This window comes from Alnus glutinosa, chromosome 2 (assembly GCF_958979055.1).
Source record: "Alnus glutinosa chromosome 2, dhAlnGlut1.1, whole genome shotgun sequence".
Classification (NCBI taxonomy): Eukaryota; Viridiplantae; Streptophyta; class Magnoliopsida; order Fagales; family Betulaceae; genus Alnus; species Alnus glutinosa.
This window is the reverse complement of record NC_084887.1, coordinates 8,905,437-9,028,448: the sequence shown is the minus strand read 5'-3', so window position 1 is coordinate 9,028,448 and position 123,012 is coordinate 8,905,437. Positions and strand designations below refer to the sequence as shown.

The following is a 123,012-nucleotide window of genomic DNA, read 5'->3' as shown; positions in this document are numbered from 1 at the left end:
TATTGGTTTGTTTTATTTCTGGGACTATTTATGGGCATCTATATAGTTAATAGATGTTAATGAAGTCGTAATTATTATTAAAATTTTGGGAGAGCCATAACATCCCAATTTTAGAATAATAATTACATCAGGGTTATACACATGAACTTCATATAGAAAAATTAACATTGATTATGCAATTAATTCATAAATTTAATTGCTTATCCCCACAGGAAAGTTTTTATTTTTATGACTTAATTAGAATAATATAACTAATTTAATATTAAAAATAAAATTTCTCTTAGCCCCACAGGTACGGAGAATTTTATTTATTAATGTTTAAATTTATTAGTCTTATTAATAAATGATAAATTTCATACGTGATGTAACCTTTGCCTACAGGTAAGTTGAAATTTACTATTTACTATTAAATTAGCATTGGTTAATTTAAAATAAAGTTAATTTCATAGCAAAATTTTTTTCTTGATTATTGCAGCTATTTCTACTATTGCTATTCTAGAAAGTATTGTTTCAATGCTTAATGGGAATAATTTTTCTGAGTGAAAAAAAATAATTTTACTTTTCTATTTGGGGTATTTAGAGCTTGATTTGGCGCTTTGTATGGACGAACCACCCGCCCTTACGGATACAAGTATGCCATTAGAAGTTACGAAGCATGAGAGGTGGGAGCAATTTAATCGCTTAAGTCTCATGTTTATGAAGTCTCAAGTAACTAAGGGCATTAGGGGTTCCATCCCTGAATGCAATAAGGCAACAGAGTTCATGTAGGCCGTTGAGGAACAATTTGTAAGTTCTGATGGCATTGGCAAGCAACCTAATGAAGAAACGCTCAAGTAAAACCTTTGACAGTTCCAGAAGTGTGTGATAGCATATTATGGAAATGAGGGACATTGCTGCTCCACTGAAGTCCCTAGAGGTTGATATTTTCGAGTCCTTCTTAGTTCATTTCATCTTGAACTCTCTCCCGATTGAGTACTCTCATTTTAAGATATCATACAACACACATAAGGATAAATGGTTAGTGAATGAACTTCTGACCATGTGTGTTCAGGAGGAGGAAAGGTTAAAACAAAACATGAGAAACCACAAAGTGTTCACTTTGTGGATACTCATGATAAGGGAAAGAGTAAAAGAGGCAAAAGTACCCGCATTTCAAGAAAGATAACAAGTTGTCAATCAAGAAATATGACAATAAGGATACTTGTTTCTTCTGCAAGAAAGTGGGGCATATGAAGAAGGATTGCCAAAAGTATAAAAGATGGCTTGAAAAGAAAGGTAATATCATATCTCTAGTATGTCATGAATCTTTTTTTTTTTTTTTTTTTTTTGTTGAGGCTCCTTGTAATACATGGTGGATTGATTATGGTTCTACAATCCATATTGTTAATACAATGCAGAGTTTTCTCAACACAAGGAAACCGGCAAGCAATGAGCAACGGGTTTATTTCGGGAATAAGTTGTTTTCTCATGTGGAAGCAGTTGAGACTTTTAGACTGATTTTGAAAACTGGTTATATTTTAGATTTGGAAAATGTATTTTTTATTCCATGCTTCTCTAGAAACTTAATTTCGGTTTCTAAATTGTATATTATTAGTTTTGGTTTTTGGTTTATAAACTCTACCTTCAGTATTTTTAAAGATGGAAATTTTTATTTTTGATGGAACCAAAATTGATGGTTTATTCAAAATTGGTCTAGATCCCAACTTTGAAAACAATCATTTATCATTGCATTCTAGTGTTGGCACAAAGATGAGCTTTGTGAATGAGAACTCTACTTTGTTATGGCACAGGAGATTGTGACATATCTACATAGAGAGAATTAAAAGATTAGTAAATGATGGAGTCTTAAAAACTCTTGACTTTACTGATTTTGGTACTTGTGTGGATTGCATAAAGGGAAAGCAAACCAACAAGACCACTAAAGATGTCAAAAAGAGTTATGAGATTCTTGAAAGGGATTTGATTTATACACAACATCATCACAACAATCACACAACAACCCCTCACATGAGGGTGGGTTCCAATGTGTGGGGTTCACCCTCATGTGAAGGGTTGTTGTGTAGTTGTTGTGTTGGTGTTGTAAATTTAACATTTTCCTTCTTGAAATCATACATACAGATATCTGTGGACCTTTTCCTACTCCCTACCTAAATGGTCAAAGATATTTTATATCTTTTATTGATGATCATACACGGTATATGTATCTCTACTTTCTAAATGATAAGGCTGAAGCACTCAATGCTTTCAAGACCTATAAGGTAGAAGTAGAGAAACAAAAGGAAAAGAAAATCAAGATCGCAAGATCTGATAGAGGTGGAGAGTACTATAGAAGGTACATAGAAAAGCAACAAATGATAGGTCCATTTGCGCAATTTCTTGAAGAAGAAGGCAATGTTGCTCAATATACAATCCCTGGCACACTACAACAAAATGGTGTAGCAGAAAAAAGAAATCGCACACTTATGAACATGGTAAGGAGCATACTTAATAATTCTGAGTTACATTTATTTATATGGAGTGAAGCCTTAAAAACTGCTGTGTATGTATTAAACCGGGTTCCATCCAAGGCTGTCCTTAAGACACCTTTTGAATTATGGAATGGATGGAAAACAAGTTTAAATCATTTACACACATGGGTTGTCCTGCTTAAGTGAGGATTTACAATCCAATATATAAAGAAGTTAGACCCAAGGACAACCAGCAGTCATTTTATTGGCTATGCAGTCAACTCCAAAGGATTTAGGTTTTATTGTCCTTCTAATAATACTCGAATTGTTTAGTCTATAAATGCAAAATTTTTAAAGGATCTTGAACACAGTGGGAGTGCTTATCCTCAAATGATTGAATTAAAGGAAGCACAAGAGTTGATTGATGCACCTTTATCTAAAGGACGTTTGATTATGCTAAAGGAAATCCAAATAGATTGTCTTGAACCACAATCAATTTCAGAACAGTCAACTCATGAGGAACAGGGTTCATAATGAACCTACTCAACCCCCTCCAAATGAGGAGGAAGTAGGATTAAGAAGATCTTCTAGAATAATTAGACCAGCAATCTCTAGTGATTATATTGTATACCTCAAAGAGTCCGATTTTGATGTTGGGCCTAAGGATGATCCAAATTTATTTTCACAAGCCATGAGTGGAGAACACTCCACATTATGGTTAAATGCCATGAAGGAAGAAATGGAATCCATGGTTAAAAATTAAGTCTAGGATCTTGTTAATTTATCAAAGGGAGCTGTAGCCATAGGCTGCAAATGGGTTTACAAAACCAAAATGGATGCTTCTAGTAATGTTGAAAGATATAAAGCTAGACTTGTGGCAAAGGGTTTCACACAAAAGGAAGGCATTAATTATCATAAAACCTTCTCTCCAATATCCAAGAATGATTCATTTAGGATAATCATGGTATTAGTAACTCATTTTGATCTAGAGCTACATCAAATGGATGTGAAAACAACCTTTCTGAATGAGGATCTTGAAGAAGAAATTTACATGAAACAACTTGAAGGTTTTGATGATAACACTCAGAAAGTTTGCAAACTAAATAAATCTATTTATGGACTAAAACAAGCCTCCTGTCAATGGTATATCAAATTTCACAAAGTTATTTCCTCATTTGGTTTTATTGAGAACTTTGTTGATTAATGTATATACCTTAAGATCAGTGAGAGTAAAGTCATATTTTTAGTCTTATATGTAGATGATATTTTACTTGTAAGATGTGATTTAGGTTTGTTGCATAAAACCAAACAGTTCCTTTCTCAAAATTTTAAAATGAAGGATTTGGGTGAAGCCTCTTATGTCATTGGCATAGAGATTCACAGAGACAAAAAACAAAGAATATTAAAACTATCTTAAAAGGCCTACATTGAAAAGGTTTTGGAAAGATTCAGAATGAAGAACTGTTCGGCTTCTGTAGCACCTATCATTAAAGGAGACAAATTCAGTAATGATCAATGTCCCTGAAATGCATTGGAACAAGAGCAGATGAAGAACATTCCATATGCATCTGCAATTTGCAGTCTATTGTATGCACAAGTTTGCACTAGACCTGACATTACAATGGCAGTTGGAATGCTGGGTTGATATCAAAGCAGCCTAGGAATGGAACATTGGAAAGCTGCAAAGAAAGTCATGCAGTATTTGCAAGGAACCAAGGACTACGGTTTGACATTCAGACACACTGACCATTTGGAGGTGGTTGGGTATTCAGATTCAGGTTTTGCTGAATGTGTAGATAGTAAAAAATCTACTTCAAGGTATATCTTTCTCTTGGCTGGAGGGGCTATATTTTGAAGAAGAAACATGCAAACTATAGTTGCTACATCTATAATGGAAGCATAATTTATTGTGTGCTATGGAGCTACTACACAGGCACTATGGTTGAGAAATTTTGTTGGTGGTCTCAAAATTGTCGATTCTATAGCGAGACCTATCAAGATCTTTTGCGATAATCGTGCTGCCATATTCTTTTCTAAGAATAATAAAAGTGGAAGCAGAAGCAAACATATCGACATCAAGTATCTTCGTGTGAGAGAGAACATCAAGAGGAATGAAGAGCTCATTGAGCATATCAGTACTGAATTGATGATTGCGAATCCTACGACTAAAGGTTTACCGGTAAAGCTGTTTAAAAGTCATGTGGAGCATATGGGACTCATTGATTCATTTGTACCTAGTTCTTTCTAATTATTCTATAGACATCAAGTTATTGTTAATAAAGTTTTGTGAACATTTGTTACATTATCTATGTGGATAAAATTAAAGTTGCACCCGAATAACTTATGAGAAGTTTATTTATAAAGTTTGATTGCTCATATAGTACTCATTTAGGGAATATTTTATATGTAATACATGGAAGTGATGACTTATTATATAAAGTTTTACCGCCATGATTCATTTGTAGTATTCCTTATGTGAGTGGGAGGATTTTATGAATGGTTGGAATAAATAAAGTGATAATCATATTGAAGAACCGGACATCATAAGGAATTATATGTGTTATAAGGGCCAAGTGAGAGAATGTAAGAAATTACATATTTGTCCCTTAGACACATTTAATTTGTTGTAATGGTTGGAATTTAAATAATTACCGTTAATAATTATCATAACGGTAATTATTTAATATAGAGATTTAATATGATTTATCCCACATTAAGTTTTATGATAAAAACGGTTTTTGTATTAATATTCTGATTTATTCTCCTTGATGGGAGGAGAATAATCAGCTAACCAATTGATGACGAGATCCCTGGTCTACCTATATAAAGAACCATGTGTATCCATCTATTAGCACACTCATAAGCATAGGTCAGAAGAACTCTCTGAATTTTATTTTTTTCCAGAATTCTTGGTGTAGCAAAAAATTTTATTCGTTTCGCTTGAACAAAGATATGGCTGGAGGTATTTATAATTCCGCTGTTTATTTAATTTAGATTATGCTTACAGCCTCATAAGCCACTCTGCTGCACTTATCGGCGTTTTAGCTCTTCGACATCACTGGCCGCGCCTCATTCCTCCTTCAACAAGCTAGAGCATGGTTCTCACGCGTAGGCGCCGAGTCTCGTGCTCCACCAGATGCTGAAGTTGCTGTTTTTTTGGGGTTTTTTTTTTTTTTTTTTTTTTTTTTTTTTTTTTATATGGGTTTATCTTGATTTGTGTTAGTGCCTATCTTTTCTACAATCTCAGATTCAGACTCTAACTGTGCTTCCACCGCCTTAGCCTCCTCCCAGTGATTGTCGTTGTTCCCAAGTAGGGGTACAAATAGGCTTGCCTTAATCTGTGGCGACCTTTAGCTTCCGTAACCACCTTTTGCGACCCATTGAGAGGACCAGATCACTTGTTTGACCAATTTCCTATTATTTGTAATTATTTCAGCATTGTGTTAGTTTAGTTTGGGTCTATTATTGGGGAGCCCACCACTTTTTCATTTATAGGATCGTCCACTTCTTTTTCCTTTCAAATCAACAGTACGTGAAAAATTCATTCCCCGTAACTCTTTCCTTATTCAATTAAAAATAAGTAAATAAATAAATCTTTATACTGAACTTCAAACTACATCAAAGTGTCAACAATTTTATATTTCCTCGAAGTAAGTGCATTCCGATCAATTTACAACTCTTGTTAGTTAATTATACAGCCCGTACCCTTTTCACACCAAGCGCAAAAAGATAGCTTGAATAACTCACCACTTGACTCAACTTGATTTTTTATTCTTGAAAAACTAAATTATTTATGTTTAAATATTAATTAAATGGTTAAATTTATCTTTTCTTATTAACTTAAGCTTTTAAGATCGTGGTGACTTAATATTGTAACTCTACTTAAGATTGGCTCTACATATTATGTGTGTCTATATATATACACATTCAATTAGAATTTATGGCTCGTTTGAGAGTGTAATTTTTTGAAAAATTTTGAATACCGAGAGAATTTGTTTTTTAAAATTATGTTTGGATAGTTTAAAAAACTTGAGACAAAATTAGAAAAAGATTAGCAGTATTTGAAAAATAGCAAGTCACCCAACCATGCCATAATGTCCTACATGACATTACACATAGGGGTATACATTCGGGTGGATATTAACCGTTCGCACCCGTTATCTACACATGCGAATATGGTTAGCCAAAATCACTATTTGTATATGCGGATGCAGATAGTGGTTAACTTTTAAAGTATGCGGATGCTGGTATTAAACGCATTCACATAACTTTTATATAGAATATATATTTTATATATTATATTTAATAAATTCACCAAAAACACATTGTTTTGGTGTTTAATACCAATATGATGTCGTTTTGAAATAGGTAAAGGTTATGTCTACATTAGTTTGGTTGATTGTGTTGCTTTCTCGTGCAACACTTGGACAAAAAAAAAAACAAAAGTAATGTGAAATTAATATGTTTTCAATGTTAGAGAATATATTGATACCGTATATTACGGTACTTTCCATATATTGGAGGATTTGATTTAATCCTCATTAATTGTAATTGATTATAATCAAATCATATTTGAAGACATTCAATTCTAATTTGATTATATTCTCTCTACATACCATTTTGTATTATCTCTATATCCCTATAAATAAGGATCATTTGTATTGTAAATTAATCAAGCAATAAGAACAACAATGTAGCCCTTTGGGCTTTAGTCTGTGGACATAGGTCATAGACCGAACCATGTAAAATCTCTTGTTTCTCTTATTTTATTATTCCGCATTTAATTTCTTTTAGGTTTTAGATTTCTTTCATGGTATTAGAGTTAAAGGCTAACGCTAGTGTTCGATCCAACGTGCTGTGAATTTTTTATTTTTTATTTATTAATATTATTCTGTTTTATTACCTTCTCCGTAATAGTTTGCAAATCTCATCATCATAGATTTTGCATATTTCGTTTGAGAAAAACAAAAAAATACTCCATTGTTTTGTTTTTTCTTCATGGCAGAACCTGTTTTTGCTTCTCTTTTTTGTTTTTCTTCATTTCCCTTTGGTTTGTGTTTTGTCAAACAAGTGGTGTGCGTGAGTTGGAGATAAGTTTTACTCCAACCCACGCCACCTGTGTCTCATTTGGAGACAAAACAAACCAAAATCCCCTCGCTTTGTTCTTGATTTTGTTTTGATTTTATATATTAAAAAAAAAATACTCTCATACACAATAATCATTAGATCTTCCTCCGTCACTGTTACTCTCCACAAGGCCCAGCCAAGTTTCACCCTTCACAGCCGGGCTCGGTCTCTCTGCCGTCGTCCACGTCTCATATCCGACGCCTCCTCCTTCGGTTGTGCAGGCCCAGCGTTGGCGCTCACTCCTCCGGCCATCCATGGTCCGTCGCAAGTAGAGCTTTTCCTCACTGTCATAGTCACCACCTTACCGCTCCTTCGCCAGCCGTCCATCAGGCCCACCGTCCTCTTCAAGGTTGCGATCACATCTGCTCTTATTCCTGTCACCTTCTTGTAGCTGTTGTTGGTAAAGACGATTGTTGCCCCTATAGTTGTTGTTTAGAGAAAAGGTGTGAAAAAAAAAAAAAAAAAAAAAAAAGGTTTGTGCGGCGCAGTTAGTCTTTCAAGTTTCAATAGGGGTTAGGGTTGTTCATGTGTAATGATGATCTTTATGATGAAGAAAAAAAAAAGAGAAAAGTACACATAACCCCCTCAAACTACCACATCATTGTCAATGTACCCCCCAAACTATCAATTGTGTCAATCTCTCCCCTTAAACTACAAGAAAATGTCAATGTCCCCCTAATGACAGAAATGCCCTTCATAAAATTATTAAAATAAAATAAAAACTAAAAAAAATCTAAAATAACAAAAATTTTTCCAAAAAAATAAAAATAAAAACTGTTTTTATTTTTTTTTAAATAATAATTTTCAGTTTTTTTTTTTCCTTTTTTTTTTAATTTAATAAAAACAGGTTTTTTTTTTTCATTTGTTTTATTTTTTTAAAAAAATAAATAAATTTCAGTTATTTTTTGTTTTTTCGTTTTTTTTTCTTTTAAAAAAAATGTTCTTTTTTGTTTTTTAATTTAATAAAAACTGGTTTTTTTTTTTCATTTGTTTTTTTTTTTAAAAAAAAAATAAATTTCAGTTAGCTTCTTTTTTTCTTTTTCTTTTTTTTTTTTCGTTTTTTTTTTTAAAAAAAATAAATTTCAGTTATTTTTTGTTTGTTTTTTTTTTTTTTTAAAAAAAAAAACAAATTAAAAATTTTGTTCTTTTATTTTAATTTTTTTTTCCTTTTTTTTTTTAAATATATATATATATATATATATATATATATATATTATGTTTTTTAGTTTTAGTTTTAATTTTTTGAATTAATGAGGACATTTTTTGTCTTATTCAAAAAAAATTAGGGTTATTTTTGTCTTTTTGTTGGTCTTAGGGGGGACATTAACATTTTTTGGTAGTTTAGGGAGGGACATTAACACAATTGGTAGTTTATGGGGTACATTGACAATTGAGTGGTAGTTTGAGGGGGTTATGTGTACTTTTCCCCAAAAAAAATGAGGGAAGATAAGTGGAAACTGAGAAAATAAAAGAAAAGAAAAAAAGAAAAAGAAAAAGAAGAAGGCCAAAGTTGCCCATATTGTTTTGGCCCTTTGTTGGCCTATTACTTGTATTCGGCCTTTGTGGTATTTTTTCAAGTCCAGGCCCATTTGAACCCATTATTAGCTTCTTATTTTGGCTCATAGTTGGCCTATATTATTTTGGCATTTGTGGTATTCTTTAAAACCAATGCTCATTTTAGCCCATAATTGGCTCCTTTTTATTTGGCCCATAGATGGCCTCACCTTTCTTTTCTTTTGGCATTTGAGATATTCTCTAAAACTCATGCCCATTTCAGCCCATAGTTGGCTCATTTTCTTTGGTCCATAAATAGCCCATTATCTGTTTAGCTTTTGAGGTACTATCCGTAACCTCGCTACCCAGGCTCATTTAGCCCACAATTGGCTTGAAGAATAAGAAGATGAAAAAGAAGAAGAAGAAAAAGAAGAAGGAAGTCGAATAAGAAGAAGAAACATTTAGCCCAAAGTTGGCTCGAAGAAGAAGAAGAAAGTTGTTCTCCAAATTGGGTTATATTCGACCCAACATTTAAAAAAAAAAAAAAAAAAAAATTCAAGATTTCAGAATCTTCCACATTGAGTTTGCAGGGGATGTTAGAGAATATATTGATACCGTATATTATGGTACTCTCCATATATTGGAGGATTTGATTTAATCCTCATTAATTGTAATTGATTATAATCAAATCAGATTTGATTTGATTATATTCTCTCTACATACCATTTTGTATTCTCTCTATATCCCTATAAATATGGATTATTTGTATTGTAAATTAATCAAGCAATAAGAGCAACAATATAGTCCTTTGGGTTTTACTCTGTGGACGTAAGTCATAGACCAAACCACATAAAATCTCTTGTCTCTCTTATTTTATTATTCCGCATTTTATTTCTTTTAAGTTTTAGATTTCTTTCATTCAAAATATTAGGTCTTTAAAAAAATTAAAACAAAGCCAAAATACTAAAAATCAACCTAAATTATTTTTAAAATGATTTAAAATATGCTATAATAGAGATCCAAATAAGGGAAAAAATGCTAATTACCTAATACGCAGATAGTAGATAATAACCGCAATAACTGCACGGATATGGGTATAGTAAAAACATGATGGGGATGCGGATATGGTTATCTAAAAGTGATATCCTATTAGACTTATGCTTTAATGAGAAGTAGAATTATAGTTTTTTTTTTTTTTTTTTTATCTCAAAATAGAATCTCATTGAAAGAAAAGAGCTAAACTTGCTCTGCTACAATAACAGACTGGATAGGGGGAGGGCACATCTCCCTCCAGACCAGTGAATCATTACAAGACAAAGCAAATTTTGCTAACAGATGCACGCCTGTGTTTGCCATTCGCTTAACATGTCTAACCTCTGCAGTATTGAACCTGTGGAATAAAGCCTTTGTATCATCAATTAGAGTTCCCTTCTAGCTCCAATCCGGCCCAGTTTTTTACAGTGCTGAAACTACCTCCATAGAATCTCCCTAAAAAAAATCATGTTTTAGAACCCCCACTCACTACTAAGACTAACTCCACACCCAGCACCCAAGGCTTCTCCTATCGACGCCTCCACAAGAATTGGAAAATGCCTTGTAGATGCTACCACCACCTACCCATTTGAATCTCTCACAACTAGTCCCACCCCTGTGATGCCTCGAGCTCGATCAATGGCCACGTCCCAGTTGAGTTTTAAGATTCCCGGAGGGTGGGGGGGGGGGGGGGGGGGGGGGCTTCTGCCATTTAGGAGGTTGGAGAACAGGTTGGGCAACCCCCTCCAGCCCACCCTTTTGTGCTTCGAGGAAGTCTATCAAAACACTCTTGGCTTGCTTGGTCACTGTTGCTGGGGAAGTGAAAATGTTATTAAAAAGCACAGCATTCCATCTAAGCCAAATTGATCGGGCCACCAAGAGGGCTTCAACCAGCTCTTCACCTTCCAACTTTTCAATAAGCTGCTCTAGAAAACCCACCCCATCCCTTTCCTTAAGCACCATTTTTTGGAGCTTCCTGCTAGCCTCCTGCCATACTGCCACAGTAGCTAGACAGCTCCACATGACATGGAAAATTGACTCGGGTGTAGAGTTGCAAAGAGGACAAGAGGGGTTAGTGAGAATACCTTTACTATGGAGAAAGGATTTTGTGGCCAGAATTCCATGGCATAATTTCCACGTGAAGTGCTTTAACACTGGTGAGGCTTGCAACTCCCAGATCAACTTCCACAATCTTTCTAGTTCCTTGGCCCGAGAGCTTTCTCCCCTTTCAGTTCGACTTCTTTGCATTTCCATATGGTAAGCGCTACGAACTGTGAAGAATCCTGATTTTGTGCCCACCCATACCAGCTTGTCCGGAGCTTTGAGAGGACTAAGGGGCAGACTACAAATCATATAAGCCTCTGCTTTGGCAAAGCTAGAATGGATCAAAGTATAGTTCCACCACCCAGTTGTCAGATCAATAAGAGTACTGACTTTGGCCAACAGATCCATACTCCCACAAGGTGACTGGATCTTATAGGTAGTAGGTTTTGGAATCCATTTGTCCTGCCAAATCTGAATGTTGTCGCCATTGCCCACCTGACACATGAGTCCCCTTTCCAACACTTTTCTAGAGTTCAAAATGCTTTGCCAAGCGTAAGAAGGTTTCCTGCCCAATTGGGCCTGGAAAAAGGATCCTTGAGGAAAATATTTCTCTTTTAGGATCCGTCACACCAAAGAATCTTGAGCCTGAATTATGCGGCAGCCCTGCTTTGCCAAGAGAGCCATGTTAAAGACCTCAATATTGCAAAACCCCATCCCTCCTTTTGACTTAGGCAAACCTAATTTGTTCCAGCTCATCCACGAGACCTTGCTTTTGTTTGACTGATTTCCCCACCAAAAGCGCCCCATCATTGAATTTAAGCTTCTACACAGAGTTTTGGGGAGCTGAAAAACACTCATTGTGTATGTCGGTATGGCCTGCACCACAGCCTTGAGAAGAATCCCTCGACCCGCTTGAGATAGGAACTTCTCCTTCCATCCATCTAGCCTTCTTTGAACTCTATTAAGGAGTTCTTTGAAAGTGCTCACCTTTGCCTTACCCACTAGAGCTGGGAGACCAAGGTATTTTTCGTAATTTGTAGAGGCTGTAATGCCAATATTCGAACATATAAGCTCTCGAAACTCCTTACCAGTGTTACGGCTATAGAAAATTGTTGTCTTGTTGTTATTGAGATTTTGTCCCTAGGCCTGTTCATATAGTCTTAGTAGTTGCAAGAGATTCCCCCACTCCACAAAATTAGCTCTACAGAAAGTAAACTATCATCTGCAAAGAACAGGTGACTCAACTTGAAACCCCGGTATGTAATTGGAACCCCTGTAATCTTCTCTTCCTGTTCGGCTGTCCTCAAAAGAGAACTCAACCCTTCTGCACATAGAAGAAAAAGATAGGGGGATAGAGGATCCCCCTGTCTAATACCTCTAGAGGGTATAATCAACTCATCTGGCTGCCCATTAATAAGAATTGTATAGGTCACCGTGGACACACATCTCATAATTAGAGAGATCCATTGTTGCGCAAACCCCAGTTTCTCCATCACAGCTTCAAGAAAATGCCACTCTACCCTATCATACGCCTTACTTATGTCCAATTTGACCGCCATATATCCCTTCTTCCTTTTCATTCTCGTGTGCATAGTATGTAGTGCTTCATAGGCCACCAAGATATTATCTGTGATCATTCTTCCTGGCACAAAAGCACTCTGGAATTGGGATATTACTTCAGGCAAAACTCTCTCAGTCTATTCGCCAAAACTTTTGCAATGATCTTGTACAAGACATTGCATAAGCTGATCGGGCAAAAATCAGTTACAGATGAGGCTGACGAAGTCTTGGGAATCAATGCAATGAATGTAGAAATAATGGAAGGGTCGAAATTACCCTTACTGAGAAAATCTAGAACAGCATACCTTATAGAGTTTCCCACGATGCCCTAGTGATGCTGGAAAAAACAAGCCTCGAAACCGTCAGGTCCTGGGGCATTCAAACGATGCATTCGTTTCAAGGCGTCATTCACTTCTTCAGCTGTGAATACTTTCGCCAAATTAGCATTCATTATAGGGGTCACCCTAGGGGTTAAACCAGAGAGACACTCAGCCACACCAACCGAGCCACCAGAGGAGAATAAATCTTGGAAGTACCCAGTGAAAGCTTTTCCTATTTGTCCCTGTTCCTTCCACAACCGCCCTTCCGAATCTCTAATCTGCCCAATGTGGTTACTCCTGCGTCTCTTTGTGGCCCATGCATGAAAAAAAAACTAGTATTGCGATCACCCTGCACATACCAGTTTCTTTTTGCTCTCTGCTTCCATTTCAGATCCACCATCTCCATAAGTTTATCAATGTCCTTTTGAATTTGATTAATTTCCTCCAAATTTGCTGGGCTCTCCACTCTTTGCAGCCTTTCTAGTTGTAGAGTAAGCGCCTTTATGTTCCTACCGATATCCCCATATTTACTAGAGCTCCATCTAGAGATAGCATCCTTACAACCGGTCAACAAAGCCTGTACTTCTCCCAGTGAACAATTTTGGACATCCCCCCCTGCCATGTATTTTGACTAATCTCTGCACTTTCCTCATCTACATTCCAATTGGCTTCGAATTTGAAATTTCTGGGTTGCTTCCTTATGGTATTGCTATCTTGCATTTGGATCCACAAAGGCAAGTGATCTGAGCTTTGGGTTGGAAGGACTGTAACCGACACCTCAAGGAAATCCCGACACCATCCTGATGTAGCCAGAGCCCTGTCTAATCTTTCTTTGACAAAGGCTGATGAAAGTCTCCGATTACTCCAGGTAGGTATACTTAGCTCCTTTGTATCCGAGGTCCCCCAATCCACATGATATTAGAGAATCACGAAAACCCCGCATTTGAGAAGCTAGTCGACTATCACCCCCATATTTCTTCGAAAGATCCGTGATCTCGTTAAAATCTCCACAACACAGCCAATCAGGGAGATCGAAGGTGCTCAAATGATTAAGCAGCCTCCAAGAATCCGCTCTTTGGGCTCGATCCAGGTGGCCGTAAAAACCCATGAATTTCCAAGCAAAATCTGAGTTTAGTTGAGTAATTTTGGCACAGATGTGACGTGGAGAGTAGTTGATAATCTCCACCTTCGGAGCATGTTTCCAAAAAAATGCCAGCCCCCCACTTCTCCCTATAGGGTCTACTGTGAACATCCCTTCAAATCCCATCTTTATTCTTAAAAGCTGAAGCTTTTCATTTCTCATTTTTGTCTCAATCAGAAACAAAAATGTGGGTTTCTTGTCCTTCACCAGATGGCGAAGATTACAAACTGTGCGAGGAATCCCAAGCCTCCGACAGGTCCAGCTTATGAGATTCATGGCGATTAGTGGGGCTGCGACGCAGCCTCCGCCAATACATGCACAACCGCCAGGGAATCATAGTCATACCTTGACTCCTTGAAAGGTTGAGTGATTTCTCCTTCCTCCAATAGTGCTTCATCAAAACGCCTTTTCTCTGGTAACAGTTTGGGGAGCTCCCCTCCCCGTAACTCCGGTACATCACCCCTAGCCACCCTCTTCCAATTTTTGACACTACTTCCCAATACAGCCATCCTTGAACCGTTACCCGAGGAAAGAATAGCATGGACCACCACCATTAAACTGGATGCTTGCTCGAGTGGAACAGACGATGGTGTAATTGGATGGGTGGGTGTTCCTTTTCTGAGTAAGAAAACCATCCGCTCTAGCTCTACCCTATAAATTTATACAATATACATTAGTTTGATGTAACTCAAGTGTTTCAAGTGAGAGAATCCATTTTCTGGTGTACACAATTAGATCAAGATTCAAGAAAGATTTTGTTGCTATAAATTATGGTATGTTCTTTATAATTTATTATGAAAATCATGATAGTTAAGATATTTGAATTTTTAAAATGTTATGTAGGTTTATTTTATATATATATATATATGTATGTGTGTGTGTGTGTAGATACCAAACAAACAACAATATTCGTCTATAATCTTATCGAACACAATAAGAACAACATATAAATTAAGAAAGGAAAAAAAAAAAAAAAAAACCTCTCAAAGTTATCTGAGGTAACTGGTAACCTATAAGTTTTTTTTTTTTTTTTTTTATACAATTCGATCAAATTAAATGATAACAAAATTCAGTTATCAAGAAAAAGTCAAAATAATTGATTATTGGATATAGAACGCGTTTTTAAATTTGGATAAATTCTGATGAGCAAGAAATTTTGCTTATAACAGATTTGAAGTTAATTAATTAGCATTATTAGCCTTTATTGACCCGCCAATAAGTTATTTGCTCTGTGTATTCAATTTAAACGATAACTACAGCCATAAAGTGAAAATTATCTTATCTTTAATATAAGATATATAAGAACAATCTTATCGATTTTATGAAAGGTATTTAAAATTTAAATAACGTTGTAGATTGATCGATACACCACTCTTTTACAATTTGTTGGCATATCTGTAAATTTAATGGCACGAAAATAAATGACAAAAATTACGTTTTGTTTTGTAACATAAAACAGCATTAAGAAAGAGAAGAAAGCCCATTTAAAACGACATTTCCAAAGCTTTGATGACCTTTGAGTCTCTCGCATGGCGCGACGTGTAGCAACCCTCATTCGCTGAGACATAAATTAAAGCCTCTCGAAACGCATACAAAATTTATGCCATTTTGCATGCATGCTCTCTACAACGGTCACCTCCTCACAAACCCAGCCCTCGAGAGATCTATATATCCCTCACCGACCTCACCTTCGTTTCTCATCCCAGCTCTCTCTCTCTCTCTCTCTCTCTCTCTCTCTGTTGTAGTCGCAGAAACAGTTGGATATACAAGTACTTGGAGTAGTGAATATTAATGGGGTCTAAAAGATTTCTTGGTGTTCTGTTTGTGATATTAATGGGGTTTCTCAGCACATCTCAAGCTTACAATTTCTTTGTCGGTGGCAAAGATGGCTGGGTATTACACCCTTCTGAGAAGTACAATCACTGGGCTGAAAGAAATAGGTTTCGAGTCAATGATACTCTCTGTAAGCCCCCCTCTCTCTCTCTCTCTCTCTCTCTCTATATATATATATAAAATCATTTATGTTTTTCCTTTTTTTTTGGTTGGAAAAATATACATTATAACCTGTTTGAGATTACCGGATTAAGATCCTTTACAATTTCTTTAAAATTGTAAATTTTCAAATTATGTGAATTTAGGTCGTTTAATGCATCGAACGACATGAAAAATATTACATATTAAAAATGTGGCATGTTAACCATAAGAATTGAGTATATTTTTATTAGGTTCTTAAATTTTATGTCGTATAAAAGCTCTGAGTCTATTCAAAAGTGAATAAAAACTCTTTTGGAATGATTTTTTTTTGGTGCCTCGATAATATATCATATCTTTAATATGTATTATTTTTTACGCCGTTTGATGTAAAAAATAGTCGTAATTCACATAATTTGGATCCTAATCCGAGATTGTGTAAAAGAATTTAAAAAGTACTTTTATTACCTAAAAAACAGTGTAAAACAAAAATGGATCTGTTTGGATTTTTTTTTTTTTTTTGCTCTTAAAAATGCCAAAAACTTGTTTTTGAGAAAAGTTTAAAAATAAAGTTTTTTTTTTTCCTCAAAAGCTCTTTTTGAATATAAAAACTTTATTTCCCAACACAATTTCATACTCACTTTTAGTCCCCAAATTACCATCACATATTGTCCTTCAAACTTTAAAAAGAAACATGAGCAAGTGTGTTAAATTAAACACTTTTACATTGTTTTTTCCTTCAAATTAATAAAAAGGGTCACCTTTGGTATTAAAAAAATAAAAAATAAAAAAATCATTTTTTCAATGATATAAAAGTTGATTTTATATTTTTTGAGTTATGGGTATTGATTCTTTCTTCATATTGGTGTAGCTTTCAAATACAAGAAAGGATCTGACTCGGTCTTGGTCGTGACAAAGGAACATTACTATGCATGCAACACCACCAGTCCGATGCAGACCTTAGCAGACGGCCACTCAATCTTTACGTTTGGTCGTTCGGGTCCATTTTTCTTCATCAGTGGCAGTGGCAAAAACTGCCAAAAGGGCCAGAAGCTCATCGTCGTTGTATTGGCCGTGCGAAACAAAACTCGCCACTCTTCTCTGCCTTCTACTTCTCCCGTGCCCGAGCCATCTGCGTCGCCATCCCCGGCCGCTGACACTCCGGCATCGCCTGAGAGCCCGAAAGGAGAGTCACCAGGTAGTGGGTCACCTAAGCCCAGTGAGAGTCCGTCGGATTTTGAGTCTCCGTTACCATCTCCATCAGCAAAATCTGGTGCACCTGGTCGTGCAGCTGGTTCGGTTGGGTTGGCTTTGGGTATTAGCATTGGAGTGAGTGTGGTGTTAAGCAGTTTTGTGGGAATGGTTTAGAGACTTTGGAATAATGGAGCCCCAAATAGTGTTTGATTTTGAAGATTTTTCTATTTTTGCTTGGATGTTTAATTCATATTATTTCGTTTCTTTAATTTGGTTCATAAGTTACTAGATAAATGCTCTTGTTTTTTTTTTTTTTTTCAAAAACTAATGTTTAAATGGATTTTTTTGTTCTTAGAGCATATGCATGCTTTTATTTTTCAAGACCAACATGTATTTTTTGGCTTTCAAGAGTAATGATATCCTTATAATTCCTCTACTATTTGTTGACGCGTGTTAACATATGATTAAAATCACATTAGGAACTAAAAATAATTTTAATACCCTCCAATTATATACTGACATGTATTAATAAATTATAAAAGAATAATGGGTTTAACATTTTTATTGTCTTTTTTCATTAATGAGTTGCCTTTTACAATTTATTAATACGCCTATATATATATATCATCAAGACTTGAGAGGAAGAAGTTATTCTCCCTATTCACAAGTGGGGTATAGGCGTGTATGTGCTCTTGAAATCAAAGTGATTCTTATTTAAGCCATGTTAAAGAGGATAGAGTTTGAATTTAGAAAGAATTACAATTTTGAGCACAATGTGACAAAAACGGAATTAGTAATTGCAATTTACATTAATATAGGACAAAGGCCATATATATAAGGGCAACTTGCATAGATCTTTGAATATAATTTTATCCAGCATCACTGGGAATGTGCTTTAAAGCATGCGTAAATAACACAAAAGCTGAAATTGAGGAAAGTTTAGGAGGATAATTTTTTGCATGATCTATAAATTTAATATGATACGAAATTAGTGGGTTTGGGTCAGTTTGAGTTGACTCAAATTAACTCATTTAATAAACAGATCAAGGTTAACTCACTTAACTCATGAGTGACTCGCGCATTAACCGGTTATTAACTGCTCTTTAACACAACAGTTGGCCCAAATATAAATAAATGGAATTAGACATATTTTAGTAATGTTAGCTTTAGTTTAACCGCGAGAAGTCTAAAGAAAGCTTCTTCATTTCCCCTTCCCCGCCAGCTACCGATAATATTCAACTAATTAAGACCTGCACCTGCTGGGTCTGCTTTTTTCTAATTACCTGCTGGGTTTTCTTGTTTGAATATACAAACTATTTCGGCTTTCTCACCTTATCTTTGATTACTTCAGCCAATTAAACCTTTTTTTTATTTTTTTTAATCTCTATTTGGTAATTATCATACCCAACTTCACTGGTATATCCGTATATATATATATATATACAAGTGAAGGGCGACTCAAAAGGTAGGCAACCAAGTTCCCCTGTTTTAAAAAGGCCTCAAAAAAATATCAAGGCCCTTTATACGTAATTTACCCAAAAGAAAAGAAAAAGGAAAAAAAAAAAAAAAAAAAGTTGAAAGGCTTAGGAAAAATAAAAGAACAAAAATTAGTTACAAACCGGTTTAATAAGTTGACAAGTGTCCGAAAACATGTGAGATGCACGCATGACTTGTAATAGACTTTAACAGTCTTAACTTCCTTTTTCTTTTCTTTTTTTTTCCTTCTTCTAACCCATTATTCTACTCACGAGCATAAAAGAACCATCAATTACATGATGTAAATTTTACTGCAGTTTCAATTGTAAAACAAAACGAAAACTTTTACATTATACAAAATAATTTCTAAGAAACAAACACAAGTTGAAACCAAACATATGGCTGGACTGCATCTTCTGCATATGACGCTGACGCAGTGGATAAAAATGTTTCAAAAATGGGTACAACACATTATTTCGAAGGGCCTTGATTCCTACACAACAACACCACAACAACTGTACAACACCCCCTCACATGGGAGTGGGCCTTGTAAATTTATCATTTTCCTATTTCAAAACTGCTTTGTGAAAAAGGTGAAAAAAAAAAAAAAAAAATTAGCACAAAAATTGTTCCAGACAAAAAATGTCCCTCACTATCCTCATTAGGAGAATATACCTTCTCTCATAGTGCCACCTTCTATTATCCTAAACCTTATATTTCAATTTATTTTGATGACATAAGGCACTATAATTTCTACTACGTACATTTTTTTGTTTTACAAATTAACATGACAATTCATAATTGATCAAATGGTTTGTGGTTGAAAAGTTAGCCACTAATTATAAGGAAATTAACAAGTTAAACATTTTGCTTAATCAATTTATCAATTATAAATTGTCAAATTACTTGGTAAAAAATTTGTAGGAAAATAAAAATACCCTTACCGCAATCTAAAAAATTAGTCTTGTCTAACGAATAATTGTAATGGTCAAATAGCAAATGTTGCAAGTTCAAATCCTATTTAAAGCATTGTATTTGCGATCCAATGACATAAACATTTAAGAAAATGAACCTAGCTAGACGAGGTGAGTTTGTGGGTCGGGGTTATGAATTGAGGGGGTTGACTTTGTGGGTTCCGCACTAACCATGGTAAAGGTGCCGAAGTTGACCAGGTTGGGTTATTGTTGAAACGTGAGGAGGCCAGGGGGGGCAAAGTCATACTCTAAATAATGATAATAAATTAATATTTCGGTAAGGTGGGGAAGTTGACCAGGTTGGATTTCTGATCTGTACAAACAAGGATTTTGCCAAGAAGTTTCATGGCCTTGTACGTTTTTAATTAGATTGAACGCGGCATCGGAGCTGTGGTATCTGCAACTCTCTCAATTTTTTCTACTAGATTTGCATACATAGAGCATAACTTCTTCCATGAAAGCTTTTCAAGGAGCCTCTTCCTCTAGTATTCAACGGTGGACTTACGATGTATTTTTGAGTTTTAGAGGCAAAGATACTCGCAAAACTTTTATTGCCCATCTATACACAGCTTTGCGTCGAAACGGTATCAACACCTTCATGGACGACAAGCTTAGAAGCGGAGATGAAATTTCACCAGCACTTCTCAAAGCCATTGAAGAGTCAACAATTTCAATCATTGTACTCTCTAAAAACTATGCATCATCCCATTGGTGCTTGGACGAGTTGATAAAGATCCTCGAGTGTAAAAAAATATGGAAGCAACATGTTCTGCCGGTCTTCTATCATGTAGATCCATCGGAAGTACGGAATCAAACCAATAATGTTGGAGAAGCATTCGTTAAACTTGAAGAAAGGTTTAAGCATCATCATAGGAAGGTGCAGAGTCGGAAGACAGCTCTATCACAAGTGGCCAATTTTTCCGGGAAGCTTTTGGGGAACAGGCATTTCTAATCACCTTTTCTATCTCATAAAAAAGAATTCTAAATTTGTTAAAACTTTCTTTTACATGATTAAGATCATATTTTGAAATTTAATCATTTTTAACATACAATGTATTTTTACAAATTTTGTATTGGTAGGAATGAACATGAATCTATTGAAGAAATCATTGAATGGGTGAATTCGAAAATAGTAAAAAATAGTAAAATACATACTTCCAAGATGTCCAGTATCCAAAGTCCCGACTAGAATATGTGAAGCTGCTTTTAGATTTGGAAAAGAATAACAATACGTGCATGGTAGGTATCTTCGAAACCGGTGGAATTGACAAGACAACTATCGCTAAAGCCATCTACAACTCGATTAGCTCTCTAACTGAAGGTACTTATTTTCTTCAAAACATTAGAGAAACTTCCAACAAAAAGGGTCTTATCCATATGCAAAACTCTCGATTATTCTAATTCCGATCTGTGGCTTTTCATAATGCACATTGTGCACCATATGAGGTTTTGTCCCTTTGAATTCAAATAAAACTATTTATCCTTTCATGTGATTATCATGTAACTATTATTTATGGTTGTTTTCTTAACTCAGAAAGCAGAAGCAGTGACAGCAGAAATCGATCTCTTAGTGCATTAAATAGCAAAAAACATGTCAAAGACTTGATAGACTCGAGTGAGTTCTTGACAAAATTAGAGAAAATTTCAGCCAAAAGGGTCTGATCCATTTGCAAAACTCTTGATGTTCTAATTTTGTGCCTTTTAATAATTCATATTGTGCACAATATATCTCAGGTTTTGTCAAACTATGTATCCTTTCATGTCATTATCATGTAACTATTCTTTATGGTCGTCTTCTTAACCTAGAAAGCAAAAGAAGTGTCCGCGGAAATCAAGCACTTCATGCATTGGACAGTGAAAAACAAGTCAAAGACTTGAAAGACTCAAGTGAGTTCTTGAAAATATTAGAGAAAATTTCAGTCAAATGGGTTTGATCCATTTGCAAAACTCTCGATTCTTCTAATTTTGTGTCTTTTAATAATACATATTGTGCACAATATATCTCAGGTTTTGTCAAACTATTTATCCTTTCATGTCATTATCATGTAACTATTCTTTATGGTCATCTTCTTAACCCAGAAAGCAAAAGAAGTGTCCGCGAAAATCAAGCACTTCTTGCATTGGACAGTGAAAAACATGTCAAAGACTTGAAAGACTCAAGTGAGTTCTTGAAAATATTAGAGAAAATTTCAGCCAAAAGGGGTTTGATCCATTTGCAAAACTCTCGATTTTTCTAATTTGTGTCTTTTAATAATACATACTGTGCACAATATATCTCAGGTTTTGTCAAACTATTTATCCTTTCATGTAACTATTATTTATGGTCGTCTTCTTAACCCAAAAAGAAGAAGTGTCAACGGAAATCAAGCACTTTGTGCATTAGATAGTGAAAAACATGCCAAAGACTTGATAGACTCGAGTGAGGTCTTGAAAACATTAGAGAAAATTTCAGCCAAAAGGGTTTGATCCATTTGCAAAACACTCGATTGTTCTAATTTTGTGTCTTTTAATACTACATACTGTGCACAAAATATCTTAGGTTTTGTCAAACTATTTATCCTTTCATTTCATTATCATGTAACTATTATTTATGGTTATCTTCTTAACCCAGAAAGCAGAAGAAGTGTCAACAGAAATCGAGCACTTCATGCATTAGACAGTGAAAAACATGTCAAAGACTTGAACGACTCGAGTGAGTTCTTGAAAACATTAGAGAAAATTTCAGCCAAAAGGGTTTGATCCATTTGCAAAACTCTCGATTGTTCTAATTTTGTGTCTTTTAATAATGTATACAATGCACAATATATCTCAGGTTTTGTCAGACTATTTATCCTTTCATGTCATTATAATGTAACTATTTTTTATGGTCGTCTTCTTAACCTAGAAAGAAGAAGAAGTGTCAGCAAAAATCGAGCACTTCATGCATTAGACAGTGAAAAACATGCCAAAGACTTGATCGACTCGAGTGAGTTCTTGAAAACATTAGAGAAAATTTTAGCCAAAAGGGTTTGATCCATTTGCAAAACTCTCGATTGTTCTAATTTTGTGTCTTTTAATAATGCATACTGTGCACAATATATCACAGGTTCTGTCAAACTATTTATCCTTTTAATAATGCATACTATGCACAATATAACTACTATGTATGGTTGTCTTGTGAACTTAGAAAATAGAAGAAGTCACAGAGGAAATCAAGCTCTTCGTGCATTAGACTGGAAAAAACTTGGCAAAGCAATTAATAGTTTTTTTTATTCAAACAAAAAGAAAAGATTATGTCAAAGACTTGATAGACTCGGGTGAGTTCAGAGAAGAATATGAGAAAGGCATAGTTGTGCCATATTTTGGCATTTTAGCAGCTACAAATAGCTTTTCCAATTCATGCAAGCTTGGAGCAAGGGGCTTTGGGTCTGTTTACGAGGTGATTTCAACAATATTAATTAGTATGTAATCTTCATGTAAACTAGTTTCTGGTTAGTAGTAATATCTTGAGTATGATGACTTTGGTCCCAGGGCACATTTTTGGAAGGCCAAAAAATTGCGGTGAAACGGCTTTCAAAAACCTCACTACAAGGTGTAGAAGAATTTGAAAATGAGGTGATGGTGATTTCAAAACTTCAACACAAGAATATTGTTAAGCTTCGTGGATATTGCATAAAAGGAGAAGAAAGGATTATACTCTATGAGTACATGCAGTGCAAAGGCTTAGACTCATTTATATTTGGTTGGTTTCTAAACCTAATTCTAATATCTTGCAATGCTTGATAAACTGTAACTTGTTGTAGTAAAAAATGATTTATTATTGTTGCTAAAACTGTTCTCTTGAATGGGAATGAAAACCTCGCAAGATAAAAAGCAAAGCATGTGCTTGGATTGGGAAATGCGCGTCAACATCATTTTGGGAATAGCTCGTGGGCTTCTTTATCTTCACCGTGACTCCAATTGGAGGATCATTCACAGAGATCTGAAACCCAGCAACATTCTTTTAGACGAGGAGATGAACCCCAAAATATCTGACTTTGGCTTGGCAAGGATTGTTGGAGGCAAAGAAACCCGAACAAACACAATTTACACAACTAAAGTTGTTAGAACTTTGTACGCACAATTTTCAATCCCTCAATTTTATTTACACAAAATATACAACTGCCTACCTTATCCATTGATGAATGTTGCCATGCAGTAACTATATGTCTTCGGATATCGTGGAAACCACAATCGTTGGAACTCGGTAAGCAAAATTTTCAATCCCCCAACTTTGTTTACACAAATATATAAGTGCCTACCTTATTTACTGATGACTTTTGGCATGCAGTGGCTATCGACCTCCAGAGTCTTTCTCAGATGGACTTTTTACAGTAAAATTCGATGTTTTTAGCTTTGGTATACTTTTACTTGAGATTATAAGCGGAAAAAGGAATGTAGACTTTTATAAGTCAAGACTAGCCATAGCCTTATAGAATATGTAAATGTGTTTAATTTTCCTTAATCACTACATTGTTTTGGTCATTTTATGCTTCATTCAAATTCTGAGTTTAAAATTGTCTTAGGCGTGGAGATTGTGGGAAGAAAACAAAGTATTGGATTTTATGGACCTGGGTCTACATGGAGTTTGCAATGCCGATCAGTTTGTGAACTGTGTAAATATTGGACTCTTGTTCTTACAAAAAGATCCAAATGACTGCCCCACCATGTCAAATGTTATTGCCATGCTTGATAGTGAAGCTCAAAAAGTTCCAACTTTAAAAAAGCCTGCATTTGTTACATGAAAGCAGGATATAACATGTACGGAATGAACTAATAGTAATTTTTAACAAACATGATAATGCTTGATACCAATGCAAAGATTCGAGTGGACCAAACATTTGATATCATTTCTGGTAGAGTAGCCAAGCTACTCGTAGATATGGTGCTTACTTGAAAAATCTACTATCACTACAAAAAAATAAAAAAAAATAAAAAAGAAAGAACAATTTTTTGTGACTGACATTTAGTGACGTGTCATTAGTGACGTGTCTCCAACGTCACTAATGAACACGCCACTAATGGGGATTTAGTGACGTGTCACTGTTTGACACGTCACTAAAGTTAGTGACGTGTCAAAATGACATATAACAAATTAGTGCAATTTTTTTTTTTTTGCTCTCTCGAATGTATTTTTAAAATTTTTGGCGGTTGACATGAATCCTAAACCCTAAACCCATAACCCTAAACCCTAACCCTAAACCCTAAACTATTACATTTCCATCAATCCATCAACAATTTACATTTTCATTGATCATCAACAATCACAACTATTTGAAATCAAAACACAAGTTTCAACAAACATACAATCAATCTATGTCATAGATATGAACAAATTATACAGATTAAAAAAACATAATCTATATACATATTGCAAAACAGGAACAAAAAATACAAGTACGTATTCACCAACTAAAATAAACCCTAAATGTAACCAAATCTTAGTCGTCGTCAAGATTTTCATGACCGAGCGACTGCGCAGCATGCTTCATATCATCTGCGAATGATAAAACAAACACAGTTAGCAAACAATATGATCGAATCATATCAAGTCTTAAGCATTGAGCAACGTGTGGATTTAAACAAACGTCATCATACTAAGGAAAAAAAAAAGTCATTAATTATTACCTGATCCGCTACCAACAGACAATCTCACATTCAAAAGAGGTGTGGAATTTTTGTCTGGTGCTACGGTATTATCAGTGACCACGGGCACGGATACTGACTGGTGCCACATTGACTCCATGTGGCTAAAACGGGCCATAATCTGAGACTGTGCTTCCAACACCTCATCCATCTCTGCCCTGTGTCGTGACAGCTCAGCCTCTAGTGCTCTATTGCGCTCTGCCCGCTCAGCCTACATTGCTCTCTCGCGCTCTGCCCGCTCAGCCTCGAGTGCTCTCTCGATCACACTCGAGAGATATTCTTGCGAGAAGGTGGTGTGCCTTTGATTCTGTGATCGTGCCTGTGAAGGTGTATAGTATGAACGTATGGTCCCTCGCATAGGCAAAATATTCAACCCAACCTGCCGAACTCTACTAGCGTACTCCGGCTTATTGCCTTGCGCTTGGGCGTACGCGTCGTCCGGTGTCTAGTGTGCTGTCCCTTGTATCACACTCGACGATGCAGCAGGGTTAGTTGGTATTAGCTCCGCCTTCCTCTCCTGTATGTTGTTGAAAAATAAAATATTGACTTCGAAAAGAACCAAGTGTGTGTTTGTGTGAAACAAAATATCTTAAATGCGGAATTTAAAGAAGACAAAATATTTGTTGACGAAGTGGAAACTCTGTGAAGAGAAAAACCACTCCAGGGCAACCAAACCTAGGAACTCCACTGTCCAAAAACAAAGCAGGTTACAAAGCACTCGTACTCATAAAACCTATTGCAGTAATCATACCTTTAACTATAACACGAAGCCCATCGTGAACGTTTCCCAACCAAGTCTCCAACTTGAAGGGGTCTTTGATGGATTCCTTAACCTTAGGGCCGACCCCTATGATAGACTTAACACGGACTGTTAAGCACACACCGGCAACGGCTAGAGAGCTAGCGGATTTTTGATTCTCCCTAAACACCCTTTCTAAGCACTGTGGAATTCGTTACAGAATTCATACAAATTACAAGCCTAAAGCCCTCTATTAATAGGCTTACAAAGATCCTAAATCTGGACAAATTCGGACTCTGGTTGTTGAGCATTCGGACGGAAGATTGCCTCGTCTGAACGGTCTTCTGTGACTGCCTTCCAAAATAGCGTAATTCTTTCCATAACAAATATACCTCCGGATGGTCTTCGCTATAACTCCTTTCCGCGTTCGAACGGAAATTTGAAATATTCTGAAATGCTGGACATCGTCCGGACGTGTTGCCACATCATCCGGACGTCTTGCATAAACTTCCCAAACAGTGTCAACTTTTGAAATCCAACTCCGTGTAAAAATTGGAAAAGCTTGACCTATCGTCCGGACGGTATTGCTCTGAAGTCCGGACGTCTTCAACCCAATCTGCTAGACACTGCAGGGCGTCCGGATGCCTTCAAAGGCCCATCTAGACGGCTGCACAGGAATTGGCTGTTCTGACTTGGAAATTGCATGAAATCTTCATGGATATCTTCTTAGAAACTTGTGAACATACACATAGCATGAAATGAGATGTTGTCCATATTACTTGAAGACTTTGAATAAAACTGATAATTTTGCTAAAAAGCAACCGTTACATAAAGTATTTTTGTCAACCAGAATGTATCCAATATAAAATACTAACAGTTGTATTAAATGTTGATGCGTCAGACAAATTTGCATCGTAAAGAAGTTATCACACACATAAGTAAAACAAGATATAAAAGGTGAGTAGCATACACATCTCTTCCTTATTATGTCATTTGGATAGCTTACATCCTTCCTCTTGTGAGTTTTTATGTACGCCTGTGCTCGCGTAGAAGGAGTGCCATCTGTGATAGTCTATCGAAGGAATAAAACATTAACACATGTTTATATATATATATATATACTTTTCCCTCCATAAATTTCTCTGAAAAAAAAAAAAAAAAAATCAGTGACACGTCAATAATGACGTGTCATTACTGACACATCACTAATTGTTTCTAGAAAACCCTGTGCAGCATGCACTTTTCCTCTCCATTTCTGAAAAGGTTCACTCTCTCTCTCTCTCTCCGCCAACCACCACCACTTCCTCCGACAACTGGCCACCAGCATCCTCCGGTATGATTCTCTCTCTCCCTCTCTCTCTCTCTCGACTTGTGCAAGCCGATCGAGAACCACGACCACCGGTGGTCGTGGGTTGAAGCTATAGCTAGCTTCCATTTTTTTTTCTATTGCTTTAGTGAAGAAAAAAAAAACTGTATTTTAAAATCTGTTATTGTAGTTGTTGTAGTTTTTCTTTTCTTTTGCTTTAGGGATTAAAAAAAAAATGTAGTTTAAAATCGGTTATTGTAGTTACTTTATGGTTTTTCTATTGATTTAGTGAAAGAAGAAAAAAAGTGTAGTTAATTTAAAATATGTCTATATTTTTTTTTTCATAGACAATATGTTATTGTAGTTTAGAAACAATTTTTTTTTTCTTCTATTGGTTTAGTGAAAATAGTGAATATTAATAATAAAAAGAAAAAACATTAGATCGAATATTCTTGTGAATTTTAGTTACCATAGAATTTTATATATTTATCAATATTTTTCCTTTTGGTATCCTTTTGAATTGCTTAGTTGTTTTCATAGATCAGTTTCGAATAAAATAATGTAGAGTAATTTGTTCCAAATAACCCTAAATTTAGCAACTAAATTTTTAAAAATGTGCTTTAAATAATAATGTGCCCTTTTAGAACTAAAAATTAAATTGCATAGATTAATCTTAAAATAAGTTTGAATGTACAAAAGAAAGATTTAATAACTATTTTAATTTGAAAAAAATTTACATACTGATATAATTAATAGGTTTGGCCGGTATATAACAAACTAATTAATCAATGAAACTAAAGAGCAACAAATTATGGTAGGAACTATTATTTAATTTATGACAATACTTGTGTTATTTATGACACTACTTGTACATTAAAAACATGAAAGTGAATTGTTAGTTTAAAGTAAAATTTTGTCCCAAGCAAATTTATGTGTTCATATGTTACTGTTTTGTATTGTACGTAGAGAAAAAGATGGACAAGACTTGGATGACAAAGTCTAGGGATACGAGGAAATACTGAGACGAGTGTCGTTCCAATACCAAGTTGTGTAGGTAGTCCACATTCCCTTACCCCCTGTCAAGTGGGCAAGTACGAAAACGGACTAGTAGTGCTGGTTATTTCGACACAACTTACAGGGGCAATGGATTTTACCATAAGGGGTTCTACGTTTGTGGACTTTGCAATTCATAACTGTAGAACCCCTAATGGTAAAATCCATTGCCCCTGTAAGTTGTGTCGATATAACCAGCACTACTAGCCCGGTTTCGTATTTGCCCACTTGACAGGGGGTAAGGGAATGTGGACTACCTACACTACTTGGTATTGGAACGATGAGAAGCATGCACGTGGTCCTGCTGCAGGCTCTTATTTGAATTGATCAGCTGCAGATGCAGCGGGTGGAAGCACAAAACAGGGTGGCGACATACACGCCATGTTGCATGATGCATTTAGCATGCACGAAGTCAACAAGGACAATTGTGAGCCTAAGGTCGTGGCGCAGGGAGGTGAAGAAATTGTTAATGAAGAAGCCGCTGAAGGTGATGTACTGAAGTACTACGACTTGCTTAAAAAGGCAGAGAAGCCACTTCATGGGGGTACTAAACATAGCAAACTGAGTGATACTCTATACACCTGTACAACTTGAAGTGCGTTGGTGGACTTAGTAACACTATATTCTCAGCTTTGCTTGAGTTCATCATTCAGTTGTTGCCTGAGAGTGATGAGACTTTACCAATTAATACATATGTGGCAAAAAAGTTTCTCAGGGACATGGGGCTCAGGTTTGAGAAGATTCTGGCGAGCCGTAATGACTGTATGTTATTCTGAAAGGGCAATGAGGAGTTAGATTCATGTACCGTTTGTGGTGAATCTAAGTGAAATGATGAAATTCATTTAGACAAGGATGGTCAACCCATATCGTCGAGGAAGAGACGCCTGGTGAAAGTGTTGTGGTGGTTTCCACTCATCCCATGACTATAGAGGCTGTTTATGTCGGAGCATACTGCACCCTATATGAGGTGGCATGCAGAAGGCCACACTAAGGGCGGCGTATTGAGGCATCCATCCGATAGTGAGGCATGGAAGTCATTCAACCTCTTACATCCGAAATTTTTAGCAGACAACAGGAACGTAAGGTTTAGACTAACCTCGGATGGATTTAATCCATTTGGGAACATGAGCCTTTTTGTGTGAAACTTTATAAATAGTAAGTTTATTAACCTTAGTTATAAAAAATGTGCTTGAAAGTGTAGTAAGGCATGTTAAGTGAAGAGAATTTAAAGAAACCTTAAAAATAATTTTTGGGTAAAAGCGTGTAATTTGTCTTTGTTTGAAGAATATATATATATATATATATATTGCAAATGTACAATATATAATATGATTAAGCATGTAATTAAATAGTTACTAATATAGTCTCTGTTTATGTTTTTAATAACTTTGTTTTATTATAAATGTGGGATGATTAATGCTTTGGTTCAGCATCATGCCACTTAGACGCAGCCCATTGTGCGATATTAACCAAGAGACACACCACCATGAAAATGGTGATGACGAACTACCACCTCCACGTCCATCGTTCCACGATGGAGTGCACCCCGCTTTGGCCCAATTCATGGCTGACACAACTAGGCACTTCGCCGAAGTGGTAGCACGAATCCCACAACGTAACGAGCAAGCTGAGCATCTAGGTTGCTCAATTCATGACTTCTCTAGTCACCACTTTCGATTGTTTGAAGGTATAGAAGGACCCAATCTAGCATAGGCGTGGCTCACGGATATTGAGGTACTATTCACCACTCTTGGCTGTACTGACGAACAAAAGGTTCATTATATTAGACTGAAGTTGACAGGAGAAGCCAGAAGATGGTGGACCTCAAAGAAGGTGTTGCTTTCAGAATTTGTGAACAAAACTGAAATTACCTGGGAGTTTTTCAAAATGGAGTAGAATAGGCGATTTGTCCTTAGGGCTCAAAGACAACTTCGATCTATTGAGTTCCAGAACCTAGTCCAAGGCAACATAACGGTGGAACAACACTTCGCCCGATTCATGGAACTAGCTAGGTTCATCTCTAACCTAATCTCGGACGAAGAGTCGAAAGCGAAGCACTTCGAGAACGGTCTCAGCCCTCGAATCAAAAAGAGAGTCTTATGCCACGAGATTAAGGACCACGCTAGATTAGTGGAGGTAGCATCTCTTACGGAGAGGGGAATCCACGAATCAACAGCAGCCTATGACCTGAAAAAGCGATCAATGCAGTAAACGTCGCATTCATCAAAAAGGCCAGCAATAGAGAACGATTCCAAGCCAACCGTTGGTAGGAACCTTTCGCCAGCACTAGGAATCAGAGACCTCCCTGTAACAAGTGTGGAAAACTGCTTGGGGGAGATTGTAGAATAGGAGGCCCGAGCTGTTCCAAGTGTGGTAAGTCTGGTCACTTGCAGAAGCATTGCCCTACAAATTCTTTTGAAGGATCAAGGCCACAAGGAAGTAGATCCCAACAACAATATCCTGCCCAAGCACAAGTATATTCATTTACCCCTAGTGGTGCTGAAGAAGAAGAGGAATATACAGATGTGGTGGCAGGTATCATTCTTTAAATAGATAGCGTTAGACATACTATTTATAATTTAGGAATTTCGCATTCATTTATTTGCGCCAATTACATTAAATTTTTAATATAAAGTACTCAACCATTAAGATAGAAGGTAGTAATAACTACTCTTGTATAAGATACGATAGCATAGAGAAATGTCCGATAATACCCAAAATTAAATTAATGGCATGATTAAATTAGATGGATATTAAGAATCAAATTATTTATATCTTGAGGACGATATTGTTTATGACGGAACAAGGAAAAGATCGTGGTACCATATAAGGTTAGTACCCATACATATCTTAGTCGATGAGTCAAACCCATAAAATATATCATGGTACTATATAAAATGTTGTACCTAGATAAAGAAATAGAAATTCAAAGGATTGATAGTTTCATAAGATTTTGGATATTAATAGATAAAAAGAAACATAAGAAAATATTATTGTCTTACACCCTTTTGGATAAAGAACACAAAAATTGTTTAAATAGGACTTAATTATAAGCCTCACATCCAATTAAAGATATCATGGATTTAAAGGATAGTCGAAAACTATAATTTCATAGACCAAAGTGCTTATGATATAATACAGATTTGAGTAATTTTTGGATATATAAGGCCAACCGGAGGATGATTAAGGTAAATAACATTTAGGTCAAAATTTTTGCTTAATATGAACTCTATGTATAGCATGATTTAAAATTTTGAGGTCTAGAATAAAAGGTATTAAAGATTGTTTCTTATTCGATGAATAGGAGGCGTTAGGTCATGAATAAGGTTCTTCTCTAGAATTGGGAGGTAGAATTTCAATAACATAAGATGGAATTTCAATAATAGAAGATAAGATGAAATTCTGGAATATTACTTAAGGTACTTGACAACATGATGATTTGATCATGTGGTATCACGGACGTACAAGAGACAATGAACCCTATTAAAAGTAGACCTTTATGCTGAAGCAGAAAAATGGAAATGATGTAAATGGTGAAAAGTCAGATGATGACCATGTAGGTTAAAGTTATATGGTGAGATGAGAGATAGGAAGCCAATATGCATTATTTTCTTACATCCTTTTTATTCCTTAGAACATTTCTATATGTGAACAGTTAGAATAACCTATGTTCAGTGATTAGACACTACACTTAAAATTTGTGTCACCCAATTAAGATAAGTGAAAACTTAAAAGTTAAGTTTCCTTTAGAGTAAACTTTATGCGTGGCAAAGTTTACGAATTTCGAGGATGAAATTCCGTTAAGGGGCGAGGAATGTAGTGCCCCTAATATTGTTCTTCATCTTTTAATGCAATTGTTCTTCAATTCATAATCAATATTGGTAGAATTATTCTCTTGTCTTAGAAAGCTTTTTACCTTTATTGAACTTAAATCATTCTTATTTTCTGTGATTATGAGAATGATGATTATACAACGGGTTTAATTGACATGTGATTAAGAGCATTAGATAGGCCATGCCTAGGGAAGACGAATCGTACTACACCGCAGTTTAGTGTAACTTAAGTAGACGATTCTTACTAACCGAAGATGGGTTATACTTTTACATTGATTGTATGTATCCTATTAAAGATGTAGCTAATCCATGCCTAGGGAAGACGGGTAGTACCGCATCTTAGTGGTTAAGTGGACGGTCCGTGCCAACCGAAGATGGATTATACTTATTCTTTAATATAATTTCTTGTTTATTTATAGCATGCATAGAATGAATTTCTCTAATTAAATATGATTAACCATTGATGCGCGGATAGCGGTAAAGTCAATACTTTACTCTTTCTCTCTCTTATATTTCAATTCTTTTTTACGTTTATTTTATGCACTTTAGTTAATTACAAATTCAACAATCTTTTTTTTAGTTATTTTTAATCTTCACAAACTTGATAGCAATACATCTGCAGTTCTTGAAGTTCGACAGCCTCTCTATAGCCTTATCCTATAAGGATTCGTCCTATTGCGAGTGGTTATTTATTATTGATATATTTTGGTAAACAAAAGATCACATCACCTACGGTGTTGTCACGTCATACCAATCAGAAGGCGACACGTTTCCCATTTAATAAAAATATATAAAAAAAAAAATTATGAACTCATTTGGAGGAAATCCAATTTGAAAGAAAATTAAGCATAATAAAAAATTAGATAGATATGCTAACTTTTGTAGATTTATACAAAATCACAAAACAAAATCAATATAATTCTAATAAAATATATTCATATAAATAAGTAACGAATTATTTCAAACTATATATAGGAGAGAGGAAAGAGATTGCAAAACAAGCAGAATCTACAAACCTAAAATCTTCAAGTAATTATTAACGAGATGCGAAGACATAGAATTTATATGCACATCTTATCAACCTTGTCTACCCCGTATATCTTAGCCTATAATTATGTTGATTGCAAAATAAAAGGTTTGGGAGGATTGATCGAGGCTTAAGCAACAATTATGAGTGTGCTTTGGAGGCAGTACCAAACGAGTCTCCCTCCTCAGTCAAAATCACATCTCCTTCACCTCCCCCTTTCTCCTTTTATAGTTCTCTCTCTCTCTCTCTCTCTCTCTCTCTCTCTCTCTCACTGCACCCCTTTTTATTTTTGTGTGCAGCTAGCCCCTATTCTTACTCCCTTTGGAGTAAGACCCCACTTTACCATTAGTTGATGGGCCAATCACCTTGAGGCACTTCAGCCAGACATTCTCCTTTTTTCTTTTTCTTTTTTTCTTTTTGTGGGAGGTGGCCAAGATATTGAAACCAATTTGTGCTCAATTCGACCCATCAAAATTTTCCTCTTCTTCATGCCATTTGGCCCACTACAAAAATTTGCTTTAAGGGCTTATATAACTATTCTAAATTTTTAAATCTAATTTGAAAGAGAACTATGTCTAATGAAAAATTAGATATATATGATAAATTTTGTATATATTTACAAAATTAGGAAACAATATCGTTCTTATTCTAAGCAAATATATTCAAATAAATAAGTACAAATTCTAACTATATATAGCAAAGAGGAGAGAGATTGCAAAACAAGCTGAATCTACAAACCTACAATTTTCAAGTAATTATTAATGGGATGGGAAGACATAGAATTTGTAAGCACAACTCATCAACCTCGTCTACCCTCTATATCTTAGTCTATAATTATGTTGATAACAAAATAAAAGGATTAGGAGGATTGTTTGAGGCTTAAGCAACAATCATGAGTGTGCTTTGAAGGCAGTACCAAACGAGTTTACCTTCTCAGCCAAAATTGCCACTCATTCGCCTCCCCTCTCTCTCTCTCTCTCTCTCTATCATTCTTTATTTATCTGCTTTGTCTCTCGCTCTTCCACTCTATCTCTCAGCTCAGCCTCTTGAATTCTCTCTTAACTCTCCCCTTTTGTTCTTTTGTAGTCTATGTTATGGATAGTACCCTAAAACCCAATTTGCTTTGTGTGATATTTTCATTTTATAACAAAATTGTTTATTTTCCGAGATAACATATCCTTATATATATGTGTGTGTGTGTGTGTGACATTTATGTCCTTAAGTTACATTGAATATGGTTTATGTGTATTAAAGAGATTATCACTCAACATCTAAACCATAATACCTTATGACTTATAAACCTTAGTTCATAGTCAATGATATAATTGTGTTTTCTATATGATAAGATTATAATATATCAATCATGATCATCTCTCTTGATCATGACAGTAGAGACTTCAGATTGATATATTGGTGTGGTTAGAATACACTGAACTGGAGCACGTGAGTTGCTATTATATAAACTGTTGTCGATTGAATAACTTGAATTCACAACTACTTATATAACATTGACTCTTAATCTTGAGAGGAATATGAACTTAAATGTGAAGTGTAAGTTACTTTGATATATTTAAGAGTGAGATCTTGTACAATCAAAATAATTTCAGGCCTGATTATTTTAATGAGGAGTTAGTGAAATTAAATATACTTAATAAAATATGAGTTCAAGACTATGATAATAATCAAAAGATTTAATCATGGACTCAAATATTAAGAGATAGTGAAATAAAGCGATAGTAAATTTATTTTTAACTTTAATTTCATTATGGATATTTAATGGAGGGGTCAAATGTAATTATAAGAAGTTAAAGGAGCTATTGATTAATCAAAATAAATACTATAGTATAATTACGAATTTTTAGTTTAATAAGTTATAATTTAATTTTTGGGGGTGGCCAAACCACTCCCAATACCCTGATGGGGTGGTTCGGCCACCCCAGACCCGTCAAGAGGGTGGCTCACCTTGGCCAAAATGAAGGTGGTCGGCCACCCCCATGGTGGCCAAGGGGTGGCTCAGACACCCCTTTTTTCTTTTTTTTTTTTTTTAAATTTTTAAAGATTTTTTTGTTCTTTATTCTTTATTTATTATTATTATTATTATTTTTTTTTATACTAAAACACCTGTCAATCCTAAGGGCTGATCCCTGGTGAGCCGTTAGTTTTTGGACAGAAAACTTGACTGAGGTGCTAATTTGGTCTTTTCTAAAAACGGAGGTACTATTTGTGATGCGAATTGAAATTCGGCCATCCCAGATCGGTCAAGAGGCCACTTTGCCAAAATGAGGGTGGCCAGCCACTCTCATGGTGGCCAAGGGGTGGCTCAGACACTCTTTTTATTTTTTTTATTTTTTTTATTTTTATACTAAAACACATGTCAACCCTAAGGACTGATCCCTGGCATGCCGTTAGTTTTTGGACGGAAAACTTGACTGTGGTATTAATTTGGTCTTTTTCCAAAACAGAGGTACTATTTGTGATGTGAATTGAAATTCAGCCACCCCAGACTGGTCAAGAGGCCACTTCGTCAAAATGAGGGTGGCCAGCCACCCTCATGGTGTCTAAGTGGTGGCTGAGCCACCTTTTTTTTTTCTTTTTTTTTTTTCAAATTTTTAATTAATTTTTAAAGATTTATTTATTTTATACTAAAACACGTGTCAACCTTAAGATTTGACACCTGGTGGACAGTTAGTTTTTAGACAAAAAACTTGACTGAGATATTAATTTAATCTTTTCCCAAAATAAAGGTACATGTAGTGCGAATTTAAATTTCGGTAATAAAAAATAAAATTTTTAAAATTCAGCAACACAAACGTATATAACCCAAGAAATTGTACAGAAAAGATGAAAACACGTATTTGCAGCAAAGTGCCCCCCGCGAATGAGTTGAATGACGGAAAGGCCCTTGGTAAAGCAAGACTCATTTCCCTCCTTGAGATCTCAGAAACCCTCCTTGGCAAATGCAATACCTGATTTCCCTTGGAAAATCCCCCTATTCCAAATTTCCCTCCATTTTTCCGCTGCCACTCCTAACCCAACCCACCTACGATCACCGGAGGTAGCACCGAGCGAGTTCCTCTTTCGTCCCTACGTTGTCACCCACTCTGATAGGGCTTCTTCTCCATCATCAACCACTGCATTCCTCGCAGTCGGTATGCTCTATTCTGTTTCCCACTTCCTGTATACGTACCTGCTTTTCTTGACCGAAGCTTGAAACTTTGCTCTAAAGAATGGAATAATTACGCATTTAATTACAACTGAACCAGTACTGTAATATTCCTGTTCTGTATGTGATTGAAAATGGGAGTAGTTGCCTAGTTGGTATGATATGATTGGAATTTTGTTGGGTGCTTTGTCCAAATTTAGGAAAGTTATAAGATAGTGTATGAATTTGAGAATGTTAGTTTTGATGGCATCGTGAACACGTACTAAGAATTTCAAAGAAGTATGAGTGTTGTACATGTAGTGTGCACTTTAAACACTATCTAAGCATATGGGGTTCTACTATAAGTTTTGAAGAGCTCCAGTTGCCTTTAAATAGTGAAGTATAGAAGTATGAGTGTTATAGGGGATTTGGAGCTGATGGTGTATGCTTATGGTTTTCCATTGTCTTAATGTTGAGTTTCTGTATGTCTTTTATAATGTCTAAGTTTCGGAATCACGTTTCCCATAAAATGTTTGTCATGATGATAATTTTGCTTAAAGTTTTTAAAACATGATGTATTTCATGATTTATTGTGAACCTGATGTTGTAAGGCGAACACATTGCTTAATCGGCTTCTGGCATATTTAAAGTATAATTTTGTGGAATCTAGTATTGGTAAAGCATTCCCTTGGTTACCACCTGGGATTGTTAATGGTTTGGTCTGCTAGCATTTGCACTGGGACATAAGGATGTGATTTGGTTCCAGTCTCTAAGACTTTACAGTTAAGTTTTCATTACCAAAATAGAGTTCGGTGTATTATGCTGTAAAATAATCTTTCAAAAGCCACAAGGAAGGCAGTCAATCTTGTCAGATGCCCTTCACTTATCTCGGCTTGCTTTCAACAGCTTTATGAATGTAGACAGAGACTTGCTGCTCTCTGTGAAAATTGCTGTGCAATATATAGTGCTTCTTTTCTATCACTAGGTGTATAGTGGGTCAAAACTTTGGCATATCGGCTAGGGTTGCATTATCTTTTTCAGTTTTTGTTCCTGTCATTGCATTAGCATAGGCTGTTCTTTTCTATGTAGGGGTGGAAAATTAGGTTCTAAGATATGGTTTTAGCTCAAACCCAAAATTATTGTGCTCTGTGTAGGTGTAAGAGGTGAGTTTAGGTGCTTTAGAAGTGGTGTTTTGGCATCAAAATAGTCTTTGCAATTTTTGATTTTAGATCTTTAAAAATGATCAAATATATGCTCTCCATAAATCAGCTTATTTCTTCATAAGAAAATGGTGTGATGAAATCCTATCTTCTTCACAAAGTAGGTCTGGGTGACATTACTTTGCAGACGACGAGTATGGCTTTTTGGAATATGTATGATCGAAGACATTTTGATTGTGCTGAGTACCAATTGGGCATTTGCTTCTTTTTTTTAGTTCATGGCGATGTTTGACTTTGACTTCTTAACATCATGATTTTCAAGACCTACTATTGACTTCCTGTAAAAGCCACTAGGTGGTATGAAATGGAGTAACTTGTCTTGATGTCACAATTTGGCCAGTTTCAAAATGTGCATGAGTTTTTCTGTTCGATAGTAAAATCAAATACCATATGGTTCAGCAATCTGTGGGCAAATGCTGATCCATTTATTTAGAAATCAATCTGTTCACCTGAAAGTTACTAAACAGGTAAAGCTAATATATGTTCTTTCAATGGCATTTACATTACTTTAAAACTTCAGCGAAAATTGATATAATTGGATTGCCTATACTTGATTAAGGTAATCTGAACTATCTGAATGTGGTGAATGCCATGCATCAAGTTGAAGACCCTTAAGGTTATATTTGGATGAAGAATTTGAAAAACTCTTGAATTTTCAAAATGACGAGATTTAAATTGATGAAATTTAATTTGAAAAATATTGAATTTCTATTGTTGGGAGCTTGGGATGGATACAATTTTGAAAAAAGAAAAGAAATTAGAGTATTATAGTAGCTCAATCATGATGGTAAAGGTAGTGTTAATGACTTGGTGATGGTGGTTGAATGGTATGATGGTATTGATAGTAATAATGACAACTATAATGGCGATGGTGGAGGTGGTGGCTACAATAATGGGTGGTAGTGACAACAATGCTAGTGGTATCAACGGCGATGAGGATAGTGGTATTGGTGGCAATGGTATCAATGGAAACGGGTGGTAGTGTTGGTATTGACAGTAGTAATGGTAATGATGGTGACAACAACGATGGTAGTGACGATGTCAAGACTAATAATGGTGGTCTGTGAACGATAATATTAATAGTTTTTGTAGAATGACATATTCCCTTATGGAATTTGAATTTGGGGTTTTGAATTTTAAAAGTCATTCAATTTTTCATTCAATTTTTGAAACGACTCTATTGTTTACTCAAACATGGGAAACAAAAATTGGAAATTCCTAAATTACAATTTTAAGTGAAATCCTACCTCAAAAGCCTTCATCCAAGCGCATGATAATATGCTTCATAAATGAAGTAGAAGCTAACATTTGTTTTAGTGTTGATTTGAACAAGATGCTTTTTAATGAAGACTTGTAATAGTTCCACATAGAAATTTTCTAGAAGTCTCCCTCTCTGAATGGAATTCTCTCTGTGTATTCCTTAATCATAGTTATGAAGAAGAATTTGTAGAAATTGTCATTTTTGAATGGACTGTCTCTCGCTCCCCCCCCCCCCAAAAAAAAAAAAAAAAAAACCTATGGTCCATGGGTCTTCTGTTCACCTCCACCATGCACGCACCCTTCCACTGTCATCCTTGTGCCTAGATCTACATCAATCCATCTTATGCTGCCCATTCCACCGGCGTTTAGGGCCCATGCGCTTCCCGTTGAGAGCCCATCCCCACCTCACTCTTCAATAAAGCGGGAATAATTCTCTCTTTTGTTCGAAGCTGTCATAGAGCATGCTCTTTTGTCCAAGGATGCGGCACAGGTGATCTCCATCGACTGCCTCATTGCAGTCATCATCAGTGCACCCTCTCTTTAGCGATCTGTTTGTCGGATTGCATCACATACTGCCGTCATGGCGGCCCTTTCCTTGGTATTTTGGTCAAGGAACTACGGGACCCATTTTTTTTTTTTAATTATTATTATTTTTTTATAAGTAAGAAACCAATCTCATTAAAAAAGCGTAATGCTCTTCTTAGTACATTGGGAGTATACAAAGGGAATACCTAAATAGAAAGAGAAAAGCGAGTGAGAAAAACAACAAAATTAAAGGACAAAGGGTGGATATAAGCCGTAGTCCAAAAGTACCAAGTAAGGTAGAACGGGGGTAGAATCTCTTCCAAGGTACCTTCCAAATTCTCAAAGCTCCTATTGTTTCTTTCCCTCCATAAGCATTAAAAGAGGCAAATAGGTGCCATATTCCAAACCGCAGTGCTCCTTGGCCTTCTAGAGGACCACCAACAAGCAAACAAGTCAATGACCCGTATGGGCATAACCCAAGACATCCCAAAATGATTGAAGAGAGAACTCCACAAAGTAAAAGCCACGTCGCAGTGGAGAAGAAGATGATCCACGGACTCCCCAGTCTTCTTACACATATAACATCTGTCTATCACGATAACATACTGCTTCTTAAGGTTGTTCAGGGTAAGGATTTTGCCAAAAAAGGCAGCCCTTGAAGGAGCCTGAGTGCGCCAAACACTTTTCCAAGGAAAGTGACTACCCCTAGAGCAAGCCAAGGAGAAGAATGACTTGACCTTGAACAAACATTTTTTGGAGGAGACCCACTTTGATAGAGTGCAAAGCATGGAAGAAAGAAGCAAAATGATCCAGCTCCCAATCGTGAGCCTCCTTAGTAAAGCTCACCTTCTATTGGTTGGAACCGCCCAAAAACTCCAAATTATCCACAAAAGAGGCGTCCTTCACGTGGACAATACCAAATAAAGTTGTAAAGGCTACCTTAAGAGCCGTGTTCCCATACCACAAATCATGCCAAAAGCTAATCTTGGAACCATCCCCCACAACAAATATAGTGAAGATTGAAAAAGAATCCCAACCTTTTCTGATGTTGTTCCACACCCTCACTCCAAAGGCAACTGCTGGCTTGAGAGAGCACCATCCGCCCCATAGGCTGCCGTATTTAGAATCCACCACACATTTCTCTCAGACCCTAAACGCCATAGACATTTACCTAGCAGGGTGCAATTGAACGTCCTCAAATGTCTAATCCCCAACCCTTCCTCAGAGATTGGAGAGCAAACATTGTCCTAGCTAACTGGGTGATATTTAAATTTATCGTCTATCCCTCTCCATAAAAAAGTTTCTTTGGAGCTTTTCAATACGATTGGCCACACTAGCAGGAATGGGGAAGAGAGACAAGAAGTACGTAGGTAGATTGGAGAGAGTGCTCTTGATAAGGGTAAACCTACCACCCTTGAACAAATACATCCTTTTCCAACTGGCTAAGCGACGCTCCATCTTTACCACGATACCATCCCAAATAGACTTAGCCTTGTAACATGCCCCTAGCGGCATACCAAGATACTTCAGGGGCAGAGAGAAGTCCCACATCCCAATATGTCAGCCAACTCAACAACATTATCCACATTGCCAATAGGAACCAAGAGGGATTTGGCAAGATTGACCTTTAAGCCAAAAATAGCTTTGAAATATAATAAGAGAACACGCAGATAGCGGAGGTGGCTAGGGATAGCCTCACAGAAGACCAATGTATCATCCGCGAACAACAAGTATGAGATATTAACCACGGGGAGCCTATAACGCACAGGAAATCCTAAGAGACGACCCCTGTCAACAGTAACAGAAAACATTTTGCTCAAAGCCTCCATGACCACTACTAATAGAAGGGGGTATAGAAGATCGCCCTATCTCAGCCCTCTAGAATTATTGAAGAAGCTGGACGGAGAACCATTAACCAAAACAGAGAAGCGCACCGAAAAAATGCAATGTGATATCCAAGAGACCCATTTCTCCCCAAAACCGCACCTTTTCAGCATGCTTAATAAGAACTTCCAGTTGATGTGATCAAAAGCCTTCGTAATATCCAGCTTGCAAAGCACCTCAGGAATACCAGACTTGATACGGCTATCCAAACATCCACTAGCTATGAGTACCAAGTCCAAAATTTGTCTACCTTTTACGAAAGCGTTTTAGGGCTTTGAGATGATCTTCTCCATATCATGACTCGTTTTATTAGCAAGGACTTTAGCAATGATCTTACAAACACCATTCACGAGGCTAATAGGCCAAAAGTCTGTGAGTCAATCGCCCCAGGAGTCTTAGGGATTAAGGCAATGAAGGAGGCGTTGAGGCTTTTCACAAATTTGCTATGAGCATGAAAATCAGAAAAGAGCACCATGATATCAGACTTGATCACATCCCAGTAGTCTTGGACAAAAGCCATGGGGAAACCGTCGGGACCTGGAGCTTTATTTCTGTTCATACCTTTCACCACCTCTAGGACCTCCCTCTCCTAAAAAGGAAGCTGCAACCGAGAGACCTCCTCCTTAGCTAAAGAGTTGAAAGCAAGGCCATCCAACATAGGTCGCCAGTTGTATTGCTCTGAAAATAAGGACTCTGTTTTATTTGTATTTTTATTTTCTTGCACTGTAATGATTGTTTTTGAGGTGTTTGTTGGGGTCCCCCACCCTCGCCTTATGTATTTCTTTTTATGTTTTAATAGAATGGCTCAGGAAAAAAAAAAAAAAAAAGAGAAAAAAAAAGATACCATTGTGATCAATCATACCTTCCTACCACCAAACCTCTACCATCTAGCCAGCTTTTTGACATATTTGTTGCTATGGCTTTCTTTAGCTCATCATGGTTTTTTGGGTGGTTGAAGTTTCATAAAAAATGCTATATCTTTTAGGAGGTAAAAAGTTTTAGAAAAATATCAAGAGGGAATAGTGAATTCATGAAATGAAATATGGGGATATTCCATGTAGTGATTGATTCTCTTACAATTTTTGTCTTTGGTGGGGGCTGGGGAAGAGATCGTTATGTTTGTGCATAAAAAAATGCATGGATTTCTCTTATCAAGATAAATTGGAAAAATTCTAATTGATTATAAGGCCAACCAAGCTCCTTATTCATGGGAAGTTTTCAAGCAAGTGAATGAATTAATTGGAAGCTTGAGGCAGAAAAGATAAGAAAAAGTATTTTAAGATGATTCAGCTATATGGAGTAGAATGGAAAGGGGATTAGATTTGAGTGGAAGGCATTCCAAGGACAAGATGAACTGAAAAACATGGGTCAAAGGTGTGTGAGAAGACATGATAATGTATGATCAAGTGGAGGATAATTCACCAAAGAAGAACTGATGTAGCTGAGCCCAAGTACTTGGGGTTTGGGTTTTTTAGAGTGGAGCTTTGATCTTTCTAAAGCTTCATGCACTGCTGTGCATGTTTTCACATGCACAGATAAATGTAGTCTTTTGTCTCATATTGAGCAAAATTAATTAAGGAACATTTATGGGAAAAGAAAACCTCTGTTGATTATTGAAATATTATGATGTAAGCATGTATTTATTTGACTATGCAAAACCCCTCCCTCTTTCTCGCCTGGTGTTCTAAAAGTTATTTTATATGTATTTTTGCATCTAGGTTTTTGCTTTGAACTTATGATGGAAGTTCAAGATCACAATGAGCATACTCAAGAAAAGAAGATGCTTCCACCACCAGTTGGAATCTTTCAGACGCGGGAAGAACTTCTCAAACATGTTCGCGACTTTGCCCTAACACAGGGTTATATGGTATCCATTAAGGATTCCTCAAAGGATAGGTATGTAACCATTGCTTGTGATAGAGGTGGCATTTATCGTGAAAGGCTTAAGACCGGTGAAAATATGCGTCAAAGGAAGACAGCTTCTCGCCTTACTAATTGTCCCTTTGAAGTTGTGGGCAAAAAGGATGATGACTTGTGGACACTAACCATTAAAATTGGAGAACACAATCATGAGCCTTCAACAGATGTTTCTGACCATCCTTCCTGCCGTCGTTTTACTGAAGAGGAGTTGTTAATGATAAGAGAAATGACTGCAGCTGGTAAACGGCCACGTCAAATTCTCAAGGCTTTAAGGCAACAAAATCCGAATCTTGTATCAGATTCAAGGAATGTTTACAATGTCAAAGCCAAGATCCGTCGAGACAGTTTGTCAGGTGAGGAATATGGAAGGTTTGTTTCATGGTTCTTTTGCTCTTCTCATGTCTTTTTCTGCTCCCAATCCAACTTCATCATCCTGCTGGTGTGACACTTCCACTTCTGCATGCATGGATTAATCTCCTGCAAGGCCAAACTAATTGTGTCATCCTCAAGTGCTCATGAGAACAACAGTCTGATTCCAAATTTTAAACATTCACATATGTTTTAGGAGTTTCCTTAACAAGAAAGAAAGGGTAGGTTGAAGGGTACTGAATATACTATTAGGAGCTAGTCTATGATATAGTTGATAAATTGATCTAAAATTGAGCCAATGCTGTTATATCACAATTGTAAATATATCCTAGTGGCCAGGGGTTTTGACTCTTTTGACTTATAAACCAAAAAAGAAAAAGAGACAATAAAAGAACCCCAAAGTATCACATGTTGCACCTGGTAAGTTTATTATTTAGGCATTTCTGACAGGCAGTGAAAAGAGTGTAGCAGATTAAAACCTGATACGGCCAAGGGCTTCTTCTTACATGAAGTAGGATTTTGAAGGTAAAACATATCTTACAAATTAAATACTATTAATTTGCCGTCTTGCATAATATCATACATTTATTAGCAAACATTTGATGAGCATAACAGCAATTTTAAACTATAATTTTTTTTTTTTTTAATCTCCCATTCTATCATAGCTTTTTGTCATGCTTTAAGATTTTGATTACAACTTTTTTGTGGTTGGTTTTAAGAAATTAATCAAAGTCAGAATACTACTGCCATCATCAATGGATGGGTTGTGCTTCTCCAAAAATGAGCCAATACTAATCAGTTACCCTTTGTGGTCTCAGCCCACAAGTACTCATCGTTTGATAACAAATGGACATTAAAATGTGATAGTAATATCTTATTTGATATCGTCTCCATTTTAAAAGAAATTGATAAGAGTCATTTATGGTCCATAGTAGATTTTATAGATGTAATGTTGTATATGTTGCCACTTGTTGAATTTTTTTGAATAACGGGTATGTACACTGTTAAGTTTATGGGCCATGAGCTGAGGGACATAACAAAGTGGCATGGTTTTGGCGGGCTGCCTGAGTTCATTGCCCTAAATTGATTCGACAATGACAAAATCACAAATGATTTGGGGCCCAAGAAAAAGATCACAAATAACTTGGGCAATTCTGACCCAAGAAAGACCGGCACGTAACAGTAACAACTCATTGGTACACCTCCAAATTTTGGAATAAATTGCATTACACAAGCATTTTCCAACGTGCATTGAACTGGACTGAAAACGTCTCTCTGACTCTCTCTCTCTCTCTCTATAAAGGCAAGAAAGTGGAGTCATCGTCATCATCATCAGCGGTAGTGAACGGATGTCCAAGCGAGGTGTCGCCGCCGCAACAGATGGTACAACAAGGTGTGGCAATGACGGGGTCTCCTCATGTGCACATGGAGAGCAAAGCAGTGAGTGATACGAAGGTTTTAGCTGCCGAGTTGTGCCACTACTTGTACACGCTGGGGTGGGTTTCGGGCGCTGGAGGCAGCATCACCCTCAGAGTCCACGACGATTCCGTCCCTAGGCCCGCTCAGCTCATTGTCATGGCCCCTTCTGGTGTGCACTCTCTCTCTCTCTCTCTCTAATGCATGCATAAACATGTGCACAAGTGCCCCATGCGCTTGCATTTTGGCTTGTTGCCGTTTTCGTTCTGGTTTTTATGTGGGAATGCATGTGTTTATGGTAGTACTAGTAAATGGCACTTGGTGTAGTTGTTATCGCTGCTGCAATGGTAAAAAACACTTGGTAAGACCCTTTAGTTTTGGCTGGTCAAACTGTTTGGGTTATGTGGTTCATCTTTGTCACGCCTGCCGACTTTCACGTTGGTTGGAGATATACGAGTTTTATGTATGATGCACGTATATGCCTTGCATTCGAGTTTAATATCTATGTTTGTTTTCTTAGTGGGGTGTGTGACTGGTTTTTTTAGACCAGGCCTAATTTGTTGCCAATTTGTTTATGCACATAAGCACATTAGCACATCTAACAGTCTTTTGTGGGTACTTTTCAGAGTAAATAGTGTATCTTATGTAGGTGTTCAGAACGAGAGAATGGTTCCCGAGGACATTTATTTACTATCATCAGATGGGTTTGTTTTGTCCAGACCCCTTCTTAAGCCATATGCCCATAAGGCTCCCAAGTGTACTGATTGTGCTCCTCTATTTATGAAGGTATTGAACTGGTATTTTTTTTCCTGGCTGCTTCCTTTAACTGTAATCTGTTGTAGGGGCTTTCATCTCACTTGGAACTTTGGATTGTAGCAGAATTAACTTGAATTAGGATTTTTGTCTATACTTGTTCAAGCGCATGCAGTGTCATTCAGGACAAGTGGTGATATTTTAGAATATGGATTTCATTTTCATTTTGACAACCATTTTAAACAAACTTTAGGAAAATTATTCAAATGTAAATTTCTAGACGCTTACAAGATTACCTTGCCAAATTTAGCATGCCTTTTTGTACATAGACATTAAATTATGGAGATATCTATGCTTTGTGAAGTGAAAGAAAAAAATCTGTATATGCCTCATTAATGGATTAATATCCGTAATAGACATTGTGTTCCATGATCTTCAGATATTTTTCATTCTTAACTAGTAGAATTATGAAAGCATTTTCTTTTTTTGAATAAGGAGTTTCAGTCACGCTCAATGATTCTTGACTTGTTTAGGATGTTTGTTGAGATCCGTTAATAATGTAAGAACATTTTAGTTCTTGTTAGAAAGTGTTGACTGTATACACCAAACATGTTAATTTGAAAGCATAGCTTGTCACCTATTACTCACTCCTATCAACAATGTTCAGGAAGGATCTCACCCCCTATATCCTTATCGACAACTCTCATGCTTCCCCATTGGAATCTCAGAAGCTAACTACTCAGCTATTGACCGTTTATATTATAGTACAAAACTTGAAACAAAGTCTGCCAAATTGTTAGTTTCCCTGTAAAATCCTTTCTTTTCTTTTGAAAGTTGCTCCCTGGATTTCTATTATTTGCTTGATTTATTTGTAAGCTCATTCTTTCTATGCAGAAAAGATGATTTGTGTATGAGTATTAGTCATTGAACAAAAAGGGAAACTACACATATCCCCCTCAAACTACCACTAAATTGTCAATTTCCTCCCAAACTACCAACTGTATTAACGTCCCTTCTAAAATACAAAAAAAATGTCAATGTCCCCCCAAGACCAACAAAAAGACAAAAATTGACCCTAAATTTTGTTCAATAAGACAAAAATGTCCTTATAATTTCGAAAAAAAAACTAAAACTAAAAAAATCTCTTTTTTTTTTTTGAATTAAAAAAACGAAAAAAATGAAATTTTTAGAAAAATAATAAAAAAATAAAAAACATAACAAAAAAAGAATCAAAAAAACAAAAATTAACAAAACGAAATTAAAAAAAATATCTAAAAAAAATGAAAAACCAGTTTGTTTAATATATATATATAATTTAGATTTTTTTAATAATTTTTTAGTTTTAGTTCTTAGTTTTATTTATTTTTTATTTCTTAAAATTATATATATATATATATATATATATATATATATATATATATATATATATATATATATATATATGAAGGGTATTTTAGTCATTGGGGGGGTACATGAACATTTTTTGATAGTTTAGGAGGGACATTGACACAATTAATAGTTTTTTTTTTTTGGGGGGGGGTTGATAGTTTGATGGGGGTATGTATACTTTTCCCAACAAAAAATTATAGGTTGATAAATATCACGCTCTATCACTCAAACATTGTTCTCATTTCTGATACGTTTAGAATTTTAGGGCTTACGTGGCAGTACCGAATCCCCAAGACAATAGTGAATAATGAGTAGAATCTCCATATATTATTTCCGTAAGTGTTTTAGCTAATAAGAAATGTATTTTCCATTAGTTTATTTTCCTGCATTATGTTATGATGGCTAGACCTAATAGTTATGTCTTATGATCTAGCCATCTAAATATCATGCTGAATTATTATCAAACCTAGACCTTTTTGGTTGTTTTGGAGATCACGACTATCTCGAAGTAGCCATTAGAGATCACGGCTCTCTCGAAGTAGCCCATATCCTTTTTCTTTTGTTCATTTTTTTTATTTGATTGCATCAAGTGGTATCAGAGCGAAGGTTGATTGTTTTCTATAACAATCTCCGATCCACACCATCACCATGTTTTTCTGGAATGAAGAGGAACGAGTGAGGCTAGACAAGATACGGTTAGAATTCCTCGCGTACAAAGAAGTAGCGAGCAAACGGATGGAGGAGATCAGGAAAAGAATTTAAAGCTTTTCTCCACCACGCACCTCTCCGGCAAGTCAAGCCCCACCCATTCAACCTACCCCACCGGCAACAAAAAGTGACCGGATGATGCCAAAGCCCCAAGCGGTGTTAGAGACGCAAACCACAACACCTACTCACTTGTTGCCACCGTCACAAAAAAGAGGAAGAAAAAAGCGGTTGAAGCAACCAAAATCCATCCACACCTGCGCCTCACCAAACCACTGTTGACCGGCTTCAGATCAGCCCACCCCAGCCGCACATCCAGAAATCACTGGACCCAAACTTCCAAACGTGCCGTCATCAACTCACGCTGCGCCTCCATGCCTCATGGAGTCACTTGTGTTCATTATGGTGCGAGAGAGATAAAGAAGAGAGCTTTTGTTTGGTTCAGAAACAAAAAATATATTGATGGGAAAAGAAGATCGCGTGATCCCAACCACTACAAGAAAGAGACACGAACCAGGAATAAGAAAGCCGAGCTTTGGGATGCATCTCGCTGTAAGAAGTGCCTAGAAAAATCAATGACAATGGTAGCAAAAGGTGTTCTCAAAGAGCATCTCATTCTCTTGGCAAATAGTATGACGTGTGCTGAAAATTTGGTTGGATTCTATTATGGTGGTTATAAAACATTGACGCGCTCATATAATGTCAAAGCACCATTTACAGAAGCAACACGTTCTACACCAAGAAAATGTTTTGAGAGAGCTGTTGAAAAGCGTCATATAGATTCATTGTCGAGCATAGTTGCATCTCGTTCCTGGGGTAGACATGTGGCAGTGGGTACACCAGAATTCTTCCTTGGGGACAAGGAAGATGTTAGGGGAGAGGGATGATACGTTCAGAATTTCAGGGCTTCCGTGGAAGCACACGTGGCAGTACCGAATCCCCAAAACAGTAGTGAATAAGTCGTATAATCTCCATATATTATTTCCCCAAGTGTTTTAGCTAATAAGGAATGTATTTTCCATTAGTTTATTTCCTTCTTAGTTTATTTTCTTGCGTTATGTTATGATGGCTAGACCTAATGGTTATGTTTTATAACCTAGCCGTCTTCTATATAAGTTTAACCCTAATCAACAAAATATCATGCTGAAGTATTATCAAACCTAGACCTTTTTGGTTATTTTGGAGATCACGGCTCTCTAAGTAGCCATTGGAGATCACAGCTCTCTCGAAGTAGCCCATATCCTTTTTTTTTTTTTTTATTATTTTTTTTTATTTGATTGCATCAATTTCCCTTTTGGCCCTTCAAAATTTTTCTTCAATTTGAAAGTTCAAGGTACCATCATTTCGGTTTCTTCCATTGTCCTGATGGTGCGACCATTACATGGTTAGAGAAGAAACATGGGGGTGTTTGGCAAGCATCTCATCTCCTCTCAATTTTTTTTTTCCACTTTTCCCAAAAAAGTCAAGTCCAAAACATTCTAACATTTTTTTCACTTTTTATATCACATCAATAATTTTTTATTACTATTCAAATAACAAAACCCATTACAATACAAATTTTTTTGACTTTTCTATAAAACAATTTCAAACTTTTTTATACTTTATATCACATCAATCACTTCTTACAACTACTCAAACAAAAATCCCACAACACAAATGCTTGCCAAACACCCCCATCCTCTCTGGAAACCTAAGATTAAGGAAAAACCAAGCAAGAAGGCTTTTTGCTCCGAAAACAAGTGTCCATGGTAGTTAATTTGGCCAATTGATACTTTATTTCCTAACGTTAAGGGTATATTCACAGTTCTGTTATCTCTGGTAGTAGGCCATAGTTGTGGACTTGTTTTTTTTTTTTTTTTAATTGATAGCTGAGTCCTATTTAGTTTATGAGCTTTCATATGTGAGCTTTGGTCCAGTCCAATTAGGAATTTGTTTACTAATCAAAGCAGGAGTTCTAGTCCAAGTAGGAGAAGTTAGGATCTCGAGCATTTAAAAAGTGTGGACCTAGTTTGGTTGGTAAACCACCTCTTTAATTGGTGAGAGGTTAGACGTTCACTCCTCATAACGACTAAATTTATGTTTACTTACCCTCCCCCAACAAAAAAAGATCTTGAGCATTTGTACCCAAATAATTGAGAGTTCAATAATAAAAATTGAGTATTTTATTTTATGGAGGGCTTGTATGCGAAGTGCTTTCGTTTCTTCAGTTAATGTCATTGTTCACACAGCATAGAACAACCACCAGTTTCTTCTATGTTTTCTTTTCTTTCAACCCCAAACTAGATTCCTTTCTCGTACCCTTTAAACCCTTAAAACTTAGACTTTTCTCCAATCTTTAGACAGCTACTATTCCTTCCATACCTACCTTAAAACCTTAATTTGTTTCTGCTAGGAAATTCCCATATTTCTCTAAAACCACAAACCCACTTCCTATTATTACATATGGCAGCCGTAAACTGAATAATACGAATACTGTCCCATGTCCTCTCATGCCCAAGTCCTCTCTTTCTTTATTTTCACCTCATTTAAAAGAAACAAATGGGGAAAATGTTTTTAAAATTGTAGGTAAATGAGGAAGGAAGGATGAGTTTGTCAAGTACAATCTCTGCAAAATGTTGACTTTTTCAAAGAGGACAACATTTTGTGAAGGGAATATTGCTGCTGTTACTTTTTGTGAATGGTTTTTTTTTTTCCTCTTTGAGCATTGATTATCCATCTTCTCAATGTTATTCAGGTTTATGAAATGTGTAATGCTGGGGCTGTTATTCACAGTCATGCCATGGAGTCTTGTCTCGTAACGATGATCAATTCTTTCTCAAAGGAATTTCGGGTAATCTTTTGAACCCTGGGAAATAATTAGTGAGAGTGAAAATTTCAATTCTTGCTTTTCCTTGTTTATCTATGGCTACCTTGTTTTTCTTTTTCCTTCCATCCATGTTCATTAATCATCTAGTTAAATGTGTGATACTCAAAATAAATTGCACATTATATTTCTTTTTCTTTATTATGGGACTTGGCCTTATAATGTGCAAGATTTTGACGACACTGTTTCTACAGACATGAGTAACATATATGGGTCAAATCAATCTTAAGAGTGTTGTAAGCAATCTCATGTTGTATTGAAAAGAATGCTAATATGCATAAATTTGAAAGGTTTATAGCTATATAATTTTTTTTAAAAAATTTATTTATAAAAAAAAATGTAGATGTCAAGCGTTGGATTGATATAGGTTTTGGACATCTATATTTTAGATAGAAATTCGGGCATACACCTTGTTAGATTTAAACCGATCTTCTATAAAGTCTTACCTAGCCAAGAGGGTTCTTCATTTTTTTGGAAGAGTATTTGGTGTGTTAAGGCTCCATCGAGGGTGTCGTTTTTTGTGTGGTCAGTAGCCTTAGGAAATTTTTTGCAACATGACAATCTGTGTAGGCTAAATATACCGGTGGTTGAGTGGTGCTGTATTTGCAAGAAGAGTGGGGAATCCATTGGCCACCTCTTACTTCATTGCAATGTTGTACGAGATCTATGGGACTACTTTCTTATTTTGTTTGGGGTGGAGTGGGTTATGCCGTAATGGACGTTGGATTTGTTGACTAGCTAGGGCAATTCGCTGGGATGTGGTTAAGCTAAGATGATTTGGAGGTAGGTTCCTTTATGTTTAATGTGGGGTCCTTGGCGTGAGAGGAATGCTCAGCAATTTGAAGATATAGAAACATGTGTGTTGGAGTTACGTCGAAATGTGCTTAACACTTTATTTTTATGGACATTGGCTCATCATCGCCTGAGTCATGTTATTTTTGTGGAGTTTTTAAATTTATGCTTTTTTGTTTCCTCATTTTAGGGAAACTCTTGTATACTTCTTGTGTAGTAGGGTTGTGCCCCTCTGCGCTTTTTCAATGATATGACATTATTTATCGAAAAAAAAAGAAGTTATCTTGTATATGGTAATTTTAATTTTTATTAATGCTATTCTGATTTCTAAGATTTACTATGTTGTGCTCTTTTGAGTAAGATGATTAGAATGGATTTTAAGGTCATAGTATAAATCCATGGGATCGTTTAATTTGTTTCATATGCAACACTAAAATAGATACCCATTATTATTTTTTTTTTTAGATAAGCACTAATGGCTATCAGTTACACAAATCTGATGGAGAAATTGCTTGTGACATTCTTTTTTAAATATCACATGGGAAGTTGAAACTTGTATGCTTTCTTTGCCCTCTTTCTTTCTAGTATGTTGCTTGAATACTTCGAAGCTATATCATTGTTTAGCACTTGTGAGCTTTCCCATAATTTGGCAGATCACCCACATGGAAATGATAAAAGGAATTCAAGGACATGGTTATCATGATGAGCTTGTGGTCCCTATAATTGAGAACACTGCCCATGAAAGGGAGCTCTTGGAGTCTCTTACTGAAGCGGTACTTTTCTTTCTATAAATTGAACCTTCCAGTGCCATTTTAATAAGTAGCATTGTGCTAACCATGTTTTGTGTTTTCAACTCTTCGTACTTTCTTGTGTTTTATTGAAGTCTTTGGAGTTTTAAATATAATTTGTTATGAAATTTCCTGTCTAGCTGTTAGAAGTTTAATTAACTTCCTGTAATTTGTCATAAGTGGTGGTCAAGAATGACAGATTTTTATTTTTTATTTTTGTTCTACAGATCAGAGCTTATCCCAAAACTACGGCCGTACTTGTTCGCAACCATGGGGTGTTTATTTGGGGAGACACATGGGTTAGTGCAAAAACTCAGGTCCGTCTTAGTGGAAGAAAAATTAGGCCCTTGCTGTGATGTATTGTTCTTTGGGTTTTGTGGGGTTCCTGTTAGGGTGTTTGGGTTTCCTCCTGTTTCTGGGTTTTGCGGGTTTTTGTTTTTGTTTTTTGTTTTGTTTTTGTTCCTTCTTTTTTTTTTTTTTTTGGTGTCTTTTTTTGTATAATTCCTGTATGCTTTGGGGTTTACGCTTTTTATAAAATTTATCTGCTTACCTATAAAAAAAAAATGATTGTTAGAGGAAAACTAAATACATGGTGCTAGATATGGCCAAGTAACGTAAAAGGATCTATGTAGCTGACCCCAGTTTGTTAGAGATTAAAGCTTAGTTGAGTTGAGTTGTGGCATTGGACCCTGGATCTACCTCAACCTCTCCCACCCCTTGCAACACTACTGAGTACATAATGTAATAATCCAGCCAATAATGACTCTAGGCTTTATATTTTGGCCTTTTAGTATATGCTGCATTTGAAAATTGTTGGTACAGTTTCCGGTATGGTGTGAATCTGCACGTTCCTTTGATGTTCTTCACGCTTCTCAATAATCCTGCAAAACAACAAAATCTAGGGACCCTTCCGGGGATTCCGCTCCGATGCCTAAGTTAGCTTCTGTGAGAGAAATAATGCTCTATGTATAAAAACTGAGTCTTCGTTGATACCTGGGGTATGGGCCTATTTATAGGCAAAGAGGTGGAGTCAAAGCTGGATTAGAATTCCTGCTCCTTGTCGATTTAGAACTGCTGTCAGAGTTCTAATTGAGATCTAGAATTGATGTCAGAGTTCTAATTGGACTTTGATCTTTTATTAGACTTCTAATCTGATATCTTCTTAGACTTCTGATCTGATATCTTCTTAAACTTCTGATATGATCATTATTCTTATCTGATCATTATTCTTATCTGTTTGGACCTTATTTGACTTTCAAATCTCCTCTTTGGATCGGGTTGAGTGTGATTTATCCCCAACAGTTACCCCCAATTCCTTTATCCGAAGCTTGCTTGAATAATGTGAATTCCATGTCTAAGGAAACCCAAGCTTTGTCTCCTTCTGAAAACCTGCTAACCTGCAAAACCTAAGGGTTAAATCTTACCCCCCATTACCTTCTTGTTTTTCCTTAGGGTTTTCTCCATGTCTCATGAAAAACCTGCAAAACCCGAGGGTTAAATTCGACCCCCCTGGCTCTCTTTATTTCTCTCTCTCGGCAATGATTGATCCGAGAATGCTTTCTTGTTGCTCTCGGCAAGGACTGATCCGAGAGGCTCTTTCTCGTCTAGGACTGATCCAAGAGTTTCTTCTTGCACTCGGCTAGGACTGATTCGAGACTCTCGGCTATGACTGATCCTAGAGTTTTCTTCTTGTACTCGGCTAGGACTGATCCGAGACTCTCGGCTAGGACTGATCCGAGAGATTTTACCTACAAAATAAGCGACATCAACGGGTTCTCGGTCCCTAGACCGGGAACACTCCAATGCTTAAGTCAGCTTTATTCATTTATTCTGAAAATACTTATTCCCAAAATCTGGGGATTTTTCTATCTAGTCTGAATTAAAAATAAAAGTCTAGTTCTTTGCAAATATAAATGCTAAAAAAATAAAAGCAAGCCTGAAATTCCCGAGAGTCCTTTTTATGGGATCACGGGCAGATACTGCTGTTGCCTCGGCTCTCTATGCCTAGGGCTTCTGCTTCCTCGGTTTTCTCTTATTTCTATGTCATCTCGGGGATCATTCTCTTGATGCCTCTCGCCTAGTTGAGGACGGTCTCGGGGATAGTAATCCCGTGGCTGCTGATCTCGGGGCTGATAGTCCTGATAATTCCGAGGCCTGTTATTTCCTTGCTGGTTCCGTTTTTCTCCCAAGAACCGAACTAGCTTGCCATTCTTTTCGAATTCTTCTATTAACAACCTTAGGGTTACGCACCCCTCGGTGTAATGACCTGCTTGTTTATGAAAATCACAATATTTGCCTGCATTCCTATAAGGAGGATTACCTGGTATCTTTTGTGGTTCCCGGAACGCTGGATCTCTTTTTATCTCCATAAGGACTTCTGATATCTGGGCATTGAGAGGTGTAAAATTGTAATCTTTGAACTTCTTTACCTGCCTCTGCTCTTCCCCATTAGCTTTCCTGAATTATTTCCTTTTCCTTTCTGGGGCTGTCTCTCGGGGTGGCCTAGAACTGGCCATAGACTTCAGCGTTTCTTCCTGATTGATGAATTCTTCTATCTTATTCATGAGGCCCTGCAAGGTACTCGGTTGCTTCCGGACCAACTTCTTCATCAAAGGCTCATCGAGTGAAATTCCTTGATAAATGGCAGCAAAGACCATATCCTCGGTTGGATCTTCGACCGTTACCTTCTCTTGGTTAAACCGAGCCATGAACTCCTTAAGACTTTCGTTGCTTTGCTGGTGCAATGATAGCAAATATTCCGAAGGCTTCTTCCTTGTTCGGAAAGCTAGAAATTTGGTTAGGAATATTTTGGACAACTCCTTGAACTGATCAACGGAATTCGGGGGCAGCTTCCTGAACTAGTCTCGGGCATTCCCCGAAAGAGTAAGAGGGAAGGCCCGACATGCTACTTCATCGGGTGTCCCGTGAAGGTCTAGATGAGCTCGAAAATTTTCTAGGTGATCCAAGGGATCTCTGTCTCCTGCATAACTTAGAATTTGGGGTACCTTAAACTTTTCGGGTAGCCGATAATCTGCTACTCGTCTGGTGAAGGGTGAGTCTGTACCCCTTAGGAGCTTATCTACAACTACAGATTTGCTTTTGCCATTCCTTTCCATCTCCATGTGTGTGTACCTTCTCTCTAGTTCGGCAATAACTCTGCTCAGATCTCCTTGGTGGTCATCCTCCCTCCGAAGATTAGTGTTGTTGTTGTGATCTTCTTCCTCACGCTCATCCCTGTTCATCTCGGGATTGGGCTGTCTTGGCCTCATGCGTAACAATTCTGCATTTAAGTCTTCAATCTGTGCTTCTAACGCTGCTATCCGATCTTGGTTTCCACCGGGCGGTGGAGGCTGTGGATCATTTTGAATAACTGGTTCCTGTGGGGCCACGGGCTGTCGATTGGTCTGGCTTCCGGAACGTGTGTTCATCACCATGCTGGATCTTCTTTTTTTCTTTTATGAGGAATGAAAAATTGTTTCCCACAGACGGCGCCAATCCCGCTCCGATGCCTAAGTTAGCTTCTGTGAGAGAAATAATGCTCTATGTATAAAAACTGAGTCTTTGTTGATACCTGGGGTATGGGCCTATTTATAGGCAAAGAGGTGGAGTCAAAGGTGGATTAGAATTCCTGCTCATTGTCGATCTAGAACTGCTGTCAGAGTTATAATCGAGATATAGAATTGATGTCAGAGTTCTAATTGGACTCTGATATTTTATTAGACTTCTAATATGATATCTTCTTAGACTTCTGATATGATCATTATTCTTATCTGTTTGGACCTTATTTGACTTTCGAATCTCCTCTTTGGATCGGGTTGAGTGAGATTTATCCCCAACAGAATGAAGATTATATAGGAAAAGATTGGTTAACTGAAGTGATTTTGTGTTCTAATTAAATGTCCAGAGAATCTTAGGATATCAAAGTTAACAAAAATAATATATTTGTTTCTTTGCTTCTGCATGAGTAATTTGTGGTCCTTATTGGATGCACAGAAAAACCATAATGAATTTGTTTATCTTAAATTCAAGAGAAAAACCCATGCTCTGGCAAAGAATTTCCATTTTCCGGCGGAAGCAGCTATGGCTCCGGTGAAGACTTTCGCATCGAGTTGTGGTCCTAATGTCCCTGTAAAGCTAGCTATGAAGGGATGGGAGGCTACTGACACGCACATCCATTTTGGTGAAAGTCTCGAGCTTACAAATCTGAGAAAGACGTTGCTGAAGCTAAAAGAGGAAGTAGACGTTTGTCTAGAGAGGCTGGAGTCGGCTGTGGATGGGCTGCTGGGCAGTGGGCCTAAGCTGAAGTTTGTGGATGTCTAACAAGCTCAGCATTCCGGGTCGGGTCCTAAGCATTTGTTGAAGGATCCTTTGGTCTCTCGGCCTAATCGTGGAGTTAAATTCCACTTACAAGGTTCCGGTTGTTAAAGAGACTTATCGACCCAATAGTGGTTTTGAACCCAAAGACAAGGCTCCGTTTTATAGAGAGACTTTGAGGCCCAATGGTGGTTTTAAGCCCAAGACTAAGGTTGCGTTTTTTTAAAGAGAAGCATACGTTGGGCTCGGGCACAGATCAGCCTGGCCATAAGCCTGACCCAAAAGGTAAGGCCCATGTCTCTAGAGTGTAGCCCAGCTTTTCTTCCTGTCCGAGTCTGAAGGTTGCGACCCATTCGTGGGTGAGGTTGGACGTGGGTCAGCCCAGTGACCTAGGAGCGTTCCGGTGGGACTCTTGGTCTGTCCTCTTTCGATTGGTCTTCCGGCGAGCTTAGGGTGGTTGTTGCTTCGCCTGATAGGGTCCAGTTGAAGCCGAATCAGCCGGTGAGTGCGATTCAAACCATCGATCTTGCAGTATTGTCTCAAATGCAGTCGGTGATCGAGGCTATGCAACCTCCGGTGGTTTAGGCTAGAGATTTGGTGACATGGTCCCTTGGTCCTTGTACCGAGAGTGTTGGTGATGGGACTTCTGGTTGGTGGGGAACTTAGTAGTGGAATCGGTTGTTTCTCAGATGATTGGGTTGGGGTTGCCGGTGGTCTACCCTATGCTAGTTCATACTTTGTAGGCAGGGGATGATGCTGGTGGCGGTGCTTCAACCAGCATGCCTCTCGGGTGTTCAGAATTGGTTGTGTTTCAGGAGGGTATCCAGCTTAATCAAGAAGCAGGCAGTAGGGGAGACTTGTGCGTTGCGGATGAGGTGGTAGGAGAAGCTGGTATTGGTAGGCTGCGTCCTCTAAATACCTATTTCCCAACCTCGGGGGTTCTTTTGGGGGTATTCTGATTGGGTTATTTAGTGTGCGAATGTGATTTATCCCATTGTGGGGATCTTGTATGTGGGTAATAAGTTGCAATTGTTGGCCCTCTTGACTTTTCTTGAAGAGGAACGTCGAAAAGAAGCGATGGGTGCCCTTTCGAGTTGTGGTACGAAGGGTAAAAGGGAGGTCAAGAAGTTGGAGAGTTTAGTCAACTACGATGCTAGAGGTTCTTGCTTGAGCCGTGGTAAAAGGAAGGCGAGGGGTCATCCAATTGTGTTATGAAGCCAAGGATTCTCTCTTGGAATGTGAGGGGGTTGAACAAGAGGAGTAAACGTCTAAGGGTTAGTAACTTGCTCAGAGAGTGGAAGGTGAATATTATTTGCTTTCAAGAAACCAAGTTTCATGGTTTGTCGCTCAACATTGTGCGCGACTTATGGGGATGCAATCATGTGGACTGGTGTTGTTTGGATTCCAGTGGGGCCTCAAGGGGCATCCTGATCATGTAGGACAAAAGGGTGGTGAAGGTAGATGAGTGTGTGGGGGATTACATCCTTCTAGTCTCGTTCAGGAACATTGTGGATCATTTTTTCTGGGCCTTTGCAGGTGTATAAAGTCCAAATTCTGGCAGTGATAGAAGACTTCTTTGGGATGAGTTGGCTGACATTATCATTTGGTGGAACTTGCCGTGGTGCATAGGTGGTGATTTCAATGTAACTCGCTTTCCTAGTGAAAGGTTTGGCGAGGCTTGTCTTGGTTTTGCTATGACGGAGTTCTCTGACTTTATTTTTGATCAAGGTCTCATGGGTCTCTCTTGTTGGTGGGTCTTTCACTTGGTCGATTTCTCATGATCGTCCCTTGTGGTCTAGGATTGATCGTTTTCTTGTCTTCCCAGATTGGGAAGCTCGGTTTCATGTGGTTTCTCAAGAGAGGCTTTATCGCCTTTACTCGGACCACTTTCCAATCCTTCTTCATTGTTGTGGTGCTTTAATGGGGAGCAGGCCTTTCAAATTTGAAAACATGTGGCTTGAGGCGGAAGGTTTTGTGGGACTGGGGAAACAATGGTGGGATTCTTATTCGTTCCAAGGTACGCTTAGTTTGTTTTAGCTCACAAGCTCAAGGCATTGAAACTGGATTTGAAGAAATGGAATGAAGAGGTGTATGGCAATGTAGAGAGGAACAAGAGGAAGCTTATTGAAGATCTTCAGGTTTTTGATGTTATTGAAGAAAGTAGGGCCTTAGGTGAGGAGGAGTTATTGAAGATAGCAGAGGTTGTCGAAGAGTTAGGGATATGTTCTTTTATGGAGGAGGTAAGTCGAAAGCAGAAATCTAGGGTGTTGTGGTTAAAGGAAGGTGATAAGTGCACTAAATTCTTCCACTCCATAGCCAACTCAAATAGAAGGCACAATTCTTTGGACTCCTTATCGATTGGCAATACTCCATCTTCTAATCAAACTGAAATCGGCGAGCACATTGTCAAGTTCTATCAAGAGCTTTTTGTCGAGCAGTGTAGGTGGAGGCCTATGGTGAATGGAATTTCCTTTGATTATATTTTGGAGTTTGAGGCCAGTTGGTTGGAGAGAGCTTTTGAGGAAGAGGACGTTAGGAAGGTAGTGTCAGCTATGAATGGTGATAAAGCATCGAGTCTTGACGGCTTTTCTATGGCTTTCTTGCAAGCATGCTAAGATGTTTTAAGTGTGGACATTAAGGAGGTGTTCAGTGATTTTCATGCTGGAGGTTTGTTTGAAAAGAGCCTCAATGCTTTTGTCATTTCGCTTATTCCAAAGATTCCAGGTGCTATTGCTCTCAGACGTCCGGCCTATTAGTCTTGTGGGAGGCATTTACAAATTTATTGCTACAATTCTAGCAAATAGATTGAAGACGGTTATGGAGGTCATATCTAATTCACAAAGTGCCTTTATCAAGGGTAGGCAAATCTTTGATCCGATTCTTATTGCCAATGAATGGCTTGATAGTAAATTAAGATCTGGGGAGTTGGGTGTCATTTGTAAAATGGATCTGGAAAAAGCATATGATCATGTTAATTAAGATTTCCTTTTGTATATGCTGAGGAGGAGTGGCTTTGGGGGAAAATGGTGCTCGTGGATAGCTCATTGTATTTCCTCTGTGTGGTTTTTGGTGTTAGTTAATGGCTCTCCTAATGGTTCTTTCAGTAGCTCCTGTGGGTTGAGATAAGGAGATCCTCTTTCACCCTTGTTGTTTGTTTTTGTGATGGAGGCCTTGAGTCGAATGATTTCTGCTGCGGTCAGTAGGGGTCTGCTAGAAGGCTTAAAAGTTGGCAATGCTACTTTCTTTCATCTTCTGTTTGCCGATGATATTTTGATTTGTGCGGAGTCTTTTCCATCTGTTTGAAGCTGCTTCGGGCTTGAAGGTTAATTTGGATAAGACAGATTTAATTCCTGTGGGGACTGCAGATCAAGTGGGATGTTTAACCAGAATCTTAGGGTGTGGGGTTGCTACTCTGCTGGTGAAGTATCTAGGTCTTCCGTTGGGGGCTTCCTATAAGTTTATTCATATATGGGACCGTGTTATCAAGAAGATAGAACACCGGTTGGCCAGCTGAAAAAGGTTATACCTTTCCAAGGGTGGTAGAGTCACCCTTATCAAGAGTACCCTTGCCAATATACCACGTATTATTTGTCTCCTTTCCCTCTCTTAGCAAGTGTTGCTGTTGGCATTGAGAAGCTCCAACAGGATTTTTTATGGGTTGGGCTTGGTGGCGAGTTCAAATATCACTTGGTGAGTTGGTCTAAGGTTTGTACCCCAATTTCAGAGGGAGGGCTGGGTATCAAGAATTTGTTGATTTTCAATTGCGCTCTGTTAGGTAAATGGTTGTGGCGTTATGGGATTGAGAGAGAAGCTTGGTGGAGAGTTGCGGTGGATTCTAAGTTTACCAGTTTATGGGGTGGGTGGTGCTTCTTTAAGCCTGTAGGTGCCTTTGGGGTAGGGGTTGTAACGATCCACCCCCAATGACACAATATTGTCCGCTTTTGGCTCCCCATATCAGACTTCCCAGGAGGTCACCCATCCTGGGATTGCTCTCGCAGCGGCTCGCTTAACTGCGGAGTTCTGATAGGTTCATTGCCATCACGGCTTTAAAACGCGTTGTGTCATATAGGGTGCATTTATACATATAAGCACATCCTCATTCCCAGGCGATGTGGGACGTCACAGGGGTTATGGAAGAACATTAGGAAAGGGTGGGAGACATTCTCAGGCTTCTCTAGATTTGAGGTGGGGGATGGGGTTGTGACCAAATTTTGGCATGATTTGTGGTGCGGGGATACGAAGCTTTTCCTATTTTATTTGGTATTGCTCGTGCTAAGGATGCCTTTGTTGTGGAGAATTTGGAGCTTTTGGGCGGTTGCATTCAGTGGAATGTGAGCTTTTCTAGAGAGGCGCATGATTGAGAAGTGGATGTCTTTGTTTCCTTTTTTCAGGTGTTGCACTCAGCCATTGTGAGAGGTAGTGAAGATAGGCTTTGGTGGGTCTCTTCCAAAAGAGGTTTGTTCAAGGTCAAGTCCTTTAACTCCTTGGCTTGCTTTGAAGGTAGTCGATTCCTTTGGAAGAGTGTGTGGCGGATTTAGGCTCCTTTGAGGGCAGCTTTTTTTGCGTGGTTGGTGGCCCTACGCAAGATTCTTACATAAGATAATCTCAGGAAGAGACATGTTATTATGGTGGATAGATGCTGCTTGTGCAAGAGAAATGGGGAATCAGCGGATCGCCTTCTTCTTCACTGTGATGTGGCTTCCACTTTGTAGGGTGCTCCCTTCACTCACTTTGGTATGTCTTGGGTTATGCCTAGGAGAGTTATTGACCTGTTTGCTTGGTGGACGTTTGGAAGGCCGATGAGTGCTGCGATTTGGAAGATGGTACAGATTTGCCTTTTTTGGTGTTTATGGAAGGAAATAAATATTGGTGTTTCGAGGACTTGAAGAGGTCCTTGGAGGATATTTTAGCTTCGTTCTTTCATATTTTGTATCTTTAGACAGTGGCTTTTGTGTCTCATTGTTGCTTAGTTATGTCAATTTTCTTGTTCGTTTTTTTCTTTATATTTAGGTGATTCCTTTTGTATACTTCTGATGTACTTAGAGGTGCCTTACGCTTTTAATAAGATTGATTATTACTTATAAAAAAAAAAAAAAAAAATATTCAGGTGTGTGTTTTACGTCTCGCTATTTGCACTTCTAAATTTTTATACTGTTTTAAATGTGATTTAATTGTTCGCAAAATAGACTGATAAATTAAAAAAGTTTGCCTAAATGTTGTCCTTTTACAATGCGCTTTTGTAGAATATATTTGAATTGAGAATGTCTTTGTAACTGTCTTGCGTACAACTGAGTTCTAAATTATCGCAACTGAGTTCCAAATTATTGGATGGTCTTGTCTGTACAAGATCGATATTCCTTGTGTTCTTTTCCCCATAACTTATAAGTTGCTATACCAGGCTGAATGTTATCATTATCTCTTTGATGCTGCTATCAAGCTTCATCAGCTGGGGTTGGACTGGTCTACTCCGAGTCATGGTCCCATTCACAATGTCAATGGAGTTTGGGGATGTAGTGGGAATTTCAGGAGGGCTCTGAAGACAGGGCCTTTGAGTTTGGATTACACGATTGAACCTTCCCAAGTAAGTTTGGGGTGTTCTCTCTGTCCAAGAAGGAATATTAGGGTTGTTCTCTTTGAGGTGGGGGATTGTTTTCTTTCTATCTTGATATTGCATATATTTTTCAATGTAATCTCGTGCTGTTTATTGTGCAGCACTGTGTGCTTCTTGACATTGAAGGGACAACAACTCCTGTAGCATTTGTTACTGATGTTCTTTTCCCGTATGCCCATGATAATGTGGGAAAGCACTTAGCTGCGACATATGACAGCGAAGAAACTCAAAATGATATCAATTTGCTGCGTCCTCAAGTAAGATTCTTCTGCTCTCTTTCAATACCTTCAACTTTGTAGCACCTTTTCTTTTGTAATTTGGTGGACATCTTATTTTATAGGTTTCCCACCATCTGTGCGAAGTTAGATGCATCTATAGGCAAATGCCTACAATATACATTTTGTGCTACTCCACCTTGTCTTTCCTCTATACAAATGGAAATTTTTGGTGGTGCTCTTGTATGGGTTGGTTGATTCAATGACATAATATTGAATTAAATAATAATAATAATAATAATAAGTAATCTCAATTGATAGAGTTGCATGTCTACCTAATTCCTTATACTTGGCATTTCAGAATTGCACTTAAATCATTCTCTTGTATGTTGTGTCTATCATTGAGAGTTTTTGGGAGTGGGGAGGGAGTGCTCGGGGTCACTGGTGAAACATTGTCACACATTTGTTTTTTAAATGCTGGCCAAAAAATTGTTTAGCCAATATGAGATCAGCTATTGTGAATGGGTTCGGGTTCAACAAATTTCCTTTCTTTTTGGCAGATTCAAAATGATTTGGAACATGGTGTTACTGATGCTGTGCCTATCCCCCCAGATTATGTTGGGAAAGAGTTGGTGATTGCATCTCTAGTTGCTAATGTGGAAGCAATGATTAGGGCTGATAGGAAAGTAACTGCCCTGAAACAACTTCAGGTAAGTTAACCCTAGGTGTAATCATATGGGCCTCTTTTGAAACTAGATCTTGTTCTCAGTATGCTTATACATGTCCAGGGTCATATTTGGAGAACCGGATTTCAAAGCAATGAGTTGGTTGGTGTTGTATTTGATGATGTAGCAGAAGCTCTTGAGAGGTGGCATTCTTCGGGCATAAAAGTATATGTTTCTTCTACTTGCATCTCTTGGGCTCTTGGCAAGTTTCATTCTTAGTGATGGAGTGTTTCTTGAAACTTCTGAGCTTCCGCTCCACCCATAGATGTTACTTTTACAGTGATTACCTTCTCTCTTCTAATACAATGGTTCCTGCAATTTTTCAATAAGTTAATGCATCATACTAAATCCAGCATCGTAAGAATACCATCTTTTTGTGTGTGTGTGTGTGTTGTATGACTGTTTTGACTCGTCTCATGAGTATAAATACATGTCTCCATTAATTTACTCATTCAGATTCAAGGAACGGTACTTGGTTTTGAAGTGATCTATGATGTCAATGTTTGTTTATTAATGAAACAAGCATCCATGTAGCTACACACACACAAATGCATATATGCTTTTGTCACTGCTTCAACTTCATTTTTACCTTACCACTTTACTATTCTTCAGCATCAAGTTGGTACTACAATCAGATACGTGAAGCTGGATCTGGTGCTTGAGAAAATGCTGATTACTAATGATGTCCTTGTTGGGGTTTCCTTGAATACAATTTGAGCAACATTCACTAAGTTACTTCGGTTGATTAGAAAAACTTATAATTCAACTCTAAAAAGTTTATTTTTTTTAGTGTTCAAAGGTTTAGCTTCTAATTATACCATCCATCATTAAAAAATTTGGGGGGCTAATTATTGTTTGTCTCTCTTGTTTAAGGTGTACATATATTCTAGTGGTAGCAGGGAGTCTCAGCAGCTTCTATTTTCCAATTCTAACTATGGTGACTTGAAAAAGTATTTGTGCGGATTCTTTGATACCACAGTGGGGTATGTTTTCTTTATACATCTCCCTGATTTCAGATATTGATGTCTCTAGTACAGTTGATTTGAGTAAAAATTCATTTCATAATCTTAATTTACAGAAGCAAAAAAGAGGCATGCAGTTACCTTGAGATTTTGCAAACAGTGGGAGTAGATAGGCCTGGAGACATGTTATTTGTGACGGATGTCTTCCTAGAAGCTGTAGCTGCGAAGGCTGCAGGTAATGTGTTGCTTGAGGTTTTAAAAATTACTTTCACATTTGTGCTCTAGCCTCTATGTACCACGGCCCACCTATAAATTAGGATTGGATTCTACAACAATTACCTATCCGAATTGCTAGCAATATGGTAAGGTAACGTATTCAGGCAGGTAATGTGAAAGATCCCATATGAGACCTACTTGCTCAGGTAGGTGGTCGGGTAGCCTAAAATTTATTTGGATATGTGGGTCTCATATATGAGGTTTCACATTATTGCCCAAATTGCTAATAATTTGAATAGGTAATTGCTGCAAATTCCTATCCCTATAAATTATGGAATTCTCATTTTAACACAACTTTTCTGAGCTCTTGGAACCTAAAAAGAAAGTCGATCCCTTCAGACTTTTTCTGCTACTTTTGACTCTGAGAAAGCACTCTTCACTAAGAATCACTAAACAATATCTGTGTTGATCAATGTTTCAGGTTTGGAAGTGGTAATATCCGTCCGCCCAGGAAATGGACCTCTGCCAGCCAATCATGGGTTCAGAACAATTCAATCTTTGTTGGAAATCTAATACCCAATATGTTATTCTTTAATTTTATAAAATAGTGCTCAATTTTGATTAATGCACATGTATTGGCTCTCTTTCTCTCTCTCTCTCTCTCTCTCTCTCTCTCTCTCTCTCTCACATCAAAAGTGAAAGGTTGGGAAAAAAGGGACAGAAATTTCCTAAAGATTGGGTTGGAGGATCTTGTTAACCAGTTTGTTGTAAAACTATCCTGTGTCCATTAGCATCTGAATTTGTAAAATTATCATGTGCCCCTTAGCATATGAGAAACACATGCTTTGGGTTGGAAGAAATTTCTTCAACCTAGTTTAGAGGAAATTTCTGTATTGAAATTTACCGTTTTATCGTTTTGGAAACGAGAAATCCTTTTATGACTTAAAAATATTATTGTTTTTTTTCAATTACAAATAGTGAAGACCAGACTATGTGGAAGTATAGAGAGCAAAAATGTAACCGTAATGGCTATTGTTGGTTTGGACACTAACTACTCGCAAAGTGATTCTGGTTTGCAGTCATAACCTGGGAGACGATTTAGATGAAAAAGAAGAAAACTGTCCTTGAGCTACAACAAATTGGTGTTATCTAGTTTGCCAGCCAAGCCAATGGTACCTACACAGGGCACTGCAAGGCCTAGATTGTACCCAACTACCCTACACAAATGGTCCTCCACTCGACCCAACTTCTCCAAATTAATTCGGTAGATTCTGGAGGATTCTCTCCTATCCTTCATTTGAGAGCCTCCATTCCTATCCTTCTTCTCGTTGTCAACTATCCTCCCATTCCTAAGTGTGGTGATGGCCTAGACCTGCTCATGATGAGAACTACTTGAAGCATTCTCATCAATCATGTAGTGTCCTTTAAGACTGGCTTCTGGTTGACTCACAAGCTTCCCTTCCTCTTTCTGATTGAGTGCATTACCTAGCTGCTTGACTTGGAATTCTAGCTTGGCTATAGATTAAGAGTGGGAATTCAGCAAATGAGTGTTTGCCTCAAGTTTGCTGAGAGCAGCCAACACTTTATCCTCAAAAGCCGAGTTCTTAGGAGGATATGGAGCTAAATGCTATTGCGCTGGGGGGTCAGTCGTTGGAGGATGGATTGAAGGCTTGGTTGGTGGACTGGTGACGTGCCTGATTGTGCAATCCTTAAGATGGTGCTGAATTTCCCATAGCGGATGGTTCCTCCCGCCCGAGTTATAATAATTGGAGTACAGATCATTACCTACTCTAGTGAAAGTTGCATTTACCTGCTCATGAAAATTGTCAGATAATTGACCAACTGCAGGACAATCGTTTGCATGGTGCGAAGGATTAGCACAAAATGAACAAGCCTCATGCTGACTGTGAGTGTGAGGTGCTGAGGTAGGAGCAAAGCCAACTGCCATAAGTTGGTCGAGCTTTCTAAATAATGTGTCCACCTTGGCAATCATATCTAAAAGATTACTCACTGCACACATACCTTTGGCCTTGGGAACTTTAGTACCAAGCGTCCTACGACTAGATGAAGCATGTTGTATCGAGTTCTCACCAAGGTTCTCAAAGAGAGTCCATGCTTCATTTTCGCTTTTCAGCATAAATGTGCCTCCACATGAGGCATCTACCATCTGTCTGTAAGGCTCAGTCAACTCATCATAGAAACATTGCACAAGCTGCCACTTGGGGACAACGTGGTGTGAGAACTCTCTGAGAAGATCCTTCATCTGTTCCCATGTCTCATAAAATAATTCCCCCTCATTTTCGGAGAAACTTGTGATAGCTCATCGGATTTGATTGGTCCTTCTAATAGGAAAATACTTCTTGAGTAAAGAATCCTTAAAGCAGCATTTGAAAAACCCTACATCTTAATGGTATAGTAGATTTCAAGTGACTCGTCGAGGTGCTTGTAAGGGTCTTCATTAGTAAGCCCATAGAAAGATGGAAGTATTTGAATAATGCTGGAATTAATCCCATATTGTGCTCCCGCGACTTGCGACAACTGAAGGCATGACAGAGAAGTATAAGTGGATGAAATATAGTGATCCCTCAGCAACATCGGTTGTTCTTCTTCCTCAGCCATGATCTCAGTGCTATGTTCAATTAGCAAATAAGAATCTCTTTTGGCTCGAAGTTGTCTTAGAGTACGTTCAATGTTTGAGTCGCAAGATACAGTACGTAATGAAAGCGATCGGTGACCTAACATTCATTGAAAAACAGAAAAGAAAACAGGAAGTTAAAAAGAAAAAAATTAACATGAAAAAGTTTAGATGTACTACTATTTTGTGCAGTGCAATAGCTTTAGTACTATTGTTTTGGGAAGGTGCACTCGAGCCCAATGAAGATGTACTGGAGCCTTTCTGTGCAGCAGTGATGCACTTGAGCCCAATTGGAATTGTGCTCGAGCCCTCTCAAACAGTGTTGAACCTGAAATAGAAAAATTAGAACAAAAACTTAAAAATCAATATATACATTGTCCTAAACTACAAATCAAATTAGATATAATCCAAAAAACTTAACGACGTAACCATAATAGTCCCTGAAAACGGCACCAAAAATTGATGTGCTCTTGAGTGTATCAATAATAAAATCACCACTCGCAATAGAACTAATCTTTGTAGGGTAGGTCTATAAGAGAGTGTATAACATTAAGGACTGTGGGTTTGGTTGTTAAGTTACTAAGATTAAGTGTAAAGTAATTTAGAAAAGATGTTTGATTTTTGATTTGCAATTGAAACAAAATCAAAACGTAAAAGTAGAAGTAAAATAAGTTGGAGGAAATATAGGGGATTGATTTCATCGCTAACCTCATAAGAATAGTAAAATCCATTTAACATGAGAATTTCACATACATGAATGATATGACTCGTGTGTGTTTGTGAAGCACCCAACGATGTTATCAAGAAAATTATTTTATTATGAAATAAGAATAACCATCTTTGGTTAGTATGGATCGTCCACCTAACCACTAAGAAACCATTTTCGGTTTGCTCTAGGTTTAAAATGCTAGTAAGAGTGAAAGAGTGATTTGTAGAGAGACAAAAAGCTCTTTTGGTCCTTGTTCTTCAAATGAGGTAACTTTCCTAGCCTAGCTTGTTTTTATTAGGTTGTTATCTTGCTTCTAACCTATTGTTTAGTTAGTTTTTCCTGCCTAAGATTATGGTTTTCAATCTTTAGTTGGTTTTTGGTTTTAATGCAAGATTAGTGTTGGATTAATGACTTAAAGATATTGGACATACCATGTGTTGCATGAGAGTGTTATTATTATGGTTTAGGACCATGTTAGAGATTATATAAGGACCTTAGGTCGTGTCGAAATGAGGGTTAAAATGAAATTTTGGTTTAGTATGGGTTTATGTCTAGAACCGAACGTTCAACCCATTTTGGTTTAGTATGGGTTTATGTCTAGAACAGAACGTTCAACCCTCTACTGAATGAACATTCGATGTCGTGGACAAATGTTTGACCCGTTATGTCCAAAACTTATGACTCAAGTGAGTAAAACTCACACGGATACTTGTTATTACTATTCCTTATAGCATGATTCTTTTTTGTATCCAACCTACATATTTACAACTCACGTGAAATACATTTTAGAATAATGTCGACTTTATTTTGTGAAAATGATTAACGAATAATAAGATAATGAAAATGATGAGTTTTTAAAATGCATGCACGTAAAAGCCGATGAACATTAAATTGTATCATATGACATAGTACACCTATACGTGTGGGATAACCACCATGGGCTTACTATTTGTTAGTAATTTATGTTAACAACATTCTGGTTGACAAAAACACTTTATGTAACGGTTGCATTTTAAACAGGTTTATCGGTTTTGTTCAGAGTCTTCAAGTTATATGGACAGTGTTCGTTCCAAGCCATGTGACTGGTCACAAGTTTCTAGAGGATGTCCATGTAGATTCCATGCAATTTCCAGTCAGATCAACCGGTTCCTGTGCAACCATTCGGACGGGCTTTTGAAGGCGTCCAGACGCCCTGCAGTGTCTAGAAGCTTCAGTGTTGAAAACATCCAGATGTTAGAGCAACACCGTCCGGACACTAGGTCAAGCTACTTCAAGTTCTACATGGAGTTGGATTTTAGTTGACACTATTTGGGAAGTTTCTGCAAGATGTCCAGACGATGTGGCAACATGTCCGGACGCTACCCAGCATTCCAGAATATTTCGGGTTTCCTTTACGGACGCGAAAATGAGTGTCGGTGAAGACTGTCCGGACGCTCGGCCAAGCCGTTCGGATGTGGTCCTATTATGGGAAGAATCGTGCTATTCTGGAAAGGCGGTCGCAGAAGATTATTCGGACGAGGCTAACTTCCGTTTGAATGCCAACTCGCCAGAGTCTGATTTTGAGCAGAATCAGGTTTTCTATAAGCCTATAAATATATGGCTCTAGGCTTGTTATTTGTAAGAATTCAGTATAGAATTCCATAGTGCTTAGAAAGGGTGTTTAGGGAGAATTGAAGATCCGCTAGCTCTCTAGCCATTGCTGGTGTGTGCTATTTGTTTGTGTGAAGTCGTTCTTAGGGGTCGGTCCTAAGGTAAAGGATTCCATCAAATACCTCTTCAAGTAGGAGACTTGGTTGGGAAGCGTTCACGATGGGCTTCGTGTTATAGTTAAAGATATGACTACTGCAATAGGTTTTGTGAGTACGAGTGCTTTGTAACTTGTTTTGTCTTTGGATGGTGGATTTCCTGGGTTTGGCTGCCCCGGAGTGGTTTTTCTTTTCACAGAGTTTCCATTTCGTCAACAAATATCTTGTCTCTTTTATTTTCCGCATTTAAGATATTTTGTTGCACATGAACACACACTTGGTATTTAGAAGTCAAATATTTATTTTTCAGTTGGTATTAGAGCCTGGTACACTCTATTTAAGATTTATTTCTTGAGTATGATCTTTTTGACTTCTATTTTTTTTTTTTCATAATGTCTCAATTTCTTCATAACATTCCTGCCTTTGATGGCACGAATATTGTAACGCTCCAAATTTGAGCCAGCAAATTCGTAAGCAGAAACCTCCGGTTCCCACGTGACATTACTACATCAGAGATAACTCTCGCAGTGGAATATATTTTGTTCTTCTAAAGACTTAGGAATTGATAGCATAACACGTTAGAGCTGACTGAAATACCTCGATATATTAATTAAAAGTTGCTTAGGTTATCATTACACGCCATTTGCACACTAGGTGCATTAAAAATAAGTGCCACAAACGGCACATAAACATACAACATAAAAATACACCAAAAAAACATCGTCATAATTATTACAAGCCTTGAAATAAAACACACATAAATATGCCTAGCAATTTCTAAGCTAGCACATATTACTTCAGTAATGGTTTCAAAAACCATTAAAACTGGCATATGAGTCCATGCCTTCCTCTTCTAGATCTGCATCAGTAACTATGCAAATATGGCGTTATCATATTTGCATAGACAAACAAGTGAGTCATCCATTTTCATATCTAAGTTACCATCAAACAAATAACAGTTCATAAAGAATGCAAATGCGAGGGTTGTATGAATATGCATCGTAGTAACCATTTAGTTTGATGTTTTATGATCATCTTTCTTCAGACCTCTCGTCCTAGGTTATCTAAACCCGTTTACGTCCGTTGCCTCCCACTTTGAAGTCTTACCTGTTTTTACTGGAATCCTACTGGTCCCAGCATTAATTATTTATTAGGACTTCGGACTCCTCTGGGTCACTCTGAACCCCTTGGGTCCACTGATTAGCCTTCCTTCCACTTGCTACTACATCAGCTTGTTGATAGCTATCTCTTCAGCCGTTATATTAATTGGACACATCATGCATTGCATGAACAACCACATGCAATAAACACACACCACATAGTCCTAATGAAACATAGAATCATTCCTCAGTAAGTACATCCATACTTACTCTCTTTGGTATAGTTTCTTCGCTCCTTTTTCTGCATATAAATCAATCCATATAATAAATATATATCAATTATCTATCAAACAAAACATTGTTTATAGACACTCATCTTTTTATATTTATTATTATCCATTACTTCATTATTTTTGAGATGATCACTTATAACAATCTTAAAACCTTGGTTCATGATTTGGTGACGAGGCTATATGACCAATACCACCAAATACAAACTTAAAGGATTTAAAATATATCATAAGGACAATAAAAGTAAATATGATCAACGATTCATGTTTAAGCACCGAAACACAGCGTAGCTCTTGGTGACATAACGCTCAAACATGAATCTTAATAATTAATATGGAATGCTATATGATAAATACACAAGTAATAAAAATTATCTATGATGATCCAAGACCATCACAAAGCTAAAATAAAACAAGAATAATATACAGATATATCCATAATTTCATAAAATTCATAATAACATCAAATAAGATCAAAAAGAGGTATATGTGTTCTTTTCTTGAATTCTTTTCTTTTTAACCTTAATTATTTCTTTTGTACATAATGAACATAATCAAGCTTGAACTAATGAAATCAAAACTTAAACCATAAAATCAATGAAACAAATTATTGGAAGCTTACCAAAATACTTCCTAGCACACTTCAAGATTTGAACTACACAAAACTACACAAATTTCACAATTTTCTCACTTGATCATGGATGTGTGTGTGTGTGAAGCTTGATGGGTAATGCATCCTTCCACCTTGGTTCTATTTATAGGAGAATGAATGGTTAGGATCAAGTGGACACATTTTGATCTAATGGATGGGAGTTGATGCATCATAGCCTTATCTCCAATGCAAATGGGTTTCATCATTACTAAGGTAGTGCATTTGCATTATAATTAAAGAAATGAAATTTAAGCCAACTCTCTCTCTCTCTCTCTCTCTCTCTCTCACTCATGATGGCTTGGCCACTAGGGGATTTTAATACAAAAATACAGATCTGGAAGATATTAGGGCCGGCTAGTGTTAAGCTTCTAATTCATTTCAGCTAAAAATTCGACAGTTGGGTCAATTAGGCACCGGTTTTGGTCAAAAAGTCAACTGTTACCAAATTGAATTTTGACTTCACAGGATGCAAGTATAAACTTAATATATACAATATTGAATAATTAAAAACCATAAAAATATATTTATCAAGCTTAAAATTAGATGTCAAAGTTCAACTAAAAGTGTCACTTGGCACCTAAATAGTCAACTATAAACCCAAAAAGTCAACAAGTAGACTTTTCACTAAATTTTACCATAGGATAGATCTTTCTTTTGTGAGAACAAGGGTCTTTGAATCAACTAAATCCGAGTCCGTTTGACCAGTTTTCGGTTCGATCAAAGTTTAAGGTTTGTTTTGAACTTTTATCAAATTGAAACTATGAACATTTTTTTTAATCAATGAATATTTATTTTCATAAATATTCATATTTATTCTTTTTCCTTATTATTAGGTCTTAAATCGAATTTAAGACATTAAATCATATGTCTTAAAATCTGGGGCGATACAAATATGGGTATTGAAAAGCTCGTATGTGCTTCTTTTTAAAATCTATTGATGTTTGGCAAATTGTAGAAACTGGTTGCACTAAACCAGAGGTTACAATTGCCGAACTATTTGTGGCTCAAAATAGTGCACGACTTTCCAATGATAAAGCCATCCATGCTCTATGTCAATCACTTTCCCCATCTGAATTCGCAAGAATTTCAAATTGTGAATTGTGAATCCGCTAAAGAAGCATGGTAAATCTTAGAAACAACATATGAGGGTAGCAAACTTGTTAAATCTGCCAAGCTCTAGATGTTGATTTTTAGATTTGAAGAAATTAAGATGTTAGAGAATGAGACATTCTGTGAGTTTTACATTGGGATCAATGACTTGAGAAACTCGATGATGAGTCTCGGGAAGAGGGTCTCTGATGTCAAACTTATTAAAAAGATTCTAAGGTCTTTGTCAGAGTGTTTCAGGATTAAAGTGACTTTTATTGAAGAAAGCAAGGACTTAGATTCTATGAAGATTGAAGAGTTGGTGGGATCTCTTCAAACTTATGAGTATTCCCTACCCCCAATTAAGAAAGCAAAGGGGGTGGCCTTCAAAGCAACTAAAAGCAAAGTCTCATTAGATGAAGACTCAGACAATGAAGAGGAATTAGCCATGATCGCCAATAGGACAATAAATTGATGAAGACTGATAAATTCATCAAAGGACTGAGGGAAACTCCCAGTGAAGCCGAGCTAGAAGAAGATCCTAGAGGTCATAGATGTTATGAGTGCTCCGGCTTTGGGTACATGAGAACTGAATGTGCAAATCTTAAGAGAGTTAAGGGGAAGGCCTACATTGCAACTCTCAGTGATGAGTTTGAGAAAGAAGAAGAATCTCCTGAGAACTTTCTTGCCTTTGTGGCTCCACATGAAAACCAGGACGATCTTCACTACTCTGAGCATAGTGACGAAAAACTAAAAGAGGAATATTGTGTCTTGTACATGGAACTCATGAAGCTGAGAGAGTCCAATCATAAGAAGGTGATGAAGATGAACACTACGAAGACAGAAAGAGACACATTACTGTTAGTTTTTGTGTTGGCTACATTCTGTTGGACAAAATCACTTCTATGTAATGTTGCTGCTTTCACAGGGATGCTGCTTTATCCAGAGTCTACTCTTCATCTATGTTCTTCAAGAAGATTCTGTGAAGTTTTTAAGGAAGTTCATTTTGGTTTTCCTGTTAGCCGTCCTGACAACGTGGTATTCCGTCTGGACGCTCATCAGTCAGCAACTTCCATCCGAACGATGTGGTATTTCGTCCAGACGTTCATCTATCAAAGCATCATCTGTCCAGATGACTAGAACTTTTCGTCCGGACGTCCATCAGTGTCTAGAAGCTTCGAACAGTTCAAGTTTGCATCCGTCCGGACGTAATGGCAAATCGTCCGGACGCTCTTCAGAGTTCAAGAAGATCCCAGTGTTCCAGTGAATCCGTCCGGACGACGTGGCTATACTGTCCGGATGCCATTCAGTGTTTGACAAGCATTAGGGTTTCTGTCTCAAGACACAGTTATGGGAAGACGGCTGAAACCGTCCGAACGATGTGTGATCCCATCTGGATGATGTCCTCCATAAGGCAAGTTGTGCATACAAAGTTCAACTGCCCGGACGTCAGTCTTCATGGTCCGGACGATCAAGCATCATATATGGAAATTGCGTGCACCAGTTCAACCGACCGGACATCAGCCTTCAGGGTCCGAACGCTAAAAGCCTTATTATGGTAATTACATGTAGCCGAAGTGCAATCGTCCGGACGCTAGGGCAACACTATCCAGACGCGGCCTTGTTATGGAAGCTTTCAGTGCTACTTTGGAAAGGCAGTTGCAGTTGACCATTCCGACTCTCGGTCAAGTCGTCCGGACACCCTCTGGTATTTTGGTCATAACGTTTTACTCAAATATTGGATTAGGACGAAATTGGCGTCGTTAGAAAGCTATCAAAAAATGATGTAAATTGATGGCCTGGACGGCCACTAGAATCGTTCGGATGGCCCCCGTCCGGATGGAAACATCAAGCATCCAGACGGCCTTGCAGAATTTTCCAAAATTGGTTTTCGGACATGGAAACAGTAGCCCGTCCGAACAGCTAAGGCTACCGTCCAGACGCACGTGCCAGAGACTCCGTTTTTGACCTGATTTAGGTCTTCTAAAACCTATAAATAAGAGGCTCTAGGCATGTATTTGACACAGAATTCAGTATTGAATTCCTTACAACTTAGAGAGAGTGTTAAAGGAGATATTGAAGATCTGCTAGCTCTCTAGCTTTTGCTAGTGTGTGATTTGATCAGTTGTGAAGTCTATCTTAGGGGTTGGACCTAAGGTAAAGAATTCCATTGAAGACCCCTTCAGGTAGGAGACTTGGTTGGGAGGCGTTTGTGTTGGGTTACACGTTAGAGTTCAAGGTACGACCACTGCATCAGGGGTATGTGAGTGTTACTACTTTGTAACTAGCTTTGTCTTATGAATAGTGGATATCCTGGGTTTGGCTACCCTGGAGTGGTTTTTCTCTTAATTGAGTTTCCACTTTGTCAACAAAATATTTGTCTCCTTCAATTCCGCAATTAATATTTTGTTGCACATTGTTCACACACACTGTTAATTAGAAATCTTTATTTTTCAATTACTACAAAAGATCACGGACTTGGAAGATAAACTGATGGATGCACAATTACAATTGAAGAAGTTCTCAGACAACAAGCTAGCTCAGATGCTGACAGGTCAAAAGTGTTCATCTGACAAAACTGGTCTCGGGTATGTAGCTATTGATTCCTCCAACATTGCTTCTACTTCCAGAATTGTGTTTATGAAGCCCTCAGGTTCAGAGCCTTAGAATGACAAAGGTTAGGCTATTATGGTTTCTTGTGAGAATGATAAGACTACTCCTGTGAAATCTAAGCATTCTAAAGAGAGAAGCCTATCTACATGTCATCATTGTGGGATGGTGGGACATATTAGACTAAATTGTGGTTAGTTAAAATTCCCAAGAACTTAGAATAAGAAGAATGCTCCTAAGAAGGAAAAAGATGTTGAAGAACATTCCAAGACAAAATATGTTCATCCACATAGGAGAAAACTCACTCAAAAGTTTGTCCCTATTTGCCATCACTGTGGGTTGAGTGGTCACATCCGACCCAAGTGCCCACACATAATTGTTTAGAGGTCTAAAGTTAAGAAGGAGTTGCCAAAGAAAGATTCTACTAGCACCAGACTTAGAGGCAACCAGTTTTGTAGGTGGGTCCTTTTGAGGCTGAGGTCCTTTGGGTCTGACATGACTATTAACTCCACATTGGTGACATATGGGAGTTTTGTGCACTGATGGAGCATACCTTGATAGTTTTGTGCACTGGTGGAGTTTTGTACGAGAAATGGTTGCCTCCAAGTCTCCTAACATTCAGTTCCTCTCCACCAAAGACCAAGTTGCAGACGTCTTCACCAAGCCATTATCTTCTTCACAATTTTCAATCCTAAGAGACAAGCTCATAGTTGTTTCACCCCATCTGAGCTTGAGGGGGCGTATTAGGGATAAGTCTCAGGATTCAAATTCAAATTCATTATGTAACAACAACTAGATCATTCAGTTCAGATATGAAGCATATTCAAATAGATACTTATCTAGGATAAGTTTAAGAGTTCAAATTCAAATGTATTCTGTTATGATGTATATTCTGTTATGCCATTCCATTATAAATACAACTAGCCTTAGCTTGATTAAGTAAGGCAACAAAACAATTCAAATACTTGTATTCTATCACACAGCCGATTACCATTCTGAATTTACTGGAATGTGTTTTACTTGCCTTTGTTTTCTTTTTGTCTTTTCTTCTTTTCTTTTTACGGCAAGTACCGTAGCAGGTAGTAGGGTTGTTTTCATTTCTTTTCCATTTGCTATAGCTGAGAACCATACATAGTTGTCCCTTGTTTATTTTCTATTTTTGTCACCTAGCCGTAGAAGACTTTTAGCCTTGTTTTTCTTTCTGTTACAGCCGATTACCATTCTGAATTTACTGGAATGTGTTTTACTTCTTTTCCTTTGCTTGTTGTAATACAGCCGTCAAAATTGTCTGTGTTATTTTATTTTTGTTTCTCTTGTTTCTTTCTTGGATGCAGCCGTAGCACCATAGTAACTTGCTTTTATTTTCTTCTTCTCTTTTCTTCTTCCTTTTCAACAGCGGGTCTCGTCCCCTTGTTTAATATATATATCTTTTTTCCTTCTTTTCTTGTTTGGCCGTAGGGGCCGTAGCAGGTCATAGGTTGGATAATTTTGTTGATTCTTTTCCTTTTTCTATTCCTCTCATTTCCTTTTCTTTTGTATGTAATTGATAATTCCCTGTTATAGTTTTATGGAGCTACTTTAACCACCAATAATATTTCAGTATCTTATAATATCTTTTTTCTTGATTTTGACTTAAACGACTAATATCCTTCTAAGAACATTTTTCATTGTGAACTAATATCATATTTTATGAATATGATACAAGAGTTTCCATGAAACTCAAACATACACACTCAAATACGGTACAATAATTTCTTAATAACAATAAAACACCTATAATCATGATATAAGTAGATATCGGAAAGCCGGGATACGTTAGGTCTGATTCTATGTGGGATTTGCATTCTAGCCTAGGGCTGACATAGTTAAGTTTTATCGATTCAGGTGTGTGATATTTTAGATCAGTCTTTTAGTAGTAGTATCGAGGTAAAGAGATCCTCTACCCCTTGTAAGATTGTTTCATGTCATGTTATCTCATCCATGATTTTTAGCGTATTTGTGAATAATTGTTCTATTTATGCATTGCAAATTTACCTTGCTTGTATGAAAGATTTCTAAAGAGTTTTTCAACTAAAAAGTGTTTGTAGAAAGTGATATCCTTGAAATCAGAATTTTTATCGTATTTGTGAATAATTATTCTATTTATGTATTGCAAATTTAGCTTGCTTGCATGAAAGATTTCTAAAGAGTTTTGAAATGAAAAGTTGTTTGTAGAAAGGAATATCCTTAATATCATAAATTTGTTGAGAAATGCCTTAGTTATGAAAGGCTTTCTAATTATAGTAAATTAGTCTTTTTCTAAAGTTCCAGAGATGGGGAAGTCATTGCTTTTAGAAAGTGATGAAAAAGAGAAGTGTATAAATGTAAAATTCTCCTACAAGTTGCCTCAAGATGTACCAAGAGAAGTGAAAGAATGAAAAAAGTTTTTATGAGATGAAGGCATGTGTCTGGATGAGATTATTTTGGCCCCAAAGATATTCACAGAGGTTTAAGCTCGGTATCGTTGCTTGAGATGGAAGCGCACCGGCTGAAGCATGTTGAGAAGGTGGTAATTCATCTCTAGGTCATGCTAAGTGCACTTTGATTAATTAGTTGACGAGGCAGGCCTGTGGCCACAGTTCCCTTCCATGGTTGATGTGAGTTTTAAAAGTACTTGCAAGCACACGAATCGTTTGCAATCTGGTGTGTATGCAAGTGCGAGGTCGAATCTACATGGAATTGTGTTGCGAAAATTAATCTCTATTTAAACTCATTCTATTTTAACCTAGTTCAAATTTTTGGGGTTTTTATGAATAAAAGAAAAATAAAATAAAATAAAGTAAAACAAAAGAAAAAGTATTAAAGTTTTAGAATCCACACCCACCAAATCGTAGCAACATATTCTCATGTTTATCAATACATATCCGAAGTTCTCACCACACAAATCTTATATATGTACTACTATGCTTCAAAAATTGATTAAATCATTCAATGAATCCATTCTTTGCACAAATCACAAAAGATATCTAGTTTAAACAAAATCATCAAATGTATCAATTGAACGAAACACAATGAATATCTAAAGTTTTGATAAATAAAAACCTAAGTAATCAATTAAATGAAACTATCCTAAATCATCACATGTATTCGAAAATCACAATAGATATCTAAGAGTCATCTCAATAATTGACTTGAAGTAAAACAATTAGAAATAAAAAACGCATAAAATCGGATAGTATAAACTTACACGAAAATGTTGTTGCTAATCAATGGTGAGGCTTCATCTTCAACCTTAGTTGAGAATTTAGCTACACATGATAAAAATAAAATTCATCTTCGAACAAACTTGTAATGAAAACATAAAAATAAAAGAAACTAAAGAAATAGAGAAGATAGAAAGACAGAAATTAAACTAAATTACAAAAGAAAGAAAAGAGCTAAAATCATGCTCTTGAAAAATAATATGTATATATAATGTTCTATATATCAAAGTGGTGCCTATCATGGGGTTTTTATAGCAAAACATTAGGTTAAACCCAGTATTTTTGAAATGGCACATCTACTTTTCAAAACCCTAATAGGAGAAAAGAATGCTAGGGTTTAGGTGTAAGCAGCTGTCAGGAGAAGAAATTTGTGTTTGTCCACGTCTGTACGATTTTGCTCAAGTGACTTGTAAGTGCGCTCAAGCGACATCGCAGTGACTCATGCCCTGCACGCGTGTCTCTACTGAAAATGACTCTCTCTCATTCTTTTAATCCCAGCCGTTCAAAATGTGTTTGCCATGCACTCAATTTCGATCTTAACATCCGGCCGTGCTAGCATATATAGGCTCTAAAAATTTCTTTTCCTGCTTCTTTGCATTTTCACAGAAATACCGCTATTTTCTCTCAATAACTTGCAAAATACTAAAACACCAAAACTAACCAAAAAGTCAGAAAATAACAAAGTTAAAAGTTTAACAAATGCAAATTAAGGGGTCCAAATATACAATATTTGGCACTCATCAATGGTCACAGCAAGGACCGCGTAACCCTAATACACAGGGCGTAATAGTGTACATGGGCCCTAAAAATGAGGAATTTTATATATAAGCAAGTATTTATATGATTTAAGTAAAATAATGGATTTATGTTTTATATCTTCCAGAGAATTAAAGAGGAAGAGTGTTTCAAATATAGTTTTAAAGAAAATGAATTTAACTCAACCGTTTAATGGTTGATGATTTTCTTACTGAGCATTTCTTGCCCACCCTTACTTTGTTTTTGTATTCAGGATATGAGAAGAGGGACTTAGGCGGCTGGAATGAGATTCTAGGATAGCAATAGGATTATTGCATGGAATTCCCCTTAATAAGTGCATTAGCACATAAATTATGTTTCATACTTTTTATTTATGCTGTCAAACATAAATGTTATTTTAAGAAAAATTGTTTCCGCAATTATTGAGGTTTTGAATTAAAATCATTTCCTTTCATTTAATAATTTAGCATGTTAGTTAAATTCTCAAGCAGACCTTATGATTTTTTGCGTCTCTGAATAAGCAAAAAGAACGAACCTATCCCTAACGGTCTGAAGGCGTTATAGGTAGAAACCTCATTGATTACTTTCCATCACAATACTATTCATAGAGACACATTTAGATGTAGTTGTATCTCTTATCCATAATCTGTAGTAAGAGTTTTTGTTAAAGGATTTGGGCGACCTTGGTTGTTTTCTCCGTGTTCAAGCACTTTGGACACCTCCGAACTTGCATCTCTCAAAAAAAAAAAAATATATACTTTAGACTTAATTCGTCGTGTTCAGGTTCTAAGAATTCTCTTCTCCTTCTGCTTTGGGTTCCAAGTTGTCCAAGTTAGATGGAGACCCTTTGAGTGATGCTTTAGAAAATCGACATGTGGTATGTGCCTTACAATACAATATTTTAAAAAGGCTTTAAAATCTTTCTCAGTCAACCATTTATGTCAACATATGCATTTCCCTACCACAGCTAGTTGGACTTGGACAGCAGCAAAATGGGTCCTAAAATAGTTCAATGGACACTGCATCATGGCCTTTTCTACTCCAAAGGACCACTGCAAGTTCAGGCATATTGTAACTCTGATTGGGTTGGAGGCCTTGATGATAGGAGATCAATAAGTGGATTTGTTCTTTTTTAGATTCTTATTTAATTTCTTGAAGTGCAAAGAAATAATCAGTGGTGGCGCGCTCAAGCACAGAGGCATAATAATGGTCTATGGCTGTTACAGTAGCCGAATAATATTGGTTGCTCATGCTTTTTAAGGAATTAAAAGTTGCTCTATCTTCTCCTATAGTCTTATGATGTGATAACGTGGGTCCTTTCTCGTTTTTCATGCCATGACAAGACATATAGAGTTTAACTATCATTTTCTTAGAGAGAAGGTTTTCAATCGTGATATTTCCATCAATTTTATTTCATCTGCAGATCAAGTGGCATACATCTTTACCAAAAGTCTCATAACTACTCGCTTTATTCAATTAAGAGACAAGCTCTTGGTGTGTTCTCCCCCCATAATGTTGTAGGGGTGTTAGTGTAGATGAATCTGCATCTCCCATAAATACTATAAATTATTCACCATACATAGAGTCAGAGTCCAGCTCATATTTGTTCACATCTACAAGCAAACAACCATTTAGTCATAATCGACAACCAACTACACAAGCCAATTCTCATATGTAAAATATTTGTAATCATTGTAATTCCATGATTCATGGGATCTCTATTCTCTTTGTATGTGCATATATATCTTTACCCGATTGGACTTATCAATACATAGAATGAATTCTTCATTTCATTACAAATTCTTTCAGTAACTTAGTTGAGAAAATGTATGACTACGCCAATATGTTAGAAAAAATGGAAGGGGATGATGTGAACAAGTTGATTTATAAACATTATTTATGGGTCGACTCTCATTCTAGTTCTACGTTAATTTCTTCTCTCATTGATGTTCATGATGTTGCTATGATTTATACTACTGCCAATATTGCTTTTATCAAGCCTTCCCACTCTTCCTTCCTGATCAAGAGTGGGAAAGATCCTCCCTTGTAATCATTTTCTCGAATTGAATTAGAAAAAAAGAAAGAAAGAAAGAAGATTATATCTTAAAGCTCTCTAATTCCATCTCAAATTATGGGTTTTTAGATCATGCTTCACTGGACATGGAGTGCAACAATAGAACCAAGGAGTAGTATAATTGATTGTGTTGATGCCATGGTTAATGAGTTGTCTCATTGATTCAATTTCTGATGTCAATTGTATAGAAGATCACACTTTGAAGAGTTTGTTGATGCCATGGTTAATAAGAGTTTTCTCTTTGACTCGTTTCTTATTTGTATTCACTCTTCGCATCTAGAAGACTATGTATCAAAGTGTGAACATCAATCTCTTTCCTTTATGAAAATAATTCTCATACATCTTTCATACACTTCTCCCACACCTCATCTTATGTGGCATCTTTTTAGAATTTAAATCTATATTACTAAAAGTTGGTTACTAAAAAAACAATGAAAAAAAGCATCTAGTTCTTGTCTTTTAGGAGGAGCGGGAAGCGGAAGCCTTGGTTGAGTTGTCATAGGTCCAAAATCAGAATAGGACTAAGCAAGAAGCAGTGCCCTTTTTTATCATTTTTATCTGACTGCATCCTTCACCATATATTATCACACCAATAACATATGAGGGATGATTTCATTTTGTCATCTTACAAACGAACGACATCAATTTTCCATGAATGTGAGTATAATTTGTACCCATTCCATGATTGACAACTTTAGTCATACACAAAACCATGTGTCGACCCGCACTAAATTTTTGATCAAGTACTTTCTAGAAAAATCTCTATTCCTGAGGTTTTTCTTGATACACCTTATTAGCATATTTTTACACTCTCAAAGCATAGATATTACCTGATCCCAACATAATGCCTTTCAAATGGATTTTTACATTTATGTGAGATGTAATATCCGTACCTCATTAGTGTCATCCGCTCTAAATTTGACCATTATTTTAATATAGAGCAGAAGTGCATAAAATCGTTCTTCTAGGCGTCCCCAGATCCTTCCGATTATGTATTAACCTATGTAGCTATCACTTAGGTATATCTCCATCCCATTGTTGCTACATGCTCTTTGAATTTTTCTAAAGACAATCCTTTGGTCATAGGATCGGCTACCATTTCAATTGATGAAATAAATTCAACCTTTATTTAACATTTCTCTCCTATATTTTGAATATAGTGATAATTTATATCAATGTGTTTACCTTTAGTACTATGTGCACTACTTTTTATTAAAGAAATAACAGACTTATTATCACAAAACACATTGACAGGTCTATTACTTATACCTAAGTTTAGACTTTCAATAAAATGTTCAATTCAGATTGCATTACTTATTGCTGTGCTGAATGATATATACTCAGCCTCCATTGTGGATTTTGCAACGCAATTTTGTTTCTTTCTAGACCAAGAAACAACTATACCAGCAAATAGGAACACATCTAGACTTTCTATCATCTGCATCTCCTGCAAAATCTGCGTGTGTTTATCCTACAATTTTTAGATCACTTATACCAAAACATAGCTTGATGTTTTTGGTACCTCGCAAATATTTAAATATTCGCTTTCTTGCTTGCCAGTGTGCCTTCCCTGGATCAGAGCTTGTACTTGTCATAGCATACATGAGACTACCCACTGCCTGAGCATATGGAACTGATTCCATTTCTTTAATATTTGTCTCATTTAGGGGACACATCGTTTTGCTCAAATGTTAACCATTTGAAATAGGTGTACTTAAAGGTTTACAATTATCCATTTTAAACTTTTTAAGTATCTTTCCAAATATTTTTTCTTGATCCAGGTATAACAATTTTGAATTTCTCTCTCTAGAAATTCTTATTCCCAAAACATAGTTAGCAGTGCCCATGTATTTCATTTCAAATTTGGATGCTAAGAAAACTTTAGTTTTACTAATCATATCTAGGCGATTTCTAGTCAACAATATGTCATCTACATATAATGATAGTATAGTTAATTTATCATTATTTTTACATAAATAAATGCAATGATCTAGTGGACTTACCTCGAAACCATTTTCTAGTATGGCTTGGTGGAATTTCAAATACCATTGTCTTAATGATTGTTTTAGTCCATATAAAGATCTTTTCAATTTGTAGACCTTTTCTTCATGTTCATCTTGTTCAAATCACTCGGATTGAATCATATAGATATCTTCTTTTAATTCACCATTTAAAAATGTTGTCTTCACATCTAGTTGATGTAATTCTAGATCCATTTTAGCAACAATAGATATGATTATTCTGATAGAGGTAAACTTTGCTACAGGGGAATATGTATCTACAAAGTCTATACTGGGTTACTGTGTAAATCCTTTGGCTACCAACCTAGCTTTGTATTTGTTAAGGCTTCCATCTGCTTTGAATTTCTTTCTGAATACCTAATTGCATCCTATTGCTTTCCTTTGACTTGAAAGATCTATGAGTTCCCATACATTGTTGTTCCTAATTGAATCAATTTCATCATTCATAGCTTCAATCCATTTATCAGCATCAATGATATTCATTGCTTTTTTATCTTGTAGATTTAGGCCATCTACACTTAGAACATAATGATATTTGAGTTTAATTGATGGCTGCCTTTGTCTTTTACTCCCACTATCTTTATCTTCTGTATCCATGTGAGATAGATCATCAAATTTCCTTTTAATACTCCCACTAAGCTGAAGATCTCTCTCATGTGAGTTGTTTAGTGGAGGTTCTATGTCTTGGAAAAAATGTGAGTTCATCTGTATGAGTGATTTGATTGGTATTCTCAAGAAATATAGCATCCTTGCTTTCTATCAATCCTTTTTTAGAATGATAAAATCTATAACCACTACAATTATCCACATACCCTATAAGCCTGCATTCCAAGGTTTTGTTTCTTAATTTATCTCTTAAAGGTTTTGGGATAAGAATATGTGCTTTACATCCCCATACTTTGAGATGCTGAATATTTGGCCTAAGGCATGTCCAATATTCATAAGGTGTAAGTGGCTTTGATTTTGTCTTAACTTTATTAAGAATATATGTTGCAGTTGATAATGCCTCTCCCCAAAAATGAACAGATAAATCAACATAGGCCATCATAGGTCTAGTCATTTCTATTAAAGTTCTATTTTACCTCTCTGCAATGCCATTTTGTTGAGGTTTATAGGGCATCATGAATAAATACTGTATTCCATTTTCCTTACAGAAAAATCCCATGGCTTCATACTCACCACCTATATCATTATTTAAGCTTGTGATGGATCTACCTAATTATTTTTTAACTTCTAATTTATATTTTTTAAATTTTTCAATAGCTTCAGACTTATGTCTAAGTAGGTAAATATGTCAATATCTCGAATAATCATCAGTAAAAGTAATAAAATATTCCATTCCTCTATGTGTTTTAGTTCTTAAAGGTCCACATATATTTGAATGAATTATTTCCAATAATTCTGTTGATTTCCAATGTTTTGAAAAAGACTTATTAGTCAATTTCCCTTTAATACATAATTCACATATATTAAAATCTTCAAAAATGATGTTTGGTAATAATACTCATTCGAATTAATTTACCATTATTTATGTAATCGACCTGGTCTTAAATGCCATAAGAAAGAACTATCAATCGACACATTCAAATAATCAGAAATAGATTTTTTATTATCAACTTTGAGAAAATACATATTGTCTATTTTTGTACCCTTTACTGATATATTCCCTCTTCTAATGTACACATTTCCTGATTTAAACTTAATAGCGTATCCTTTATCATCTGATATAGGTATAGATATTACACTTCTATGGATACTTGGTACAAACAAGACATTGTATAAAACAACAACAGAACCATTGACAGAAATCTTACATTTTCCTTCACCTAAGACATCGCTATAAGTATTGTTGCCCATGTAAACTTTGTGTTTACTGATTGCTTTTTCTTTGAAATCTACAAAAAATTCTCGACTTCTTGTGATATGTCTTGTTGTCGCTGAATCTATCCACCAAGAATTTGTAGTCGGTTCTGACATCATTAATTCAGTAATTGTCATAGCAATTTCTTTCTGTTTCTTACTGCCATTGTTATTTGGACAATTTGCTTTAAAATTTCCTATCTTTCCACATCTGTAGCATGCTATTTTGTTTTTGAAATTTCCTTTAGGTTTGCCCTTCCATTTTCTTTTAAATTTCTTTAAGTGTCCTCTGAATGTGGGTGCATGCGATGGTTGTGTAGTTGTTTGTACCATCATTAACTTTGTAGCTTTCCCTTCTATTTTTCTTTGCTTCATCCTTTCTTCTTCCAACATAAGTAGTACTAGGAGTAATGTCATGGAAATATCTTTGCCATTAAGTGTCAAAGACCCACATACTCCCATGATAAAGGAAGACTATTAAGTATGGTTGGTACTTGCATCTTGTCAGACACTAGATGACCTGCATTAGATAATTCTTTTGCAACAAGTTCCATTTGATTAGCATAATTACCTATATAATCATTTTCATCCACATGTGCATTTTTATATTTATTTAATAACAATTGTATGTGTATCAGATTGAGGTCCATACTTTTGATCAAAGGCTTCCATCATACCTTTTGCTGATTGGTGTTCTTCAAAAAGAGGAATGATATTATCTTTCATATTATGAAGAAGAGTAGCTCTTGCCATAAGGTTGTCTTCTACCCATTTTTCTTGTTTCTTAATAACCTCTTCGTCATGTTGACCATCCAATTTTGGTTTTACAGGATTAAGAGTGTACAATAGTGTCTCATGCGTCAGTACATAAGAAATTTTTAGTTTCCACATTCTAAAATTGATGCCATTAAGGTTTTCAACCTTTGAGGCATATATACCGCTTTTTATAGCCCTTTTAAAATGTGGATAGGATAATATTTAAATAATAAAGCTTATTAATTACAAACTAATAAAAATGTGTTCTTTACCATACTTACATAAAACGAAAATAAAAATGTAAGTCTGAATACAAACCAACAATAAAATAATAATAATATGGGAAATCAATTGTCACTGGAATAAGTTATACGATGCTGATATTTGTTCCGGTAAGCTCGATAATATTCTAGATCTGGATTTGGCGGATTGATCCATTCGCCTCTTCTTGGAAGAGTGGAATAGTGCATTCTCTTAGACTATGAATCCCTTGAATGCTGTACATCAGGTCTAACAATTCTTAAAAGATGTGGACCCTTTAATCTTTTATCAGTTGTGATCTCCAATTGTGCCAAATCCGGAATTGTAAATTCAAGCTGTGGTTCAAATCTACGATTCACGTTTGGATGGCCTTAAAGCGAAGATTCTTCCTTTTCCCAATATTTTTGCAGATTTTATTTTGAAAATTGGATTGAGAAAATCCTGTAGTCTTCTTGCCAGTCCAATTACCTTCCAGTCTTTTTGGAATCATTTGAATCGGTTGACACGCCAACCCGTTTATGACCCATCAACTCATTTATGACTTGATTAGCTAAATGGGTTGACCGGCTAACCCGATAGGTGACCCACCCACCCGACGGGTTGACCCATCCAACCCGTTTAGCTAATCGTGTTGGGTTTCGGTTGGCCAAAACGGGTTGGCAGGTCAACCGGATTGACCTGAACCTGACATGGTAACTCGAATTGCCAACCTTAGTGGAATGGCACAGGTCAAGATCTAGGTTTAATTTCGGGCTTGGATCTGGATCCAGGTCGGCTTTCCATACGCTCAATGGAAAGATATGTCTCCAGTGTCTTCGATGGAGATGGAACAGGTGTTTTCTAGTGATTTTCCTCTAGTAAATAGTGGCACTTCAGAAATTCAACATTACCAGTGTATTATAAACCACCCACAGTGATTGTAAGTGATTTTTCTCGTGGATTGTGCAATAATAGATGAATATTATAAAAACCAATTGTAGATGCCAAACCCATGACTTGTTTGTTGATTGTTTGAAGGATTTTCTGCACAATAATTTGAAGATCTTCAAATTGTTGTTTCGCTACTTCAGATTTTTCTTTCACTTTTTCCATAATCCCTATGACTATATATAATACAATTGTAGGAAAATAGTTTCAAGGATCTAACGTAGAAGGATTTTGTCCTGTTAGAATAGAAATCTGATGGAGGAGAAAAGAGAAAGAAAAACAAAAAAAGTTAGAATGAAATCTTATGTTCTATTTTCTAAATTTATATAGAAGTATCATAACTCTTCGTGAAGAGTTATAAGGGTCCGTTTGGCTTTCGATTTCAAAAAGTACGAATTAAAAATAACGATTTTAAAATTTGCGATTTGAAAAAGTGATTTTTAAAAACGTAGTTAAGCGTTTGGTAAAATCGTAGTTTGGTCTTTAAAATTGTAGGTTAGCCTGTAAAATTCTTCGTTTTCAAAAAAATCCCCTTGACTGCGATTTGAAAAAACAGTTTTCTGCATTTTCAAATTTCAAATTTTTAAAAATACAATTATTAAATGATTCATTTTTTATGATTTGGTTTAAAATTACATTTTTTATCTACGAAAACGCAATTTTAAATACACCCTAAATACAATAAATAATTGATTGTTGTTGAGTTAACGGTTATTAATGAGTTTGGTATTAGGTTGCAAGTAATTATGGTTAATGTGTGAAGAAGTCATATCTGCCTCTGCCGCCTCCGCCATGAGAAAGTTTCTGACACGTTAATGTCTGATCAGTACCACGTACACTCTAGCTCCTAGGTATATATATATGTAGAGAGACAAAAGTCATGATGCACATTTTACATTAATGCATGTGTCTGATCAGGACCACGTTCACTTGGTCCTACATATATAGTAGAGCTAGAGATAAAAGTCATGCACGTTTTTACATTAATGTCTCATCACCGTATTATAGTTAGATGAAAATTTAAATATGATATGGACGGTCCAGCGGACGTGAACCATAGAAATCATTTATTTGCAAGGATGTTCGGACGCTTAAGTGAAGATTGTGAACGAAGAAGACTTCACCTGCAATTGTCTAGATGTGCTTCGGCAAAGTCATAGGGTTTGCTGTTACTTGCCCGAAGCTCGAAGTACTGTCTGGACGTCGCCTATAAAAATTTGAATTTGTGTAGAAATAAGATTTTTGAAACTTATTTAAAGGGGTTTCTAGGCATTGTTTCTTTAAGGATTCTGAATAGAATTTCAGTGTACTAAAAGAATAGAGTTTAGGCAGAAATTGTGTTATGTACTATTTCTCTTAGAGTATTTGTATTATAACTATTCAACTGTTTGAAGTCTAACTAGAGAGGAGTTCTAGTTAAAAGTGATCAATTGAAGAACTTTCTAGAAGGGCCTGGTATAGAGGCCCTCAAGTATAGGTACTTGTTAGAGTTCAAGGTACTTGTTAGAGTTCAAGGTACAATTACTGCAAGGGTATTGTGAGTACTACTATCTTGTAATTAGTTATTTCTTCTGTTAGTTAATTTTTTGGATTTGGTTGTCCTGGAGTGGTTTTTCTTTTTGGTGCAAAGAGTTTCCGCTTTGTAACCAAAATATTAGTGTCTATTTCTTTAGGAAAATGTTAGATTTACAACACGAATACAACAACTGTACAACAACCCCTCACATGAGGATGAGCTCCACACACTGGGGCCCATCCTCATGTGAGGGGTTGTTGTGCAGTTGTTGTGATGGTGTAGTGTAAGAATCAAATCCCATTTCTTTACTACTTTTATATTTTGGTTGCGATTAATTTTATGAGTCTTTATTTTTTATCATGGTTTACCTAATTTACAATTAGCTCTCTGTGGTATCAAAATGAACTCAGATGTCTTTATGGTATGCCAAAAATACAAATCACTCCCTTCAGTCAAATTCAGTTAAAAAATTTGACAAATTCCTTTAGGTGTCACGTCAAAGCCAATAAGATGGCGACCCATGTCGATCTTAATAAATAAATACACATATATTAAACTAAAAAATTAATTATTATTTTTTCTTTTGAAAAAAAAGAAAAAAAGAAAAAAGAAAGGGGTGGCTGCTGGTTTGGCATCCACCTCTTTGGGCCACAAGTCACCCCATAGGATCTTCCTCTTTTTTTATTTTTTTTTATTTTTATAATCAATCGTTGGATTTGTTTTCCTACATGGATGCCCTAAATATTCAATGGTTGATCTTGAAAAAAAGGTTATTAAAATTGTACAAGAAACGTTACTATTTTTGCATAACTTGGTAGTTTGATGGGTCGCTTTAATACACTTAAAAATTAAGAAAATTATTCTAAACTCGGCTGTTAGTTAAATGAGTTTTTTTATATTTAACCCAAATATAACATGAGTTAGAAAACGAAAAGAAAAGAAAGACCAAAACATACCAATTAACTAGGTTTTTTTTTTAGTGCATCACGTACCAATTAACTTCCAACCAAAACTAGTTTCAAATGAAGGAATTAATCAGGATTTATTAATCAGCAGTAATATATTACAATTTTATCTTACAACTATCATATAAATTGGTCCAACCAATCCTTTAATTATTATTATTATTTTTTTTTCATTTAAAAAAAAAAAAAACTGATCTAGGAGTTTGTTTCCGCTATTTCGAATTTCTCAACATACGTAATATTCAGTAAAAAGTTATTGGACAAGTTAAAGAAGCAAAAACAAAAGAAAAAAAAATAAAAAACAATATCATAAAGTTGTGGTGAATGTAAAAGCAAAATTAAATGTAACCAAACAAAATCTTATTTATATAAAATTAGTCTTTTCCATTTCACTTTAAACAAAGAAGATGTCTTTTTATAGTTAGTGGTAGGGGTGTACATATGGGCAAATAGTAACTGCACGCATTCATTATTTGCATATATTTGTGCATGCGGATGCGGTTAGCAAAAATATTACTATTCGCATACCCTTTATATAAAATATATATTTTATAAATTCACTAAAAAAGGATGTCGTTTTTGATTAAGTATAAGTTACGGTTATATTAGTTTGGTTAATTGTGTTGGTTTCTTGTGTAACACTTACATAAAAATGCAAAAGTATTGTGCAATTAATATGTTTTTAAAATATTAAGGCTTTAAAAAAGTTCAAAAGACTAAAAATTGACGTAAATTATTTTTAAAATTACTTAAAAGAAGTCTTAATAAAGACCCATAGATAGTTCAATAGGCCCATTACCTAATATATAGATAACGGATAATAACCGCAACAACCATATGGATGTAAATAATAAAAATATGATGCGAATATTTATCCGTATTTTATAAATATTATAAATAACTGTAACTGTGTACCCCTAATTTGTCGGCGGGCAACAACTCATAGAAAATGCAAAAAGTGAAATTCGGCACGTACCGACCAAAGGACACTTCAAGATGGGGATATATAAAGTAAACTAATAAATAAACTTCGAATGCCACTACATTGGGCTTAACTAATTTTCTGAGTCCTCTCCACAGTAGACCATAATGGAGTTCTGGGAGGGATTTGAGCCAGTGAGTCCTACTGGACAATACTTCAACAGCTCTGTGCTTTCCATATCCGTTATTTCTGTCTTGGAATCTGAGGTTCCAATCAACGACATGCAGACCATGTCATTGGTCAAGGATCTGTTCCTTCCCATCAACCCACGCTTTTCCTCCATCATGGTGCTCTTTTTCTCTCTTCCTTAATTCATTACTTTTTCGATATTAGATAATATATGGTAAATTGATTTTTTTTTTCGAAGAGAAAAGTAAGAATAGAGGTTGGAAAAAAATCAAATTTAGTCATTAAGTAGTTTTCTTGGAAAAAATCCTCTTGCATTTGCCCATTCAAAAGTGGAACTAAGTAGAGAGAATTTGAAAACAGGTTACAGATACAAAGGGTGAGAAACAATGGAAAAGGGTTGAAGTGAAGCTTGAAGACCACGTAAACGTCCCCATTTTCCCTAGCGGCTTGTCACCCACATCATACGATGAGTATCTTGACGACTACATATCAAGGATTGCAATGGATCACTTTCGCCAAAGCAAACCACTATGGGAAATTCACATGTTCCAGTATCCAACAAGCAATGCAGCTGGTAATATCATATTCAAGCTTCACCATGCCCTTGGCGATGGCTACTCTCTCATGGGTGCTCTGCTTTCTTGTCTACAAAGAGCTGATAATCCCTCTCTCCCCCTAAAATTTACTTCTCACCAACGCTCAGCACCAGAAAGTCACAATATTAGAAGTATTTGTGGGACAGTGACTCGAATCTCTTCCTTGATCTATAACAAAATCTCTGATTTTGGGTGGAGCATTTTAAAGAGCAGTTTTGTTGAAGATGATCAGACACCTATAAGGTCGGCGGATGAAGCAGTGGAGTTTCGACCAATTACGATATCAACTATGAGATTCTCTCTTGATCATATCAAATCCATAAAGGCTAAGCTCGGAGTGGTAAGACCAACAAAGTTTTACATAAATTATATATTGCAGTTTCATATTTGATATAATAATATGCTAGTAGGCAAGTAGCCATAAACATAACCCTATATGCATTCTAGTTTTGTTTAAAGCACTGGATTAGGTGAGATATAATTAATACTTTGATGAAGATACACATTCCCCCAAGTTGATATCTTTTTTCGATCTTGACTTTAATGTCTAGAAAGTTACGATCGACTCCCCTGGAATTTTACCTGTTGGCAAGTTTGGTCATCTATTAGTCATTTTCGTATTCTTTGGCAGATAATGACCCACGTGGGTTGTACTTGGGGTTTTAGGAGATGAAGTCCCAAAAATGCCCATTTTTTTTAAATATATATAATTCAAAAAAGGTTAAATACAATTTTTTATTTTTTATTTTAAAAAAAAAACAAAAAATAAAAAAGTTGTAGATGGCCGAAACCACCCCCGTGAGCCATTGGGGGCGGTCGATCCACCCCTTTGGCTTGAACGGGGGTGGCCGAGCTACCCCCATTTGGCTAAAGTTTTTTATTTTATTGTTTTAAATGTGGGTCTTTTGGGGACTTCATCCCCTAAAAATTATATATAAAAAAAATAATAAAAAGTAAAAAATAAAAAATAAAAAAAATAGCTAACGGATGGACAATGGGAGTCGATCACCACTTTTTAAACATTAGAGCCAAGATCGAAAGAGGGGTCCAACTAAGGGATAAAGTGCATTTTTTCCTAATACTTTTCATTGATTTTATTCAATATATAATTGTAACATAAACTAATCATTGGCTTATCATTTTGATATGTTAGTCTTGATGGAGTAATTCTATATGGCCATCAAGTGTTCATCAAATAATGAGGCGGCTTTTAAAATCACTATTAGGCATGTGATTGATCAAATTCATAAATAGTGATTTTAAAAGCCACTTCATTATTTGATAGATACTTTATGGACATTTATATGACATGTAGAGTTACTCGTCTTGATGGAAGCTTTAGGTTGATGATTAATGTTATAAATTGGACTCCTGTCTTCCTAAACTGGATGTGATTTTTAAAATTACTATTGGATCAAAATCTAATAGTAACCGAGTAATGTTATAAGGAGGACTAGTCTTCCTTTGTATCCTTCCAAATATCATGTGATTTTCGAAATCATCATTGAATTTGAGATGATTATTATTGAATTTTGATCATATCTAATGGTGATTATAGTTAAAAGCCACGTAACATTGAGGGGGATATAAGGAGGACTATATCCTCCTTAATTATATAATTATTCATAGTGATCTATCAATATTTAATAGTAATTTTAAAAGTTATATCAATTTTAAAAGGACTAAAAATTGATGGTCCTCCTACTCTTAGGTTGATAGCTAACCATTAGTAGTCATAACCTTCAACCACCAAGATCTCACCTAATTGCCATGTATCTCTCATCCTCTTTGACGACGCTGCTCTCTAACTTTTAAATTTAGTCAGCTTCAAAATTCATGGAAATGCTAATATATGTGCTCACAACTTAGCAAAATGGGTCGTTTTCTCTTTGATTTCCAGAAGCATTCCAGTTTCATGTTTCCTCTTGTGAATCTTCTTCTTCAAAGTGGGAAACAATATCCTCCTTAATTGGGGGTTAGTTTCTGCTCATTCTTACCGACAACAAAACATCCTTAATTAATTTGAATGTGACTTAGCAATAGCATTCTTAGTTTGGTCATAATTAAGAATCCATGCAATCAATTGATGAATCACGTTTTGTCTAGTGCAGACGATAAATGATGTAATTACCGGCATGATCTTCCTTGGGGCCCGTTTGTACATGCAAGAGATGAGCTATAATTCAAGCAAAGCAGATTCCACTGGAATTGTGTTGATGAATACGAGGATGGTTGGGGGCTACAAGTCAGTGAAGGAGATGCTGAAACCTGACTCGGATGCCCCATGGGGGAACCGATTTGGCCTCTTGCATCTATCAATACCAAAGTTTACAGATTTCGATTCCTCATCAAACCCTCTTGAGTTTGTGTGGAAAACACATAAACTAATGAAGAAGAAGAGAAACTCTTTGGCTGTTCTCTTCACTAGTAGCCTTCTGAATATTATGCAGAAACTTAGAGGCCCTGAGGTACATACATGATCCTCCTCCCTCTTGAACTCATTTATTAATTATCTCTAGATAGTAATCCTCTAATTAACATTTGCTCATTGATTCCTCGTCATTAATTTAACAAAAATCATCTAACATTTTACATTTTCCAAGTAAAAAGAAAAGCACTCTATATACGAAGTTAAGTTAATACATGTTAGTTAACACGAGTTACTTGATTTGATATTCTCTATTATGTACATTTTTTTTTTTTTTTGAACAATTTGTATTTTATTATTATCAACAGTCAAACGGGGGTCAATTTTTCTCTAGTAACAATACCATAGATACAGTTTTGGAGTTTGTTCAAGCCAAACACTATCTATGACACACTTAATAGCTTCTCTAGCTAAAACATAAGCGGCTGAGTTTGCTTCCCTCTTGACATGAGCAATCCTCCAAGATTTCAGCGGGCTCAATCCTTCTTTGATCCCATCTATAACATGACCAAAATTGCTCCAGTTTTTGTGCTCTACTTTGATTGCATTTTCAATTTGTAAGACATCACCCTCCAAAATTATATCCTAAAAACCAATCACCCTACTAAACTCCACAGCATATAGAGCAGCCAAACCTTTAGCCACAACAGGGTCTATTGAAATACTTCTGGTTGTGCATCGTGCTGCCAAGGCGACTCCCTCGTGATCCCGCACTATATATAATACCAATTCCTATGCTCCTATGGTCCTTATCCACAGCCACATCCCAATTAAATTTAATTTATCTATACCTGTGGGGGGCTTCTGCCAAAGTGTTGGTGATACTTCAGGTATGGTACTCCGCGCATCTGGCTCGTGCTCCTTCTGAATTCATCAAGAGAGTTATTTGCTTTTAGGAAGACTAGGTTAATTAGGATGAATAAAGTCACCTCCATGCACCACATGCAGCATTCCTTCAAAACCAAATTTGCCAAGCCACCACCGACATGAGCTCAAGTTCTAGCTACCAAATCACGTCTCATTAGCTCCTCAACCACATGAAAAAAAGTGAATCCCACGCTGGTACCTTTTTGCAGTTTTTTTGGGTCACAACCCGAGACATCTTGTGCATCATGAACTACACCCATCATTAGTGACCCAAATATATTAAGCTATATTTTGAAGAAACAAGTCAAATTTTTTCTTATACTATATATGGGCATGTCTTGGTTGCAGGCAGCAGCTGGATACATCTATAAGGCAATAAGCAACTCGAGCATGGCAATATCAAATATTAGAGGGCCAGTGGAGCAAATGGCTTTGGCAAATCATCCAATTAAAGGTTTATACTTCATGTCGGTTGGCATACCTCAGGTATACTAAAGTTGTCATAAACTATCTCCATCTGAGTTTGCTCCTTCTGTGATAACGGTAGCCACCACACCATCGCTATTGGAGTTGGGATCGTCGGAAAACCTCCGACACTCCTTCCGATGATCCGAACTTCTCAACCGACTTGCCTCGATCTGAGATGTTGACTCGAAAGTCAACTCGGAAGAGGGTTGGGCTTTATGCATGGCTTTTTCCAGTTTTTTTTTTTTTTTTTTTTTTTGGTTTCGTCAAAGAACACAAATTTGTTCTTCAACAAAGACGAAAAAAGTTCAGCAAATAAAAGAATGTTCTTCTGAGGGAAGAATGAATATATACTCACCAAAACAACAACGTTTTATATATATATATTTTAAAAGTCGGGTCGAATCGAAAAAAGTAAGAATAAATTAAACAAAATAACAACAAGAACACAAGGAAACCAATAAAACAATAAAAACACACTAGTTACAGAAGTAAAGTCTGAACGCCTACTCGCTCTTCTAGATCTCCCATCTACCTCCTGCTCAAAAGTGAAGAGCCCCATCGTCCCTGTGTCTCATCTATTTCTGTCTCTCCATTTTCCTTCTCTATTAACCTAATCTCTTCAGACCTCCCTGTTGGAGTAACCTACCTCTCTCACCTCTCCTATGGAAAACCCCGAGGGCGGAGCTAGAGCCAGCTTTGGGGTTCCCGCGCAATCCCAAACCATTTCAAAATGCTTATTGAAATATTATTTTTGATACTTTGACCCCTCTACTATAAATATTTTTAGATAATTCATCGACTTCATTCCGACAAACTATATTTTCGAAAATATCGGTTAAGTTGGTCGGTTAAGTCGATTAACATTCGGTTAACATGGGTAATAAAACGACGTCGTTTTGATTTTTCCAAAGGAAAAAAAAAACGATCAAACGTTTCGTTTTATGTTGGTTCAGTTAATCGGTCGGTTAAAAAGTGGTTTGGTTTGGTTCGGCAAGTCGGTTAAAATTTTAACCAAACCGACTTTTAGAACAAAATTTTATACTAACTACCGAACCGAAATTAGTTGGTAGGTGGTCGATGGCAATTCGGTAAGCAATAGTCAGATAATTTACCCACCCCTAGCTGTTTTGAGAGTCTTCATATTTAAAATCTATTAAAAGTTTAATACATGAATATGGTTCCCAAGGAACTTGAACTTGTGCCTCAAATAATGAAAAGATGACCATTCACCATCAAGCCAACTACACAACTCATGTTTTAATGCAACACAAGGAAATATTAATAAGGTAGCTTTTGAATACAAGTTTTTCTTTGGCTATCTTTTTGTTTCTAATTCTTCTTGTTCCGACCTAATGTTTTTATAACTATTTTAGTGTTTATTTTTTATTCTTCTTCTTTATCACATTATGTTTTCAAGACTGTAAAATATATAGTTTTTGACTCTCATATGACAGATTTTCTACTCTTACATTATATTAGATCGCTTCGTAACTTATGACATGTAATGTTTTCATACATTTAAGACTCATGACTTAGTATAAATTTAAAATTTAAGACATTTCTGTTTTTGTTTACATATACACGCACATACACACATGGAGAGATTATATGCCTCTATGTATTTATCTATTTATGTAAGTTCGGACTCCCCACACAAAAAGTCATGGTTCCACCCTGACTGTGACCCATATTTTGAATACTTCATATCCCAATTAGAAGCCCTAGGTTGCGATGATACCTCCTCAAAACTCGAAATCATTCCCTCTAAAAACCCTCACCATGAAACCCTAGCTCTTTTTGGAAAAATTATGGCCCTCAAATACCTCAATCCACAAATGGTTTGGGCCACTCTATCCAAAGCGTAGATCTTCGTTATCCATATATTGTGGAAGAACTGGAACCTATCAAGTTCCTCTTCTCTTTCCCTCAGTGAACCCATTTTAACAGAGTTCTCATCCAAGCTCCCTTGAATAATAAAGGCTCCCTCTTGATACTCAAATCTTGGTCCCTTTCTTTGATCCTTGACGAAATAAACCTAAACTTCTGCCCTTAATTTCCCCAGTATCCGGGCATAATTGTCGAAGACATCTTCCAATCCAAGTGGAGTCGGACATTCAATTCATAAGCCCCTCATCCTCGATTTCAACTTCATTAGAGATAGTATACCCCCCACCAGGATCCATTTCAAGTGTTAGGGTGTTGCTTTCTACTGTGTCTCATGCGAACTTGTAGGCCATAAACAAACCATTTGTCCTAATCCTCACTATTGGTACTTGCCTTGTGGACCATGATGTGGTCTTTTGCTTACCAAAATATATCAATAATAAAATTAACCACTCGCAATAGAACGAATCCTTGTAGGATAAGGCTATAGAGAGAGTGTCGAACCTCAAGGATTACGTAGGTATTGTTATCAAGCTTTTCAAGATTAAATATAACTTAATTAAAAGATGTTTGATCTGATTTTTCTAAAAATAAATACATAAGAGTGAAAGACATAAATTTAAAGAGTATATGGATAAGATAAAGAATAGGGGATTGATTTCACTACTCACCGCATAACAATGGTCAATCATAAATTAACAAGGAAAATTCATATTATGCATAATATAGGGCTCGTCTCACTCGAGTAGTCAAGAAATTACCTTTAAATAATAAGTATAATCTATCTTCGGTTGGCAAGAACCGTCGACCTAACCACTAAGATGCGGTTTGACCCGTCTTCCCTAGGTACAAATTAACTACGTCTTTAATAGGATATACACAATCAATAGAATAGTATAACCCATCTTCGGTTGGTACGAACTGTTTACCTAAATTACACTAAACTAGGGTGTAGTACAATCCGTCTTCCCTAGGCATGACCTAGCTAACCATCTTGATCACATGTTAATTAAAACCGTTGTGTAACAATCATTCACATAATCACAGAAAATATGAAGGATTGAGTTCAATCAATATAAAAAACTTTCTAAGACAAGATAAAGAAATTCATAATGATTGAATATAAACATTAAGATCAATTTTCACAGTTATACAACCATCATACATATAGAAAATTCCAAATTAAAATATAATCAAACCATTATTACTTGGAAAGGGCTACATCAACACCCTATTATGAATTTAGCCGCTCATCGCGGTGCTGGGATGGCCTCCTGCCATGTTCTTCTCCTCTTCAACTTGTCAAGCCTTCAAGAAGAATTTTATGTTTAAAGCTAAGCACAAGCACAAGCACAAGCATAAGCACACCTGCTCTTGAAGTTTAGGGGTCTATTTATAGAGACTAGGAGAGGCCTAGAAGCTCTTGAAATTTCAGAAAAATTGTCTATTGAGTCTTCTTGTCCAAGTATGAGATTGAAACTTCAATCCAAGTAGGAAAAAGATTCTAAATTTGTCTAGAATTGCGGTCTTTTATTGCAGAGAAATTTTGGCATAGTAAACGTCCGAATTCAGGAAAATATATTTCTGACATATTTGTTTCATTTTTTATTAGCTTTCTAATGCCACCAATTTCATTACAATCCGATATCTGACACAAAAGTTATGATTAATACACTGAGACATGTGCAGAATCTAAATTTGAACCCAATCCGATTTTGACTCTTAGTGGATAAATTCCGATTTAATCCTTCACTTGATTTGATTAAACTTAACCACATCATATAGGTCTTCTATTATGATTGGTTAAGCTTACCAATATCTTCTAGGTCTTCTCAAAGTGTGCTTTAAGCCCAAAATCAATGGAAATAATTGCATCTTTATTTACAATCTGAAAACAATAAAACAACACAAAATCAAACAAATAGCAATGCTAAGGAATTAACATATATAAGTTATGGGGCTTGAATGTGCAACATTCAACGCTTATCAGACCATTTCAAGCATCTCTTCTCCTCCTCAAATATAGCTCATGATGTGGAATTCATCAACCTCTTCTACTGCTCGATCTATCCAGCCTCAGTTCTATAGAAGCTCTTGGTCTGGATGGTTTTACTACCTTTTCCACAAAAGCTATTGGAAACTCTGTCAAACATGATGTCTTGTGTTGTATCTAGGATTTATTTAGGGCCAATCACCTTCTCAAAGAGCAAAACCACACTTTTATTGCTCTTGTTCCAAAACAACTTGGCCCCTTCTCAATCCACCATTTCAAGCCCATTAGCTTGTGCAACATTATCTACAAAATAATCACCAAGATCTTGCCTAACCTATTCAAACCCTTTCTTACCAAACTAATTTCTCCAAACCAATCTAATTTTGTTTCAAGGAGGAATATACAGGATAAATCTATCCATGCTCATGAGTGTTTCACTCTTTCAAGAACAAAATAGCCAAGGGAGGCATCTTGACTCTAAAATTGGCATGGAAAAACTGTTTGACAGAATGAAATGAAAATTTTTGTTAGCCATCATGGATCAGATGGGATTCCATCTCACTTGGATAATTTGGATTGTTATATGAATATCCTCCCCATTCTTCCCCATTCTCCTCAACTGCAGCCCTTTGGTATTTTCTCCTTTGCCATAGGGCTCAGATAGGTGGATCCCTTTTCCACCTTATTCATCCTTGGTTTTGAAGTTTTATAAATTCTTCTTCTTAAGGAAGAAGCTCTTGGGAACCTAAAAGGTATCAAAATAGCCATGAATTGCCCTTTATGACTCATCTGCTTTTCACAGATGACTTGATTATCTTTGTGAAATCTATATATGCTGAAGCTACCACTATCAAGAAATGCCACGACTCTTATTGCAAGTGGTCTGGTCAAGCTATCAACACTAGGAAGTCTTCAATCCACTTCAGTAAAAAACACAAATAGCTCCACTACTCTAGCTATACAGTACCTTCTTTCATACAAAAGAACCACCCTCAATGCCAAATATTTACGACTTTCCATTTTTTGACAAATCCAAAAAGGCTACTTTCCAAGACATCATAGACAAGGTTAAAAGTAAGGTAGAAGGCTAGAGACTAAATTCTCTTCCAAGCTGGAAGATCTATCAAGATAAAATTTATGGCATTGGCTTTCCCATCCTATGCAATGATTAGTTTCATTCTCCCCTCCAACCTTAGCAACAATCTCGATAAACTCTTCAAAGATTTCTAGTGGGGTTTCCCAACTCAAAAATCTATGAACATCTCTCTTAAGTCATAGAGATATGCCTCCCTCGCTCCCAAGCAGGTCTAGGGTTTAGACAAATGAAATAAATTAACAATGCCTTTGTATCCAAGCTAGGCTGGAAGCTTCATAAAACATGATTGCATTTGGGTCGCTTCGTTGAAAGCTAATACCTAAAATCAGGTATATTTCTTTCTCCCCTTGCTCGAAAAATATTGGCTCTGGAACGGTATTTTGAAGACTAAAGATTTGATTGAAGCTAGGGCTTGCCATACTGTTAATTTGGTCCTCCCCTTGGATCCACACCTTCCAATCTTTCAAACCTCCTCCAAAAAGACTCACTAACCTCACAGAGCCTTTCCTAACTATCTCTTACCTTATAAACCCTTCTAAAAATGCCTGGATAACCCTGTTATTCACCCCCTCATTGACAACCCTTGTGCTCGTGATATTTTAAAAATTCCTATTCCTTTCATCCCCAATAACAAATTCCTTTGGACCCTCTCCACTTTTGGAAGGTTTTCCTCTCATTTAGCCTACATCCTTCAAGCCAACAATAGACCCTACTCTTCCCACCCTCTTTCGTCACTAGCAATTCCTGGCAAGCCCTTTGGAAACTCAATCTCAGTGACAAAAAAAAAAATTAAAAAAAAAAAAATTGTAGATGACTGTTTGCAATATTGTACCCGCCAAGATTCGCATCTTATCCTTCTTCTTTCCCCCTTCCATTAAATTACTCTGCCAAATCTAATTTTGATTCCTTGCCCCATCTTTTTTTTTTTTTTTTTTTTTTTTTCAAATGTACTATTGCATTGGTGGTCTAGAGAGAATTTGTCCAGCCTCTCGACTCCATTCCCATAAACATCAACAACATTTGTGATTGGATCAATCCTATTCTCTTCCCAAGGATATCGCTCAATATCTCTAAGGAAGAGACCCATCTGTTCAAAATCTTTGTCCCAGTGGCTTGTAACCTATTATAGTTCCACTTTCACAAGAACAACTTAAGCTCTCCATGAACGCCTTTCTTGTTTGCTAGAACAAACAAGAAAGTAACTGTTAAAATAGATTCCTGTATGGTGATGTGTTGATCTTTAAGAGCCATCAACCTGCAATAAAGAAAACTGTGTCGGGGGGAAGCTCGACAATCCCACTCTGATGCCGAAATTAGTTTTAGCCTTTTGACCAGAACTTTAGAATAATAGAGAGCAATCAATCATACCTGTGCATTAATGAGGTATTTATAAGCGGAGTAGCAAGAGTAATCTCTTTTTTCATTGGGCCACGTGCCGAGCTTTGAGGACTTGTCGAGGGATGCTTCTTCCCTTATAATTTGGCCTTCATGGCATGCATGCCGCAATAATCCGTGGTTCGATATTTCACCGATTTCGGATCGTGGGGTGCATGCCACAATAATTAGGGAGTCGATATTTCACCGATTCTGGATCGTGGAGTGCATGCCACAATATTTGGTGAATTGGTATTTTACCGATTCTGAATGAGTTGGACTCGATAATTGGCCATTATCAGCTTTTGGGCCTAGATGTTGACTGGCCCAATTGATTTGATCTATACCTTAATTGTTGATGGGCTTGGGGAATATTGGACTCAGCCCATTCTGGCTGGTCGGGATATTTCCCAGCAGTTACCCCCTAATTCATTTTATCCGAGATGGCTTTGGTGAAATGAATTTTATGTGTGATTTTGCCGAGGCCAATTTTCCCGAGGGTGACATCGGTCGTATCGGTCAATATGAGATTTACCTTTGAGTAGGTGTCGTAAGCTGTTCTTTTGGAACTTATCTTGAACTTTGAAATTCAATTTTGAATTTTGAAAATTTCGCCTTAACCATCCTGGCATGACGTTCGAAATATCGTCATTTCGATTATGATGAGATTCAACATGCCCCTTTTCAAGTCGTTTCACTTTCTGAGATGGTGTGTATAGCCGCATGTTAGTCATTTTGTCCTTGTTACCCGATTCACTCGCTATAATACACGTGCGAATCGTCACATCATGCTGATACGTTGATTTGACCGTTAGCGTTGATTCGACTTGATGCATTTATTGAGGACGCTTCGCATGCTTGGGAATTTATGAGGCATCTTTTCGGTATCCGAAAGAGATCCTATATAAACCCCCTTTACCTTTTACTTTTCACTCCCCCGAACTCTTTCAAATTTTTAGAGTTTTCCAGCAAACTTTTTCCATTTTCTGGCAAGGACTTCCCTTCTTCGGTGAAATTTTTCCCTTTTCCAGTGAATTTTCCTTCCTTTTTTTTCCGACTATCTTCAATACTTATTCCTTTTTCCCGACTTTCTTCGACACTTCTTCCTTTTTTCTAGACTCGCTTCAACACTTCTTCCTTTTTTTCCCGAATCGCTTCAACACTTATTCCTTTTTTTTGAATTTCCTCAACACTTTCTGATTCTGATGGCAGCCATGCCGATGCTGCCACGGCTCTCGTTCCTCATGAGAACTGGTTCAAAACCGTAGACCACCTTCGCCGAAGCTATAACATCCCCGATTCAGTCTCTTTACATTTTCAAGAGTCAGGTGAGTTGTCTATAGTTGGTAGTGATGTCAGTATTCATGAAAGGATGTTCATGGCTAGTTTCCGTTTTCCTTTCCTGGCTATTGCTCGAGAACTGGTTGTACACTTGGGGCCCACACAAATTAAGACAAACGGATGGAGGTATTTATTCGCATTATTCATCCTGTGGCGAACCGAGCTAAACCAGAGGATGAGCATAGCCGAGTTCCTTACGATCTACCAACCTTTCCCAAAGCGAGATGGAACCGTGGAATTTACCGTCCACAAGAAGCCTTATTTTATTTTCCCTGCTGGGAACTACTTAAACAACAAATAGTGGAGGCAGCAAATGTTCAGAGTCTCCGGCCAGTGGGAAAGGGCCGAGACTGCATTTTTCCCCGAGGATCAGAGGGTGCCTCAAACATGGGCTCATATGAGGGCTGAGTTAGCTGAAGCCCCGGCCGAGGCTGTCTGACCAGTAGGAGGAACATTTCGACACCATGATCTTCTTTTCCAAGAAGGAGGAACATTGAAGAGACTGCTTTCGATGCCGGGGCAGTCGAGGCTGAGAAAAAGGCCAAATTAGGGGCATCAAACATGGGTCGAACGACCCCCGGATCTACTGAAGCTGAGGCCATGGCCATTTCAATTCCTCTAAAAGATATAGATCAGCCAAAGTCGCCGAATATTCATACTGAGGCCGAGGTTGAGACTCGGGAGAAATCTGCACTGGATGCGAAAACTGAGGTTGATGAGGCTGTGAGGCCAATAGATATTCAAGCCAGATCCGGCGGTGAAAATACCGGCCAAGCAGCATACCTTTTGTTAACTTCGATGTTGACAATGCCGAGCCAAGCAACAGGTCCCTTCCCAACTCCATTGGATTTTTCAGGCCGGCTCAGTGGTTCGAGGAGGCTTCAGCTGAAGAACGTTTGGCCGAGATAGTTATGAAAGCGGTTTGGGCCTTTATTCCTTCTAATTATCCCAAAGAAAGTACAGTCGGGTGTATTCCGCCCGAGAAGTTTATTCGGGCTCTGGTACAGCTACAAACTATTTTTTAAAAAAAAACTTTTCTAAGTCTCTTCTTTGTTCGGTAGCAACTTCGGTCACCCTTTTTGACCAACATAAAGGATATTCCTGGGACCATGCTCCAACTGTGACCAAGCTTATGCTTCAAATGAATTTGGCTTGGATATTTCCGTCTTTTTGTTTGATTTTGTTAAGTCAAACGGTTGATTTAGATGGAAGGGGGTGGATTGAAAATTTCTGAAACTTAATGGGGTGTAATTAACAAAATTGAAACATTGGTGTTAGAAAATTACAAATCTGTGACAACTTCATGGGGGTAAATTGAAGTTTTCCCAAATAACATTTTAAAATCTTTTAAAATTTTATTGAGTGGTAAATTGATAATTATTTAAAATAATTGCCACTTAATTATGTGGGGTGTTACATCAGTTCCCCCTTGGGATCCCAACACGGGCTAGGCTCTTGTAGCTCTCCAGGCCGCAATGTTACTAGCCTCCCTCCAGCTCAAGATGTTTATAATGGAAGGAGACTCCAAGTTCGTCATCCTTGCCTTACAACATCCCACCTACACTTAAGATTGGCAGATCTCTCCTATTATCAACGACACTATTTCCACAATCCCTGCTTCCTCTTCTTGGGAATCTCAAAAAGTTAACAGAAGTGATAACATCTACTCCTACATGTGACTTTTTGGGCTACAGTCAAAAATAGTTCTGGCTGCATTCCCATCTCCCCTCCTCCTATTCCCTTATTCGTATTACGAAGGACCTCCAATCCCCCCCCCCCCCCCTCGTTTTATTGATTTCTATACTCCCAAAAAAAAGAAAAAGAATAAATCATCAACAACAAAAACCATAAAGCCCAATTACTAAAAATATCAGGCGAGTTCCAAAACTTGCTTTTTAATAAGGGAAAGAAACAAACATCATTAGGTCCTTTGAGCCTTGGGCATTACGTATAGGGAAAAATGCCTTAGAGGTCCCTGAAGTATCATTTTTTATCAAATCACTCCCTCATGTTTAAATTTTGTCAATTTACTCCCTAAGGTTCAAATTTTTATCACATAGATCTTTCTATGAGAGTTCCGTTCATTTTTTAATGTCCTTGCCATGTATATTACCCGGCCAATTAAAAGTTGACATGTGTCACAATAGCACAATCAACATGTCTACTCAGCGTCTAAACACTTTGGCTTGCCATATAATGCCACGTCAGCATGGGAAGTTAGTCTCTTAAAGTTAGAGATGTCTTCTTTCTTCTTCCATTTAGCGATTTTCCTCCCTCAGCCCTCTATTGCACCACCTCTGCCTCTCAACATCCTTATAATCCTTTATATACACAACACAACCCAACTATGATTGTTGCCAAAAAAATGAAAACATATCAGTGTATTAACAATTTCCACACACACATAAAAAAAAAGGAAAAAATAATCAAACACAATGATTTCATAGCATTCCTACATTGGTGAAAAAAGTAAAGCTTAGATTGAGCTTCAAAAAAATATTGTGACCATATTGCAAAGCTTAGGTAGACCTTTAAAATGGAGATGAAACACTCTTGTCGATTTCATCGAAGTGCTTGTACCAGCGATCACAATCTTAGTCGTCCTTTTCCTCTTCCTCTGCCTTACTGCATCTGTCCCTAGGCTCTTTCTTGTTTGATTGAGTTGAAGTAGGAATCGAAGCTTTTGAGGGCGTCCTAAGGACGCCGTGGAGTGCAGATTAACTTTGTTTGATTTCAATTGCCATCGTGTGTGACTGAGGCCATTCTTGCAAAGATTAGCTTTGTTTGAGCTCAATTGCCTGAATACCAATTATAAAAATGACAACTGTATATGGATATTACCACCCCCCCCCCCCCAAAAAAAAAAAAAAAAACAATTATAGGTGGATCTTGAGGTAGGAGGAGCTGAATTTACAGACCTAGAAGATGCTTGTGAGCGTAGACTAGTTCTATCATGATTTTAGTCTTGGTCGTATTTAGTCTTTTGTACTATACAAACTAAAAGATTACAATAGAATTCATTTCTTTAGGAGGAAAGAAAGATGAGAGTGTATAACTCAGTCACGCACAGTGGCACCAATCCAGTCACAGCAAGTGGAGGCAACGGTGCGAAAGAGGGCTGAGGGAAGAAGACGACTAAGTGGAAGAAGTGAAGAAGAAATAACATGTATCTAAGGGACTAACTCAAAGCTAGTGAATAACTTAGGGTTCAAACAGAAACACACAATTTTGGGTGCTCTGTTGTCAAATTGTTTTCAACTATGATGATGGCATGTCAATCTGACATGGCACTACGTGGCGGGCCAGGATGTTCGGAAAGTGAGTAAACATGCTGACTATGCTATTGTTACACATGTTGGCTTTTAAATGGGCATTGCATGGCATGGATGTTTAAAAATTAATAGAACTCTAACGAAACAATCTATTGATAAAGTTTAGAACTTTAGAGAGTAAAATTATAAAATATTACACTTAAGGACCTCTAAGGCATTTTTCCCTTCCATAGAATGAAATCTCAAGGAGAGTTTTGATGTTTACATACCTTTTAGCCCTTTCTTTCATAATTAAGCATCATTAACAACCTTATGGTGTAGTGGTATTTCTACTCTCTTTCATATAAAATACTTAAGATTCAATCTAACGTGAGTAAAAGACAAGCAAAAAGCATAGATTTGTCTAGCAGGTATTTAAATTCAAAATAGAGTGTTAATTTTTTGTTCATCGTATCACTTCCATTTGTGAAGGCATCCTTCATTAGTGCTACACCCACTTAACTCATCGAAGGCTTATTTTGTTAGTTACTAAGTAATGAAAATATATATATTAATTTATATTGATATATATTCAAATTTAGTTAATTCATGCATGGTTAATGCTCTCCCCCTCTCTAGTCCACCTTACTTTTAGTTAAGCATTGTAACCTGCGCTTTTTTTCTTATGATATTGCAGAGTCTTAACATTACAGTGATGACCTACATGGGAAACGTAAGGGTCTCGCTCGGGTCAGAGAAAGATTTCATAGATCCCAAGAAGTTCAAGTTGTGCATGGAAAATGCCTTTGAGATGATCCTCAAAGCAGCACATGAACTTCCTACACGGGAATATTGTTGAGGAGTCAAATTACATCATTGGGTTTTGATCTAATAATAATTCATTTCAAATTTAATAGTGATAATAAAAGTTACATCAACTGTAAAAGAATAAAATATGGTCTCTAGCATTACTCGTGGTTTTATATACTACCTAAAAGTTTATTGTTAAAACTATCACCATAAATATGCTACGTTTATTTCTCTTGTAATATTCATTGATCTATCATTGATTTTATGGATTGCAAGCACTGAAGTACATATTTATGGTAATCCTATTATTTGATAAATACCATGTGTATAATCCTCTCATTTACTACCTTTCATTAATCCTGTCATTTGTAGAATACATGCACGTACGTGCCAAAAAAACAGTATATTTTTCGATACAATTAAATTTTACCTGGCAAACATAAGCTTTTTTTAGAAAAATGTACATACATATACAATACACGTGTATATATATATATATATATATATATATATATATATATATATATATGTAGTATAACTAAATTCTCCCAGTTGGGTTAAGAGGCCCAATACACCCCAAGGATTAACAGTAGGCCCAGCCTAATCCTCAAATCGGGTGCACTAGCCTTACAAAGGACTAACCACAGAGAATTGTGACCCTTGTGAACAGCATCTTAACCCTCCTGATACTCTCAACAAGGGGTGAACAACCAACAACTAAAATGAGACCCATAAAGAATCTCATTCCATTATACATGTGATGACTTTTTTCTTTTCTTTTTTTCACTATTTTTTTACAACACGAAATCATTATAGTGTTATCACAATTAGTCATAAGTCAATATCAACATAATACATCTTATAACATACACATAATATATTAGAGATAATACACATTACAACGGAAACTTAACTTCATTAACTAAAGAATAAGGGGAAATTACCTTTTGCCCCCATGAACTACGACCCTCTATCAACATGTCCCCATGAACTACCACATCGACCATAAGAGAGCATTCAACTACTATTTTTGCTCATTTTCCCCCTTCCGTCAGTCAGACCCGTTAACTCGAACGGTCAACGAGTCATGTGCGCATCATGTGTCGTCTAACCCTTTTTTCTCCCACTTTTTCCCTCAGCCCTAGTTGGTGAACGATTCTGAAACAAAAAAAAATAAAAAATAAAAAAATGAAAAATGAAACAAAAAGAAGTCGCTCCTTGTCTTGTTAAAGGAATCGACTCTCTCCCAGTTGAACTTCAAACAACAGGGAGCCCTAGAAGGAGGAGTTGAGTTTCTGAAGAGCAAAAATGCCGTGTTCACTGAAGAGCGAAGCAATATCTGGGGAGCTCATGTGCCGTTGTGGAGTACTTGCATGTTTGAAGACTTCCTTTATTGAGTAAAATTTCGAACTGTTGTTTTGGGGTTGTATTAACTATGAGGTAAAAGTTTTCGGTTGCTTTCGGACTGTTCTCCTTTCTTCTCTTTTATTTTGTAGATAATGGGTAAATTTTTTTTATAAAATGAAAGTTTAGATCTTACATTCAAGACCTTTTTCCTTTTTCTTTTTTTCTTTTTTCTTTTTTTATATGAAGAAGAAACGAAAATAAAAGAACAATGCATGGAAAAAAGAATGTGGTGGTAGTAAATAGAGTTGTTTTGGGGTTTACTGAAGTTGAGCTATTTTTGGATTTTGATTTCTTTTTTTTTTTTTTTTTTTTTTAAATTTTAGATCTTTGATCCAAACCTTTTTTTTTTTTTTTTTTTTTATGTGTAGAAGGAAAAAAAAGAAAAGACCCTTTCTATGATCTCCATATAATATATAAAGCTTCATACTACAATGGTATGTTCATCTCTATTTAATAAGATCATAAACAGATTGCAGAGTATATATGTACACATAGGGACGGGGCTAAAAAATATTTTGGGCAAGGGCCAAACCGCTAAGGCATGAATTACAAATATATTCAAATAGGGGTAAGGGTCAAAGTATGAATAAGAAATATATTAAGATTGAAGATGAAATAAATATATAAAAACGAAATTAATTTTGACAAAGAAAAAAATTAAACAAAATAAAATATACAAAATAATTGTTTTATAATACATCAAATTTAAGCCAAAACACTTATCAAAATGAAACCCTTTTTTTTTTAATCCTGAAAATCATTTATGATTGAATCTATGCTAATTGTTGCAACAACTTCTCTTTCGATGTACACCGTTAGAAAATCCTTCAGAAACTCGTCTTTAATAATTCTCACCCTCACCCTCACCCATTTTTTTTTAATTAACCCATTAACTCTATTTGGACCACTTTCCCAACCTCTAACTTCCAAGCCATCATTCACGAATATCATGATTCTAAGATACAAAACTCACTCACAAATCATAAATTCACAATATGACAATTTGACAATGATTCCACTTTCATACCTTTTTTTTAAAAAAAAGGTTAAAATTTTATCAAATTTCAAATACCACTTTAAATATTATTATCAACAACATAAAATACCATTCACTCACACAAATGACACAATTACTCTCACTGTTCTTTCTCACGATTCACGAGTCAATGGAGATTGAAATGTACTGTGTATTCATTAATCACGAGTGACGACTGACACGCACGAATTGGTGGACTAGAATTTTAAATTTTTTTCCTCTTTTAAAGTTTTCTCCTTTTAGTCCTAGTTATTGACAGACGGAGAGTTTTAGCCTTTAGACTTCCAAGTTTCCAACTTTCCAAAATACAATCTTGAATCTTCCTCTTTTATTTGTAGTTTCAAACTTAGGTTTGGCCACTCGCCAGTTCCATTTTTTATTTTTTCTAAGTAGCTCATCATTCCTCCCTCATATGTATCTGTTGGGTGAAAACAATTCTGCTCCTTATATATATATGAGGACTACTAAAGCATCTCTTAGTGTTCTCCTGGTGTGCATCTGGAATGGCATGTGAAAAATGAAATTGACTTCTAAAATATAGGCAAGTGTGTGCACAAAGTGTTAACAAAAATTAAAAATGCGGAAAAATAAACAACACAAGAATTTTTGTTAACGAAGTAGAAACTCAAGATGAGAAAAACCACTTCGGGGCAACCAAACCCAGGATATCCACTATTCAGAAGACAAGACTAGTTACAAGATAGTAGCACTCACATATCCCTGATGTAGTGGTCATACCTTGCACTCTAACGTGTAGCCTAACACGAACCCCTCTCAACCAGGTCTCCTACCTGAAAGGGGTCTTCAATAGAATCATTTACCTTAGGGCCGACCCCTAAGATAGACTTCAGTTTAAGCGCAGCAACAGCACACACAGCAACGGCTTTAAAGAGAACAATTCAACTCAATAACCTCACAAAATAACTCTCTAAGCAATAGTAGAATTCAATACCGAATTCTTGCAATTCTCAAGCACAGGGGCCTCTATTTATAGGCTGAGGGCTCAAATGAGCATCTGGCTTAATAAAGCTGGGCGCTGTCCGGACGGTGGTCATAGGCCGTCCAACCAGACAACTGTGCGTCCGAAATTCTGAAAATTTTGCGGAAGATCTTTCCTGTTTGAGAGTCGCGTCCGGACGGTGAGGCACTTTCGTCCGGACGGTCGCACGTCCGCTGCAAGTAATTTCCTTATAAAGGCTTCACTCGTCCAGATCAGGAGGATGGCCGTCCGGACGGGTAATCTGCTGCACGTAATTTCCATATTTGTCATACGCGCGTCCGGACCATGGTAGGCTGGCCCCCTGACGGTTGAATTTGAATTGCAAACTTGCCTTAAGGAGTAGCACGTCCGAACGGTAATCCACGTCGTCCGAACGGTTGCAACAATCTTCCCATATTTGATTTGGAAAGAAAATCTTAAGCTTGGTCAAACACTGAGAGTCGTCCGGACGGGATGCTGAAACATCCGGACGGATACAAGCTGGAGCAGTTCGAAGCTTCTCGACACAGAGGAAGGTCCGGACTGGAATCCACATCGTCCTAACGGATGATGCTTTAGTCTGATGTGCGTCTGGACGGTATGTCACATTGTTCGAACAGATGAAGCATTGGACAGCTGGGCGTCCGGACGGCTGACAGGGAATTGAATTTTCTGACTTGTAATCTGCACAGAATCTTCTTAAAGTACTCTGAATAGTGGAATCCCTGTTAAAAAGCATATTTACAACAAAGTGATTTTGTCCAACAGAAAGTGGTCAATTACAAACTAATAGCATGTAATTTTTTAATTACATCTATGTCATTCCAAATGTACATCAGGAGAACACCAGGAGATGCTCTAGCATTCCTCTATATATATAGTAGTTCTAGACGGGAGGCTAGAAAAGTTGACTACTTTCGGGTGTTCAGTAAAGTTTCATCTTTTCTTTGATATCAACCTTCACGTTTTCTTCTTCATTTTATTTTAGAATTTTTTTTCCCAACCTCATAAATTTTTTTCTTCAAGAAATTCCCCCGCGGGGGGGGGGGGGGGGGGGGGGGTGGATTGCTACCTTCCCCCTTCTTCTGTCACTGTGTACACATACACACACACACACACAAATACATAGATACACACACAACGGCATGATATATTTACATATATGTGTATGGACAACGTGCACACAAATGACAGTATGATACAAGAAAATACTTGTATATCGTTTGACAGAAATCAACTATGTCTTTGATAATGTGAAGTACACAGAACTTTTTCACAAACAAGCACCATCATAAATTTGGTCATTAGTACAACATAACATGTATGGCAATAGGATTTTGTTGTGTTTTATTTCTTGTTTTCATCATTGTGATCATCATCATAAATTTGGTCATAACATGTATAGTAATAGGATTTTGTTCTGTTTTAGATGGTTAGGATAAAGTTTTTTTGATTATACTTCTTATGCATTACATGTTCTCATTGTCATCAATAATTTTCATATATCTTGATATTTTATTCTTGCAGATGGATAAAAGCATTTTCTCCCTTCTGTAAATGTGCATTTTTTAAATGATAAAACCTTAGCCAATCAAATTCTTCTGATGGTAATAGCTGTAGGAAATAGCATGTGAAACTCTATAATCCCTCTTCATTATGTGACCTTATAGTTTGGAACATCTTATGGATTAGAATTAGTTAAACATGGCAATTCAAAATCCAAATGTTCATTGAAGTGATAGGGCAACTCAAAATTATCAATTTATGATGTTAGAGCAATAGGTGATTAATCAGCTTCAAGTTATTATTATGTTTCAAATGGTTTTGCATTGAAATCCTTATCACGAATTTTTCAAAAGGGAAGAGGTGTTATTTCCTAGGAATACTTGGCCTTTTTATGATTTTTTTCAACGCTAATAAACTAACCCTTGTTTATATGGCTTCTAATTTGAATAGGCTGGTCGCTCATGCGGATTCTTCAAATGGAAAGATACAGATATTTGTGACCATGCCATACGAGTGTTGGGTCGTCTGCAACACAGAGACGCGACGCTGAACAAAGAGGTTACAAAATTGAAGGCCAAGTTAGAGATTGACGCAATTCGATATGAGATGGAAGTGAATGTTTCGAAGAAAAAAAGTCAACTTTTGGCATTTTCCTGGATTTTATTTATTGTCTTTGTAGCTGTGTTTTGGGGCAACTATTACGGTGCATGCAATTGACATTTGTCCTACAAACGGCTACCATGAAAAAAGTGGCTTAAGTTTGTTTGTAAATTTGTAATGACTAATGTATGGTGTTGCACTTACCCTTAAATTTGTAAATTTGTAATGACTAATGTAATGACTAGTGTATTAAGCGATGTTCTATTTAATAGACTATAGTGTTCTACATCATTCTCTAAGTTGGATGTTCATGGAGAATATTGTTACTGCATGAAACAACAAGTTGATAGCATTAATAGGACTTCAATTGGTAGCAAATGGTAGTTCAATGCCCTCTTTTAGTGGAGGGGTGTCAGTTCATGGTGACATATTGACAATAACATGTAGTTCATAGGGGGGGGGGGGGGAAAGGTAATTGTGGCATAAACTTCGGTATTGGTGATTGCAAATTGATTCATTCTTCCATGTAGAAACAACAAGTTGCTATCATCAACATATAACTCACTCTATCAATCTCTTGACCTTACCTTACTTCATTATCACCACATTCAAATCACAGTCAATTAAAATCCCGTATCACCACATAAAACCCTACAACAATCCCAAGTCATAACAATAGTTTGAGGAAAATTTCTAACAAACCAAAGAAACTGTCATTTTTTAACACACCTAAACAAGATTTCCAACAAACTAAAAAAATTGTCATTTCTGATAATAGCTTAAAAGTGCATATTTTCTCTATTAAAATAAGCATTATAATACTACGTTTTATCATAATTCTTGCATTTTATATTTAATTGGGGAATATTGTTTAATTATTAAAGTTGAGCTTAAATTGGTATTAATGCAATGAATTGTTATTTTGTAGAAGATTAAAAGGAGAAAGACGCGTGGAGGACCAAAGAAATAAAGAATAAATTCGTGGGGTCCACGTAGAAGAAAACAAAACATGGAAAATAAGAAAAACATCTCTTTTCATAACAAGGCAATTGATTTTCTTTCCTTACTTAGCAAATTTATGGGGACCTAACTCACACATATTTCCTACCATGAAAGAATCAGCACCTAATCAGCTCTTTCCATGCATAACTCACCAACACAAGTATGGAGACATGGAAAAGTCATGCGCTGCATTAACTGTTGAGATATGTGATTTGTTTTTCATGAAGAGCCAAACTTGCAATAATTCTTAAACAAGGAAAGAATCAAGAAAGCATGTATGTGGCATCAAAAGACCTAGCAAATTAGTCTATATATATCATGCTTTGCTTGTGCTAAAAAGGGGGAGTGAGAGGAGAAGCCAGAGGAGAGGAGAAGCCAGAGGAGAGGAGAAAAGGAGAAACAGAGAATGGGGCAGTTATGGAGGCTCTTAACCAGTTTTGTTGTTTGTAATTTTTTATTTTCATAAACATAAGTGGTTAAATCTCTAGCTAAGGCTAGGGGTGAAGCCTAGTATTTTTATTATGTATTCTTGAGACTATGTTATTCGTTCTTCATAGATTAATGATTAAATTTGGGGATGATTTTTATTTGAGAGTAATTTAATGAAACAACTTTATTTTGATTCATTATGATTTTTGTTTTTATCAAATGCTTACTTTGTTTGATTTGATATGATTCGAAAATATATTGAATGTTTAATTTATTGTGTCATGTTTATAAAATCAAATTCTCAATCAACCCATGTTTAATATATTTTATATTTACTTTGTGCTTAATTGTTTTATTTTTCGATTAGGAGAGTTGATTCTCTACCTAGTTGAGTTAAAAATATATGTCTCAAGAATATGTAATAAAGTACTAGGTGGATCCCTGAAGCCTTAGTGTTTTCTTTTAATTTTTCTTTTTATTAATTTAGTTTAGTTAATTTTAGGGGTAATTACCTTTTTCCCCCATGAACTACCAAAAAATGAGCAATGCCCCCATGAACTACCAACTCGACTAAAATAGAGCATTCAACTACCAAAGACAACCATTTTCCCCCCTTCCGTCAGTCAAAGGGGTTAAAACAAACGGTCAACAGGTCATGTGCCGTTTTATATGGGGGCATGTTGAAAGATGATGGTAGTTAATGGAGGGAAAAGAGGAAGATAGTGGTAGTTCATAGGGGGAAAAGAGGAAGAAAATGAGGGTAAAACGGCGTGTGACTGACGGAATGGGGGAAAATGGTTATCTTTGGTAGTTGAATGCTCTATTTTGGTCAAGTTGGTAGTTCATGGGGGCATCGCGCATTTTTTGGTAGTTCATGGGGGGAAAAGGTAATTACCCCTTAATTTTATTTTAGTTTATCATCTATCAATTGCTCCACTTTTTAGTGGAAAAATCCATTCAATTTACTTTTTTGCACAATAATAGGAATTTTACTTAGTATCTACCATTCCCTGTGGATCGACCTCGTACTTACCGAGAATTTATTACTTGCGAAAACCTACACTTGGGTTTACACCCTTTGTGGTCCAACACTTAACACTACATCTACATCAATCAACACACATAAACAACAATATTTCCAACAAACCAATCAACCCCAAAATAAAAAATAAAAATAAATAAAAAATAAAAATAAAAATAAATAAAAAATAAATAAAATAAATAAATAAAAAAAAACCAAATGTTTGAGGAGTTTTCCAACAAATCAAACAAATTATTCCTTCATAACACAAAACCAACATAATCCATCTTTTGTTCTTCGTCCCAACCGAGAGAGAGATTAGAGAGAGACCGTGAGAGATGGAGAGAATCAGAGAGATTTTGAGGGAGGCGTGCGGTGGGCTAGCCACTGTTTGGGGCGGACGACGGCGCCGGGGCCGCTGGGTCACGGCCCAACGCCGGTGAGGCCAAAAAGCTTGGAGTTCCGGCATTTTCTCGGTATACAAACAGTAAAAAATCCATTTTTTATGGGTAAGTATAATTTTTAGGCTTGATTTCTTGATTTTTGTTTTGATTTGGGTTGTTTTGTGAAGATTTTCGGTAGAGAATCTGAATGGGTATTGTAAATTTTGTTTGGATCGTTTTGTGGTGTTTTGGTTGGCTCTAAGAATGAGTATTGAAATTTCTGAAGGATTTTTTCTTTGGATTCGTTTGTATTTTTGTTGGAAATTGTTGTTTTGAGTGTGTTTTTCTGTTAAGTTTCTGCCTCTGAAAATTTTATGGGTTTAATTTGTTTGTATAACATTAGCCACCCAAGCTCTGCTTAATCTTTTTACTGGATTGTTGTGTTTTCGTATGATTGAAAACTTTTCAGTTTGGATTTTGTTGATAAATGATTGAAAACTTAAAATTTTATCCTTTTTCTTTAGTGTTCATTTCTTTAATCTTGAAATAAGATTTTGATTGTGAAGGTTGTATGAGGTTTAATGATTGTGCTCTCATTTGAAATCTGATGCTTTTCTATCTATTGTGTATTTTTATTTTTTTTTTCAATTGTTGTGTTCTTTGAGAATGAATTTCAGAATGGCTTTGTTTCACTCATTCATTTGTTATTTGAATTTGCCTTAGTTTTATTTGCGACACCAGAGAGCCAATTGAGTGTTGGGGTTGATGCTGATGCAAGAGAATGGGTAATGCAAGGTTAGTTGTTAGTTTAATAATTTGATTACATATTCATCTTTCAGTTTAGATTTGCCAGATGGGATACTATACCTCTACTGTCACTCTTCAATTTGACGGTGCATAAACTGGGTACTATACCTCTAGTGAATCGATAACATGTCTAGAAATATTCGTAGTCTTGTTATATTTATATTTCTTTTATTGAGGGCTTATTGGTTTGTCAACAAAATAATTGTGAAAGATGAAGGAATATTTTCTAAAGTAAGATACATTTAAACTGTACAGGTTTCCTTTTGTTTGGGTTTTTCGGGTGTTTGTCCCCTTCCCCTCTCTTTCCTTTTTTTGGTGTCCTTTTTATACTCCCTGTATGCTTAGGGGCGCCTTTACGCTTTTTATAAAACTTTCTACTTACTTATCAAAAAAAAAAAGATACATTTAAACTGTCCTGGCCTAAGTGTTCTAATGATTATTATGCCCTTTGGCATTGTAGATCAAACAGCAATCTCATGTAAATTATGCTCCAAGACTGCTCTTGTATTGCTGGCAGATTTTTATGCCTTGAGGAGGGATGTAGAGACTGCTTCAGAACATGTTAAAGAGATTAGAGCTTCTGCTGGTCTGCAGCAATTAGAACAAGAACTTGCAGATTTGGAGTTGCTTTAAAGATAATATACTGACTTTTGAAATTGCATGATATATGTTGATGTGTGTGTTTGTGTGTTACAATCATTATGGCGCTTATATATTTCAAATAATTTTATTTACTTCCTTCTCCAATCGTCATTTGATTTCAGTTCTTCAGCACTGACTAATGGTTACTGGGTTTGGATTTTTTATTTATTCGGTTATGGTCTCTTGTCATATATTGACTAAATTGTGTTGAAGTTGGTCATCATTGAGAAATACCAGCTGGTGTTGATGGTGCAAGCTTTCCTATTCCTTATATACTCCTATCTTGTATGCCTCATCTTATCGCAGGGATTTGGCATTTCTGCTTTTGAAATTGAAATAATGTACTGACATGTCCATTAGAACCTATCTATCATCTGCATTATTTTCTTTATTTTTATGTTTTCACATTCAGGAATGTCAAACTTTTACTCATAAGTAGGATAATGGTAAACATGGTTATAGTGACTCCATACATGTTCAAGTATAGTGGGTCCTTCTTGATGAGATATGATCGGGTCGTTCATCCATTTGCTATGTCATTGCTAATATATATTCTAGAAAGGAGGGGTTGGAGAAAGAGCTCTTTTGTTTGTGACATCTGTCCTAGGGACAAGTTTTTTTTTTTTTTTCTTTTTCTTTTGTTTGTTTGTGTTTTAAACAGATTTGTGTGTATTATTTTCACTTTTCTTTTTATTTTTCCTAGTCACTTAAAAAGAGGCTGAATCAACAGCCAACAAAAATCCAATGCTATACCTTCCATATCTGTAGGAATAATTTCAGTCGATTTGTTCCTTACTAAATTCTATTTGTGCCTCACTGAATTAATCTGTATAATTTATACAATTACCAATGTGCCTGGAATATAATATGTAGCATGTAGGCTGATCTACGAAGGCTCCATTTGAATCCTAGAAATTATGAGTGAAAGGAAAATCATCTTATTGAGGTTAAACCATTTTTTTAAATAAATAAATAAATAAATAAAAAATTGTGGATTAAATATTTGCTGATTATTACTTCCAGCTTTTGTTTTTTCGAGACTAATGCAATGCTTTACTGCGCAACTAAACTACATACATTACTTTAGTAAACATGAGATGATGCATCTCTTTCTACAGGAAGATAGCGAGAAGGCTGGTAGGGTGACATCTGCAGGGATGTATTTCTTACATTTTCAAGTTCGGAATAATGGCAAAAACTATTGGTATTTGCCCTCCAATGAGAGATTGACGCATCATCATTAAATAAAAAAAGTAAATATTAACAAAACCTAGCAAAACACTGGATCAAAACCCTCCATTTCACTATTTTAGTCTTAAAACAAAAAACCATCCCAGCCACTGGCCGCCGGCGCCGCCAGAGTCTCACACCAGAATTGGGGGTGGCTGCCACTTGGCCGCATGGCCACTCCTTAGACCTCGGCCACTCCAGCCACTAGGGGGGTGGCCGCGCGGCTACCCCCGGTCCATGGAGCGGCCGCGTGGCCACCCCTAGGGTCTAGGAAGTGGCCTCGCGGCAGTTTTCGGTGTAGAGTAGTGGCGGCGTTGTCTAGGTGGGCGGTGGTGGGGAGTTTTTTTTTTTTTTTTTCCCCGACTAAAATATTAAAAAAAAAAAAAAAAAAAAAAAAAAAAAAAAAAAAAGGGATTAGATTTAGTGTTTTGCAAACAATTGTTTTTCTTGTTATAGGCTGATGTGCCAATCTCTTATTGGTGGCAGAAAACCAATGTTTTCTGCCTTGACCGGACAGAAGAGGCTCTCAAGTTTACAGATTGGATTCAACTGTGAATGCGGTATGCAAGCTCTCGTTATCATCATCATATTGATGCGAGATTTCTGATTGGATGTATGAAAAATAGGGATGAATGTAGAAATGGAATGGAAAGATGATAGTGAACTCCAATTAATGGCTGGAGACAGACCCCAAGTGAATCCAATTAAGGCTGGAATCAAACCACAAGACAAAAGTCTATATCAATTCTTTTCTCCCCTTTCATTAATGACCCAATGGTCTTTAAATAGAAATACAATAAGATAAAGCCGAAAGTGATAATACCTAAATTCTAATATTCAAATTCAAATAACTCTAATCCTAATGAGTTGGAATTCCATTCCAACTCCACCTCTAAACCAGCTACGTCTACTACTCCTAACAGGTCTCTCACCCCTCTAATCATTATTGAAATATAAACATAGCCTAGAAAGATAAAGATAAACATAATCTACCAAACCCTAAGGGATCGGTTCCTATCAATCGCCCCTCCTTGAGCACGATCCTTGTCCTCAAGGTCGAGATTTTATTTTATTTTTTTAAATTTCGTCGAGCTGCTCATTTTCAAAATTCTCCCCAATTCGCCCTTGTCCTTCTCCAGGTTCTGCTTCAATAATGAACAGATGTTTCACATCACATCGATGGCCTGGTGTGAATCGTTCATCGCAATTGAAACAAAGACCCTTCTCCCTCCGCTTTTGCATTGCTTCCCATGATAGCTTCTTCGTTGGAGGTAGGGATACATTAGACCTTTGAATTGAAGTGGGTTGCACGATGTCGTCCCTTGGTGCTTCCTTTGTTTGCTCTAATAAGAATGGTTTGGCCCGCTTCATTTGATCCTCTTGCATCCGAGCAAACTGGATAGTTTCTCGTAAAGTCCGAGGCTTGAACATCTTGACGGGATTAGCTATGTCAGGTTGCAATCCACCCAAAAAAGTGCCCACCAAAGCCTTTTCTGGCCAGTCCACCACGCGGTTTGCAAGACATTCAAACTCCCGCTGATATTCTCGCACTGTTCCTTTCTGTTCAATGTGTGATAGAGCTTCATCAAAGTCCTCATAATCTGTAGGTCCAAAGCGTGCTAACAAATCTTGCTCAAAGGTCTCCCAAACGAGAGGTTTGGCGTCTTGAGCATAAATCTTTTTCAGCCATTGCCACCACTGGTTTGCCTCACCTTCAAGATAAAAGGCCGCCAATGTAACTTTCTGCTCCTCCGGCGTTTGTTGAAGCTCAAAGTATTGAGCCACACGATCCAGCCAAATAAGGGGTTCTTCCCCAAAAAATCGAGGAAAATCCATCTTCAATGGGCGGACGTAGGACCCATCTCCCTTATGATCCTGATGATGACCATGCCCTGAAGAATGGTGAGTATCCCTGGATTCCTTGCTGGAATTCTGGGAATTTTCCCCATTATTCTTGTTTAGGCCCCCCGAAAAACCAATTGATAACTCCTTAATTGAACTTGCAATACTCTCCAATGCTTTGTCCACATCTGCAAACCTTTTGGTATTTTCTTCCACAAGTTTCTGAACGTCAGTTTCCAGCTTTTCGATTCGGTCCTTTTGAGTCAACCTGGCTCTGATACCAATTGATGCGAGATTTCTGATTGGATGTATGAAAAATAGGGATGAATGTAGAAATGGAATGGAAAGATGATAGTGAACTCCAATTAATGGCTGGAGACAGACCCCAAGTGAATCCAATTAAGGCTGGAATCAAACCACAAGACAAAAGTCTATATCAATTCTTTTCTCCCCTTTCATTAATGACCCAATGGTCTTTAAATAGAAATACAATAAGATAAAGCCGAAAGTGATAATACCTAAATTCTAATATTCAAATTCAAATAACTCTAATCCTAATGAGTTGGAATTCCATTCCAACTCCACCTCTAAACCAGCTACGTCTACTACTCCTAACAGGTCTCTCACCCCTCTAATCATTATTGAAATATAAACATAGCCTAGAAAGATAAAGATAAACATAATCTACCAAACCCTAAGGGATCGGTTCCTATCACATATTGGGCAGGGTTAGGATGTGAATAACAAGTTTCCTTCTTTTCATCGCTGAAGTTTCCTTCCACCAACTGATTGGTGGTCACCATACATAAGATTTGCATCTCCATAAATGTGCTGTGTGAACATATAAGACCCATGTTACATTTTTGTTTAGGCATGAGTTGCAGGTAGGAATATTGGAACCTACAAGTATAAAGTCCCTCACGTTATATTTCACAACATAATAGATTAAAAAAAAATATTGTATTTTGACCATCCAATTTCTTCATAAATATGGGTGGGTATGCTTTCGATTTTTAAATTAAGAATCTTGCGGGTGAAACATCTTACCCATGTAGGCATATCTTGTGGGTGCTGGTATGTTATTAATAATGTTGTACTAGTATAATTAAAGAGTTTTGAGAGCTGGTGCTTGGGTTTGGGGCTCAGATCGTGGTTTACAGACATTTCTTGTCTATGCATATCTGATGTGGAAATCTGGAGATATCATGTTACGTATCTAGGATATGAGACAAGGGCATTCTTGAAATTATATCTATGTCCCTAATTAAGTGAATAAAAGATAAATAGGGATTTATATCCCATTAGGTTGGGAAAGAAATAAGGGATTGATATTCCCATTATTAAGTAGCGGGATTTTAGGAATAGGAAAATAAGGGATTTGTCTCCCTTTAGAATTAATAATATTTATTTAGGTTTTGTAGTATTTATTTATCATTACCGTATTTTATTTTCAGCATTGTATCCCTATAAATAGGGGTATTGAAGAATAAAATGATATGAAGAAAAATTATAATTCAACTTTAGCAGTTGTTTAAGAATTTTTTGGTTCGTTGAATTACCCTAATATTAGGAGATCAAGATTCCTTGAATTATCCTACCAAATTTATCATTTTTATTTATTGTTCATCATTCGTTACGGAGGTCCGTAACATCTTGATATCAGAGCCAGGTTCATACAATGGTGGGTTACTATCTTCCAGAATTTGATGGTCAGAATCTTTCGGGTTGGATGTACAAGATACACCAATTTTTTAACTATTACGATACTCTCGATTATCACAGATATATGGTAGGTTCATATCATATAGAAGGTGAGACTCTAACTTGGTTGGAAGAAAGGGAAATAAGGGGAATCTTTACAAATCTTACGGATTGGAATAGTTTTGTTAGACTAATACAAATTAGATTTGGGCACCCAGTCAAAGATCCATCCTGTCTAGAAAATCTACCAGAAAACCCAACTCCACCATCCTGCAAGGACCCAAAACCCACCCCCAAGATGTTATGGATCTCCGTAACAAAGGATGAACAATAAATAAAAATGATAAATTGGGTAGGATAATTCGAGGACCTTGGCTCTAATACCAAGATCTTACGGACCTTCGTAACGAAGGATGAATAATAAATAAAAATGATCAATTGAATAGGATAATTAGAGGAATCCTGGCCTCCTAATATTAGGGTAATTCGAGGAATCCTAAACAATTGCTAGAGTTGAATTATAATTTTTCTTCATATCATTTTATTCTTCAATACCCCTATTTATAGGTTTACAAAGCTGAATATAAAATACAGAAACGATAAATAAATATTAGAAAACTTAAATAAATATTATTAGTTCTAAAGGGAGACAAATCCCTTATTTTCCTATACCTAAAATCCCGCTACTTAATAATGGGAATATCAATCCCTTATTTCATTCCTAACCTAATGGGATATAAATCCCTATTTATCTTTTATTCACTTAATGAGGGACATAGATATAATTCCAAGAATGCCCTTGTCACATACCCTAGATACGTAACATATCTACTGTTGTCTGAGACAAGTTATATGCCAATACTAATCTCATGATGAGTAGAAACGACTTCCCTTTTAGTTTCAATAGCTATATATACTACAAATGTCTTTTGAACATCAAGCACTGCCTGAATATCAATGTACTCTTTTGATTGTGCTGATGCTCGAGTTTGCAACATAAAGTTCTTCTCTGCTCTCATTCTCTGATTTATGACGTGAACGAAAATTCACTTGAAAAATGATTCTATGACAAGTCAATTACTACATGATATGGGTTACTATGTTTTTACATTGTTGACGTGTTTGAGTTGAGCAACTAATAAATACGATTGCTGATTATGTTTTTATTTAAATCTGATGAGGAAACTACATCCAACAGAAAACTTGCAAAGGATTTAGTTGATAAATGGGTAATGTGACACATTTTTAAAAGTCTTCACTCTTCATACATATGTAAGATTCTTGCCTTGCCTGTATTTTTGTTCTCTGTGGAAAGCAGTGGCACTCATTTGGTGGAAAATGGTAGTGTTGAAGGTGGAAATTGATATGGATATGCTTATTCTCTGTTCAAGAATCATGGTGTGGTCATACATTTCCCTTTAATCATGAAAACATTTATTTATTTTTTTCAAATTTTGGTAGGCCAGCGAATAAATCTGCTGGGATGGAATCCAGAGATGAATATATTTGCTGTGCTTTTATTTTATTCTTGC

General features: G+C 36.6%; 6 protein-coding genes across 8 annotated transcripts; all 6 read left to right on the top strand.

Moving 5' to 3' along the window:
• The first annotated feature begins 15,956 nt into the window (after positions 1 to 15,956).
• Positions 15,957 to 17,504, top strand: LOC133859553 (early nodulin-like protein 3). Its single transcript, XM_062294982.1, has 2 exons — positions 15,957 to 16,128; positions 17,008 to 17,504. Exons 1-2 carry the CDS (start codon positions 15,957 to 15,959, stop codon positions 17,502 to 17,504), a joined length of 669 nt encoding a protein of 222 aa, XP_062150966.1.
• A 2,730-nt stretch (positions 17,505 to 20,234) lies between these two features.
• Positions 20,235 to 20,732, top strand: LOC133860263 (TMV resistance protein N-like). The gene has a single exon (XM_062295899.1). The coding sequence runs from the start codon at positions 20,235 to 20,237 to the stop codon at positions 20,730 to 20,732; it is 498 nt and encodes a 165-aa protein (XP_062151883.1).
• Positions 20,733 to 21,814: 1,082 nt separating this feature from the next.
• LOC133861955 (G-type lectin S-receptor-like serine/threonine-protein kinase At4g03230) lies at positions 21,815 to 24,683 on the top strand. Its single transcript, XM_062297788.1, has 5 exons — positions 21,815 to 23,198; positions 23,291 to 23,501; positions 23,626 to 23,872; positions 23,958 to 24,005; positions 24,090 to 24,683. Exons 2-5 carry the CDS (start codon positions 23,378 to 23,380, stop codon positions 24,232 to 24,234), a joined length of 564 nt encoding a protein of 187 aa, XP_062153772.1. The 5' UTR covers positions 21,815 to 23,198; positions 23,291 to 23,377; the 3' UTR covers positions 24,235 to 24,683.
• Positions 24,684 to 36,268: 11,585 nt separating this feature from the next.
• LOC133859539 (probable bifunctional methylthioribulose-1-phosphate dehydratase/enolase-phosphatase E1 2) lies at positions 36,269 to 65,096 on the top strand. 3 transcript variants are annotated; one of them, XM_062294964.1, is made up of 14 exons: positions 36,269 to 36,551; positions 43,152 to 43,706; positions 45,026 to 45,310; positions 45,788 to 45,924; positions 50,720 to 50,815; positions 52,294 to 52,413; positions 52,656 to 52,727; positions 62,141 to 62,380; positions 62,455 to 62,610; positions 63,129 to 63,278; positions 63,357 to 63,458; positions 64,167 to 64,276; positions 64,372 to 64,490; positions 64,953 to 65,096. In XM_062294964.1, the coding sequence occupies exons 1-14, from the start codon at positions 36,290 to 36,292 to the stop codon at positions 65,042 to 65,044; spliced, it is 2,496 nt and encodes an 831-aa protein (XP_062150948.1). In that variant the 5' UTR covers positions 36,269 to 36,289; the 3' UTR covers positions 65,045 to 65,096. The 3 variants fall into 3 exon arrangements, with proteins under 3 accessions (XP_062150948.1, XP_062150949.1, XP_062150947.1); XM_062294965.1 differs by having other exon boundaries at positions 52,656 to 52,745; positions 62,141 to 62,323; XM_062294963.1 differs by having other exon boundaries at positions 52,656 to 52,745.
• Positions 65,097 to 90,765: 25,669 nt separating this feature from the next.
• LOC133860262 (wax ester synthase/diacylglycerol acyltransferase 4-like) lies at positions 90,766 to 106,994 on the top strand. Its single transcript, XM_062295898.1, has 5 exons — positions 90,766 to 90,945; positions 91,148 to 91,723; positions 93,495 to 93,851; positions 95,027 to 95,164; positions 106,783 to 106,994. Exons 1-5 carry the CDS (start codon positions 90,766 to 90,768, stop codon positions 106,942 to 106,944), a joined length of 1,413 nt encoding a protein of 470 aa, XP_062151882.1. The 3' UTR covers positions 106,945 to 106,994.
• Positions 106,995 to 115,015: 8,021 nt separating this feature from the next.
• LOC133861464 (peptide chain release factor PrfB1, chloroplastic-like) lies at positions 115,016 to 116,812 on the top strand. The gene is made up of 3 exons (XM_062297258.1): positions 115,016 to 115,384; positions 115,982 to 116,053; positions 116,526 to 116,812. The coding sequence occupies exons 1-3, from the start codon at positions 115,381 to 115,383 to the stop codon at positions 116,696 to 116,698; spliced, it is 249 nt and encodes an 82-aa protein (XP_062153242.1). The 5' UTR covers positions 115,016 to 115,380; the 3' UTR covers positions 116,699 to 116,812.
• Positions 116,813 to 123,012: the final 6,200 nt, after the last annotated feature.

Excerpts from the sequence above, each read along its gene's own strand:
- LOC133859553 (XM_062294982.1), top strand. The coding sequence starts at position 15,957 with ATGGGGTCTAAAAGATTTCTTGGTGTTCTGTTTGTGATATTAATGGGG. Across the intron at positions 16,129-17,007 it reads TCGAGTCAATGATACTCTCT|CTTTCAAATACAAGAAAGGA; the intron begins GTAAGCCCCCCT and ends ATATTGGTGTAG.
- LOC133860263 (XM_062295899.1), top strand. The coding sequence starts at position 20,235 with ATGAAAGCTTTTCAAGGAGCCTCTTCCTCTAGTATTCAACGGTGGACT.
- LOC133861955 (XM_062297788.1), top strand. The coding sequence starts at position 23,378 with ATGGTGATTTCAAAACTTCAACACAAGAATATTGTTAAGCTTCGTGGA. Across the intron at positions 23,873-23,957 it reads ACTAAAGTTGTTAGAACTTT|TAACTATATGTCTTCGGATA; the intron begins GTACGCACAATT and ends GTTGCCATGCAG. Across the intron at positions 24,006-24,089 it reads ACCACAATCGTTGGAACTCG|TGGCTATCGACCTCCAGAGT; the intron begins GTAAGCAAAATT and ends TTTGGCATGCAG.
- LOC133859539 (XM_062294963.1), top strand. The coding sequence starts at position 36,290 with ATGACGGAAAGGCCCTTGGTAAAGCAAGACTCATTTCCCTCCTTGAGA. Across the intron at positions 36,552-43,151 it reads CACTGCATTCCTCGCAGTCG|GTTTTTGCTTTGAACTTATG; the intron begins GTATGCTCTATT and ends TTTTGCATCTAG. Across the intron at positions 64,491-64,952 it reads TGTAGCTGCGAAGGCTGCAG|GTTTGGAAGTGGTAATATCC; the intron begins GTAATGTGTTGC and ends TCAATGTTTCAG.
- LOC133860262 (XM_062295898.1), top strand. The coding sequence starts at position 90,766 with ATGGAGTTCTGGGAGGGATTTGAGCCAGTGAGTCCTACTGGACAATAC. Across the intron at positions 93,852-95,026 it reads AGAAACTTAGAGGCCCTGAG|GCAGCAGCTGGATACATCTA; the intron begins GTACATACATGA and ends TCTTGGTTGCAG. Across the intron at positions 95,165-106,782 it reads TGTCGGTTGGCATACCTCAG|AGTCTTAACATTACAGTGAT; the intron begins GTATACTAAAGT and ends ATGATATTGCAG.
- LOC133861464 (XM_062297258.1), top strand. Across the intron at positions 116,054-116,525 it reads AAGAGAATGGGTAATGCAAG|ATCAAACAGCAATCTCATGT; the intron begins GTTAGTTGTTAG and ends TTGGCATTGTAG.